Raw genomic sequence first — 140289 nt, 5'->3', positions numbered from 1 at the left:
CTATGCTCCTGTGCCTCTTGGGTACTCAGCCCTAAAGCCCAGCCCTTGGGCCTGAGCACTTTGGGGCCAATTGATGAGTCAGGGCTCCTTATAGTGGCCAGACCTCACCTCTGAAACACTGGTGACCAGTGCACCTTGGATAAACTTTGAAATTCCCATCAGGTCAACAGCCCCCCTTTCCTCCTGCTGAATTCAAATCTGGGATGGAAATAGTTGACGAATGATCTTTGCTTAAAACTTGACAACATCCAAAATGGGGCAGAGTCATTGAGATGATGACTGAGAACAGTGGTGCCAGTCATCATCAGGCCCCATAAATCCATTCTGTGTTTAAGCCCCAAAGTCCCTGGGAGGCCTATAGCCACAGATGACAAGAGGCAAGTTGACTTTTCCCATCAGCTCAGGAACAGAATCCCAACTGGGGCTCCTGTGTCTCTAGAACTGATCTTGCCTTCTCCTTCTTACAGTGTTCTCCAAGCTGGTAGCTTCAGGCCCAACACTGTGTGTCACAGAAAGAATGGCCTGGCCTCAGCCTAAGGACTTGTTTTGGATTTTTAAAAATCTAAACTAAGGTTAAGAACAGCAGTCTGCTTTCTAGGAGTTTCATTACAGCAGCCCTGAGATGAGGCTCTACCATTCTCTCTACCCATTCTGGGGACCACCTCCCAACCCCCAGGCTTATCAAGGAGCTAAATGCCAGTTGCTTTCTTTCAGTCATTCAACGAGTAGTATGTTGAGGAGCTACTGGTGCCAAGAACAACCTTGGCAAAGAAATGAAATAAAAGGCAGAAAAGCAGGATTTGGAAATGGCTCTGTACCCCCTAATCAATCCTCAGCACATTTTTTACAGGCAGCCAGCCTAGTCATTGAAGGCAGATTCGACATGCAGTCCAGCAGTCACCGACGCCTTTGTCCCAAACAAGAAGCCGCCTCCTACGTAGAGTGGTAAGGCAGGCGGCCAAGACACAGAGCGCAGGAAGGGTTTCGTTTGAGAAGAAACTAACAATCAGTCAGGATACATACTTAGGACATTCATTAACATTAAGCCAACATGCCAGATATTCAATTCCCTGAAGCAGTTTCCTCATAAGCTTCCATTTCCAAACCCAACTTTGACAGTCTGAAGAAGCAAAGCTTCAGGCATAGTAAAGTGAACGAAGACATTAAATAGAAAGAAATTTCAAAATAAAATGATTAGGAATGTGTTTAAATTATAAGTTTATTGAGCATAAGATATAAAGGTTGCTATCAAATAAAGATAGCTTACATTTTACACAGGAAACCACATTTTTAAATGATTAAGTTTAAGTATGTATCTCTTTTTTCCCTAAGAGGAAAGAAAATCTGTATTGATCAATTCAAGATACAGCATGAGATAATCAGTTATTAATAAAAGGATATATAGTAAAAATAATTTAATCAATGAAGTCTTTGTAAAAAAATTTATCATCTAAGTCTGTGAGCTGGTTTTTCTTTTATGCTCCAGCTGGTCACTTAGTTCAGGCTTAAAAAAAAAAAAAAAGCTGAATAGGAGGTAAATCCGTTATGCCACAAATCTTGTCTCTGTTCCTGTCCTGAGTGGATTTCACGGCTTTCTCTTTTCCACCTTTGCCTGCTCCCTACCACCACTTCTCAAAGCAAATGTGTTCTTTGGGAACATGGCTGTTCTCCAGTTGCTTGGAGAAAAAGTCTGTCATTGGAGGTGGGCCACATATATAGAACAAAGTCTCTTCTGAAATATGATCTCTTATCTCCTTCTCTGTTATTCTTCCTTCTACCAAAAAACAGAATAAACACCAAATAAGCCGGACATGCCTGTACTGAACTGGGGAAGGACTAACCACAACTCAGCAAGAGGGTTTATTTCCAGTAACCCAAGCTTAGGGAGTCTAGGGTGGGGTCATTCACAGGACGGCTCCTGGTGGCAGCACCGGGTGCCAGACCCAAGCAGAGAGTGCATCTCCGGGTTCCCTAAGCTGACAGCAAGCAAAGTGGGAAGCTGACCAGAACACACTCTTCGGACAGGGCCAGTTAGCTTACTGATCTTTGGTAGAGATTCAGAACTGGCTTCAGCAAAGTAAATAAACTGGTGAAGAATCTTTCCAAGCAGGGGAAACCACGAGCAAGTTAAATGACCATTAATGGCAAATGGCATGACTTCAGTTAAGGCTGGAATATAAATTCTCCGTGTGCATACTACAGTGTTGACGCAAAGGTCCCCTTTGCAATATGCGGAAAATAAATTTTAACATGGGCAGCAAGAAACCTGAATACAGTAAGTAAATCCAACCGAATCCCTCCTTATTTTTCCATGAGGAATCACCTCCCAGTTCTCCAGGTAGCGGCATTACCAGCCAGTGGCCTCGGACAGTAAAGCATCTACACTCAACCAACTAGCACGTCCAGCAGACAACTGCATGGAGTTAGTCAAAATATCTTTAGGGGACTCACCCGTGATGTAGGGCTTGAGTTCTGCACTGATTTGCGTTGTCTGTTTTGTAACATGCAAACTGCACGCAATCTTCTCAGGAAATTCATTTACTAAATCGAGGATATTTTTCTGGAATGTCAAACATAGTTGGTCACACTACAATTTTTAAAAATCAAAACAGATGTGCACAACCACTGCCGCTGAACCTCGACTCCCATTCTGCACACGTCTGCCACTCTTCCTCTCTACTTAGAGAGGTATTGTTTGCAGCCTAGCAGGCCAGAGCATTCAGAGTACAGAGGGCTATTTGGCTTTAATTGAAATCTGAATATGCTAACAAGCATATTACTAACTCTCCGGGAGTTTTTTCTTTTCCCTTTCTCTCAGGCATTGGCAATTAAGCAGCAGTTTCACTGACCACAGTTGTGTCTTTTAACTGTTGCTGTTCTTTTGTTCATCCCTGCAGCTGCAAGGCAATCCGGAGTGAAAGCCTTCTCCTGTCAAATGTACTTCCTTTCAACAGATGCAACCGGTGGGGGTTTTGTTCACCCAGCCGCAGCCAAACTCTGCCCCTCACCTACTCCAGAGACATGCGAGCACCCTCCACCCCAGGTCTCCTGGCTCAGCAGAGCCTCAGGGCTGTGGTGACCTTTCTGTTCCTCTGCCTCCACACCCAAGCCCGCCAGACCTGTCCTGTCGGGTCCCTTCACGGGAGCCTCCTGAACACGAGCTGTTTCATAGTCCTGCGTGAGAAGCGTATGTTAATTCCCACCTGAACACGATAAGCCCTGTCCAGCGTTTTGAGGCAGTGAACTCTCACACAGAAGACAGAAAGAACAGGAAGAGAGGTCTGTGGACGAGTCACACCATGACACGAGTTTGCTAGGAGACGGGCACTCGTCCCTTACCTTAAACAGGAGCTCGCTGGTATTTTTTGCACTGTAGAACAGCTTTATCGTCCCGACCTCATAGCCCTTTCCCTTGTTTGCCCGTTCTCGGTGGAGGTCAGCCGCATGCCGCAGGATGGAAAGCAGAGGGTTAATTCCTACTCCTCCTGCAATCAACACGAGGTTTCTAGAGGCATCTGCAGGCTGTGGGTCAAAGAAGAACTCTCCACCCACTCTCACAGCCACTTCAGAGTCAAGTGTACACTAAGGCAGGAAAGAAAAGATCTGTTAGTCCTTTGTGGCACAGGTCTTACACCTGATGCTCTTCTTGAAGAAAACGGACGGCATCTACCTCCTGCATCTTTATCAGCGTTGAGGACTATTTTTATGGCCGGTTCTCAAGTGTCCCAAGGCACTGTGAACCGGTTCCACTTGTCCATTATAGAGGCCATTTGCCACTCTGCCTTCCTGATCCCATACTGCACAGCCACTCCAAAACAGAGAAAAGGATGCTCACTTCGGTCATCTGGCCATTTGTTAACTTCTTAGGTGATGAACTGGGTTGTGGAAAGTGGCACTGGACTCGGGATAGCTCTGAAGCAGGAGCTTCCTTTTCTGTATGGTGCTCCTGTTTTCTGATCAAAGCTATGGAACTCAGACTGGCAGGATGGGGCAAGTGTCATTACACTGTGGCTGCCTTGGGCTCACCAGAGAAGACTCTGGGTACTGGGGGGCTTCATCCAGGTCACCAGCAGGGCACAGCCAGAGCTGCTGTGCAGGCTCGAGGCCTGCGCTATGGTGCTGTTCAGTCCTGTTCACTTCTCCCTGGAGCAGCAAGGACAGGCAGCAGAGGCTTCACTCACCAGGGGGTGACTACCACAAAACATGTGATGATACTTTTTTTGTTGTCACAATGGTTTGGAAAGCCCAACTGGCATTTAGAAGGCAGGACCAGAGATGCTAGATGTCTTGTGAAGTTAGCAGCACCCTGGAGCTGGCTCCTATTGAGCTGATGGGTAATTTTTGAAGAATTTCATGAACATTTCTACTGGCAGTTTGAAATCAGCCACTGAGTATCTGCAGCACAGAAGTTAGCAAATGCTGCAAGTCATGACTTTTTGTACTCAGAGAGCCAGTTTAGCAGCACATTATCTCCAATGCACAGGACTGCCCTGCAGAAACTTATGAATGGCCCATGGGACATACATGTAGGTGAAAATTAATTTGTAATGATCTGAGACGAGATCCTAACTCATTCATAAAAAACCCAAAACATTTCTTGCACAGTGGAGTCTGAATTTTCCACAATGTAACCACCTTATAGATTATATTCTACTGTATCCAGAACATTACCAAGTATGTCCACTGTTCTGAACAACCACATCCCAACTGGTAACACGCATGTCTCCATACAACAGCTTGTACCACCTGCATCAGTAGACAGTGCACTCACAGTGATTCTGCGTTGAGGAACAGCCATCTGACCACTTTATTCCATCTTCTAGTTAAGATCTGCCCAACCACTGATATAGTGAAATACATAGTCTCTCATTAGGGATTCCTAATTACTATTTAATCTACGAGTTTTCTTTATTTCTCCTTGGCATTACACTTGGAGAATTATGCCACCCAAAAAATTTTTTCACGTGATTACATTAACTTTGAGTTTCATTTCGGGTAGTTCTAGAAAGAGGGCATTGGATCTGAGAGAGTTGAGACCTCTAGTTTGGAGAAAATGTACTGATGTAAGAGTCAGAGAAGAATGACTATTAATCACAGCCTATGAAATCCCTCAAGTTCCTTCATTTCTCTGAGCCTCTGCTGCTGCATCTGTTAAATGGGTACCAACACCTGTCCTGCTCACCTCACAGGGCTGTGGTGGCCATCACATGATACACCGTGTGGCGGAAGAACAGCTTGCTGGCATCAAGCTCTGTTAGAGGAGGTGTTTCAGTCACTGAAGCTGTCATGGAGAAAAGCTCTGGGGGACCTGCTTCTTTCTTCCCTGTCATTAAAAAACAGAATCTAGAACTAAAGAAATTTGTATTAAGAGCAAAAGTTTGCTCCATTACATGTTCCTGATGTAAATCAACTAAATGAACTCTCTCTTAAGAAGCAATAAGTAATCATGTGCTTTTTAAAGACCAAACCCTCAGCATTCACTCCTTGACACCCTATATGGCAGGTAGGCAGGTAAGTACTTTCTGACATGAATTGAATTTGGAACTTTACAACTTAAAGAAGTTAAATCTTAAAGAAGATTTAGTCTCAAAAAAAAAAAAAAGTCTCAGAGAAATGTGAGAAAAAAAAGAAAATTATTCTAATTCACAAAAGAGATCCTTTCCTGTAACAAACTATTAAGCAAAGGGAAATCCTTTCCCGGAGGGAAAAGAAAAACAGCTAAACTTATATATAGGCCATTTTTACACGAAGGATGGTAAGTGGGTTTTCATTCTTGACAAGAGAAATTAGCAGCAATGGAGCATTCTGTTAGGAGTAAGTACAATCTCGGATCACTACACTGGCTACCAAAGTGCTTCAAAATGCCCTTTCTTTTCAAGTCTCTAAAACAGAAGCTATGGTATGAAAAGTTCTGCCTAATGATGACAACAGATTTAATCTCTGTCCCCTCACTCCCCATCTTGCTTGCCTGTACATGTCTCCCTTTATCTCTAAGAATCTATGAGTAAAAGAAACTAAGAAATGAGAAAGAAATCATTTTCTCCAGTGATCATCTTCAGCAGGATTAGTAATGACAGCAAAGCCTTTAGAGAACTGTGTTTTGAAACCAGAGTATTTTCAAAGATCTAAAGTTGGCAAAAAAAAAAAATAATAAAAAAAAAATAAAAATAAAAAAAAATAAAGGGGCCTGCCATCTCCCGAGTGACAAAATAATCTTAAATAGATCTATCTTCTCATTTGCTAGCATCTGGAAAGAATGAAAAGCCATCTTTGTCTTTTATTGATCAATAAAAGCTGCCAAGGTAGCACGAATACAACACTCAAAGTACTGCACGCTGTAATATGGAAGTGAGTAAAAGGACATTACCTTCAATTACACAGCCATGTTTTGGGTATAGATTTTCTACTTGGGAAATAAACAACTTTTCCACAGCAACTGGAGCCCAGCACACAATAGCTGTCTAGAACCCTTTACCCTGCCAGGAGCCTGAGCCAAAGCAGATAAAATAAAGGAAGACATTTATGGCACTTTATCCCATGTCCCAATAGAGCGGCCTGCTGCCACCCAGACACTCACGTGCCTCCATTGTCCACTCTAATAGCTTAATAAGACAAATCCTCAGGAGGAAAATAGCCACCTGAGAACGGTTCCAAGAAAAATCTGACTTCATAAAGGCTGTTTGCAACTCCCACCGGGCAGAGTGGAGTAGGCACTACAATTAAAATGTGCATTCAAGCAATGCCACTTGGAGATTTTCTTCAGCCTCTAAGAATAAGTTCCTTCATTGAAATGCCAATGAGGCATGAAACCAAGCAGGGAGCTGTGGACCAGGACCAGGGCAGGTCACGTGGGAGGCAGATAACTGGAGGGGGCTCGTGGCACTAAGCTCATTTTAACACCAAGCAAGGGGCACATGGCAACCTTGCTGGTCCCACCCCTACAGCATTTTTTGAGAGACAGCAATGGGTGGGAAATCCAGAAATAATCTAAAAAGGAATGAGGCAGCTGAGGACATGTGGAAGGAAGGACTCTGAAGGTCAGAGGGTAAAAAAATGTGACAGGATACTTAGAATGGAAATGCTAGGGCAAGTGGCTGCCTTACTCTGAACAGAAACAACTCGGCATGTAAATCACAATTAGAATGGATATTTTTGTATGCCGCTGTAGATTTAAAAACTTTTTTGGGGGGTAGAGGGGAGTACAATTCTGTGGATTTTAACACATACACAGATCTAACTACCATCAAAACCAAGATACAGAACAGTCTCATCATCCTCAAAACCTCCCTGTGCTTTCCCCTCTATGATCACATCTTTCCCTACCCTAACCCCTGTTAACCACTCATTGTATTTCTGTCCTCCAGAGTGTGACAGAAATGGGATTATAGAGTATGTAACCTTTGAGATTGGCTTCTTTTACTCAATATGTGGCCTCTGAGACTCACCCAAGTGGAGTCCATCAATGGTTCACCCATTTTTACTGCTGAATAACATTACAATTTGTTTACCCATTCACCTTTTGAGGGACATTTGGGTTGTTTCTAGTTTTTGTTAATTATGAATAGAACCACTATAAATGTTCATGTACAGGTTTTTATATGAACAGAGCTTTTGTTTCTCTAGAATAAAGACTCAGGAGCACTATTACTATGACTTATGATAAATGTATATTTAATTTCAAAAAAGAATGTATATTTAATTTCATATAAAACTACCAAAATGTTTTCCAGACTGGCTGCTGTATCTTGCATTTCTGCTAGCAATATAAGCTATAAAAGAGTTCCAGTCACTCCACATCCTTACCAGCATTTGGTACTGTCAGAATTTTTAACTTTAATCATTCTAATAGGTGGGGTAGAGATATCCCACTGTATCTGGTTTTTTTTATTATTATTTAAAAAAATTTTTATTTATTTATGATAGTCACAGAGAGAGAGAGAGAGAGGCAGAGACACAGGCAGAGGGAGAAGCAGGCTCCATGCACCGGGAGCCCGACGTGGGATTCGATCCCGGGTCTCCAGGATCGCACCCTGGGCCCAAGGCAGGCGCTAAACCGCTGAGCCACCCAGGGATCCCTGTATCTGGTTTTAATCTGCACTTCCCGAATGATGTTCAATATCCTGTCATTGATTATTAGCTGTTCTTATATCCTTAGTAGCAAAGTATCTATTCAGTCTTTTGTCCATTTTTTTAAAGATTTATTTATTTATTTATTCATGATAGACATAGAGAGAGAGAGAGGCAGAGACACAGGCAGAGGGAGAAGCAGGCTCCATGCCAGGAGCAGTCTTTTGTCCATTTTTAAATTACACTTGTTTTCTTTTTGCTGATTTTTGAGAGTTCTTTAAGTATTTTGGATATTAAGTAACCTTTGTTGGATAACTAAGTGCAAACAACTTTCTGAGTCTGTAGCTTGTTTTTTAAAAATTCTGTTAATAGTATCTTTTGTAAAAAAATATTTTGAATTTTGATTAAGTCCTATTATCAATCTCTTCTTTTTACAGATTTGACTTTTGGTGTCATGTCCTAATGCACCTACCCTCAAGTCTAGAATGTTTCCTATGTTTTCTTCTAAAACTGTTATAATTTTGTGTTTTCCAATGATATCTACAATTTATTTTGCGGGAATTTTTCATCAAAAAGTATGACACTTAGGACAAAATTCTTTTTTTTGACATACGGATAAATAATTGTTCCAGCACTACATGTTGAAAGGGCTATCCAGGGATCCCTGGGTGGCGCAGCGGTTTGGCGCCTGCCTTTGGCCCAGGGCACGATCCTGGAGACCCGGGATCGAATCCCATGTCGGGCTCCCGGTGCATGGAGCCTGCTTCTCCCTCTGCCTGTGTCTCTGCCTCTCTCTCTCTCTCTCTCTCTCTCTCTGTGACTATCATAAATAAATAAAAATTTTAAAAAAAAATGAAAGGGCTATCCTTTCGCCACTGAATTTCTTTAGCACAGTTGTCAAAAATCAAATTACCGTATGTGTGTTGGATACTCCTAAACTCTCTATTCTCTTCCATCAATTTGTGTGTCCATCCCTTCACCAATACCACACTGTTTTGATTATTATAGCTTTATTTTATTCTGACATTTGAGTAATGTGATTCTTTCTACTTTATTCTGTTTCAAAAACTCTAGTCCCTTTGATTTTAAAATCAGTTTGTCTATAGCTACAATATCGTACTAGTAACTCCTTTCTGGAGATAAGAAAATGCCTGGGTCGGGATGGAGGTTGTTGGTAAATATAGAAGGCACACTCTAGAAAGAAAAGGGATGGCAAAAGGAGACAAGGGTCAAAAACTAAGAAGGCAAACAAGTGACTTGTGCTGAGCTCATTCTTTGTTATCAGAGTTCTCAGAGGTGATGAATAGTCAGCTTATGTAGGACTGTGTTGAGTCTCATGGTGAAACATGAGTTATTAGCAGCAAAGGTGGATTCCCTCTCAGGATACCGTGTTAAGAACTCTCCAGAGAGGCAATGGCACCATGGACTTAGCAGCGCTCAGCTGTGGGCACAAGTGGGATGTGATCAGAAATCACTTCCTGGGATCCCTGGGTGGCGCAGAGGTTTAGCGCCTGCCTTTGGCTCAGGGCACGATCCTGGAGACCCGGGATCGAATCCCACATCGGGCTCCTGGTGCATGGAGCCTGCTTCTCCCTCTGCCTATGTCTCCGCCTCTCTCTCTCTCTCTCTGTGTGACTATCATAAATAAACTTAAAAAAAAAAAAAAAAAAAAAAAAAAAAAAAAGAAATCACTTCCTTTCCAAGTGACAGAATAATAGTTTAATTCCTTTTATTTAGGATAGTTAGGACAAAATAATCTGATTTATAGATTTACCATTTACAAGACATACATACAGAGAGCCAATTTAAAAAAGCCTTACATATAAAGTAAAATGCTCAAATACTAAAGCAGTATTCAACTGAACACTGGCAACCCAGAAGATATTTTCAGATCTCAAAGTATCTGTGAGTCTTCCTTAATGCATCAAAAGGATTCTGCTTCTTCGAGCATTATAGAGTCGGAATTCTGGATGTAGGGGAGCTCTTTGTGAGCATGTACCCTTTTCACTCAAGCCTAGCTAGGTTTCTTAGGTGCATGAATTGAGCTGAACACAAATTTTGTGGGAGGAAGCAATGGCCAGATCTCCAAGTTTAAACAGGTTTGCTCACCTGATTGTGAATCCAGAGAGCAGGAGGGTGGTTTGTATATTTCACTGCCAATTCTATCATTCTCTCTTGTTCTAGCAGTCTGGGGCTGGAGCATATTGAGAACCCACCAACCACAGACACTCCTGGGATAAAGAAATCAATCCTAAAAAGAAAGGCAAATAAGCGCTTTTTGTTGAAGCGATTTTAAAAGTGGGCAATGAAATAAGTAAAACTGACAAACTTAAAAAAAAATAAAAGATAAAATGAGTAAAATCAAGAATGGAAGGAGGACATCATCACCTACCTTACAAAAATAAAAGATTATTATAGGAATTCCATGAACAACTATATGACAAAAACTTAGATAACTTAGATGAAAAGGATACATTCCTAGAAAGACAGAAATTACCAAATTGAACTCAAGAAGAAACAGAAAATCTGAACAGACCTGTAACAAGTAAATAGTTTTAGTAATTTCAAAAATTCCTAGAAAGAAAAGGATAGGTCCAGATGGCATCACTGGTGAAATTCTACCAAACATTTTTAAAGAACACTAAACTTTTATAAACTCTTCCCCCAAAACAGAAAGAACATTTACCAACTCATTCTATGAGGTCAGTATTACCCTACCAAAACCAGACAAAGATATAACAAGAAAAGACTACAGTTCAGTATCCCTTGTGAATACAGATTTAAAAATCCCAGAAATTCTAGGTTGGTTTAACACCTGAAAATCAATCAGTGAAATACACCACTTAGAACAATGGACAAAACCCAAGTATCATCTCAATACGTGCAGAAAAGGCAGTTGGCAATATTTAAGACCCTTACATAATAAAAATAGTCAGCAAACTATGAAACTGGGAGCCTCCTCAATCTAACAAAGGCTTTCAACAAATGTTTAATGGTAAAAAGCTACAAGTTTTTCCCCTAAACACAGAAATAAGACAAGGATGTTTGCTCCTAACACTTCTTTTCAACATTGTACTAGAGGTTCTAGCCAAGGCAATTAAGGAAGAAAATGAAATAAAAGGTACGAAGATTTGAGGAAGAAATTGCAGATGACATGATGTATATAGAAAATCCTAAGGAATCTGCTATGAAGATAGGAGAACCAATAAGCAAGTTCAAATAATATTACAGAATACAAGATTAATAAAAATCAATTGTATTTGTATACACTAGCAGTTAACAATTTAAATGTGAAATTAAGAAAAATAAAATTTATAATAGCATAAAAAAGAATTGGGAATAAATTAACAAAAGTATAAGACTTGCACACTGAAAACCACAAAACATTATGGAGAAACATTAAAAAAGATCTAAATAAATAAAAAGACATCTTATGTTCATAGACCGAAAGACTTAATAGTGTTAAGATGGCAATACTTGGCAGCCCGGGTGGCTCAGCGGTTTAGCGCCGCCTTCAGCCCAGGGCATGATCCTGGAGTCCCGGGACTGAGTCCCACGTCAGGCTCCCTGCATGGAGCCTGCTTCTCCCTCTGCTTGTGTCTCTGCCCCTCTCTCTCTGTGTGTCTCTATGAATAAATAAAATCTTAAAAAGAAAAAAAAAAGGGCAATACTCTCCACATAGATCTACAGATTCAATGCAATACCTATCTAAACTTCCAGATGGTTTCTTTGCAGAAACTGGCAAAATGATCATAAAATTAATATGGAAATAAAAGGAACCTAGAATCATCAAAACAATCTGGAAAAAGAACAAATTTGGAGGACTCACACCTTTTGATTTCAAAACTTACTATAAAGCTACAGTTAATGAAGACACTGTAGTACTAGCATAAGGACAGGCACATAGACCAATGATAAACCATTACAAGTCCAGGGGCACCTGAGGGGCTCAGTGGTTGAGCATCTGCCTTTGTTTGGCTCAGGTTATGATTCTAGGGCCTGGGATCAAGCCCTGCATCAGGCTCCCTGTGCCTATGTCTCTGTCTCTCTCTGTCTCACATAAATAAATAAATAAATAAAATCTTAAAAAAAAAAAGAAGAAGAATTCCAAGTCCAAAAGTAAACTCTTAAACATGTGGTCAATTGATTTTTGACAAGGGTATCAACATAATTCAATGACAAAAGAACAGTCTTTTCAACGAACAGTCTTTTCAACGAACAACTGGATATCCACACATTAAAAGAATGAAGTCGGACCCCTACCTCACACCATATACATAAATTAACTCAAAATGGGTCACAGACTTAAAGGTAAGAAAAATTATAAACTTTTGGAAGACTTACAGAGGAGTAACTTCATGGTAACAGTTACTTAGATATGACACCAAACACCAAGGTTAAAAAAAAAATGGAGAAACTAGCCTAGAAAAAATTACTTTATGCTACAAATGATCCATAAAAGAGCTAAAATAGGGACACCTGGGTGGCTCAGCAGTTGAGCATCTGCCTTTGGCTCAGAGTGTGATCCCAGGGTCCTGGGGTTGAGTCCTACATCGGGCTCTCTGTAGGGAGCCTGCTTCTCTCTCTGCCTGTGTCTCTGCCTCTCTTGTTGTGCCTATAGCTAATATTTATTAATACAGTTTCTGTATGCTATCAGAGAAGAACTACAAGAGTATCTCTACAGCTATGTTTTAAAAAATAAGTTAATCAATGAGCTACTTTTTGCAGCTTCATATCCTAAACCATAGCGCCCTCTGCTGCTTGATGTTGATAAAGGCCATTCTCTCAGATAAGTGAAGGGATCTTTCCTTCTCCAGTAACTTTGGAAAGCAACCTTAAAAAAAAAAAAAAAAGACTCCTTCATTAAATGCTACAGAATTCAAATGACATCAAAACTTCATCTGAATGGATTTAAGAAAATATGCACAATACACATTTAATAAAACATCTGTCCAAGTAAAAGTTTTTATTTTTTATTTTATTTTATTTTTTTAAAAAAGATTTTGTTAAAAAAAAAAGATTTTATTTATTTATTCATGAGAGACAGACAGAGAGAGAGGCAAAGACACAGGCAGAGGGAAAAGCAGGCTCCATGGCAGGGAGCCCGATGTGGGACTCGATCCTGGGACTCCAGGATCACGCCCTGGGCTGAAGGCAGGTGCTAAACCGCTGAGCCACCCAGGGATCCCAAGAAAAAAAATTTTAAACACACACACATACACACACACACACACACACACACTTAAAAAATGCCCTTTCCAAGACTAGCATTCTTGAAGCCAAGAGCTGAGGTACTAACTGCACTCTCATAAAAGTGAATATAGGAAAAACTGGGAGAAAGAGCCTAACTGTGTAGTGAAGCCACATATCCTTATCTAATTGTGACACAGTAGGCAGCCCCGTCCAGCCCCAGGGCCCAGCAGAGACCAGGTACACAAACTGTGGCCAAAAGTTGATGCTTCACCATGAGATCCTAAAACCCTTTAGTCTTCAGCTTGAGCATGTGGAGCCCCTCCCTCATCCCCTGTGCAAATACTACAGATAGCACCTGCTTACCTAGTACAGGCACCATGGTTAGTGCTGGAGCTAAAGATCAAGAATGTCGTGATTCCTGGGACGCCTGGGTGGCTCAGGGGTTGAGTGTCTGCCTTCAGCTCAGGGCATGATCCCAGGTCTGGGGATCGAGTCCCACATCAGGCTCCCCTTGGGGAGCCTGCTTCTCCCTCTACCTATGTCTCTGCCTCTCTCTCTGTGTGTCTCTCATGAATAAATAAATATCTTAAAAAAAAAAAAAGGAAAAAAAAAAAAAAAGAATGTTGTGATTCCTGCCCTCAATAAACTCACTCAAATGGGAAGAAAATGAACAAATAAATATAATTACAGGGGCTATGACAAAATCTGCTTGGAGGAGAGAAAATGTTCATCATTTGAGACCTGTCTGGAAGAACTGGAACTTAGTGTAGATTTCTTCTTACGTCCAACATATGTGATTTCATCGGGAAAAAACTAATAAAACCACTATTTTAAAAAAAATCTTCCTGGGGGTGAAGGGGGGAGAAAGCAGAGGATGCAGCAGTCAATTATACCAGGTATGGAGGAATTAACGAAGACTTCACAGCGGAGTCTTAAAAACACACAGCAGTCACCAAACAAGCATGGAGGAGGACACAGTCTGAACTGAACAATGATGACACCAAGGAACGTGGCGCTTTTTATGTGTGGTCATGTAAGAGTCGAGGCTGCCGAACACGGCCACAGAGGGTATATACTGCCCACAATGCAGCGGCCCTGCTAGAGGGTAGGAGTAGAATCTTATTTCATTGATCTTACTCCTCTCATCTGTTTCTTCTTGGAGCCCTTTCTCTTAGTAGAGCCCAGTCACTTTCAAACATGAAAATTTATGTCATCTTACATGAAGTCAGAGACACACCTTGCTCTCTACAAAAATGCTTTGGCCTTGCTTCCCCTTGGTCCTGTGCAGGTCTAGAGCCTCCCTCTTAGTTTGGCAGGTGTCAGATGAGGGCAGTGGTCAGGAATTCAGAGATGTGGGATCATGGCCCAATCTCTGACCCTAGAGATAAGCCCAAGAGCAATCTTCTCCTTTACCTCTAGCAGCACTCCACTCTAATAATCCTAACTATACAAATTGCATGGCAGCTGCATCCATACTCTCTCTCCCTGATCTTTGTCCTCTTCCCCAAAATGCTACTAATGGAGCTTACCATCAAGCTGATAACCTAACAGAATGCAGAGCAAAAGCCATCCTAGCAATGGAACCGAAGATGCAGACATCACTAATCTAAGCAAATAGCCATTCGGTAAGCAAGAAGTCAAATTTCCAAAAGAACTTACAGCCACACAATAAGTCAGTGGCAAGGGAGCAATCTTTTAAAAGGGGAGGTTCAAATGCCAGGAATGAATGCTGATGGACACCTGGCAGGGAAAGGTCAATACTAAATAGCCAGAGATGACCACCCTGATGTCTGCCCTCTGCAGCAGGAGTCTGTCAGGTGCATTGTAAAACCAGTCCTGACATCAGTGAGATTACCAAATCCATTCATCGAAATGGGATATATAATACCAACCCTGAAAATCTAATCTTGAGGATCACAGGGGAACCCTATTTCTATATATATCACTAGGGAATGATGGTATTTTTATCTGGTAACTACAGTTTGCAAGTGCTAATACACTTGCAGGCACACCAAGGTAGCAGCATTATAAACCAGTGCACGGTCTTTCTCTAATCAGGAGTCTTGGCGCAATTCAGAGCTGAAGACACAGGGACAATGCTGTGCACAGGACCCAAACACTTCCACAGAAGGGAAATACGGAAAGACAGATCATTACAATTAAAGTTTCCACTTTTCAATGTAATAACTGCTAAACTATTTTTGAAGGGTAAAAATGTTGCCCGCCCCCCTAAAACAGCCCAAATGCATTTAATATGTATCACTGAACATGTGCAAAGATTGCAGTAAATTGCTTCACAAACGCAAATTATTGCAATCAGCATCTTGTTTTCTAGTTCTAAATTCAAAGGCAAACTATTAACACAAGACTGCTAACTCTTGCTATTATCACACATCCTCCTTCTAACAAAACCACATTTCCAGATGGACTGCCAAAATTAGTCAAGTGACTCCTAAGAAATACTACCAAGATTGACATGCCAGAAATTCACTTAGAAATGAATGCTTTATTTAAATAAAGGAAACATACACCCAAACACACCTTTCCTAAGGAAATACAAGCTGTTTTATTTACAATGCAACTTGAATTGCAACTCAGTGAAGCCACTCGCAGGAATAGTGGGACAGCTGGGCTGTTAGCCTGTCCGTATGCTGACTAGTCTTCGGTGTCAAATAGGCACAATCAGTGTGGTGCAAGCTGGGCCTGATCGGCGGGGGGGTCCTGATAATAAATTCAGGAAAATATTTAAACTCAACTCAGACAAGTGATGCAGTAATTCAGTTGAGAGGGTGGTCAGTTCTGTGACATAACTGGGTATTCTTCTTTCCAGACTGCTGTGTTTACTCTGTATTTGACATAAAGACTAATTTTTTACAATGTATCAATCCCCAGCACAAATAATCAAGCCGATTAGATTATTCCAGAGCATTCTATTATAGCAACCATTTCTGAAGAGCATAATTATCAGTTATCAGGTCCGTGGCTCAGAACTAAGCTTTGTTTCAATCTACAAAACTCAAGGCAGCAATTTTCATATATGACTGAGAAGGTCAAGGGCTCAAAACCAAGGTGAGCTCTGAGGTGAGGAAAAGAATCAGATTCCCTATGCCTAAGGAAGGCTCCCCCTGAATGGGGATGGGCTAGAATTCCTATTCCTCAGGAAAAACAGCTAGACACGTAATCCCTTCCAGAAGAAAAAATAAGCCCTTCTACGGGCACCTGGGTGGTTCAGTTGGTTGGGCATCCAACTCCTGGTTTTGGCTCAGGTCGTGATCTCGGGGTCATGGGATGGAGCCCTCTATCGGGCTCCACGCTCTGCGCAGTCTCCTTGAAGTTCTCTTAAAATTTAAAATAATAATAACAATGATAGGGCAGCCCAGGTGGCTAAGGTTTAGCGCTGCCTTCAGCCAGGGCGTGATCCTGGAGACCTGGGATCGAGTCCCACATCAGGCTCTCTGCATGGAGCCTGCTTCTCCCTCTGCCTGTGTCTCTGTCTCTCTCTCTCTGTGTGTCTCTCATGAATAAATAAGTAAAATCTTAAAAAAAAATAAAAAAGAATAATAACAATGATAAGCCCTTCTATTTGATGGCACCTTCATGAACACAACACTAAGGAAACAGAGAAGCCACTTACCACTGGCCAGCTTTAAAAGAAAAGTCTTTATCAGCAATAAGAAGGTGCAGCCTCTTCACTGATGGTGACTCATCAGCAGCCCCACACACCTTAGCAGCCGACACGACCTAGAGCAAAAGATGAACTGTGACTGAGGTTAGTGTGTATACACATCAGAAACAAACTAGTTTCCTGGTAACTAAGGCTTTTTTTTTTTTTTTAATCTACAAAGATGTGATTTTTTGAAAACTGCAAAACAAGGTACACTCTGCTTTAAAATGCTGCCTACCACCAAGTGAACAAATTTAATTCTTTTATTTTTGAGAGACTGGCTATCATACTAATTGAATTTTATTCTGCACACAAAAATCATCTCTTAAAGAGGCTGTTTAATAAGTGTTCATTTGGTGAGCACGTGGTATGCTCCATGCACCAGGCTGGGTAATCTGGAAAGAGCCTGGGGGAAACAGGAGCCCTGTGAACCACCTGCCTGCCATCTAAATTCTCGGTCAGTATGACATACTTAAAGTAAAGCTCGCTGTTAGGTACAAGCCTCTGTTTGTTCTGAGCCTGGCAACAAGTCCAAGACTAGCTAATTTCAGAAATTACAAGTAAGCATTTACAAACTTTTTTTTTTTTTAAGCAATTTCAGAGTCTGTTGAATCTAATTATAGACAATAAACTGGGTTTGTATTCCTTGTTGTTTTTTTTTTAATTTATTATTTCTAATTCACTGATTATATTTGACAAAATACAAACAGTCCACAACCTTTGAACAGTATCAAAAACAGCTCTTCGTTACAGATAGCTTGAGAAGCACTACTCTAAACAACATATCTGGTTTCTAGAAAATCCTAAGGTGTGAGCTAGGCACTCCTCAGTGTCATTCACCCCTCAGCATCCCTCAAATTCAAAATGCCTCTACTTCCTTCATTTTTTGTTTCTTCTACTTTTGGGCTTTTCTTCCTCCTGAAATCTGGGATATTTTCACAACAGGGGAAAAAAGACAGTATGACTCTTTCCTCAACCTCCTATTGCCATTCAATTCCACTTCTGGAAGCAAATCAAAGCAATAGCAGGTGACCAAAATACAATCATTCTCCATGGATGGTGTTAGTTAGGTTCACGGCTCCACTGAAGAGTGTGTTGGAAAGCTGTCAAGATCAATGCACCTCACACCCTAAAGCTGGCTCCTTCAGCCCCTTTCTCCAACAGGACTAGGTCTAATCGAACTATCAGTGGGAGACAATTCTTAAAAACCCACTGCACAATTCTCCAGATGGATGGTGGTCTCCCTCACCAACTTCAAAACATCTCTGAAAATGCCTTACCTTTCTGTTGCTCCCATAAAATCCCTTACTTCTCTTCCTCTGGATTTTTACCAGGCCTCTTTTTCCTCTCCCTAAGAGCCAGTGGGCTGGTCTGCACTGACCCTCTTCCTGCACCTCTAATTCTAGTCTTGCCCTCCCTCTCCGAACCAGTGCTTCACCCAGCTCCAGTGGACTCCTCCTTCAGGGTTCTCCTGCTTATCAGACATGGTACCTAATGCCATGTGCCGGTCCTAAACAATTGAGCAACAAAACAGAAAGCAGCAGCACAGTGTGGCTGCCAACAGCACAGGCTCTGTAACCACAATGCCTGGCATGTAATTCTGGCCCCAGCACTGACTTAGCAGCTGTGGGCCTCTGGGCACATTACCTTAGTTCCCCCTCTGCTATAAAATAAGATCAACAACACCTGTACCCCAGAGCTGCTGGGGACATATACGTGCAAAGCACTTAGAATGCTGTTGGCTCATAGTAAGTACTCATTAAGTGTCAGTTATAATGTATCTTAACTGCATTCATTCTAATTACAGCTTATTAATATTTATTACATTACACATTATACCTTATTCATATATCATTACATATGCAGAACCACAGCAGTGCTGCCATGAAGGCCCTCACAGACTGAGCACTGCACACCCTCAGGGGGCCGATTCTCACAGACGACAAGGACCTATAAGGTACAGTGGTCTTCGCACCACACCCTATTTGCTAGAACAAACTTAAAAGCCATACTGTCTTGAAGCTATTTCAGAAATCTTATCTTACCTTTAATCTCCACCTCCACTGATAACTTCCTTATCTGACAGAACCTTCTTTGTCCTTGACACTCTCGGTAAACACAGGTGACTTGGCTTCTGCTCTCTGTCAACAACTTGGAGGAGGCAACAACTGAACTCCAATGTCCAGGCTCAGTTCTTCCCCTCCCGGAGCTCTCTGAGTTTGATACTTTTTACTTCCCTTCCATCTTGAAACATTCTCCTTGCTTGGGATAACTGATGTCGCGGAACTCTTGGGGTCCCCTCCTGCCTCTCCAACCTGGTTCCCACATCTTTACCTTTTCTCCTCGTACTTCCTCAGTGGGCACTTTCTGTAAACTGCCTCCGTCCCACTCCCTCTTCCGACTCTAGGCCAAGGCTCCCCAGAGGTCAAGGCTCCCCAGCATTCCCAAAAGCATTCCCAAAGCGACTAAGCCCCAGCCCAAACCCTCCTTACTTTTCTTGGCAATCAGGCTCACATCTACACTCCCCTGTGAGTAACAACAGCCAATGTCTGAGGAGCATTTATCACAGATATATTCCAGGTGAAGGCTTAAGTGTCTCGCGTACACCAATTCATGCAGTTAATATGAATAATCACATTATAGCCCAACAGATGGTGGCATTATCCTCTACTCTGCACATGAGGAAACTGAAAGGTTTAGTAACTCAAGATCACTCAGGAATGGCTGAGTTAGAATTCAAATCTAAGTGTGCTTGGCCCTTAATCACTGGATAGCCCCATCCCAATGGTAAGCTCATTTACGTGTCCAACCAAATCTACCATATTCAGCCCCTCCACAAACATTCCTTGAGCATGGGCTGCCTGGCACTGGAGACGTAGAAATGGAGAAGGCTGCTCCTGCCCACAGGGGGCCCCACAGAACCAGCAGCTTTACATCACCAGGAGTTCAATTCAGAACTCATCTTGGACTCAAGAGTCAAATCCATTTTCAACTGGTACACGTGTGTACACACACACACACACACACACACACACACTTTGCCTCTTTTCCAGGCATCCTATCCTGTCCCTAATACGAACAAGTTCCACAAATTCAGCTTATGTTTCTTCCTCCTTGTGCTCACCCATTAACATCGTGAGCCAAGAATTTCTTCTCACTTGAACACTGCCTTAGCCTCCTTATCTCTCTCAAAGCAGCCAACAGGTAAATACTGCTAGTATTCTGACCTCACTGATTTACTTTCCAGCTCAAAAACCTCCAGGGGCTAAAAAAAAAAAAAAAAAAAAAAAAAACAGCTAAAAGACCTTTGTAGCTTGACCTCTCTTGTATCACTATGCTAGTGGTTTACCAGCCAAACTGGACAATCTGCTGGTTCTCAAAGGCACCGGACATTGACCTGCCTCCCAAAACTGCCTAGATCATTCAGCTTCCACTGTGCTCTCAGCCCTGTCAGTGGACCTCCTGCCCACCTTTCCAGGCCCTGCTCAAAGACTGAATCCTGCCTGAGGTTTTCCTGCTTCTCCCCATCCTCTCAACTCTACCAATAAAATGTTCCCATCTTCTGAGCATACTTAGTGCATGTGAATGTAACTATAAATATTCATGAACGTCTCCCTTCCACCACACAAGATCACAAACCTCCTAAGGTCAAAGATAGAATCTACATCTCTCTAGATCAAGTACAGAGCTCAACACATAGTTTAAGATTCAGTAAATATCTGCAGAATGAATGAAAACGCTAACTTCAAGTCACTTACAATTAGTTTCCTGAACAAAAATTAGTAGAAGTTCAGGAGCCTTTTGTTGTTTAAAAAGAAAAGGAGGCTTAGGGGGAAGCACTACAGAAAATCTAGATTCATGTTTAAAACCATGGGAGAGGTAAGGGAAGGCAGGGATTTCTTCAGTAGAACACTCTATTTTAAATATCTTATTACAAAAACAATAAGATTCATCAGAGGACTCTCTGTTACATTATTACTCTCATTTTAGATTTACCAAGAAAAGTTTATTTTATAAACACTCATTATTTTCTTTCAACATAATAATCTGTAAAAACATAGCCAAAAGCTAGACTATTTTATTTATAATGGTTTACCTGGCATTTGTCATATTCATTGATAAAACTAGATATGTATAAGCTTTAAAAACATCCTCAAGAGTCACCTGGTGGCAGGGAAGCCAACATTCATAATCACTGAGGGGGAGCCTGGGGAGACGGGCACAGAATTTCAGCTGGAAGGTGAGCATGCTTCACAATCAAATGCTACACTATATAAAATGAAATCAGCAATCACTTGCTAATGTTCAAATATAAAATTCAATAAAGTTAAACTTTCTATTAAAAAGTCATTTCATTTAGATAGTCTCTATGAACAAAAATGTTCCCAGATGCTTTACACATATTGCTATTAATACAAATAGTAATATACCTGTTGCTATTAGTCCTAATAATCTGGGCAAAACCGCTATGACTGGTCACACAAAGTATGTTGCATGACTCATGATTTTTAAAGACATGCCTCCTATTAACACTTTATTTTATTCAATTAATGCCAAGCCACACAATAAAGATTTCTAGTCATGTGGATTAAAGACATTAGCAAAATCTTTTTGAAGGCCATATCTTTATTTTGTTCTGGAGCTAGTTTCATATAATTAAGATCTTTAATCATGGCCCTTGTTATATGCCATTCTATCTTTTATGAGTAAGCAAAACATGATGGACAAACTATATGTTTTAACATTTGTACTTGTTCTCATGTTTAATGGATCAAAAGATTTCACAACTGAAACCTCAACTAGCCACGTCCTAAGTTAAAACACATGGCAGGAAATGAAGTTTTCCATAAAATAACATTTAGACTCTTCTACTGTTCAATAAAATAACAATACATTTGCCAACTTTTACTAGCACACATTTTTAATGGTTTGACGGAGTCAGCATCTAAAAGGAAATTCCATCATACTGATTTTAAAAACTGGTTTTGTGTAGGATATTTTGTTGTTACTGTTGCTGCAAAAGTCTCTGTGCAGGAAATAGGTCTTTCTTTGGGAAACCTGGTTGGCTTCCTCTGTTCACTCCCATTCATTCATTTGCTGTTTAAAAATTTAAACAAAGCCAGGATTAGAGATAACCTTAAACAAAAATACCTTTAGGGTACAGAGAATTTCAGAGTCAAAGGAAAATTCAGTCATTATCCAAAATAGTACATCATTTTACACATAAGGAGATCAAAGCCCAGAGACATTAATTTAAATTGTGGCAGAAAACCAATCTGCTGAGTAGGAATCTGACTACAAGAAACTGGTTTTATTGAATTACCAACAAGACCGCAAAATTTTGTCAACTGGACAAACTACATAAGTAGCTTCTGCCTGTCAACACCAAGTCCTGGCATGACCAATGGACTCTCCTTGCTCCTACTGAAGGCTAACCTGTCCACTTGGGCTGTTTCCTCTCTGCTTTCTCCAGCAGGACCCTCTCTCACACACCGCCCCTTTAATCCCTTCTCCATGAGACACCTGCACTTGATCTTCCAACTCCACATTATGCCAGCTGCAAACACCTATGTATAACTCCCCATGTGCCAGGCACTTCACATACACTAATTCATTCATTCTTTGCAGTAACCCTGGAAAGCAGGCATTATCACCGCCCACCCCCCACCCCCCCCCCGCCTTTTCTGGGAAACTTATTTCCAAGAGAAAGTGAACACAAGCAGGAGGGGCAGAGGGACAGGGAGAAATCTCGAGCAGACTCCTCGCTCAGATTGAAGCCCAACGCAGGGCTTGATCTCAGGACCCCAAGATCATGATTCAAGCCAAAACCAAAAGTTAGATGCTTAATAACTGCTTCACCCAGGTGCCCCTCATTCCCATTTTATATATTAAAAAACTAAGGCCCCGAGGCTAGTAAGTGGAAAGAGATTCGAATCCAGGCACCTGGCCACTGTGCTTTGCTGCTTCTCAAAAGACAAACAAAACAAGCCTCTCCCTTAATCTGGCCATTTCTCTCTCCCATTCACATAAAACATTCTCGAAAGTTCTATATGGCCCTGGCTCCACTTTATCTCCCATTTTCTCTCCAACACAGTCTAGTCAGGCTTTGACTCTCAGCAATTGAGCCACCCACCACCCATTTTGCTCCATCCAGTGATGTCTCTCCGCACAGAGGTCAACACAGTTGGCCACTCCTCCCTTGAAACACTTTCTCCTGGCTTCACCAACACCCTGTTGATTTCCCTCTGGCCTTGCTAGTTCCTCCTCTTCTGCTTCACCTCTAAATGTTGACACACCAAAGGGCTGATTCATCGGCCCTCTTCCCCTACTCTCCACATGGCTAAAACCTTTTATTTCCAGCAGTGAATTCCAAACTATCCTACTACTGATCTGAATTTCCATTTCAAACTAAACATCCAACCCAAAACTCTTTTATCTCTCCAAGTTTCTTCCTTTTTATTATTACGGGAAATTTAAACATATACAAAAGTAAGAGAAATAGTATAATGAATCTCCACTGTATCCATAACCCAGATTCAAAGGCTGATATGAGCTGATGAAACTCATAGCTAATCTTGTTTCATCTATCACTCTCCCCACATTCTGCCCTCCCACCCTAGATTACAAAATCAAGCACTTTATTTCTTCTCTTCCATCTTGTCCATCTCCATTTTAGCAAATATATGCCACTGTTATTATCTGGTCAGATTATTCAAATCCCAAATCTCTTGGTGTCTTCTCCTCTTTACTGTATGCACTACAGCCCTTCCACCACAAATCCGTGAATCCCATCAGCCCTTTCTGTGTCTTAGTTCCACCCACTGTCCCCCATCCCCACCACTACCATCTTATTCTAAGCCACCATCACATCTCCTGGGACTGTGTCCATAGCCTCTAGCTGGTGTCAAAGCACAACAAAAGTCTGGTGTCCTACCAAGCAGATAGATGACCCATTTAAAACATAAATCAAAAAAAAAAAAAAAATCAGAAAAAAAATAAAACATAAATCATATGTCATTTTCCTGCTTAAAACCTTTCATCCCCCTTAGAATAAAATCACAAATCCTTATACAGCCCATAATAGCTTATACAACCTGGGCCCTGCCTACCTCTCATCCTACCACCTTCCTCTGAACACACCAAGCTCATTCCTGCCTCAAAGTCTTGGCTCCTGTCTGTTCCTCTGCCAGAAAGGCTGTGCACATGGCTGACTCTTTTCCTCGTCTTAGCTCCAATCGTTACACACCAATTTAAAACAGCACCCCCACTCCCAGCCATTCATGCCTCTAAAGACACCATTACCCTGTCTTCAAGGATATATCACGTCTGACACTCTCTGGTTTATCTGCACCAGAATGAAGCTCCACATAAGTGGGAGCCTTACCTGCCTCGTGCACTGTTCTCCTTCCCGCACTTAGAACACGGCTGCATACACAGTAGGTTCCGAAAACAGGTCTGCTGGATCGAAAATAAAATCTATTTCACCTGATTGGATCCCCTGGGGGAAAAACAGAGAGGAGCCTTCCTTGTCTTTAAGATGACTTAATTTATTGAACAAAAATGTGTCAGTGAAAAGCAGAGACACTATACATTTTAGACATTAATAAGTTCTGGGCATAGCTAGAAGGTAGTATAAGCAAGTCCTCATTTTTCAAACCCCTACCTGTACAGAACCATCTAGTACACTCACATTGTCACCTCATCTCTTGAGATGGATGTCATCACCATTCCTACTTTAAAGACACTCATTCAAGGCAGTACAGGTGGGATTTAAGGCAGTACACTCAATCAGCCACAGAGGTGGGATTAACATTTGCTTATTCTACTCAGTACACATGTATTGACTGCCCACATGACATCGGCACTGCTGGATATTGTGGCTACAACACTACCAAGCCGAGCCTTCCACCAAGGAGCTTAGTTCTTTGCGGGCTTCCATCCACAGCAGTGTGAGTTGTGCATTCTGAGGAGCCAAGGGCTGGTTGCTGGGGCCATCAGACTACACCTCCCTGGGAGTCTCACCAGAAGACTGGGCCCAGGCCCTCTACAAGCCACACAGCTCCCAGTAGTGGATGCCTGAGGTTTTCCCCACCATGCTCTGCTGTCAGAGCTGACAGTGCGGAGGCTGGAATGCCAACTACTGCACATCCAAGGCTAGATAATCTCTAAAAGGCTCTCTATCAGATTCTGATAAGCACAGCAAATTAGGCATCCAATTGTTAGAAACAATCCATATCAAAGAGATGCCTGCCCCTCTTCCCTCAGAGATGAAGAAGGCCACTGCAGCATACAATCTTCCAAGAATGTGTAGGTGATGACTAGCAGAGAACTTTAAGGGTTAAACCCAGGAAATGGTCCAGATCTCCAGCTAAGCAGCCCATCCCACTCAAACCCAAGCCTCCACAAAACCACAAATCAAGCACACTATCAGTATTCAATAGTCAGCACAAGAACCATAGGCTCTCCAGACGTCTCTATCCCAGGAGCATCCCAGCCATTTGACTTTATTATTTTTTTTAAATGACTTTTTTTTTTTTAAGATTTTATTTATTTATTCATGACAGACACACACAGAGAGGGAGGCAGACACAGGCAGAGGGAGAAGCAGGCTCCATGCAGGGAGCCTGACGTGGGACTCGATTCTGGGTCTCCAGGATCACGCCCTGGGCCGAAGGCAGCACTAAACCGCTGGGCCACCGGGGCTGCCCGCCATTTGACTTTATTAACTAACTACTGTGCCACCCACAACTCTCTCCTTCCTTATATTCAGTAACACTTAAGTCAAGTTTTGATTTATAACAGAGATGAGGATCTGTGAAATTTATCTTCCATTGTGTTGCTCAATTAAACTTGGTCTAAATCAACTGTCACATTGTTCTGTTGTATAGAAAGAAAAACCAGTTTGATATCAAAGATCTGAGTTCAAGGGCTAAGGCCCCCCCACTTACTAACCAAATCTTTTTAATGTAGGCCCACACTGTAATTTTCATCCAAAACAGGGTACTGGTGAAAGTGAAACGGGATGCTAGCCTGGGAAAATCAGGAAGCAGGGTCACCACATCTAAATTTCTGAAGTCTCAATTTCCTCATCCGTGAAACGGGGTGAGGATCCCTTTATCTTACTCCGAGGGTGGTTGTGAGAATCAACTTGATATAATCGAGTGCGTTGTCAACAAAAAGGCAATGATACACATAAGGCATTTTTGGGTAATGCTTAGGCTTCTAAAAGAAGCAAACTAGTACAACTGAAAAATACTTAGTGATTTTTTTCCACAATGAATTAGGTGCATCAAATCGGTCTCTTCTGATCAGAATCTGAGGTCAAGGACTTCATATATCATGCTCAATGCTACAACCCTAAAACCTAGCCTAGTGTCTGGCATATTTCCAAATAAATGCATAAGAATTAATTATTTTAAAAATTCTTTCCTTACCAAACTCTCCCATCGAATTGAAGGAGGGAGTCCATCTTGCTCAATGGGTCAGCCTTCTAGAGGCCAAGCATGTATGGACTCCCCCAGTGAAATCTTAAGTCTTACTTCAACAATCCTTTACAGCATTACATAATCTGATTTATCTCCTTGACATTTCCAAGGTTACCCGAACTGCTTATTCTTTGATCCTTAAGAAAAAAAATGTGAATTTGAACAAAGAAGTCAAATGTCATCCAATTCAGACCTCAGCTTCCTGCATCAGCATGACCTCAGGCTGGTTACATTTACAGCTCTAGATAAGAAAGAGCATTAACATCATAATGTGGTTATTCAATAAATTCTTCGAGAACTGAAGACCTAACAAGGAAAAAACATTTCTGGGTGGGTGAGTGCTCTATTCTTTACCCACTCCAGGAGGGGCGGCGGGGTCCTTTGGCCTAGGAGTCAGAGACTAGGCTGGAGCTTCCCTCTGGTCCAGGGAGAAGCCAGTAGCTTATCTCCTAAGTTTTGCTTCCTCTTTCATAAAATACAAATGCCATCCTGTTCCAAAGCTATCTTACAGACTTGAACTGAAGAGCAAGTGACATGCTAGGAGTCCTTTCTGTAAAGTATACTTGCAAAACAAATAAAAGGCAAGAGTGGCATGAGACAGTGATCCAGTTCTACTACAGCCCAAGCTAAGCTGATGTTCATTTTGGCAAGTCCAAGGCCTGACTCCTGCTCTATGGCTAGGAGCCATCCTCTGGAGGAATTGGTGGGTGAGACCCTGCTGACCTTACATCCACTGAAGCTATAGCCCAGATACCATCTAGCTTTTTATCCAATTCCTCCCAGCTTCTAGCTCCCATTCTGTTTGGGAGAGAAGAGGAAATCAGAAGCAGAGAAAAAAGGAACTGCAATTGGAAAATTCTTCTACCAAAGTCATACCATGGTTGCATTTTCTGACTTCTGGGCATTAAAATTCCTTTTTTTTTTTTTTTAAGATTTTATTTATTCACGAGAGAGAGAGAGAGAGAGAGAGAGAGAGAGGCAGAGACACAGGCAGAGGGAGAAGCAGGTTCCATGCAGGGAGCCCAACATGGGACTCGATCCCAGGTCTCCAGGATCATGCCCTGGGCTGAAGGCGGCGCTAAACCGCTGAGCCACGCGGGCTCCCTGGGCATTAAAATTCTTAACTTTGCAATCACACTATTAGAGCTTACATTAACTTCCTGTGCAGTTTTCTTAAAACTTGACTCAGGGGCGCCTGGGTGGCTCAGCTGATTAAGCGTCTGCCTTCAGTTTAGGTCATGATCCCAGGGTCCTGGCATCCGGCTACCTGATCAAGAAGGAGGTCCACTTCTCTCTCTGACCCTTCCCCCATGTGTACTCTCTCCTTCTCAAATAAATAAAATCTTAAAAAAACAAAAAACAAAACTTCACTCAAAATAACCCCCAACAATCTCAATAATTTTGTCCTGTAAAATTCTGAAATGCTAACCTAATTCAGGGACAGCAACCTATGTTCCACAGGCCAAATGTGGGTATTTTGGTAAATAATGTTTTTTATTGGAACATAGCGGCTCAGATTTGTTTACGAGTTGTGTATGACTATTTCACACTACAAAGGCAGAGTTTTGTAGCTGTTAACCAAGACAACATGGCCCATGAAGCCTAAAATACTTACTATCTTGCCCTTTACAGAAAGTATACCAAACCCTGTTCTAATTCTACCTACCTCAAAATACAACAGAAAGAGTATAGTCCAAGCTTGTTAAATAAACTGCTTTTGCTTCAAAACTGGAAGGATTTCACTTTTTAAAAAGAAATACTAGGGCAGCCCAGGTGGCTCAGTGGTTTAGAGCCTGCCTTCAGCCCGGGGTGTGGTCCTGGGGACCTGGGATCGAGTCCCGCATCGGGCTCCCTGCATGGAGCCTGCTTCTCCCTCTGCCTCTCTCTCTCTGTCTCTAAAGAATAAATAAAATCTTAAAAAAAAAAAAAAAAAAAAAAAAAAGTCAGAGGCTCAGGATACCTGGATGGCTCAGGGCATAACCCTAGAGTTCCTGGGATTGAGTCCCACAACGGGCTCCTTGTATGGAACCTGCTTCTCCCTCTGCCTAAGTCTCTGCCTCTCTCCTGTGTCTCTCATGAATAAATAAAATAAAATCTTAAAAAAAAAATAAAAATAAAAATAAAAAATAAAAAGAAATACTATCACACACTTATAGAATGAACACTTTTATTTTTGTATGCTGAGCAAATCAAAAAGAAGAAAAAAAGGGTTTTCAGATTTATCAGTAGGAAAAGTGTATTTTCCCAAATATCCATAAATCTGCTATGCTAATTTTACACAGGCATCTCAAAAAAAAATTGGCCTAAAACTGAATACACAAACATACTACCCGTGGTCTCAAAGCAATTTTCTTTAGAATTAGCTTGAGGGGCTATGATCCTGGGTGGCTCAGTTGGTTAAGTGTCTGCTTCCAGCTTAGGGTGCTGGGATGAAGCCCCGCATCAGGCTCCCTGTTCAGCTGTTCAGTCTGCTTCTCCCTCTCCCTCTGCCCCTCCCCACTGCTTGTGCACACACTCTCTCTTTCAAATAAATAAAGAAAAATCTTAAAAAAAAAAAAAAAAAAGTTTGGAAAGTGGGGCCTAAACAATAGTCTTTTACATTAAAGTCTACCTTACTATTAATACTAAAAATTAAATTCCTGCAATGATGCACTTTCTGACCATGGTTATAGAAGTGTATAATAGTTTTCTTACTGTTAGTTTGAATGCACAACACTAAGCTAAATATATCAAAAAATGTGAAGAAAGCACAAAAAGTAAAATCCAATATCCATTTTATGCTTTTTTAAAAAAATGGGATTACTCAGTGAGGTAAAGGGTGAGGATCCTTTATTTCCCAGCCCTTGACACCCTTTCAGGTGGTAGATTAGCTTTCTAGATCTGAATATGGTAGGGAAAAAATCTGCACATAGGAAAGGTAACAAGAGCTCATCCAACTTCCTCTCTCGGATGTTATTGCTTTCTCCTTTGATTAAATAAGAAGTTGTTCTAAAGTAGGGATAAGAACAAGGACTTTGAAACATGATGCCAAAAGAAACAAGCAAACAAAAAAATAGAAAGCAAAGGGTAAACTACTCATAAAACATAGGCTATAAAAGTTCTATCCCTAAAATATAGCCCTAAACATTACACATGTGAAGATAGGTCCTTCAATTGCTGCTATACTCCCTTCATCAAAAATTAATCCATTTATTCTAAGTTTTAAAGCAAAATTTTGATTTCACGGTCATCTTTTCAAATCAGTTGTCATATGTCCTATCAGAAAAGTTGTGAGCAAAAAAATGACAAACTTTCTCAACTGTCCTTCAAAGGGATTGGCCTCATCTAAAGTCTTCTCCGTGAACCAGTCATAACCGTGTGCACTGTTCGGCCTAGAAAAACTTGCCACGGCCCAAAGATACAAACCTCCCGACGAATGACACTTGCAGTTCTCTCCAAGTGATCAGTTTTCCTTTTGGATTTCATTATGCTTTAATAGAAAGTAAAATTGGATTATTAAGTATTATCCCCACAAAAAAAATTCATTTCCCCTGTAATATCATGAGTATCCAAAATACACTACAACATTACGGACCCTAGAAAGTGGTCATGAAAACTGGCATTCCCAAATAAAGTTTAACCGTCTACAGATGGCATGAATGTTTAAACAAGATGCTCTGATACACCTCCCTTGACCATCAGCAGATCATGTCTTTGAATCACCTCAAAAGACACCAAGGGCCAGAAACTCACCTTGTAAGAGTAAGGTGACGCAAAGTACTGGACGTCAGTCTCAGGGAAGTAGCTGGAGTACAGATGGTTCCAACAGAGCTTCGTAACAACCCAGGAATCATGACAGCAGCACAGGCCATGGTGCCTCCTGGGCAAACAGAAAACTTGGAAGTTAAAATATTTTAAGAAAAAGTAGGGAAATAGTAGGCTACTTTAGGGGCCAATGAAGACTCTGGAATTTTGCTGGTACTATTATGAGTTGACCTAACAAAACAGCAAAGCAATATTAAAGCCTAACTCCACCCTAATGAAATTTCTGCCACTAGTTGGAGCTGATTCAACTGATCTCCACAGTACATACTTAGGTAATTAGTGGTGCCATCAAATAGTCATGCTTTCTCTTAGTTTCCAAAATCACTAACCAAGCTCATGGCACTAATCTTACACTATTATAGAAAAGGAGAGTAGATTTTAAAACTGCCTAATAATAGCATTCCAGCCAAAAAGCACCACATGTCTTTAATATTTCTTGCTAGATAAAGTGCAAGGAGCAAATTTTCTAAGGGTCATGGCAATAAGAATAAACAGACCGCATGTAGTAACACAGGTATCATGAATAGCACACTGCATGAAGAGAGTGAAAGCCAGACTCAAAAAAGCGTATATCTTATGAGTCCAGTCATAGAAAGTACAAAAACAGACTAAATTAATCTATCAAGTTAGAAATCAAGTTAGCAGTTACCCTTAGGGAGGTAATAGTGACAATGCTGTTTCTTAATCTGAATACTGATTGTGTGGGTATTTTCACTTGGTAATAATTCATCAAACCACAGAAGATTTTTAGGATACTAAAGATACCCTGATACCATGGTGATGTGATAGTGATAGATACATGTAATTATGCATTTGTCTTAATCCACAGAACATGCAATACCAAGAGTGAGCCTAAAGTACAGATTCTGGATCATTATGATGTCAGTGCAGGTTCATTAAGTGTAACGAATGTAGCACTCTGCTGGGGGATACTGACAACAGGGAAAGCTATACAAGTGTGCAGGCAGGGAATACATGGAAAATCTCTACTTACCCCTCAATTTTGGTATAAACTTAGAAATGCTCTAAAAATTAAGTCTTAAAAGTATTAATCAAGCTACCCTCCAAGGATTTATGTATTTGTTTATGTTATATTTCAATAAAATGTTGAAAATAAAACCAGAAAGATTACCCAATATTTAAATTCTAAAACCTAGAGGCTTATCAAAAAAAGCACTGATTGTGAGTCAGATGACATATTTTTTTGGTTCCTACCATTCTGTTATCCTCTGCCAATTTCTGAATGTTTCTTTGTCTCAGATGGTTATGTTTAACAGACTATATTGCCATATATAGCTGTCCTTTCTTATCTTAGAGAGTAAATGAAAATGTACATACACACCCTTTTTTCTGAGCTCTCTGGAAAGTACTATACAAACTAATTGCAATAAATTTAGTTAGAAAAATTCAAGCTGTGTGTGCTTCCATTCCTACTTCCTCTTTGTTAATTTAGTCCTTTATCTGACAAATATTTATTAAGAGTCTATTATTATGTGGTAGACATTGGGGACACAGACATAAAACAAAGATCTTCTTGGGGAGCTTACATTTTAGAAGACAGACAGAAAACAAAAGTAAATAATCAAGTGATGATAAAAGTCAGTTATAACCAAGTCATATCAAAAAGTGCTAACTAGCCTTTAGATAAAAGATCTACTTGCTACTTCCTTTAGATAAAAGATCTACTTCCTAGTATATTGTAGCATCACTGTCAGTAAACACGCTACTCGCCATCTTTCTTTCTAGTAAATGAAAAAAGCATAAGGCCTCTCACCTCATGTAAGACTACTAAATTTAATTTCTCTCCTTTGATCGTGCTATACCAAAAATGGTGCGTTCACTGTTGAAAGAAGGAAGGTGAAACTTACTTTAGAAGTCCATGAAATTTCTAGGAGTCATTAAGTATGTGGCTGACTGATTGACATATAATACTTTGGTCCTGGAATAAGAGTGACACCAGTTGGAACAAGGGCAGTGTTTCCATATACTGAAATTCTCACAAAGTTCCTGCAATGGCAGAGATGACATGTAAGAATCATGTTCTGGGAAACTGTGGAAAGGCATTCTCAGCTGCAAAAGGAAAGGCTGATTATAATCAGGAAGCATCACCTCACAGCAAGTCTACTCTCCACTCCCTCCTTCCCATCAATTCTTCCTCCTCGTGTTTCCACTTAGCTCTTCTGTTTCTCTTCCTGCTTCCCTTTTTTTCAGCTGCCTCGGCCTATCTTTAACTCTTGCTCCTTAGGATGTCCACCTCATGAAAGACCAGACTAATGGCTGGAATGATACAGTCACATGTCACTTCCCTGATAAAATGGAACTGATATATAGTTAATATGGCAACACTGTTCTCTGCTCAATGTTTTAGACAACCATTGCTAAAAAAAAAATTGTCCTCAAATAAAATACACCTCTTGGTGATTATGCTGTTTAAAGGGTCTACTGCTCAACAAAATCTGAAAATAAAGAAGTGTTGGGTGGCTCAGTTGGTTAAGCGTCTGCCTTTGGTTCAGGTCATGATCCTGGGGTCCTGGGATCCAGCCCTGTGTTGGGCTTCCTGCTCAGCAGGGAGTCTGCTTCTCCCTCTGCCCCTCCTCACTGCACTCTCTCTCTCAAATAAATGAATAAAAGCTCTTAAAAAAGAAAGAAATGTTACTTTTTAAAAACTGTTCTCTTTAAAATTCTAAAATCTGGTTTTTGAATGCCAGTAACTGTGACCAAGAGTGCCATCTACTGGTGGTAGATAAGGGTATTTTTATCAAATAAAGGGTATTTTTATCAAATCGTGTTCAAAGGGCCTTCCAAAGCAATAAGGTATTAAAAATAAAAACAAAAAAACTACTCATTTTTTGAAATACATCCAATGGTTTCATATATTCAATGTAAATATTTAATTAGCTATAGATAATAAACATATGCTAAGAATTTTCTAAAATGATACAAGAAAGAATATTCCATCAGTGTTTCTATCCTCACAGGCATAACTTCAAAAAAATTAACTCTATTTCTGTGATAAATAAATAAAAAATCGTATCCACTTAAGCAGTAAAAAAAAAAGATTACTTCAGGTGACAGATAAATTTAAGATTTAAAATGGTTTAGTATTTAAAATACTGATTTCTATTCAATAGGTACACTCAATTTAAGAATTGTTGGGATGCCAGGCACTATTTTAGGCGGTGGAGACACAATAAAGAACCAAACACAAAGCCCTTGTCATCATGAAACTTTTACTACCGTGTGTCCAGTCAACGACAGTAAGCAGATAATTAGTGAGGCAAATATAGAATACAGGGAGTATGATAAAAGAAATGAGTGGGGGAATATCGGAAAAGGTCTCTCTCAATAGATATCTGAGCTGAGACCTGAGATAAGGAAGAGGTGGCCAAGCGGACAGTAAGCGTAGAGCCATCAGGCAGAGGCCCAATCACAGAAGCAAACTACTATGTTACAGGAGCCACAGCCAGTAGGACTAGAGAGTAGGGAGCTAGGAGACAGTGACAAGAGATTAGCACAGCAGGTAGACACGTGCAAGATCACATCAGACCTCTGAAAGAGTATGGCCTTTACTCTAAGGGCAACAGGAAGCAACTGAAGGGTGTCAATAAGCCAGGAAAGGTTTACATTAAGTGATCTAATTTACACTGAACCGAATGACCTAATTTACATTTACATCAAAGGACCACTCAAGCTGCTACGTAAAGAATGGATCACAGAAGGGCAAGAGTTCTTTTTTTTTTTTTTTTTTTTAATTTTTATTTATTTATGATAGTCACACACAGAGAGAGCGAGAGAGGCAGAGACATAGGCAGAGGGAGAAGCAGGCTCCATACACCGGGAGCCTGACGTGGGACTCGATCCCGGGTCTCCAGGATCGCGCCCTGGGCCAAAGGCAGGCGCTAAACCGCTGCGCCACCCAGGGATCCCCGCAAGAGTTCTTATTTAGAAGGCTCCAATCTAACATGAGAGCAGGATAAAGCTATGAGATGGCAAAAGTAGATGAACATATTGGATGAGATGTGAGAGTAGTTAAAAAAAAAAGAGAGAGAGAGAGAGAACCAAGAATGCCTCCAAGAGCATTCAAACACTGAAAGAGAGTAAATTTGCGGAACTATCATGGCACCTGTTAATTTAGAACCCTAAGTGTCACTGAAGAAGCAAAGGAGTCCCCAGCATTTGGCATTTGGTAAGGGAACCCTAGTGGTACACAAGTTATGGAGTGCTTGACCTGAAATTGTGCTTGACGTGAAATCAGATGAACTGGGCTCAGGTCTGATTCCTTCCTACTTTTTTATCTTGGGCCAGTCATCTGTTAAAATTTTAAAGTTTGAATGCCAATACCACTTCACTGGATTGCTGAGAGGAACAAATATTTAGTATATGTGCTGCCGAAGCGAGCACTAAGAGGAACAAATAAATGTCTGTGCAAGTGCCTAGCAAGCAAGAGTGTTACTAAAAATCAAGGCAATCCCATTAACCCCTGCCCTCTACTCCCTGCCAGGTAGAGGGGCAGTGGTTTGATACTGTCAATAACTCTCCTCAGCCTGATACACAACAGCATTCACAAAACAGTTTCTATTCAGAATTATAAGTTCTAAATTCGATCACATGCTGAGAATTTTGGCCACTATTATTTTCCAGATCAGCAGTTTTAACATTTCATTAAATTTTTTTCTCATTAAACTTTTGTTTTAATGGGTCTCAAAATTTTGTGACAGATTTTTGATCAAGTTGTTTCCATTAAAAAGTATTAATTTTAAAAACTAATAACTTAAAACTGCCACACACACACACAGACACACAAATGGTCCACAAAACATTCTCCTTTCCTTCTGGAGGTTTTACGATGCATTATCATTTATCAGTCTTCTTACTATTAAACTTAAAGGGCCAATTGACACAAACAGTTCTGAGGCCACTCTTCCACCACTAAGTAAGACTGGGGTGGCAGATATTGGGAATAATATTAATTTAGCCTTCTGAGCTTTCTGGGCAGACTCGGTGACCTTGTCAGCTCCAGCTGCCTTCTCGTCCACTGCTTTGATGACACCCACAGGAACCATCTGTCTCATGGCATGAACAGCAAAATGGCTCAGAGGAGTCATAAGACAATCTCTCAACACATACAGGCTGGCCAGGAATCATATCAACGATGATAGCATCACCAGACTCCAAGAACTTGGGACCACCTTCCAGCTTTTTTCCAGAACTAGCTTCTCCTTCAGCTCAGCAAACTTGAAAGCAATGTGAGCTGTTTGACAATCCAGCCCAAGTGCATATCCAGCACTGACTTGGCCTGGATGTTTCAGGATAATCACCTGAGCTGTGAAACCAGCTGCTTCCACCAGTGGGTCATTTTTGCTATCACCAGCCACACTGCCATGCTGAACATATCTGACAGGTATGTTCTTTTTTGTTTGTTTTTTAAGATTTTATTTATTTATTCATGAGAGACACAGAGAGACAGAGGCAGAGACACAGGCAGAGGGAAGCAGGCTCCATGCAGGGAGCTGGATGCAGGACTCAATCCTGGGACTCCCAGGATCACGCCCTGGGCAAGCTCTAAACCGCTGGGCCACCAGGGATCCCCTGACAGGTATGTTCTTGACACAGAAGCCCACACTGTGCCCAGGAAGAGCCTCGCTCAAAGCCTCATGGTGCTTTCAATAGACTTTACTTCTTTTAATTATAAGTTTGTGATTGCAAATGATGCTATAGCAACCAGTAAATCTGCTTAGGTCATATTCTCAAGGTCCAATAATGCCTCATTGCAAAACATTTCCATCCTGTTTAAGGAATAAAAGAAAAGTTCAGTAGTCAACGTAATGTTTTAACTAAAAATGTTGCTTGGACTAAAAAAGAAAAAAACTGCATGGCAGTGTTTGGTTATGGTTTCAGCACAGCAGAAACTCAAACTGAGCAGAACCATACAGGGAATCACCTCTGGCTGATAAGACAAGATGTATGGCCAACAGACGGCAGGATGAAAGCCGTATGGAAAGCCAAGGAGACTCCCAAATCTAGGTTTCAAGGGAACCAGCACTGCTCTAACAGAAAATCTCAGCAGTCTGTAGAGCTTCAGGGCTGTATGTTTAATCCAGCTCTGCTTCAATGCCATTATATCACAGATGACATCAAAGTTAATTAAGAGCCTAAGTCCTGGCATCTGACAGATTTGAGCTCTCACCACAATTTACTATCACTTACCAGCTTTGCCTCCCTTTGCAGGTTCTTTAGCCTCTGATTTTCCAATGCTGACAACGGAATTAATGATCTCACTGGGCTGCTTTAATGACATCATGCATATAAAACATTTGATATAGTGCCTGACACATAGTGTGCATTATTATTCATAAGTGGTTCACTAGTTTTTCTTTTTCCATTTTAGGTAAATGCATACTCAAAAAAAGTTGAAAATTAGAAAGAAATTATAAAAAAAAAAAATCCGACAACTCCTGTAAACTGTCCAGGTTATTAACCTCAAATTTTAAAATTCCCTAGCAAATTGTTTTTGCTAGGTCCACACTGCTTTCTAAAAGGTCTACTAATTTATACTTCCAAGAACCAAATATGAACACACTCATTTCCATACATTCAAAAATGGCTCTTTAATTTGTAGGTACTTATGCTGAGAAGCACTGTTAAGAACTAGAGATGGTTCCCAGTCTCAAAATGCTCACTGGGACTACAGAATAGATCCTGGAAGGCTCTCCCTTGTTCTCCCATCTCCAAGAGACTACCTGAGAAGTATCTGTGCCTACAAAGATACAGGGAGCAGCCAAGGAGCTGGGTGGGCTTTGCTGGCATTTTTTACTCTGCCCAGTCACACCAAAACCATCCCAGTTAAGCCTCAACAAGTTTAATAAGGGTTGCCTAACTGCTGGGTACATAGGGCTCAATTATGCAAAATGTGAGGCTTTTGGGATAACCTTCCACAAACTTTTTTAATGCAACTTCTTGATTTTTCTCCCAAGACTCCTCTGCCTTTAGGTTTTCAAGCCTTAGAAGAGCTAAATGAGGTGGAGGTCCACCTCAGTATGCATAAAATCAGTAACTTCATGCAAACCTTTGAGTATGTGTACATAAATAAGCATAGGAGTGTGTATACATGGTAATATGGGAAACATACCATGTAGATATAAAGGAAATATGGTATATAGAATTGCTAACCAGGTAAGTCTCCTAATTTCCAGGCAAAAGTAGAATGTTAGATCTGCACATGATCTTGTATACCATCTCTAATCCAACCCTTTTGTTAGTCGGAAGAGAAAATAAGGCCCAAAGAATGTATCCAGCTCCCAGAACTAGTTCCCAGCAATCAGATTCTGACCCTAGACCTATTTCTCAAAAGTGCTTCTTTCACTGCACTGCATTTCTTCTCTACCTAAACTTGAATACACGTGTTAGCGATGGAGCAATACTTCCATGGAATCTGGTTGTACTGAAACAGGCATTCGCATTGCTTTCAAGACAAACTACCTTTTTACTTGCCCTTCATTCCAATGTATGGAGGACTCGAGGCCATAACTCTGTCCGCTGATGCCATTCCTTTTAAAAAGGAGAAACCGTGGTTCAAATAAACTAAGCGATCTGTTTCGAGGCTTTGGGGACAGAGAGGCTCTTCGTTTCCTAGATGGGGGATTTTAGTCAAGATAACCAACTCTCCGTATCTCAGTGTGAAGATTAATAATACGGAATAACATCTAACTTCCCAGGGGTGATGGAAGAATTATACTTGGCGCAATACCTAGTATTTACAGCAAACTCCCAATAATAAAAGGCGATGTTATTACTGCTGTGCTAGTCATGGTCATTAATGACGGCACATGCTTGGCAAACGTAGGAGCAGAGCTCAGGACGCCTTCACGGTCTGGGTCCTCTCGACAACACAATTTAGGGCATCCGAAGGGAACCCAGGGTGAGCAAGAGCCGCGGATCTACCTGAAGAGCCGAGGGCAGCCAGAAACCACCAGCGAGGCGTCGCCCGGAGCCAAGGTCACTCGGCGAATCAAAGTCCAAGCGAACTTTTCGTCCGTCACGGAGGAGGCAGGAAGGGGGAGGTTCGAGAAGCAGGGCTGCTCCGGCCGCCTCCTCAGACCAACCAGAGGAGCGCCCCTTTCTCCCCAAGGACGTCGAGGGCCGGGTCGATGCCACCGATTCCGCGGACTCCGCTCAAGGCCTCTCTGACCTCGGGGGACTGGACGGAGAACGCCAACACCGCCGCCGCCGGGACACCGCTAGCCCACCCGGCCCAACTCCGCCACCCTCGCTGGAGAGCTTCCGGCGCCGTGACGTCACAGCAGCGCGAGCTAGTCCTCACACCTTATTGGCCAGTCCCTCCGACGACCGGAAGGGCGAACTCCCCACCAAGCCGGGAGCTGCGGCACTCAGTGTCTCCGCCCCCTAGCTCCGCCATCTCCATGGTGACCGCTACCCGGTCACCGAGTTGGCCTCCGACGCCGGAGTTGCGTCATTGTCTCTGCGCCGGAAGCGATCGTTCCTGAGCCGGTGCGTGGGGACCACAGCGGGCTGGCACCGGCGCCCGCGGAGTGAGTCCGTCCCCGGGGGCGACCGACCTCTGCTGGCCCCAGGGACAATGGCCGTGTTTCACGACGAGGTGGAGATCGAGGACTTCCAATATGACGAAGACTCGGAGACCTATTTCTACCCCTGCCCGTGTGGGGATAACTTCTGCATTACCAAGGTAACGTGGGGGCCCCGCCCGGCGATTGGCGGGAGCAGGCGCGTGTTTGCTCCGCCCGGTTCCCTCCGCCGCTCCGTCGCCTTGAGGCTCGTAGCTGTCCCCGCACTGCTTGTCCAGCCTCCAAGTCCCCGTAAAGTTGATGCTCTGATATGTCAGTGGGCACATCGTCTTGGCCTTCAGTCGGGCTGAGGGGTGGAGGGTGGGTGGTGGGAAGGGTGGGATGGCGGGGAGCGTCGGGCTGGTCATCCTCCGCCACTTCGGGTCCCACTTCCTGAGAGGCTTTTGGAGGAAGGGTCACGTGTTTGTCTTCTCAGGGGTTTTGAGTTGATGAAGTTTGGCTGACCTTTCTCGGGTCTGGTCTGGTCTTGTCTTGTGTTTTTTGAGAGAGAGAGAAGGTACGCAAGTGGTGGGGATGGGGGTGTGGGGGATCTGAAGGAGGCGCAGAGGGAGAAGGAGAGAGAATCTTAAGCAGGCTGCAGGCCCGGTGCTGAGCCCCCGGGTGGGGCTGATTTCAGGACTCGGAGATCATGACCGGAACTGAGTGCTTGAGCCTCTGAGGCACCCCTCTTCCTGGGTATTTTTTTAAATTTTTATTTATTTATTCATGAGAGACAGAGAGGCAGAGGCACTGGCAGAGGGAGAAGCAGGCTCCATGCAGGGAGCCCGACGCGGGACTCGATCCCAGGACTCCAGGATCATGCCCTGGGCTGAAGGCAGCGCTAAACCGCTGGGCCACTCGGGCTGCCCTGCCTGGGTATTTTTAAAGTGTCACTTGGCAGGGAAAAATGGAATTGGTATTTCACTAGGTAGCCCTTTTTGGCCCTCATATACCTTGTAGGGAGGTGAGCCACAACGGAGCTTGACCCAAGGGGTGGAAAGAGTTTGGGAGGAGGAGATCGCAAAGGGAAGACAATACTATAACGTTTCTTATTTTGTTGTAGGAAGATTTGGAGAATGGGGAAGACGTGGCAACGTGTCCTAGCTGCTCTCTCATCATAAAAGTGATTTATGACAAGGTAAGTAGTTGAATTGTAAAAGGTATGGGGGAGGATGGCGAGGCAAGGATGTTTAAAAGTGTGTTAGGTAACTGCTGTTTTTCTTTAAACATTTTATCCCCCCCGACTCCTACAACAAAATTTTATTTATTTATTTTTTAAAGATTTTATTTATTTATTTATTCATGAGAGACACAGAGTTGAGAGAGAGAGAGAGAGAGGCAGAGAGGCAGAGACACAGGCAGAGGGAGAAGCAGGCTCCATCCCGGGACTCCAGGATCAGGCCCTGGGCCGAAGGCAGCACTAAACCACTGAGCCACCCGAGCTGCCCCATAAAACAAAATTTTAAAACTACTAATGAACAGCCATATCATAAATTACAACTCTAAAAACTCTAACTCATTTTAGCTTTGGAAAAGGCAAAAAAGAAAACTGCTCTATAGCTAATGAAAATTATTGATTACTTATTAAATAGAAAAATAATTATGAAGGTTATCTAATTGACAGTCTGTATTCCTCCTTTATTTAATAAGTAATTAAAATTGTTCAGAGCTCCTAGACTAATTTTGGAGGGAACAATTGTATAGTATTTTTTTTACCTGACTTCTACATATGGAACTCTGCATTGTCTTGTTTGAAGTATGTCATAGCTACAATTTTACGATTTCATTGTGGTCTTTCATTTTCTTATTTTCACTGAAGGATATTGACAATAGAAAACCAATGTTCTTATTGCCCACCTTGAACCCAACTTTTGGTCAGTACTTTGAATGGAGTCTTAAGCAAGAAGCTTAATTTTTTTTTTCACTTTTGCGCTCTCTCTCTCTCTTTGAGATATAGTTGACATATAACAGAGCTTAACATTCTTAAGAACGAATTCTAAAATGAGTATAGGGAAGATGAGCACCAGGCATTTGGTCTCATGGGAGAAGTGTGCTCTAATTTAGAAGTTTACAGATTTATTCCTGTATCACGATGTTTTCTGGAACAAAAAGAGAACAGAGTTAAGGGAGATTAGGAGTGCTGGTATGAGAAGAGGTTGCAATTTTTAAATAGGGTAATCAGGGCAGGCCTATGGAGCAAAGATTGAAAGAGGTGAGGATTCCTCCTGGGGGATAAAAAGCAATCCAGCAAAGGGAACTTTCAGTGCACAGGCCCTAAGGCAGGAACATGCCTGTTTTTATCAAGGAACAGCAAGTGTGGCCAAAGCAGAGTAGACAAGGGTGAGAGAGTAGCCCAGGATGAAAGTAGTGGAGTGAGGTAGGTCCTAAAGGTGTTTGTGGGCCACTTTGGCTTTTGCTGTGAATGACTTAGGGAACCATTGCAGGATTCTCCAGCAAAAGAGTACTATAGTCCAACTTAAGTTGTAATAGAGTGATTCTGGGTGCTGTGCACAGAGTAGACTAAGAGGAAGCAAGGATAGGAGTTAGGATATAGCAAGGGTAATGATTAGGAGGCTGTTAGAGGAACCACAGGAAGAGATGGATGACTTGCACCAGGCTGTGGTGCTGGAGGTGGTAAGAAGTCTTTGGATCTGAATGCACTTTAAAGGATGAGGCTTATTTTTACTGATTGAATATAGGATATGAGAGGAATCAAAAATGATTTCAACATTTGTGGCCTTCATAACTGGAGGGATGCATCAATTGACAGGTATGTGTCTGCAGGTATAGAGGGCAGGAGTTGGACATACTAAGTTTAGGAGGTCTGTTTTTTATACAAGTGGAGAGCAAGGGAGAAAGCAATTGGATATGCAAGTCTAGAGTTTGAAGAGAGAGATCAGCTGGTGCTATGAATTTGGGAGTTATCAGCATTTCGATAGCTTTAGAGCCATGAGATCGAGATCACCAGAGCTGTGAATATAGATGGAGATGGACAAAAGAAAGGGCTGAGCTCAGGCCACTCCCTATATTAAGAGGTCAGGGAAGGAAATGAGGAATCAGCAAAGCTGGCCAAAAAGGAAGGAGGAGGAAACCACCAGTGCCATATCCCGGAAGCCAGATGAGAAGAGGTGGGGGAAGTGAACAACCTTGTCAGATGCCACGGATGAATAATTGAAAGTTAACCATTGGCTTTAACAGGGAGGCCATTTGTATGGTTGTAAGAGCAGTTTTGATGAAGTAATACAGAGCCTGATTGGTGGAAAACTTATTGACAAGAAAAAGAGAAGAATAGGAAGCAGCAAGCATAGACACTTCTTTCAAGGAATTTGCTGCAAAGGGGAGCAGAGACATGGGGCAGTAACCAGTGGTGATAGAGGATCAGGAGAGGGTTTAAGGGACGCCTGGGTGGCTCAGTAGTTGAGTGTCTGCCTTTGGCTCAGGGCATGATCCTGGAGTTCAAGGATCAAGTCCTACATTGGGCTCTGTGCATGGAGCCTGCTTCTCCCTCTGCCTGTGTCCCTGCCTCTCTTTCTCTGTGTCTCTCATGATTAAATAAATAAAATCTTAAAAAAAAAAAAGGGGGGGGGGGGTTAAGGTGGTAGACATTCAGCTACATGAGTGAATGTAGACACAGGAAGTTAGATTTAACCAAGATTATAGTTTTGTTAACTAGGAGGGAGAGAAGAGAGATTGTGATCAGTGACCATGGACTTTAAACGAGGTCCAGAAAACACAGAGGGGAGCAGTGATGATAAATCTCATGACATAAAAGTCAAAGTTTGGTGGGTTTTAGAGAGAGAACAGTGGCAGAAGGGAGAACCAGTTCCTCCTCCAGTGTCTGTGGTATCAACACTCTGAGAACGCAGGACCACCATTTGGGAGGTTATAAGGGAAACGACGTCCTAGGGGATAACCTATTCTCAAACTCAGCAAAGAGGTTGAGAATATGAAGCAGTGTGCTGATGACAGACCATAAATTCCAAAGAGCAAGTTTGATGGCTTGGGGGGGTGGGGAGAGGCAAGGAGTTCCCAGGTGCTGGGCGGGAGTGAGAGAGTGATGACACAATATGGCCTGACCCTGCCGGGGATCAGACTGCAGGAGATGAGCAGTTACCTGGAAGGCGGAGATTTCTTGTGGTAGCTGACAGAAGCCAGGATAAATAACCAGAGATTGAACTTCAATTACAATGTAGCTGACACCAGATTATCTGTGTTGGGAAACATAAAGAACTATTCCTTTTAGTTGGAAGAAGTACCTTGAAGAGGACACGTATTTGAATGACCAAATATTGAAGTGGAGAAGTTTTAGTGTAGTAATTAATACAGAAACTTAAAAGATGTGATACATAATTGTAAATGTGATTTCTGACAAGTGGATGCTCTGTAATGAAGGTGGGCATGCTTTGTAATATAAGATGCTTTAAATTGTGAATTCAGAACTAAAAACTGAAGCACTTTTAGGATTATATTTCTGGTGTTGCCATTGACTCCTTGAACAAGAGTGAAGTGATGGCGATGAAAAACAAACAACTGCAGGGCGCCTGACTGGCTTAGTTGGAAGAGCATGTGATTCTTGATCTCAGGATTGTGAGTTTGAGCCCTATGTTAGGTGTAGACATTACTAAATAAACTTTGAAACAAAAAAATTGTTTAAAACTCTAACAGATTGGGATCCCTGGGTGGCGCAGCGGTTTGGCGCCTGCTTTTGGCCCAGGGCGCGATCCTGGAGACCCGGGATCGAATCCCACATCGGACTCCCGGTGCATATGGAGCCTGCTTCTCCCTCTGCCTGTGTCTCTGCCTCTCTCTCTCTCTGTGACTATCATAAATAAATAAAAATTAAAAAAAAAAAAACTAACAGATTGATTTTGCAACAAAACTAAAGTAATATTGATGCATTTATGACACACTCAGTGATTAATATAATTTCTTGTTCTGTCTTAGGATCAGTTTATGTGTGGAGAAACAGTCCCTGCCCCTTCGACCCACAAAGAATTAGTTAAATGCTGAAGAAGACTTTAGGAATCCAAATCCCGAACATTTGGGAATGAACCAAGCTGGAAAAATCAAATGCGAAGTTTCTGGCTTCTTCAGGGAACAACCATTCCGTAGTTGGCTCTTCCATTAGAGTGTGGATCCCTTACCATTGACTGCTGAGTTCATCAATTAAAGAAGCAAGTCATGACATGACATGCCTGGATTTTGTGCTTAGAACTTTGAATTGGAAGTTTTCTTAATTTTCCACGTGAATTTAAAGGAAGATCATTTCAGATCAGTGCACGTTTTCTCTCCGTATCATTATTTTTATGTCCTACACCTGATCTCTTTCTTGTAACAGCATCATCTACCTCAAAGTCATTAGGATTCCTTAATTTTAAAAAAGGATTATATTTTTGGCTTAGTTATTAAGATTATTAAAAGCCCTTTCAACTTTGCTGTTCTAACCTTAAGCAAATGAGTTGCTTTATCCACACTGTACTTTTCAGGTCCCGTACCAAGCCAGTCTGCCTAGCCTTCGATTCATTAGAATGCTGCTTGGCATGTCATTTCCACTATACTTCCTACATTGAGTTCTGGTTATGGTATTACAGAGAAAATCTACTGAGCTCACAATTTTTCCAGAGCTAAAAGTTAGTAAGAAAGAAAAGTCAAAAAGTGAAATGGTCAAAGAATCAGGAGTTTCCTTATCAGTATTCTGCATATTCCTCGAAAATTGGGACAAGATAAAAAGAAAAGCAGCCAAAGGAAGTGAAATTGGAAGCAGAACCAGAGGAGAAAAACTTGCCAACTTAGTAAATTGAATGCTTGGATGGTTTTGCCAGGTCAAAGCAGATAATGTTTGTGTATCTGGATCTTATCTGTCCGTTTGTCTTTGGATAAGGCTGATGAAATTGCATTCGAGAGAGGGGTCTGTGTCAAGGCTTCATGGCTGGCAGCAGTGCTTTCAGCCTTACCTCAAAATCAAGTCACTGCCTGTAAAAGGTAAAGCTACAACAACTCTTGCACCTCCTGAGGATGAACTTGAAGAAGAGCTGCCTAAGTCTAAATTCTTTGTCCCTGGGGACACATCTAACAAGTGTAAGATAAAAGATATAAGCTGTAACTGAGCGAGATATGCACTCAGAGAAATGTTGCCCTGGAGAAAAAGAAATTTATAAAGATAGGTTATCAATCTTCCTTTGCTGCAGTACAGTAGCAAGAAATTAGAATCACATAAAAATTCAGAAATTTCTTTCATATCACAATTTTGTTACGTGTTTATAAAATTTTTAAAAACTCACTGATGTCTGGTAGGCTTTCGGAACGGTTCCCGCAGTTAGAAAAAATAGCTTGCCAGAATGTGACTATTGTATTACTGGGTTGATAAATGTGTTGTGCACACACTGGGGGTTTTAAGTTAAAACAACTGGTCTTTTTTTTTTTTTTTTTTTTTCCTTAAACCTGCCAGCAGCATGGCTATGGTTTAGCCTGCGACCTGATAAGTGACCAAAAATTGTATGACAAAGTGCGGGGTAGATTATATGATGTTATATGGCATATTCTTCATGGAATGAGCAGTCTAATTTCTGTTTGAGGACGCTGATCCCCCACAAGAATCTACTGGTAGATTGGAGCCAGTGGCAGCTCAGATGAAGAGAGCATGGTATGTGCCAACTAATGGGAATGAACTGAAAAGAGAAATGAACTGTTCCATGCTTATTTTGATGGTTTTGTAGATAGAGACATTAACTCCTTCAGCTGATGGTGAATTTAAAACAGGAACAGGCACCTTTGAGGTAGATATACTGTGAACATGTAAGGAATAAAAGTTACCCAAGTCTAAACATACCAGGAGAAATGAAATCAAAGTGCACTGGCAATCAGGGATAATCTGTAGTGATGGGAGTGATGTTTTTAAAGCAATTTAGTTACTAAATTTGTTAACCACAAAAGAACAGGGTTTAATCCTATGTTAAGCAGAAAGTAAAACCAGGATCTTTCAGATATGAGTAGAGTTCTGTGTGTATTATGTGCCTTGTGTACCTTACCAGACATTTCAGACCTCTGAGAACTGATCTGTAATCCAGGCTCTCTGTCTCTTACTAACCTTGTATGAACTGTCAATATTATAATTTCAGGCTTTGTAGCTTGCAGGAGCTGAAATGGTGATTAAAACCTTTACATAGACTCAAAACTAAATCATGAACTATTAGAGAAAGAGACTCCATGTTTCTTCAGTATCTTGATGTTCCCACACTTCTGAGTTTGAAAATAAAATTGCCTATTTAAATGATTCTACACATATTTTAGTGTACACATTCAGAAGCTGTTTTCTTGGAAAGCACCCAATACTTTTGATTGCTGTACATACTAATTTATTACCAGAATAAATTATTGACATGCTAAATAAAGTCATAATTCAAATCCATTTGTTTTCATGTAGTTTTCCCCTAAATACCAACATTTTGTATAAAAAGGTTTTGATGTGATTTTATATGAGGTAGAACCTTAACCTGCTTTGGGAAATTGCAAGTAGGTTTCTGATATGAACAGTGGAGTTTTGAAATGCAAAAGAAATTGCCAGTGTTTCTACAGTTTGACCACATGGGCTTTGGTTCTGGATTTTTATTTTTTCTGGGAAGAAAGCTTTGAGTCAAGTGGCACTAAGGCAAAAATAGTTCACATTCTTAGATGAGTAAGTTTTTGCTGAGAAAGAAGATTGCTATTTTATTTAAGGCTGACAATTCTTGCAGTGGTTTGAAAACCCAGCTATGGTCAGGATACAGTCTGAGCCTGCCTTCCTCCACTAATGATCTTGGGCAAATTACTGAATCTTTTGTATCTACGTCCTAGTCTGTGAAATACAGACCATAATAGTACCTCTCCTGTGGTTACTTTGTGGATTCATTCATTCAGGAAATGTGTAGAGTACCTGTCAACATTAGACACAGGGCAGGGTGTCCACATGTAAGTGGAAGAAAGGAGATTAGATAACAGGCTGTGGTTAGGGCCCAGAAGGAAACACACTAAGTGATGGGACAGTAACTGCTGCAGGTGCCTGATAAAGGGCAGGCAAAAGGCATCTCAGGTCGGGTGTTTTTTCTGAGACCTGAGGGTAGGAATGAAGCAGCCTTGTGAAAATGATTAAGTGAGCTAGTGAGTAAAACATTTAGCACAATGGCTGTTACATGTGCAAAATAAAAATTAACTTCCGGCAGCCCGGGTGGCTCAGCGGTTTGGTGCCGCCTTCAGCCCAGGGCCTGGTCCTGGAGACCTGAGATCGAGTTCCAGGTCGGGCTCCCTGCATGGAGCCTGCTTCTCCCTCTGCCTGTGTCTCTGCCTCTGTGTGTTTGTGTGTCTCTCATGAATAAATAAGTAAAAAATCTTTAAAAAATAAATAATAAAAGTTAACTTCAAGGGCAGCCCGGTGGCTCAGCGGTTTAGCGCCACCTTCAGCCCAGGGCATGATCCTGGAGACCTGGGATCGAGTTCCACGTCGGGCTGCCTGCATGCATGGATCCCGCTTCTCCCTCTGCCTGTGTGTCTCTCGTGAATAAATAAAATATATATTTTTTAAAGTTAACTTTAAATCCCAAAAGGAATTCAATGTTTTGAGTATCAGCGGCATTCTTAGAATAAATATGAGGAGTGCAAATTATAGGGCACCCTCCCCCTGCACTTAATGAATCTGGGGGCGGGCTTTCACAAGCACTGCAAGTGATTCTGATGCAGCTAACATTTGAGAACCACTGGTCTAGAACAGGTGTTCAAACTTGGCAGCACATTGGAATCATCTGAGGAACTTTAAAACTGATGCCTTAGAAAAACTGACTTAATTGGTCTGGATGCAGCTCGGGTGCCAGGATTTTTAGAGTCTCTGTGGTAATTCCAGGGTGCAGCCAAAGCTGAGAACCACTGGTCTAGAAAAACAGAAAATTCATAATCACAAAGAACAGAGGATCCAACTTTTTTCAGTGGTCACACCTGCTTTGCCTGTGGAAAAGGCCTGCGGGCTTGGTTGACTCCACACCTTATATTCAGGCATGCAGTCAGCCTTAGCAGGTGACCAGCTGGGGCTGGGCTAATGAACACAGCAGGAGAGCCCCACTCTGGGCAGTCTCTGCGCTGCACCCTGTTTAAACAGACAATCACATTTTTCCCAGCACATGCTAGCTGCTAATTACAGATCTTACAAAAATGACAGCTTCTGCTGACGTACATAATTAGGATTACTCAAACTCCATTTGAGGATGCCTGCCATTTCCTCCTTCCTACAAAGCAAATTGCTCATGATTACATATTTGACTGGGAAGCCATTTTACAAATTATTCCTTCTTAAGGATCTAAAACAAAGGACACGTGAATAAGAAATCACAGTTAAAGATACTATTCCCTAGCTCACAAAATGTGGGAAATGCATCTAAGGAAGTCTAACAAGGGACGTTTGATAGGGGTAGGTGTTCAATACAAAGTGGTTCCCAAATAGAGATAAATGTCTACTAAGCAGTGAGACATCCTGGTAAGATCTACAGGTGCTACTTCAGTGGGTCAACACTTGGGACAAGGCAAGTAGTTCCCATCTGAGACTAGATCACAGAAGCAGGATCCAGTCACTAAGCAAAGATTTTGGGGGTAGACTTCATTCTTAGAAGGGACCTGAGTTCTCGGATAGGGTTGAGTGTTGAACCCTTGGATAAAGATTAATGCCAAGATCGAGGGAGAAGAGGGGGAAAGAAACCCTCAATGGCACTAACTGTGGTCCTGACTCTTTCTGTGAGGGCCTCACATACCATCCAGGTTCCATCCAGGTTTACCCCAGAGGGCCCTGGGTCCCAGTCTGCAATTCCAAATGGCAGAACTGGAGATATTATTGTAGCTAGTAGGTATCTCTGAACTATCAAGTGGTGGTAATAGCAAGAGTGAACCAGCCTGGATCAGGGATGTGAATCACTTAATGAGATTAAGTGAAACAGTACTTTAAGGTAGTTAGCAGAGTGTTTGTACATAGTAAGGGTTCAATAGTTTAATCTTACATATTTCTCGCTCAATTGGAAGTGACTCAAGATTGTGGTCTGGGGAACTTGCCTGAATTTACATGTTAAGTAAGACAACAATGGACTCAGCCATGATGTGTCAGGGTTCAATCCAAAGAAACAGAAGAACCATGAGTGATAGAGAATGAGGGATTTGTTAAAGGATTGGACTTCCACCTAGCCATGAAAGCTGGTGGAGGCATTGGCAAGGCCATTACCTCTACCCGATGTTGAGCCTAAAGTAGCTATAGGTCAGCTAATCTGGTAGTTGGAAAAGAAGGCTTGATATGAACAAGAGAATAGTACAACCTGGAACCCACATTTGCCTTTCACCACCTCCAACCCTGATGCTGTGGGTGACTTCCAGGGGAAGCTGGTGCCCTTCCCTGTGGAGTTGCACAACCAGGCAGCCTAGAACAAGGCAAGCTAGTAGGTCAGCAATAATGTGTGTGAGCACCCACTCTGGTTCCCTGTTCCAACCTTCAGAGCATAAAAATATGTGTGCTGCTTTACAAATCTTTCTCTGGTGGTCAGTGATAGCTTAGAACCATACAGGGAAGGGAACTCTGGGAAGATAGTCCTATAGTCCCAGTTTAGCTAAATTGGCACCACATACAATGTTGGGGAAACCAAGGAGAGAGTGGGGCAACTTTGTTTTTAAGCAGGTAAAATGATAATAGCATGATGTCATTTTGATTACATTGTGATGTTGATATCATTATCCCCATGTTGACTGAAACCAGGTCTTTGTCAACGTGTCAGTCAGGCATGGTTGTATTACAAACCACCCAAAACTTAAAACAGTAGTCGGATATTCTGTCTTATGTGTCGAGGGGTCAGCTGGGGTTGGCCGATCCTGGCTGGGTTTGGCTGGATGGCTGTAAACAGCAGGCTGGTTCTGGCTCTGGTCTCACACAGCCCTTCTTTCTCAGACCAGGGGACTAGCCAGGACAGAGGTGCAAGAGCCACGTCTGCCAACTTCCCATTGGCCAAAACAAGTCACGTGGCCAAGCTCAAAGTCAAGGTGGCAGGGAAATCCAATTCTCCCAGGGAGGCAGTGGGAAGGGAGGGAGCGACTATTTTTGGAAAGTAATCTAATCGGCCACAGTCATGAAGTGTCAGACTTGGCGTATTGATCTGATACTTTTGACTCCAAATTGCATGTTCTTTCCTCTGTGGCAGGGTTGGAATAATTGAAAAACTTTCCAAGTGATAAAATGGAAGCGGTTTGAAACATTAAAACAGGTCAGCAGTCTCATGTTGCTAGCCAGACACCAGCCAGACATCATCAGCAAGCCCAAGGGACTCATTTTTTGCTACATAGGCATTTTGAGATAAGCAAGGCTTTGGCTATGTTTTCCATATTCAAATTCAGAGCAATATAACACTAGTAATAACAGATTAATATTTCCAAAGTCTGCCATAAATATCCACTTGAAGATATTTATTAGCTCTAATTATAGAGAGAAACAGGACTTAGGCTCATATGATGTCATTAAAAGTGAGATGTAATACCCATGGGAACCTACACTATCCACCTTCCTGACGTGTCTGTTTCCTGGTTGCTGGGATTTGGGGATGATCATTTTGAATGTTTCTATGGCAACTAATTCCCTGGTGCATATTAGCGGTACCCAACAGTTTGCTATCCAGACTGTTTCAGATCAGGTGAGCAGCACTCCCTTAAAGTCCCAGGTGACTTGCGTTGCCATGTCTGAAATCTTGAACTTTGGACAAAGTCTGCCAGATATGGCCTCTATGTTTCTAGCCCAGTGTGGCCTGCTCATGATCTGTCCATCTGGCATGGCTAAGCACTCATCATACTATGCTGAGTTGAAAAAAAAAAAAAAAAGAAAAGAAAATCAGTCAAGTTAGACATGAAGCAGGATTTTCTGCTTATAAAATTATTAAGATTGTTAGTAGTTACCCTCAAAATGGATAAGTAGTGTCATCCAATCAGTAAAGATGCCCCAAGCATTTTTTTGTTTATGAGAGTTGAGTCTAATCTCTGTAAGGGGGAGATTTAAAAGATAGAATTATATTATGGAGAGTCTTTTAAGAACAGCATGGAAATGTTTTTCACCCAAATGCATGTGTTGGTAGTTAAAGGATTGGAAACTTGGTTCTCTTTATTCATCGTCACTGTTTTAAAAAAGATTTTATTTGTGTGTGAGAGATAATGAGTGGGGTGGGGGAGGGGCTGAGGGAGAGGGAGAGGCAGGCTCCCTGACATTGGGCTCTATCCCAAGACCCAGGGATCACGATCTGAGCTGAAGGCAGACACTTAACTGACTAAACCCCAGGCTCTCCCGTCATCACTTTTAAGGGAATCACTGTATGGATGTAAGTAGGCAGAAGGAATGCCTGAATGCGGCCAGATGGCTCCTGTTTTCTTGCTTACACAGGTGTTCCTGCCCCATCTGTGGGCTCAGTGGGTCAGGGCCCTGGGCAAAGAGGCCAAGGACATAACTGGTCACCTCTCCAGGCCTTGGTCTCTTGGCTATAAAACTGGGAGGAGGGCATGAAAAAATAAATCTGAAGGTCTCTCTCAGCTCTGTTCTGATGTGACTTTTGAGCAAGTGAACGATTATTTCTGTTTACTGATGAAGTTGTCCTGATTTACCTGAAGGAGCAACCTAGGGATGAGTACTGTGCTCTGGGCTGAGGAAGGGGTGGAGAAAGAGAAGGATTAGAGTGCTGACAGGGGCCAGGGCCTGTGGGGAGAGTCAGAACCCCACTGGATAGGAGTGTTGACAGCCCAAACCCATGCCAATAGCCAAAATGTCTCTGAGCCCACAGGTTCTCCTTCCCAAGGGGCAGCCTACTTAATGAGAATGACATCTGTGGAAGCTTCACTCCAAGGTCTGAGGCAAACACAGCCCACTGGTTACTGGCCTAGGTGACATGTAGAGACCCACCTAGCAGGGCTTTTGCATTCTGGAGCTACCCTATCCAACATGGTAGCCACAGGCTACACGTGGCTTTTTAAATTTACATTTCAACTAAGATGAAATAAAATTAAGAAGTCAATTCTTAATTTCGAGTACCCATGTATACACATGTCGCTGTGGCTTGTGGCTACCATACTGGATGATTCAAGTAAAGGACATTTCCATCACCACATGAAGTTCCATTGAACGGCTCTGTTCTGGAATGTGGCATAGTGCTCAAATGCTGAGGAAATATAAAATGCCTCTCCCTTTAATATAAGAATGATTTTCCCTTCTTATATTACCTTTCCTTCTTTGCTTGCATTAGAATGGGCTAGCCATATATTTAGAAGCTGAAAAAGATGAGATATTTGATATTAAAAACTTGGGTTCACATTTCAGCTCTCCCAAGTTTACAAGAGTCACTTCATCTGTTTCTCTGTCCGTAAAATGAGGATAATAAACCACCTCCCCAGATTGTGAAGATCAGATGGAATAATCAACATGAAGTTATTGATAAGCACTCGGCACTACAAATTCTCACCGAGTGATGCACAAAAAGCAGAAGGAGGGGACACCTGGGTGGCTCAGTGGTTGAGTGCCTGCCTTCCGCCCAGGGCATGATTCTGGAGTACCAGGATCAAGTCCCACATTGGGCTCCCTGCATGGAGCCTGCTTCTCTGCCTATGTCTCTGCCTCTCTCTCTTTCTCTGTGTCTCTCATGAATAAATAAATAAAATCTTTAAAAAAAAAAGCAGAAGGAGGAGAGACTGTCATTAGACTTCTGTCAAAAAAGGGTGGGTTTTGGAATAATATTGGTGGCTTTTCGGGTAAGCTAAAATAAGTACACTTCCCACTCCCCACTCCTTAGGGGGTCTTCTTGCAAACACAATAGGCCTGAGAAGAAGCACAACCTTTTTTTTTTCCACATTGACTATTTATAATATTTTATTTAAATTCAATTTGTCAACATATAGTATAACACCCAGTGGCATGACCTTTTGATTTTATAATCCAAGGTCAAGAGCCTTCTGCCCCCTGGAACTGTAAACATACACCGTGAAAATGACCTCAGGAGTCTCTGGAAGTATTCAGGAGATAATCACAGGGCCTACCATTTGTCTCTCAAGGAGATGAAAGATGAGAGATGTTCTCTTTCTTCCTTCTTCCACCTTACTGCATAAAGTCATATGAAATCATATCCAGACTCGTTACTTTGAAGTCACTCACATCTGCATCTACTGGTTCTTCCCTAATGATAAATTGTGCTTGCTCTCTTCTGTGTGGGTATGAAGGGGTCTTTTTGCTGGCAAGATTGTTTTATTTCCCCAAAGGACCAGACAATACTTGGATTTCTGATGTGGAATAGAGCTGCCAAATGGAAAGCACCCTTCTGGAGGAGATGGGTTCGGAGGAGGGAAGGGCTGGGTTTCTGGCTGATTTGCACACCCCGGATGCCACATTTGAGACCCAGGCCAGAGGAGAGCAGCAGCTCTGCTATGCCGAGGCCCAGCAGTGACAGAGCCCAAGAAGGGAGAGGGACTACAGGCCAATACTGAGACTGCCTGGTAGTAGAGTGGCTCTATGTCTCTAGCATAGCGACTCACTGATGACTCGGAGAATATTACCTCATAAAAGTCCTTGAAGTGAAATTCCTCTCTTTTTAAAAATATTTTTTATTTGTTCACTTATTTACTTATTTATTTATTGAGAGAAAGCGTGTACATGCACGTGCACAAGCTGGGGGAGGGGCAGAGGGAGAGAGAGAAGGACAATCTCTTTTTTTTTAATAATAAATTTATTTTTTATTGGTGTTCGATTTACCAACATACAGAATAACACCCAGTGCTCATCCCGTCAAGTGCCCCCCTCAGTGCCCGTCACCCATTCACCCCCACCCCCCGCCCACCTCCCCTTCCACCACCCCTAGTTCGTTTCCCAGAGTTAGGAGTCTTTATGTTCTGTCTCTCTTTCTGATATTTCCCACACATTTCCTCTCCGAGAAGGACAATCTCAAGCAGATGCTGTGCTGAGCATGGAACCCCATGAGGGGCTCAATCTCATGACCCTGAGATCATGACCTGAGCCAAAATCAAGAGTCAGATGCATAGCTGGCTGAGCCACCCAGGCGCCCCTGAAATCCATTTTAAGTGCTACAGGGCTTTCCCTTACATGAGATTTCAAATCTCTAAGCTTCCAACAACAAAAGTCCTCTCCACTTCCTGGAAGCTGGGAAGGAGCCTCAGGTCATATTATGAATTAGTGGTGGAAGCAGGTGGCAGATTTGGGGAGCCCGTGTGCCCTTTGTGAAAGGGTGGTGGGTGATCACACACACATTTAAGTGCAGCACTACACAGGAGCAGTGTGTGGGGTGTGGGTGCAGGGCAAGGGGCACCCAATGACTTTAAGATCTAAAACGGCTGAGGGACAAAGAAGGGGGGAAGCCACCTCCTCCCACCAAACCTGGGGCTCACATTCAGTCCAAAAAGCAAGTCAGTGGGCAACTTCTAAGAAGAATCTGGCCAAAACCAATATATACATATATTCCAGTCAGTATTATTTCAAATATTCCTGATTTCGTTACATCTGGGATATTGGACAACTGCTTTGCACATGTATGCCCTTTTTTTGTTTGTTTTTGTTTTTGTTTTACATGTATGCACTTTTTAAAAAAAGATTTTATTTATTTATGAGAGACACAGAGAGGCAGAGATACAGGCAGAAGGAGAAGCAGGCTCCCTGCGGGGCTCCCTGTGGGAACACTGATGCAGGACTGGATCCCAGGACCCTGGGATCATGACCTGAGCAGAAGGCAGACAGTCAACCACTGAGCCACCCAGGTATCCCGCACATATATACGCTTTTGGGGAATTTCCCCCTCACTACATCTCAAATAACCCCAGCTGCCCACAGATGAGCTAGAGTCCTCAGTACTACATGCAAATGCCCTGTGGTTCCCAAGAGCACCATGTGCTGTGGGAGGTGTTGCCAATAAGCTGGGCCTTGTGGACACAAGGTAGATCTTCAGTATTAAAACAGGCTGGAGGACAGTAGATCAGGGTCAAGGGAAGCCTGGGAAATTTGGAGGGGCCCAAAGGATGGTAAGGGGCTTCTATAGTTCTAGTGTAGAGAACACAAATTTGTATTTCATTTTTTTTTCAAATTTGTATTTCAATAGAAATAGAAAGGATGACTGTATGTCCTTCCAATACTATGTGGGGTATTATTCAACAAGACCGACCTAAGGATGATCCAAATCTCTATAGAAACATGCCTCTGGCTTACAATTTATTATTGATTAGGGCTCAACTCCATGAAATTAGATGCTAATTGAGGAAGAGTGGTCAGTTCTAAGTGATTTGATCCTGGTACAGAAGCAAATAATTTCTATTCACAAGCAAATATAACTCCCAAAGGTTTTACTGTCTTGTACGACACTATCTAATTTCCCATCTATTTAAACATTCTTTCTTCCTCTAAGTGATTATGCCAATCTCTCCTATTCTTCTTTGAATGAACTTTAACACTCTACTGATTCCCTCATTAATGAGTTAAGTAAAACTTTGGCACATGCTTACTATAATTTTAAAAAAAAATCTATTACAATTCACCATATCGACAGTGTGGTTGCCAGCTTGTGATAGAGTCTGCATGATATTGCCCTGAGGTCTCCCCCCGCCCCCAGGGCATTGTAATCTGCACTCTCATTATTCACCCAGTGCCTACCTTGTGCCTGGCACCATGCTGAAGTTGAGGGGGTGGGGTGGGGAAGAAGCAGACACTGATCTCAAAGAACTCACACTTGTATCCAGAGAAAAGTTTTTTGTCTCTTAAATCGACAATTATAATGAAATGTGAGTTAAAGATTAGACACAACAACCCCCAACTGATGCCTGTATTTATGTCGTCCTTCATGTAATTGGCATTTAAATGGATATTTAAGATGGTAGCTGGACATAAAAAAGAACGAAAGGTTGCCATGTGCAATGACATGGATGGAGCTAGAGTATAATGCTAAGTGAAATAAGTCAGAGAAAGACAAATACCATATGATTTCACTCATATGTGAAATTTAAGAAACAAACAAGAAAAAAGAAAGAAACCCCCAAACAGACTTTTAAACTATAGAGAAGAAACTTTAATGGTTACCAGATGGGAGGGAGGAACGGGAGGATGGGTGAAACAGGTGCCAGGGATTAAGAGAGAAGAAGAAGAAGAGGAAGAAGAGGGAGGAGGAGGAGGAGGAGGAGGAGGAGGAGGAGGAGAAGAAGAAGAAGAAGAAAAGAAAGAGAAAAATGAATAATCAAAATGGTAAATGGAATCTTCACTGGCTGAACTGCTTTGAGCTACTCAAAAGTATGATGATGCTTAAAAGGAAATAGGAGTTTCCTGTCCCGGAGTGGCTTCACCGCATCAGGGCATGCCCAGCAGTCCATGGGTTTTGAACTTTCCTGAAATCTCCGGGCACTGTTTGTTCTTCTTTTGTATTAGGGCGGCATTAGCTATTGTAGACTTTTTTTGGTCATGGGGCAGGGGTGAGGGTGGGCCACAGATGAGCCCGTTGTTCCCAGGCGTTACAAGCCTTTTAGGGGCCTGTAGATCGCGCCTCTAACAGCTTGATGCGCCCTGACCTGGTGCCTATTCTGATTCTGCCACGAGGTGGCGCAAGTTCACCTGTCAGGGCTGCCGCAGAGCCGCCCTGCAGAAGGAACGCCTGCGCCCTGGGATCCGGTGCTTCTGGATTGCGATCCTTTGTCAGGTTTGCGACCTTGGGCAAGCCAGCTGCTCCCTCTGTAAACGTGGGAGGATGAAAATTACCGCCAGTGATGCTGCTCAGGACGGCCCCCTCAGGACGGCGTTCGTGGGCCAACGTGCCCCGGATGGAGGGGTGTGCGAGACAGGTGGTTAGGGCTGGGCTGTGGGCGAGTTGCATGGAACACTAACTAAGCCAGTGGGGTTTTTGTCCTAGGCAATGGGGAGCTGCAGCAGCCTTCTGCGCAGAGGAACTATGGGACAGTATCCCCAGTCATGACCCCTGGGAAGAGCAGAGACTGTCCAAAGCTGGGGACTAGATCATTTCATCTTCATTTCCTCCCCAAGCCTCCTTCCTTCACTTACCTCTTCCTTTTCTCACCTTCACCCTCTTCATTCATTCATTTGTCCATTCAACAAATATATATTAATCATATACCATACTGAAGCTATGTTTTAGGTACTTGAATTAATCAGTGAACAACAGTGACAAAGCTTCTTCCTGAAGCTTACGGAAATCCATTCATATTACTGTATGTGTATATGAATTTGTCTTCTTTAAAATGGGCCTCCTGAGCTGTTTAGGGCCACCTTCCTCTCCATGTAAAGAAGCCAGCGTCATGCTCCTCTGGGTTGTCCAGCCTTTCCTTCAATTATTCGAGAAACTTCGATGTACTCCCACTAATCTCCCTGCCTCTGTAGCACTAAGCTCACTTAAGTGCATGTCTGTCACATGCCACCAAAAGATGCCTGTTAAAAAGGCTGACCCCTCAAAGAAAACTGAAAATAACCTCTTGATTATGTTAGGATGCAGGACCAGCCCTAGAGAGGCCTAGGGTCCCATGGCAGGATTCTCAGAGGCATCTGGATGTCTGGGTCCTGTTCTATTTCTGCAGCCCTAAGGTGGAGAAGGAATATACTTGGCATCCATTGTGTTAGCCTGGAAAGCTGATGTAATAAAGGAAGACTGTTCACGTGTGGTTTCATTTGGATTCTTTTGAAAGCAGAGCCTGAGACAAGAATTGGATGCAAGTGGTTGATGTGGGAAATGAGCCTGGGAAGTGGGACTGTAGAAGTGAGGAAGTGAGACGGGGAGGAAGGGAAAGCCAATGTAAAGACACATCCTCAAAGTTGCAGCTTGATTCTGCTGACCCTTCCAAAAAGTATACCGAATGCCTCCTGGAATGATCCAGCTAAAAAAATGGAGACAGGAGCTTCCATGCACTGGTTCCTATCCTTGCAGTGACTAAGAGTTGTTTGGGAGTGTTAATTTTCTCAGTAAGCCAAGATGCTTGCTCCCCGGCTCTGTGAACAACTCTATTTTGGGAGAAGACCCTTAGCGTGGGGCTTAGGGAATCAGAGCTGCACAGAGCTGTCCGAGAGCAGTGGCTGGAAGCAGGAGAGGTCTGACCGCAGGTGATGCAGACCCAGAGGTGTCTCCAGCAGTGCCTTCCTGAATTTTGTATTTTAAATTGTATAACCTCAGGTTGGGTGAGGTGCTCCTGGCCAGATGAGCTCATCTCTGGCTTATATCCAGAATACTAGCCTCTGTGCATAATTCCAGGATTAAACATGGCGAGAAATCATTGAGCTTCCAGAAATTCTGATGCGATCCTTCTTGGACTTTGCACAGTTTAAGTGGTAATGGTGAGGCTGACTTGGGGACCAATAAGTCTGAACCTCCTTTGGAACATATAATTTTTCTCTATCATGTACCCCAGCTGCACTGACTTCCTTAAACCTTTGATTGGCCCAATGGCATTAAAATGCCTGGCTGTCCTCCAGCCTGGGCCACCACCGGCATTGGTCACCATGGTGGCCAAGCACAAACCTTGCTTTAGAAACTGTTCTATAGGCTCCAAGTCCCATTTAAAGTTCTTCTGTGATGGTTACAGCCAGCAGCAGAATCTGCAACAGTGCCTATCACTTTCCTCCATGAGAGCCTGACTCCATTAAATACTTTGTGGCTGAGGGGATTATCTGAGCTGTCACCATCATGCTTTGTCACCTGTGCACAAACGGCAGGAAATAAATCAGTGAGCCCTGCCAGTTTCCAAGGTCAGACCATGAATATCATGGTATCAGTCATGAATATCACTGAGGAGATGGAGAGAATCGACTCATAAGTCTCCAGCCACACTTAGAGCTTTTCAAGAGACTGAAGAGCCCTCCTGACCTGTGCCGGCTCTTCTGAGCCCTGCACTTCATGAACTGACTTTGCTTAGAGCCATGAGCACCTGTCACTCTCATGAGAGCATACAGCCTGTATCATATGAAACCCGAGAAAGAAAAAGACACCAGCCACTAGGCCTGGCACCCATACCTGCACTGCAGAGTTCCCTCCCCTGCTTAACCCACAATTTCACGGAACACCAGCAACGGACAAGTTTGCTTTGTGAGCACGATGGAGTGAAGTAGAACAAAGCCATGTTGTCATCACGTGTGAGCAAAGACAAAAGCAAGAGCACTGGGACAAACTACAAAAATGGCCAGATAGCCTTTCTCTCTCTGGAAAACATGAGTGGTTGTTGATCTACTATAGCTTTAACCCTGCCCTGGCCCTCCTATCATCTTCTATATAAAATTACTAAGATGCCCAATCATAAAAACTGCCCCCTTTTCTGACAGCTTCTTGTCTAGAGCAAGACCATATTTCCTGGAACTCTTCCCCAAATCACCTAACCCAAGCTCTGATCTCATAAGCCTCAACAGCCTCCTACATGGTTCCTCATGTTTGTGGTGTCCCTTGTTGCAACAAGTGCCAAATAACCCAACTTTGATGGGCCAAAGGTGTGTTGTGGTGGTGTTGACTGGTGGCACTGACAGGCCCAAAGGGAAGATGGCCTGCACTGATCTGCTGCACAGGAGGGGCCCCTGGGTGCCCATCACATCAGCTGCAGAAGTGCTCCTCTAACCATTTGGCAAGGTGATCTGGGCTCTGATCCTGCAGGGGACATTGGTTGGTTGGCTCATGTGGCAGATGTTTTTGGTACCTAGAGTCACATCCCTGGCCCTCTTTGGATTTCAGCATCAGCTCTGGGAACAGGTTTCCATACAGGTTAAACTCATCTTGCACCATGTGAAGGTCAAGTCCACATCTTCATACTTTTCTGCCTTGGGATCTTCTCTGAGGCCTTGGGAACCTGCTCTGCTCCTGTAAGTGCTACCTGAAGGGTGCACTGGAGAAGTCCCCAGGGCAGCCTCCAACTTAAGGGAAGGGACCTGGTAGAAAAATGTCCCAGAGTAAGAAGAATCAAGTTTCAGTGCTCACAACGCAAACATTGGCTCTTCCTCTGTCCTGGTCCCGTTCCCACTATTCATTCACTCTTGCTCTCTGGGCTTACCTCCCAAATAAAGCACCTGCATCCAAAACCTTGTTCAGGTATGCTCCTTAGGTTACCCCAAACTAACATCCCTGTCCAGAATCCACCCACCACCATTTCCTCCCTGTAGGATTTCTTAGCCATAATATTATTTTTTACTTTCAGCTCCAATCAGAATTTCCCAAGCTCCCAAGCAACATTTCACAGAGATTGGCTCAGGGGCAGATGCATTCCTCAGTCAGTTTAATCAGTCAGTAAACCTCAGAGCTTTTGCTGGGGGTTCTAGGACATAGACTCAGTCTTTGTCACTGGGCATATAGGGGTGGCGGCTTAAAGATGTCCATACATTTTTGTTGTTGTTGTTATTCATCCCTTTGACAGGTGAGATTTGTTTCCCTTCCTCTCAAATCTGAAGTAATAATGTGTGATTGCTTTGAGCAATGGAGAACAATGGAAGGGGTGCTATATCTGTTCCAGGTCTGGCCTTTAAGGGGACTAGCAGCTTCTGTATTGGTTTCTGGGTGTGCTGAGCCATGCTCAGCAGTATAAGATATACCTGACAGTCCTGCGGCAGAAACCACGCAAAAGGCCCTGGGACTATGTGGAGAGGGGAGGGCAGCTGAGCCCAGCGTGCCAGACACCCCTGCCGAATGGCCCAGCATGTGAGTAAAATTCTTTTGGACCCTCTAGGGTAGACCAGCTACAGTTGAATGCCACCAAGTGACACCACATGAACAAAGGAACTGCCTAGTTGAGCTATTCCCAAACACCTAACCCACAAAATTCTGAGCTATTATAAAATAGTTTTTTTAAGCCATTAAATTTAGTAATAATTTGTTACAGAACAATAGAGCACTAGAGCAGTGTAGTGGCGGGGGGAGGGGGGGAGCGGGGGAGGTCTGGGATTATTGTAGCCAGAAGAGGAGTCTAAAGCCATCAAGTGGCCATCTTGGAAGACCAGGTAATAGAATTAAATCAGGGAAAACCAGGGCAAGTGATGGATCCTTGTGATCCCTTTTGAGTTCTGGATCAAGCCAGACCTGAAGGTAAACTATTCCAGATTTGCCAATATGTGAGTTTATTATTTACCTCTTTTGCCTAAACCAGTTTGGGTCAGGTTGTCTTTTGCTTGTAAACCAAAATATCCTGAATGATCTAGCCCCCCAGTTTTCCTTTATGTTGTGAAGATAATAAAATTTAATTTTGTCTCAGTGTCTGCAATTGTTGAAGGGCAGTTGCCTGATAAGGGTACATTTCAAAGACATCAGAAACCCTGAACCTGGCTACCTGTCAGAATCATCTAGTGGGGCAGCCCGGGTGGCTCAGCTGTTTAGCACCGCCTTCAGCCCAGGGCCTGATCCTGGAGACCTGGGATCGAGTCCCACATTGGGCTCCCTGCATGGAGCCTGCTTCTCCCTCTGCCTGTGTCTCTGCCTCGCTCTCTCTCTCTCTGTCTCTAATGAATAAATAAATAAAATCTTAAAAAAAAAGAATCATCTAGTGATCTTTTTAAAATATGGACACCCTGGCCTCACCTTGTCTGTACCATTTACTGCTTCATGGGAAAAATGAAAATTCAAAGAAAAGGTTTGAGAGTATGAAACCCTAGGTTCTGAGGGGAAGTGAGGGTATATCCACATATCTCAGAGCTCACCTGAGGAGCCAAAGTGAAGCTTCCATACAAGCCCCCACCTCATAGTCTGAGAGATCAGATATGCCCAGATGGAGCCTGGCCAACTTGGGAGAAGAGTAGAGGGGGCGGATGCTGGTATGTGCCATCAGGGGGCTGTCAAGTGCAGGGTGCCTCTGTGCCTCTGAAAGAGGACTCTACCTCCCTGGTCTGCTCTGGAACCCACAGACTGCAGATAAAATGCCAAGCCTTCTGTGGGGGAAGTGTGTGCTTACTTCCTGCCCTCAGCGCTGCTATCATTCCTGTTACCACTTCCAGGCCCTTTGAAGCTTTTCTCCTGAGTCTCTTTGATTAGAACAATGAGTTGTGTTCAGTTCATTTCTGGTCAGCGCACTCTTGGCTGATTTGTGTCCCTGTGGGTGCTATTTGAAAAAAAAAAAAAAAAAGATTCTACTTTGCACGAAAATTCCTTTTGATCTCAATGAACTAGACTTGTGCAGTCTTCACACACACACACACACACACACACACACACACAAATCCTTTCTCCACTTCCTGAGAATCTTTGTCTCCTAGGCCACAGACTCTGAAAGACTGAAAAGTGATGAGGACAAAATCCTCTGAAGTTTGACCTCATATAAAAGCTCTTGGGTGACTGAATTTAAGTTCTATAATTTTTCCTCTCTTGCTTTTACTTCACCTGGCTCTGGGGACACACACACACACACACACACACACACACAGAAGATGTCATTACCACATTAGTTCAAGTTCAGTAAACATGCATTATATATCTAACAAAAGTCAGAAAGTGTGCAAAGAACTCTGGGCATAGAGATTGACAAAATTGGATTAGTCTAGTAGAGGGAACGTGTGTGGTCCTTGTAATACAGAGTGGTTGTATTTTGATAGAGCCACATATCCAGCAGCCCAGAAGAGGGGCATTTAGCCCAGCTTAGGAGTTTGGAGAGATGATGCATGAGCAAATCTTGCACGATGGACAAGAACAAGTTGGTGAGAGGAGAGAAGAGTGCTCTGGGCTGAGGGAACAGTGTGGCAAAAGTAGAGACAAGAAAGTGTTGTATTGGGAACTATGTGTTTTTTTGTTTTGTTTTGTTTTAAGATTTTATTTATTTATTCATGAGAGACACACAAAAAGAGGCAAAGACATAGGCAGAGGGATAAGCAGGGTTCCCATAGCGAACCTAATGCGGGACTCAATCCCAGGACCCCGGCATCATGACCTGAGCCAAAGGCAGACGCTCATCCACTGAGCTACCCAGATGCCCCTGGGGACTATGTGTTAGGAGATGGTGTTGTGAATCCGGAGGGTCAGGGCCAGACTAGGAAGGACCTTGTAGGAAGGTTGTTTTGGGAAAGCAGGGCATTGTTTTGAAGGGAATGGGGAGCCATGGAAGGATCTCTGGCAGGGGAATACTTAAACGACATCACTTGGGCTCTAGTGCCAGTTGAAGATGCTTGGATGAGTGAGTCTGAGGTTGCAGAGGAGTGAAGGCTAGAGAAATACTTGGAAATTATCTGAACATAGGTGAATTATATTTTAAGGATCACTGAATGCTGGGCATGTCCTCACAGCAATTTTGGGAAAATAATTGTTATTTACAAATTTAGTTCTATTTTGTGTCCCACTTGGCAAGTACATCAAAAGGCATATTTGTTTCCTTTCCTGGAATTGTTTTTGAACTATCTCTGCCTTCCCAGAAACTGAAGAGTACATATCCAACTCTGTCTGAGTCTGTGCTGACATAGTATTCAGTGAAGATGATATTTTGCAATATTTCTGATTCATGGGTGATTCATCAAGATCATCAGAGCTAACAGTTCAGAAAACACATGGGATAAGGACCTGGAAATGTTCTTGGTGCATAGTAGATATTCAAGGAAAATTTATAGTTTTTTAGTTTGGAAAGTGACCCTAAGAGTTTAGAATTCACTCTGGAAAGAGCATTATAATCTGGGTTTATGGTAGTAAACATATCCCTCAGACATTTAACTTTGTGCTTTGTAAACCTAAAGCCAAGCCATTGAACTTTCTGGGCTTTTCACTGCATGGCATTGCTTTCAGAAAACAGAAATATTTTAACTTTTCCAACTTGCACTCAATGGGTATCAGCCAGATTCTCTTCCCTTCTGTGGTTACTTACAGGACTAAGAGGAAAAAGATTCAAACCAAAGGGTTAGGGGATTTTTGTCTTAAGCCCCTGCCTTATGGAAAAGCCTTGAGAAAATCCAGAGGCCCCTTGACATGATCACATAATAGCTTTCCTACTCATGGGAAACAGATGGTTAACAGGCTGTGACTTGTTTTAAGCAAAATTCCCAAGCATCTTCCTGTATCATATACTCCCATATGATATACAATAAAGAAAAACCACAATAAATCCCATGGGAAGATATGCCCTCTCATTTTTTATAAGCCATGCTTACCTTTTATGTTTTTTTTTTTTCTAAGATTTTATTTATTCATTCATGAGAGACACACAGAGAGAGGCAGAGACATAGGCGGAGAAGCAGGCTCCTGCCGGGAGCCCGATGTGGGACTCCATCCCAGGACCCTGGAATCACGACCTGAGCCAAAGGCAGACGCTCAACCACTGAGTCACCCAGGTACCCCTTTATGTTTCTTTATAAAGCAAATAGAAACCTGCCCCTCAGAGACAGGAATAAAAGAAAAGAGTTTTTTGGGATTGTACTTTGGGGCCACAGTTTTTTTCCCAAAAGGTGCATAATAAAAGAGATCAAAACGCTTTTGCTTTGTGGGAGATCTGACCAGTTGTGGTGGTAGAGGGTAATATCCAGATGACCGGCACCTTTATGCCTTCCTCATACCCCAGCATGAGTCAACTGAGCTGGGTCTGGGGCAATTGAGGATTCCTACTTTGGTCACAGGGCAGGAGTTGATTGGATAATACCTTGGGGTTAGGTACGCAGAACTTTATAGGTCTTTAGCTCAGTGTCCTGCCATTTTCATATCATTGTGACTTAAGAAAAGCGGGGGAAGAAAGAAACAGGGCCTGTTCCTGCTTGAGAGAGGAATCATCCCCCCATACAGGCACTGTCACTGGCTATCCATCAAGCAGCTTCCCATCTTCTCTGATCGCAGACCCCAGTTAGGTTCTGGGAGGCAATGTGCCCAGCCTATTCCCTCTTTACTGAGATACCTTCCTGGTCACTTTCCGAGCCTCTCAAGCGGCCAAAGGTGACCACCTGTCACAGTTCTGACCAGTGAGACAGAAGAAGTCCACTGGGAAGAGGGCAGGCGGCAAGGAGGCAGGGAGGACCTCTGCGGAAGAATAGAAGTAAAGATGTTAGGGACGCCTTGGGATGGCTCAGTGGTTGAGCGTCTGCCTTCTGCTCAGGTCGTGATCCCGGGGTCCTGGCATTGAGTCCCGCAGAGGGCTCCCCACAGGGAGCCTGCTTCTCCCTCTGCCTATGTCTCTGCCTCTCTCTGTGTGTCTCATGAATAAATAAATAAAATCTTTAAAAAAAAATAAAGATGTTAGAGAGGAGCTTCCTTCTGCTGCTTCTCTTCCTCCCTATTTGGGATTCTGGGGCATGGATGCAGTGTTTGGTGTTGTGGTGGCCTTCCATAATAACAAAGAGCTAGATAGCAGAATCAAAAACATGGGGGATGCTAAATGGAAGGTTAGGAAGAGTCTGGGTCCTAGATGATGTCTGTGAGTCACTGCACCAAATATAGAACTAGCTACCTTTGGGTTGGGCATGTGAGATAATCAAAGATCTTGATTTCTTTAGCCTCCAGGAATTGGTTCTTCAGTTACTTGCACCTGAACTCATCCAGACTGATAGCGCTAATCTTGGCAGGTCCCAAAGCACCTTGGCCCTTATTTTCACCTAGCTCCATTTGGAAGGTCACCACTTAACTTCGTTTTCTTTGCTCACAAATACTGAGAGGCAATAAAATGTGTAGGTCAAAAGTAAAGGACTTGAAACTAGATGAGCCTGTGGTCTAGCTGCATTGCTCTCTAGCTGTCTGGCTTCAGGAAAATTATCTATTTAAGTCTCACTCTTCTCAACTGTAGAATGGGATAATGTAAAATAGAATAAGAATGGGACCTACTTCACTGGCCTAGTTTGAATATAAGAAGAAATAATGTAAATAAAGAGCTTAGCACAGGCTTTACACTTGTGGTTATTACTGTTATTTCTGATGATAGTACATATATTTGTTCACAGATACCTTACTGTCTCTTGCCCATATGGTATCCAGAGTCTTTTATATCTGATTTTTCTCCCAACTCTTGAAATTTCACTCTTCTATATCACAACTCCTGGATTTTTCTTCTCCATAATATAATCCACAGAATCAGGAATCCAGCCCTATGGTAATGGTAAGGGCAAAAACAGGGAAGTATGGATCATGGCTCCTTGCTAAAACAAAATGCCTATTGCTTAGTCTGGAATAGAAGTCTACCATAAGCCATATTGAATAGCGACATAGGATAGGAATCATCTTAAGGCAACCTATATTATGTTTCCAACTGGATTCTACCTACAAGGTGGGGGCCAGCTGGGTAGGGACGCTATGCAAGGAAGTGGCAAATGGCTTGGATAAAGGTGCTGGAGACCTACCTGACCAGCTGGGAGGGCCATTACTCAAACAAATATATGAAGGGATGTCATTACTGGGGACAGAGCTGGAAACTTAGGGAGACAGTGGTGGCTCTATCACCATGCAAACCAACCTACCACCTAGAATTATGTGTGAAGCCCCCCATGGAGAGTAGTCAAGGATATTCTAGAAGAGTTGACTGAAGAAGAAAATTATTTTCCCAATGAATAGTAAGAACAGGGACTTCTCATCCTTCCATTACTTTAAGCATCTGACCAACATGGGAAGCAAAACAGGATCTCTCCAAAATAGAAGTCAATAGGCCTCAATTGTATCTCCCATCTGGGTAACCTGAGCTATGGAACTATCTGTCCCTTGTGCATGGTGAAGGCTCACAGACAATGACAGGTGGGGATAGCAGGGTGCAGAGTAGACCCATATATTGCAAGGTAGAGATGGGGTTGGACAGCTCTGGTTCTGTCCGTGACAATGGGGAGAAGGAGGCACTCCAAGTTTTTTGTTTTATCTGGAGCCAGCCTTGGATGTGCCAACATTGACACTTGAAGGGATGTGGTGGGTTAGCAGTCCCAAATATAGATTATAACAGGCAGGAGGCACCCCAGGGTCTGGCATTTAAGCATGTGTTATGGGCCTATGGTGGCTTAGGAGCACAAGGAGTGAGGTTTGTTGGTCTGGTACACCCTTGGTCTCAAGCCAAACTACTGGAAATCCCTCTGGGCCACTTGACTTTTGCTGTTTGTGCTTTGAATCTTGATGAACCTGGATGTCAGGGATGAGAGTCTATGTAAATAACACAGGGGTTATTGTTCTTGCCCACATAAGAGCTTGTATCTGATTGTCTTCAAATCCTGATTGCAAGAGAACTGTGGCAGGAAAGGGAGGGAGTGTGTGCATTGCCCTTTGTGTCTTAACCACAATCACGAAAAACTACAGTGGCAATTTTATCTGTTAGCACAAATTAATCCCACCAGCTTGGCTAAAATGCTTCTTAGCAGCCCTCCTTCCCACATTGCTGTTCTTACTGCAGCCTGTGGTCTCACTAAAAAGGTTTGTTCTGCCCAAGCCCTGGTGACAACGAAGGGCTCTGGAATCTGTGTGTTTCCAAAGGAAAGAAGGCTGTGGGCTGAATGTCAATGTTTTATATTTTGATTAAGAAATAAAGATTTCGGGGCAGCCCAGGTGGCTCAGTGGTTTAGCATCGCCTTCAGCCCAGGGTGTGATCCTGGAGACCAGGGATCAAGTCCCATGTCAGGCTCCCTGCATGGAGGCTGCTTCTCCTTCTGCCTGTGTCTCTGCCTCTCTCTCTCTCTATCTTTCTCTCTGTCTCATGAATAAATAAATAAAATATTTTTTAAAAAGAAATAAATACTTGTTTATTCCTATTTCTTTCTAAAAAAGATTGAAGTCTGCTTACAGTGAGAATATGATATATATTTTCCCCCTTTTCTTTGCTTTTTGTATTTGCTTTTGTACCAATTTCTTTGGTAATATTTTTCTGTTTTTAAAAAATCTATAATTTACCTCCTTCTACAGCCGGGTCAAAATCTCTACTCCAGGGGGTGGCAAACTACAGTTGTGGGCCAACTCAGTTTTTGAAAATAAAGTTTGATTGAGACACAGCCATACTCATTTGTTTATTATTGTCCATGGCTGCTTTTGTGCTACAGTACAGTTGTGAGTAGTTGTGACAGAGATCATGGGGCCTGTAAAGCGAAAATATGTACCATCTCACCCTGCGTAGGAAAAGTTCGCTGACCTTGCTCTAGTCCACAGTCTAAAATAATTTTAACATATCTTGCCTCAGTGAATTTATCCTTACTGACATGATGTGGTAGCAAGAACTTGTGTTAGTTCTCTATGCCGATGTTAGCCTGCTTCCACTGAATGCCCAGTCTCACTGGTATCTATCCAACCTGTGGAGACTTCTCTCTTTTGACTTCTCTCTATTCTGGACAGGAGTTCAGTCCTGTTTCTTGATTTCCATCCTCCAACACAGCACACAATCAGTATATAAGTCTTGGCCAAAAGTTTCAGGTGAGGGATGCCTGGATGGCTCAGTGGTTGAGTGTCTGCCTTTGGCTCAGGCATGATCCTGCGGTCCTGGAAATCAAATCCACATCAGGCTTCCTGCAGGGAGCCTGCTTCTCCCTCTGCCTATGTCTCTGCCTCTCTCTCTCTCTGTGTTTCTCATGATTAAATAAAATCTTAAAAAAAAAGAGTTTCAGGTGAAAATAAGATGACACCTTTATAGTGAGGACTAAAATAAGGTGACACACTTTATTAGTCACCTAACCCTGAAAATCCCTCTGGCAACCTCTCTGCCCCCAGTGGAAATACTCCCTGGATCATCTTGCTCTTCAGGACTTTACCATATTGTTTGGCCGATCTCCTCCTCAATACCTACCTTATATCTAAGTGCCCCTCAATCATGGAGAACAACCATGCTCTCTGCTCTTAGCTTACATAATGTATTTGCACACCCGCCAACACTGGTATGTACCAGTTATTGCACAATAACTAAAATATAAAAGGGAACATTGTGTGTGTGTGTGAGAGAGAGAGAGAGAGAGAGAGAGAGAGACTCAGGAGGAACCTAGGCTTTCCGACGCTTCAGGTTTCTACAAGGAGGGATATCAGTTCTTGGAATACTTGTGGCCTCTCGCTAACCCTCATTCATTCTTCCCCAAGAAGGAAGGATGTCTAATATTAATGATATGTTTGAGATAAGGACTGAGCAGTTTGCTCCTTCCTCAGTCTCTCCCTTCCTGAGACACAGCTGCCTAGAGGCCCATATTCTGGTCTTGCAGTTCAGTGCAATAAGTTCAGCTCAGGGAAGTAGGGCATCTGGTACATGGCGGGCAACTACTGATAAAGAGTGGAATTTGACGAGCAGAATAACTCCCATAGGTAGAAGCTTCTGGAGGCCTAGGCCATGTATGTTAAGGTGAGTTTCCCTTAGGAGACACTGAAATAAGGATTTGAGTATAAGTGGTTTACCTGGAAAGTGAGTTTGGGAAGCACCAGTGAGGGGGTGGGAAGGGAATATAGCCAATTAAAAATGTATTATCAAGCCAGCTACCACTGTGGGTGATGAGAGTATAATCCCACAGGCTCTGAGAAATGGTGTGGAATTTGCATGTCAGCATTATCCTACTGGAGAGGTGAGGGAACTGAGGTATCTATACTCTTAGCAGTCATTGATTGAGGACTGCTCCTTACAGGTGACTTTCTGGCCTGCCCCACATCATAAAGCAGCCTTCTTCAGCTTTAGGAAAAACCCTCAAGCAAAGAAATGCAGATAATAACAGTTGGGAGTTCTTCAGGAGCTCCCTGAATCTATTAACACCAGAGGGAAGTGAGTGGGGCCAGAATACTGTGTCACTACCAGAGACTCCAATGTCAAAGGGTGAATTTGGCATCTCCTTCTTTTCTTAAAAAAAGATTTTATTTATTTATTCATGAAAGACACAGAGGTGGGTGGGGAGCAGAGACACAGGCAGAGGGAGAAGCAGGCTCTATGCAAGGAGCCCGATGTGGAACTCGATCCCGAGACTCCAGGATCATGCCCTGGGCCGAAGGCAGGCACTAAACCACTGAGCCACCCAGGGATTCCCTTAGCATCTCCTTCTTAGTTAGTTGTGCTTTACCTTTATTGTGTGACTTAAGGATTGAAGGAGTCAAATTTTGGGCTTTGGCAGGATTTGTTTTCTGATCATCTATTCTTATGCCTGGCTATTATATGTGACTATTTTCAGAGGTTATGGGTCTTGGCCCATCTCCCAATAGTCTCCTATAGCTTCCTCTCTGTAGATCCTCTAGATAGGGCTACCTGCCTGGCAGACGCCGGCAGCTTCCTCAAGACAAGGGCTGTATTCCCATGATTAGTAGCAGCATCTCTAGTAGCTCAACCATCTCACATCCATGTGACATGATATTTCTACTCCTCCATACTCTGGATTCCTCCAAGACAGAAGCTAGGGCTGAGAAAAAATTTAAAAATCCAGCAATTAATTGATGTGCTGCTCAGTGCTCCAAAAATCCTTTGGTTAAACCAGTGGTGTTCACTCCATCAAGATTGGTCAGTTGGACTTGGTGATGGAAGGGAATAGAGGGTCAGAAGAAGGAATGGGAGAGTAAGAGAAAAGCTGTCACAGGACCATGGATGCGGGAAAAAGCAGCGTTGATCAGAGATGAGAAAATGAGGGAAGCTGTGGACAAGATAAGCAAAATAAGGCGATCACAACACAGGCCAAGCAGCAAAACAACAAAACTAACTCTCCTGGTCAAAAGAATAGAACTAGTCAACAGAAAGAGAAAAAGGAAAAGTGTGGAGGGAAGAGAGGAAAAGGTATTACATTGGACAAGGAGTGTTGTCCAACATCCTACAGGATCAAACCATCTTGCTATGTGGATTCAAAAAAGAGATCTGTGAGAAGCAAAGAGTAGTCCAAGAACTGGTCCGGTGGGCATTCTCCTAGTTCCAAGTAGCAACAGAAGACTGCTGGAATAGTTTAAACCTTAGCTATTCAACATGAGAGACACCTAACTCTGGGAAACGAATAAGGGGTGGTGGAAAGGGAGGTGGGCGGGGGGTTGAGGTGACTGGGTGATGGGCACTGAAGGGGGGGGCACTTGACGGGATGAGCACTGGGTGTCATGCTATATGTTGGCAAATTGAACTCCAATAAAAAATATACAAAAAAAATTTTAAAAATAAAATGTGAGTGCTCGCTTCGGCAGCACATATACTAAAAAAAAAATAAAATGTGAAAAAAAACTTGAAAAAAAAATAAACCTTAGCTATTCAGATAGTGGTCCATAGACCAGCATCAGCATCCCCTGGGAGCTCATTAGGAATGCAGAATCTCAGGCCCCACCCCAGACCTACCAAATCAGAGTCTGTATCTTAACAGAATCCCCATGACTTGTGATCACAGTGAAATTTGAGGAGCATTGGATTAAACGAAAGTATTATGGGATGTCTCACAGGCTCTGAGGACAGGGGTCTAGCAAGACCTCAAGAACAAACTAGAACCAGCAACCTGAATACTAACAAGGTGTCCCATCTATCTACTCCTGAACAATAAAGTCCAGTCAGGAGCTTGAATTCCTGAAAACCACAAAGTTCCATCACAAAAGTGGAGATCACACTCTTGGAAATAAAATCTTTCAAATGCCAGGTTTCTCTACTTTTAAAATGATCATTATGGACAAAATTAAAGCAGAGTCCATAGAGAACAGAAATTTGAACACTTGATTACACTATGAGGAGAAGGTTGAATTTCTTTTAGAACTAAATGGAGACATCTGTTTTGTTTAAATTAAGGATCTGTAAGTACCAGCTAGGGACAGAGTTGACAGCCATTTCTACAATAAAGTAATAAATCATGGGGATGGTTAAGGAAGCAAGGAACCCCATATTCTTGCTTTGTTAAACCAATTAAGCAATAAGCCATCTGGGTCCTTTTGTTAATTACTGTCAAACACAACTTACACAATTGAATTCAGCCTTTTATTTAATAATATTAATTTATTCCAGCAACTTCAAACACTCACAATGCCAATAATTAAGTTTACTTAAAAAAATAGAGGTCTTGTTTAATTTTTAGTTTGCAACTATTAATACCATTTACAGGGTTGCCATCTGAGAACTTTTAGCTCCGTCTCAGCCTCAGGATGTTAGGAGAATTTGTTTTAAATATAGAACGTCTGAAGGACGCAGACAGTGGCTAAAATCTCTTCTCTCAATGGGCTGATGAATCTATCGAGATCAGCACTACCCAATAGAACTATTTGCAGTGATAGAATGTTCTATATCTGTGCTCTCCAATACAGTAGCCACTAGGCACAAGCAGCTATTAAGCACTAGAAATGTGACCAGTACAACTGAGAAACTGAGTTTTAATTTTTATTAAAAATTAACATTTAATTTAACATTTAAATAGCCACATGTGGCTAATAGCTACTGTAGACAGCACAGGTCTGGAGTGTATTCTGAGGAAGGAAAAATGCAGTGGGCTATTGACTTAAGCTGATGGAAAAAGAATACATAATTATGATAGGCATTGCTTAGAAACCCTCACTTCCTACCTAGTTTTTCTTATTTGAAACACTCTAAATTCTGAGACAGCCCAGAGGAGATAATATCTTTGAAGGGAGGTTTCTAAGCTGACCGTGTAGAGATCAAACTCTACTTAGAGGAGAAACAGGGGGATAAATGGTGTCTTCTTAACAGTACAATCAACTTCACTCAACAGCTCCCTATGGCCAAACTAGGTAGGCCAGGTCACAGCAAGGAGAGCCCTTCAGCTCTTGCTAGCACTGGCTCTGCTCTAGCTGAGGCATGTTCCTCCCCCAGTTATGAACATTCAACCTGCAGGCACATTTGGGGATCCCAGGCTCAGAAATGGCCACATCAGCCCTAATGGGTATTGATACCCAACTCTTGTTCCTTTCATATGAGTTTTGGCTCAAGTGCAGGCATGTCCCTTCTGGGGAGGCTTGTTTCTTTATGGAGGTTGCTATTTCTGATTCAGTCAATGCAAATCCTATGACAGGGCATCAGGAGAATTTCTCAATTGTATATACTTTGTTACTGGGAATGCTCAGTCCAAGCTGACCCTTCCAATACCAATGATTAAAGAGAAATACATTGCATGAGATTCTGGTTGGGGTTAGCCAAGCTAGAGAAGGGCTAGGGCAGGGAGAATGGAGGTAGAAAGTATGGAGGAAATTCTCATTTACATGAAAACATCCTATTCCAGGTCTGCTGACTTTCCAGCTAAGCTGAGCTGGAGAATTGGGTCAAAGCTCTTCCATCTTCTTTTCAACTCTACTCTTCCTCAGTGGCCTCCCTTTCTTCTTCTGAGCTATGGCTCAGCCAGTGAACATGGAATTTGTCCTAATGAGCTTAATCCAAAGTTTTTGGGATGTCAGGCCATTATATCCTCTTCACACTTGAATTTTCATGGTTGGCTACACAGAGGATCCAAGGTAAGGCCATTTGCAAAAGATTTATCTATTAGATTTATGTATCATTGGAGATGTTGCCAGAGACTGCCCATGCCTCTTTCTTTTGTCAGAGATAAAAAACAATTATCAAGTGCTCAATGGGAAAAAAAAAACCCTAATCTTCCATACTATGTAATGACCATCTACCAGTGATGAAGACAATGAGCAATGATTTTTTTTTTCCTTTTTCTAAAACAGCCAGCAGTCAATGCAATAAGGTGTAAGAAGCAAAGACTTTCTATATTCATTCACGGAGCTTTCTTTTCTACTGTCACCAGAAGCACAAACACAAAAGGGTCTGCTTCATGAAATAAACATGCTCTTTCAGTTCTCTTGGGGCTGAACTGCGATGACTAAACTTCTGTTTTCCCTTTGACAGTCACCGTTCATCCACAGTGTTGACATTGTCAAATCGCCACAGCTGGCTGGCTTTTCCATCACACTGGTGCAAGTACAAATCTTTACTGTTTTCCTGCACCACAGCTTCCATGCATTTTCCAGAAAGAATGTGGACAATCATTCCATTCTGAAAAGAGAAAAAAAAAAAAGGAAAAGAAAAGAAAACCAGTCAATTCTCTACAATCAGTCAGCAAAGAAGGATATTTCTAAGCTTTGTGCTCATTATTATAAGAATTATAGAGGTGGTCTGAACTGGCTGATAGGAACTGTAGTATGTTGGCTAATATAAAGTATAATTTAGGGATGCTTGGGTGGCTCAGCAGTTGAGTGTCTGCCTTCGGCTCAGGGCATGATCCTGGAGTTCTGTGATCAAGTCTCACATCTGGCTCCTTCGCATGGAGCCTGATTTTCCCTCTGCCTATGTCTCTGCCTCTCTCTTTCTGTGTCTCTCATGAATAAATAAAAAGAATAATAAAAATATTTTAAGAATCTTTAAAAATATAAAGATTTTTATATTTAAATCTTTAAAAATATAAAGTATAATTTAGGTAGCCCTAAAAATAAATATTATTTGGAAGCTTGAGGTCACTAATTAAATTATCTTTGTTGAGATTGTATAATTGTGCCAATTCTTAGAGAGTTGTGGTTAGTAGCATGCCAGTGTACAGAGCATGTTCAGTCTTTATACCATATTGGAGACATTCACTGTTATCCTTGTCTTGTATATTTTTGCTTTCGAAAAGATTTTAATCTGGTCTCTGCCCACTCTGGATCCTGCAATTTAGTACTGCTGCCACCAGGTTGCAGTAGAAAGTGAAAGCTCAAGGATATATAAAGGGCCTAAGTCAGTCATGTTTGAAGGATGATAGCCGCTTCCTACTCAAAAGCGACCAGATTTAATATTGAATCTGGCTATCCTTTTTTCCAACAAAAATTGATTTCTATTTTAAAAGATTTTATCTGTTTATTCATGACAGACACACAGAGAGAGGCAGAAACATAGGCAGAGGGAGAAGCAGGCTCCATGCAGGGAGCCCAATGTGGGACTTGATCCCCAGACCCCAGGATCACACCTTGAGCCAAAGGCAGATGCTCAACCACTGAGCCACCCAGGTACCCCCCAAAATTTATTTCTTTGTAAAAAGTTAAACATTTAGACCAGCAATGCTGATAAATGTCCATTTGGTTTTTTTTTTTTTTTTGAGTTATAATTCACACTCCATAATATTCACTCTTTTATAGAATACACCTTGATGGCTTTTAGTATACTCACAGATTCCATGCAATCCTCACTGTAAAAAGAAACCCACCATCCATTAATAATCATTTTCTGTCTCTCCCTCCTTCTAGCTCCTGGAAATCACTAATTTGGTTTCCATATTAATGGATTTGTCTATTCCAGACATTTCCTGTAAGTGAAGTCATATAATATATGACCTTTTGTGATTGACTTCTTTCTCTTTGTGTAGTGAAGTAGTACCTAATTTCTTTTCATTGCAGTAAAAACAAATTACATAAAAGTAACCATCTTAACCATTTTTAAGGGTAGTTTTATAGTATTAAATATGTTCACATTGTTGTGAAACACATATTCAGAACTTTTTCATCTTTCAAAATTGAAACTATACCTATTAAACAACTCTCCCCTCCCCCCAGGCCCCTGGTAACCGCTATTCTATTTTCTGTTTCTATGAATTTGACTACTTTAGATACCTTCTATGGGTGGATTCATATAGTATTTGTCCTTTTCTGATACATTTATTTCACTTAGTGTGATGTCCTCCAGGTTCATCCATGTTGTAACTTGTGACAGAATTTTTCCTCTCCTTTTAGGCGAATAGTATTACATTATATACATATGAATATATAGGTATTTATAAATGAATAGTATTCCATTTATTTATTTATTTATGTGGAATACTATACCACATCTTGTTTATCCATTCATCCATCACTGAATGCTTGGGCTGCTTCTACCTTTTGGCTATTGTAAATAGTGCTACTATGAACAATACTTCACTCCTTTTCATGGCTAAACAATAATACTTTTTTAAAGTCTTAGTTTTTAGTATATGTGCTGCTGAAGAGAGCACAAAGTCTTAGTTTTTAAAGCCTGAAATACACTGGGTGTATCTTACTAATCTTTTACTTATTATTTTAAAATGCTCTTTTTAAAGCATTTCTTATACATAGGACTTGAGTTGAATGGTCCTTTGTGACCATTCATAATGGACCTTAACTTGGTTTCCAAGATGTCTTTGAGCATGTGTGGGCCTGAGTCTTAGATCCACTTATCACCAAGTAGAGAAGGAAGGGCCTTTCTATTGCTCCTAAAACCACATCACTGAGGTATTTGGCTGCTTCTATAACATACTCCATGGTCTTGCTGGTGACCTGAGCTAATAAACTTCAAAAAGGGACTGTCTCCTCTCTCTTCCATGATCATAGTCAGAGATTTACAAAGACATGGCAAATTAGTCTTCAAGAGGCTGTTGGTCCAACTTTGCTACAAGGTTGGCTTTATTCCTCTTGAGGCCTTAACACCAAGTCCCCAAGTTCAACAGCAGGGGCACCAGCCTGTATGGTAACACTTGACTCTTGGAAGACTCCAGAACACAGTCCCAGCCAGAAGCATTGCTGAACACTTCCTGAGTAGATTACTCACCTCTTGGAAGTCCCAGTGCTGTTGATGGATAGCAGGGCCTTCCTTGGTGCAGTTCTGAAGAATCACCTGCTCTTGCCTGACATCAAAGCACAGGTGCTGTGGGCTGCCATAGTGGATCTGCTTCCTGCTGGTGTGCTTCAGGTGCTGTGACAGAGGGGATGGTTGTTAGCATAGCTAGAAGGAGATCTTTTCCAAAGCTAGAGATGAAGGAAGGAGAACTCAGGTCTAGGGGCAATCTTTAGATCCTATTAGGGTCAGCAATACAATCTCTCATAGTCCAAGCTACACATACAATCCTAGACCAGACCCAGCCACTGAAATCGCCATGTGCCACATGCTGTTGTATTCATGATTATACATTTTGGCATGTTTCTCCATTATTCTTTTTATTGCATCATAGGTGAGGCGATAAGGAATACTGTGTATCGTGTGAGTGCACTGCCTGAAGAGCAGATGGGGGACACTCTTGAGGCCCAAGGTTATCTATTTCTGGAGAGATCTAACCTGGCCTGTAACTAATTCTCCTGCTGTCTGTTGCATCTGCTGACTCTCGCTCATGGTCATTTTTTCCTCCCATGTTTTGTAGTGTTGGATTGTGCATATCTTTGCAGAGGGGCTTTAGCTGTATGAAGCCTGTGTAGCCTGGCTAGAGAGTACCTTCTGATAAAACCATTTTCTGTTCCTGCCAGGTACAGCTTGAATGAATTTTTATATTAATTTTGTGGCTGGGAGACAGAGTTGGGTTCATGGGTGTGCAACCTGTGCATTCACGTGGAGCCTCATGCCTAGAAGGGCTTAGTGTTTTTGGTTTAATATACTTAGTTTAATGCTCTATTGTCACTACCTCGACATTTTTAATAATTATTGAATGATGGGCCCCACATTTTCATTTCGTTCTGGGCCTCACGAATCAGGTAGCCATTCCTACTGGAAGATTCCCACACCATACATATATTTGAACCCGAAACCCATATTAGGTGCAGGCCGGTGGTTAAAAACATTTTTTTAAAGTAACTTTCTCTATACAAAGACCCTGTGGAGACAGACAAGCTTCCTTTTCATCTTCCTGTGGGAGTGGGTGGATTTTTCTAGTCAAACTTTTCACAGATGTGTTACTCTTTAAAACTCAAAGTTGGCTTTCTATGATGTCTCGTTTCCAGCTTCTCATCTGTCACAGGCTGAAGTTAGGCTCTCATTAACTACTCCTGCCTGTAACTAATGCCTCTGGATTCCCCTGGCTCCCTCACCTTAGGCAGGATAGTTTGGTCCATGCCCTATGGCTCTATTTTCAGCTGCCTCTTGATTTTTGGGCCCTGGAGATTTCCCTTTGTTACAAATTCAGTTAGTTTTGTGTTTCTTCTTAATTTTTATATGGCATATATAGGTGCTTTTATGAGAAGGGCTTTCGACTTAGCTAGTTCAGGATTTTGCTACATGTAGAAATCCTTGCTAATCTTCTCCTTCCCAATAAGATTCAGAAAACCCACCAACACTAACATTCTGTTTGCATGCAGGAGACGGGATTATTGCCAGCTGCAGAGGAGGAAACCAAGACTTGGAGGGGTTAAGAAGGCTTCTGATATCATACAGTTAGAAAGTGGTGAGCTGTTTCTACCACCTTACACGGCTTCCTCACTTAGCACTTTATCTCTCTGTCCCCCTCCCCTGTGCCAGGTGTGAATGCCTTTCGGTGTGTTCTGGAACACTGGTTAAGGGCCAAGCCAAAAGAGGCCACATGCATCCTGAGCACCTGCTTCCTCACAGGCCCTCCAGATGCAGGCTTTCCCCCAGGGATCCCAGGGTCTTCCACTGGCAAGCCTGGCCTCATGGGTCCTCCCTGCAGGGCTGGAATCCAGACCCTCCAAGACATGTTCTGGCATTTGCCCCCAGGCTCTTGGGGCCTCACCTCACTTGTTGGAGCAATATCTCCAGCAACTTGTACTTTGTTGTTTGTTTTCAATAGAGGCCTTAATGCAAAGATCCCTGTCATAGGCCAAAAGAGATTTGGGGACAGACTAGGCTTTCTAGGTTCATCCAGGTCATGAAAACCCTCAGCCAGCATCACTGAGGCTTCCACCATCTTGGGAGTTGTTTCGTGATGGAAATTTTAAAGAGAAGCTATACCCTAAGATACAAAGAGACCTTCCTGATAACCAAGAGGCCTACAGGATGCTACACCTTCCCCTGACTCAGTAACCTTTTTCTTTCCTCAGACAATAGAGGGCATGAAGTTTACCAATCATTGGGGTACTGAAGGAAGAGACATGGTTCTACCCTTCGACTCTTTCTTTTAGCTTCTGGAAATTATAACCCAGCCAATTATTTGGCTTGGCCCTTAACCAGTGTTCCAGTTTTAGAGCCCCGTGGACCAGAGAGAGCTTCAAGGGATCTATGAACCCTGGAAATTGTTAAAATTTTGTGCAGATGCACTTTTTTCTGGGGAAGAGTCCTTAGAATTCATCACCTTCTTAAAGGAACCATGTGACCTGTGATGGTGTCTGCTAGTCTGACCTCTGAGCTTTCAAGCCCCACCCCTTCACCTTATCCCTTTGCTCCACCTCTGGGCAAGCTCATAAGAAAGCCCTGGGCTTTCTTCATTGGTGTTGGCAGAAAGTTCAAACCAGGTATGCCCAGCCAGAGTTTGGGTACCCTCACCTGGCCCGCCCCCCGACCACATAAGAGCCAAAGCCAGTTGTCTCTTGCTGTCTCAACCCAGTTGCTGGCCTACCTGGGAGCCTGCCCATCTCTCCCCCAGAAAGTCTCATAGCTTGAATAATGATGCTTTCCATTGTTTCATTGCATGTGTGAAGTCATGAGTCTCCATATCTGAACCAAATTTGGGGTCAAGGGTTGATCACGCGTCCCACAGGGCGACCACAAGATATAACCTAAAAAAGGTTAAGAACCATGGGCAGGGAACAAACAAGCCACTAGACTGACCCATCCTTACTAGGCCTACATTTTCACCAGGTGTCACCTGGATTTCTCAGCACTGATTTCAGATTGTCTGTCCCATGGTGAGCTACTGCTATCTGAGAATGGGAACTCTGGCTCAGGGAGCAGCCTCTCCCTGTGGTCAGGGTGCCTGCCGAGCATATTCAGCATCTCTCTTCGACTGCCCTTTGGGCAGCCCCAGCCTTGTTGGGTCCAGATAGGTCCAGCCGCATTGCAGAGTGGGGCTGGGGAAAACTGTGTGATTTGTCTTTATTGCTGCCTCTTGGTTCCTCCCTGAGCAAGTCATCAGAGCACTGTAACCTGGGGAGTGGCCCCACCAGCCCTGGCATCCCAGAAGAGCTTATGTGCTATTCCCCTCTGCTCTGAAGGGGTGTTTGTTCTCTCTGCTTTGCTTCTGACCATGGAGTGAAAGGCTTCACAGACCAAATTGCTCTGTGCATGGGAAATGTTCTGAATGAGGCCAATGCTCTGCAGCTTGGAGCCAATGACTCCATCTGTGTGGGAGCCCTCCTCTGGCAAGTGGAGCAGATGGTCATCTGAGGCCACAAGGCCTGTCTGCTCCCAATCCAGCCCTCCTCTTCCGCTTCACATAGACCACAAAAACGTGCGTGTCCAGAGACACCCACACAGACAAACAGAAGCACACACGCCAGGCTCCTCTGGTGCCCTATTGATTCCCCTTTGTGAACTCTGGCTCTCATAGAGCCACATTAAATTCCTGAAAGCCACACCACATTTGCTTGCGAGGCCTCAGAGTCAGAGAACTGAGACAAGACTGCAGCCATGAGTTGTAGGTTTGAGACTCCACTGCAAGTGGGGAACACTTTCTGGGCTTGCCTTGCCTCCTCAGTGCTTCTGTGTCTACGGTGCCCACTTGCGTGACCCTCCTTCCCATCTCTGGTTCTAGCTGGCCGACGATCTCTGGCTGGTCCAGATGTTTCAAGTAGTGGCCTGGCGGAAATGTGAGTGCCCATATGGTGGTCTTCTCTGACTTTGGATGATAGATTTTTAATTTAAGTAGGGGGATTTTCCATAAACTCTGGATTTCAAACATCTTTCAAAACTTGGGGGTGATCTCATAATATTGGGCCCACTTTCATACAAAAGAGAAAGCATTGCTGAGGCTGGGGAATGGTGCTGCTGTCCTTTCAGATGGGCACATGTTCTGCAGACACTCCTCAGTCTCCACCCAGCTCACTATGCTCTCTTTCTTTCCCTGCCTCACCCTGGGCATATATGACCTTGCAATCCCTGGGCTAGTCACTCTCTGAGCCTCAGTTTCCTCACCCGTTAGACGAATGGCCAGATACTCTCCATTTCCCCCAGGCTTGGATAATTGTATTCTCTGATGATGGTCCATGTCTGTGCTTGTGCCTGAGGGTGGGGTAGGCAGAGCTGGGACGGGTCACTGGAGTAGGGGACACAGGACTACTGAAAGGAGATGCCCTTAAAGGGAAGCGAGGAGCATCCCAGGAAAGACCACCCTTAGGTCTTCCCCGGCTATTGAATGCTGAGAACTCTGACTACCTACCTGTTGCTGCCGGCTGTCGCTGCAAGGAGCTAGCATCATGGCACAGCCCGGGATGTCCCCTTCCGCCTGGCAGTCTGCACAGAGGCCAAGTCCGGTGTTGTGGAGCTGGAAGTGGACACCCATGCAGCTATGAACCCCCCTGTCAACTGTAAAGACACCTGCTGTCCAGTGCCATTCCTGCAGTATAGCTCAAGGTACCAGGTTCAGACCACAGAAATAAGCAAGGTCAAGCTGAAAGCTCTAACTCCCAGGGACAGGAAGCAGGCCACACTTGTCATGATGAAGGGCCCTGAAACAGGCTTTGCAGCAATCCAGTGACCTCCCTCCAGGTAGGCATGAAAGCCTCTGAGGCCCCAGTGAGCTGGGGACAGTGTGGCTAGGATCATGGTCAAACATCTGGACATCCAGTTCCTGTCTTGGGAAGCTGCCCCCACCTTCCTCCTCATCTTCCCTGGGTCATGCCTTGCCTTTCCAGAGAACCTCAGCCTGCACTCAGACGGGTACAGCTCAGGGTAGATGTTGGCCAGAAACCAGTGGAACATCCGACACCCCAGCCTTCTTTGCAGCTGCAGACGTTCTGTGCAATCTGGCTTCTCGGCCTGGGGCAGGAGAAAGACACAGGTAGGGAGACAGGTGAAGGCTGCTGTTCACCACCATTCACATTTGGGGAGGGACAGAGGTGGCTGGGAAGAAGCTGCAGGAATGGGACTCAGACAGGGGACCAAGGCCACAGTTCCCCGGGGCTGCAGACAGGAGGGAAGGTCATGTGTTGGGGGAAGAGGTCTGAAGGGGACAGAATAGGATGGATCCTCCGTATAGAGAGCTGTGGAACCAGTAATGTGGTTGTGAGGTCACTCCTTCCCCACTATCCCTCATTTTTTCAGTTGACAGAGACCATTATATCTGTGCTTTAAGGACTTCTCTGTGAAAGCCAGTGAAACAGTGGGGCTTTGCACCTAGGCAGGTGAGGTGCAGCACTATAATGAGCCTTATGGAGGCAGGAATTGACCCAAAGGCCACTGAGATTAAATAAGCTGGGAAATTGTGGGGTGGGGTGGGGACAAGGAAAGTTTACTCTTCTTCTCCTCTAAGTGCCCATCTCCTCCATTAATGAATCATTCCTTTGGGCTATGCTATCCCCTTTCTTTGAAACTTTCCTTTAGGGATCCCTGGGTGGCGCAGCGGTTTGGTGCCTGCCTTTGGCCCAGGGCGCGATCCTGGAGACCCAGGATTGAATCCCACGTTGGGCTCCCGGTGCATGGAGCCTGCTTCTCCTTCTGCCTATGTCTCTGCCTCTCTCTCTCTCTCTCTCTCTCTCTCTGTGTGTGACTATCATAAATAATAAAATAAAATAATGAAATTTTCCTTTATATACAGTTGTCCTGGGATGGATATCAGGTAAGTCCTTAACACTTTAGTATAAATTTATGTATTTGGCTGTATTGATAAGATGTAAGGAAACCTACGTATACATTTGCTACTAAATCCTGGATATCTTTAGGGAAGACAGAGGTGCTAAGGAGGAGATGGAAAGATCAGAAACAAAAACAAAGAGAGAGGGGTGCCTAGATGGCTCCGTTGTTTAAGCGTCCCACTCTTGATCTCAGCTCAGGTTGTGACTTCAAGCTGAGTTGGGCTCCATGCTGGGTATGGAGCCTACTTAATAAAAGAGAAAGTGGGGTAAGGAGAGAAAAAGAGAGAGGGCTAGAATAAGAAGTCCATGTCCTCTAGGATGGCAACTAGACACTGGGCATTATAACAGGCTGTATGAAGTGAGTTTGGTTTGATTCAGCTTTCTCCCTCTTCTACTCCTCAGACAGCAATGTTGGAGGAGTAAGGTCTGAATCTGCCATACTGAAATGCTCTCGGCATGCTTCTCAAACTGTTATCCAAGGCACCTGGCTCAGAAATGCCCAAGGAACTTGTTAAAATTCAGATTCCTAGGCCCTACACTAGAGACTATGATTCCATAGGCTGGGGCAGCACCCCTGGAATCTGCATTTTAACCCTCTCTCCTGGTGAATATTATCCACAGGAAGTTTGGGAGCAACTTCTCTAAGTCAGGAATGTCTTATTTATTTAGCATATTTACCTAACATTAAACCAAAGAGATCTACTACTTTCCTTTAAGGAAATTAGTATAAATTTTTTGTAGTTTCTTGGCATTCGGAGTGTTCACTTGAGACTTTGCCAGCCATTCTGTAGGGCTGGACTTTGGTCCCAGAGCAGGAACATTCCTTCATGCATATTCCATCACCTTCAGCTTTCTTGGTAATGAAACAAACTGGTACATCTAGCCAGCCCTTGTCTGACCTCAAATGAGGAAGGATGCTGACAATGAACTTGCCCTTCTGTACAACCTTGCCTGAGAGGAAAACAAAACAAAACAAAAAACAAGAGGATGACAACTCTTCCAACAGTGAAACCCCAGCCTTGTCTTTTGAGTGCCCAGAATTTCTGTATCTCAAAATCCATACGAGGATTTTGGGGTTGGGGTAGGAAAGGGGATGGAAGGATAGAAATTGTAGAGCAAAATGAGGCAGTGATATTATTAAAATCTTTTTTTTATAAATTTATTTTTTATTGGTGTTCAATTTGCCAACATATAGAATAACACCCAGTGCTCATCCCGTCAATATTATTAAAATCTTGATACTGATGTAAGCAATAGGACAGTTGCAAAACATGAATTAATAGGAATGTTTAAAGGGGGAAAAAAAGTCTTCTCATTTACCAGTAGGAGGTGCCATTGTCTTTGTGAAAGTCAGATGAACAGATGGGGAGATTTCTGAATCAGAATAGAGCTCGGCCCTGCAGTGTAGGCTGGTGAGGGGCTTTTGGGAGTTGTCCCAAGACCTTTGCGGGTGGTGGAAATCTTACCTCAGGCGTCCCCACACCCTGCATAGCAAACATTAATGGGAACCCACATCTCAAGTTGAATAGTATGTATGTGTCACGCCACAAGAATTGAGGTGAGTGGCAGTTGAAAATGCACTGTTTGTGGACGTTTAATTAAATATTTAAGATTTTAATTTTTCCATGGCTTGTATTAGATCTTTATGTTTATACTTACATTTGTTTCATGTCTTGGATAATTTCATAGCCTTGAGCATTTTGCCCAGGTTGAAAAGGCCCTCTGAGACCTGTTACTGCTAATATTCCCTGCCCAATCTGTCCTCTGCCCCAATGTGTCCTACACCCCATGGATGTCATCCAACAGACATCAGGGGGCTGCAGACCAAGACCAGCTGGGATGCCCTGATGCTTGGGAGAGACGCTGGGGAGAGACAGGCAGCCCTGCCAAGTAGAGGAGCCACTTGAGAGGAACAACTTAAGGGAAACACAAGGTGGAAGCTTTTATTCCCCCACCCCCACCCCAGGCTAGAGTGGGAGGCACTCCCTGGCCCACTCTCCTGCTGGTGGCCCTGTGGCACGTCCAGAAGCCCCCGCCAGGATCTCTCCTTACCTTGCTCAAGGAGAAGGCCTCTGGGCTGTGCCTGTAGAAGGTTTCTTTGAATGAGCCCAGCCAGGTCTCAGCGATGCGAACCTTGTTCCGCACAGTAGCCTCCTGATCAAAGGGGGAGTGGGTTTCCTGATTTCGGTAGATGTGCCCCACTCGAGAGCAGGGCAGGATTTCAACAGAGCCACCACAGAGCCAGACCTGCCAGAAAAGGAAAAAATAAACATCTGAACACCATTCCGAGGACATGGGAAGTGAGGGACCCTGACAGGGGCTGGCAAAATGCACACAATATCAGGAGCAAAAAAATGGTAAAGAGATTAGAATCCTCAGGGTGCCATAGAGTTTCCAGATCTGGGAGTTCTGGGCAGGGGAGTGACAGGGTGGAAAGAATGAGTATATTTGTCCCAGGACAGAACCAGTGGAGTAAGGGGGCCACATCCATGCAACGTGACCTGCCCCCAAAGCACACATGCAACGCTTTTAGAGATGTGGCCATGTGGATTAGCACCCCTGTTCCTCAAAGCTGCTTTCTTGGGGAGCAAGGGGTCCCTAGTTCTCAGAGAATTTCTAAAAACTCATGAAATCTCCTGCTGCAAAGGCACCAGAGCCATTTATGTGAAGATCAAAACAAGTTTTCCTTAAACATAGTCGGTCTCTCCTTCTTTAGGAGGGCTCTCACTGTTCACTAACGCTCCTGCCTCATCCCAAATACCTGGAATTCATTTGATAGGAAGCCTTTCATTTCATACTTGAGGGTAAAGAGGAAAGATGAAAACATTCCTAGCATAGGCAGCATGTAAACTGAAACACACCACACATGGAGTTCCCAAACTGTGTGCCAAGGTACCCCCAGGGTGCCCCAGCAATCTCAAAGGGTCTTGCAGATCCTTTAAATGTTTGGGAGAAACATAGTGACATCTGTTGGATGTTCTGCAAACTACAAGCTTGAGCTAATTCCTGGTTTCAACGTTAGATGGCTGCACTTGATAACATTCATCCTTATTGGGTTAGGTTTTCAGTGGTTGCTGTGATGAAAAAGCAAGTATCGTGTTAAAATCGACATGGAGGGACATCTGGTGGCTCAGTGGTTGGGCGTCTGCCTTCCGCTCAGGGCATAATCCCAGTGTCCTGGGATTACGTCCCAATCAGGCTCCCTGCTCCATGGGAGCCTGCTTCTCCCTCTGCCCATGTCTCTGCCTCTCTCTGTGCGTCTCTCATGAATAAATAAATAAAATCTTTTAAAAATCAGCATGGAATGGGAAATGAGGGTGGCAGTGTCTGATCTGATTCCAAGGTTTGAGAAGCTGTGTGGGGCTCAACGGGTGCTAAATTTTTAGGACAAATACTTATTTTACTTATTTTTTAGAGCTCTAGTAGTTCCCTCTTATCCATGGGGGATATGTTCAAGAACCCCAGTTGATGCCTGAAATCACAGATAGTTCAGGAATCTATATATACTATATTTTTTCTTATACATACACCCATATATGCCCATGATTTAACTTATAAATTAGGCACATTAGGAGATTAACAACCACTAATAAAATAGAATGGTATAATGATAAACTGTAACAAAAAGTTATGTGAATATGGTATTTCTCTCTCAAAATATCTTCTTAGAGCATACCCAGTCTTTTTGTGATGCTGTGAGATGATAAAGTGTCCACATGATGAGATGGAGTGAGGGAAATGATGCAGGCACTGTGATCTAGCATTAGGCTACTACTAACCTGACCATACCTCAGAAGGTGGCTCACCTGTTCTGGGCCATGGTTGACCATGAGCACCAGAAACCGCAGATAAGGGGGGAACCACCGAATTCAATGTGCAGAACTGCTTGGCATTTGTTTTGACCTATGGGTGCTGTGAATAATGGCTGAGATGCTGAGGGTGCCATGCCCAGAGAATGTACAGGAAACTTTGTGCTACGGTATACATGGCTGATACCGTGCCCTTTCCTATGGGCAGGTTTGATAGCTGGGTTCACTAGGGAATATAGGGCATGAGAGAGATGGGAAAGGGAGTTTTGACACACCACATTTCATGACTTTATACTTTGCCTGCAGCCTCAGACCCAACTAGGGGCATTTGCTGGCTGCTTCCAAGCTGGGACCTTACACACGACTCCATAGAACCCACCCGGCTCCTCCCTTGATCCAGGACATACCTTGAGAGATAGTTCGAGGTTTTCGCCACCCTGCAGTGACATGAGAGGGTCATAGGCTCCAGTGTTTTGGAAGTAATGTCTGTCCATGGCCACAACCCCAATGGGCACCACAGGGCTCCTGGGCAGAGAGAAGACAGGAACAATCAGGTTAATATATAAATTACGTAAGTCCAATTATTAGAAAATCAAGACAATTTTTTTTGCACTTCTAAGCTTATGGCTTATCAAACTTCTGTTAGAGTCACACTCCCTTGAACGGACCCTTGGAAGTCCTGTTTGTGCCTAATGTCTTCATTCTGTGTCCCTGTACTAGACACTCAGAGGCCACCAGAATAATTGGTTGGCATTGGGCAGTATATGACTGAGATGGACTGTGGCTAATGGAGATCCACTGCCCAGAGGTGAGCACCACCACCTTTGTCCCAGAGGCTCTTCTTACAATGTGACATTGACATTGCTTCCCCTGAGACGTGGGGTCTATATTTCCTTCCCATGAAGAAAAGACCTGTGATTATGTTGGAAGTGACCCTGGGTGACTTCTAAGGCTTGGTTAGAGAAGAGGATAATGTACTCTGAAACATTATACTAAGTGAAAGAAGCCAGACACAAAAGGTCACATATCATATGATTCCATTTATGTGAAACATCCAGAATGGATCTATCCATAGAGACAGACAGTGGTTGCCAGGTGCTGGGAGGGGCGGGGAGGAGAGGGTAGGAAATACCACTTAATAGGTATGAGATTTTACTGTATTGTGATGGAAATGTTTTAGCACTAGATCCAGGTGGTGGTTGCACAACACATGCACAACATTGCTACTTGTTACAGAACTGTTCATTTTTAAATGGTTTATTTGTGACATGTGAAATTCACCATTCATTTTTTAAAATTATTTTTATTTTTTAAGATTTTATTTATTTATTCATGAGAGACACAGAGAGATTCACAGAGACACAGGCAGAGGGAGAAGCAGCTCCCTGTAAGACCTGATCCCTGGATCCGGGATCCCACCATAAGCCAAAGGCAGAGGCTCAACTGCTGAGCCACTCAGATGCCCCTCACTCATTTTTTTTTAAGGAGCGGGGGATACAGCTTGTTTCACCTGGCTGGCCATCTTGGGATACATAGTCTCAGAACCCAGTGCCATGGGTAGCAAGCCCAACGTGCAGAGATCTCATGGAGGGAGTGGGTGAAGTTCCCATGGAGGTCCCAGCTGATGGTTAGCATCAACCTACAGATATTCAAGGAGCCTCAGGGCTACCTCCTGCCCCACCATCTTGAGCCATTTCCTGCCATCCCAGATACCATGGAGCAGAGACAACCAACCCTGATGCTTCCTTTCATAATTCCTGGCCAGCAGAATCTGTGAGCTTAATAAAACTGTTGTTGTTCTATGCCATTAAGTTTGGGTGGTTTGTTATAGAAAAGAAGATATCTTGAACATCTTCTTAAAGAGAATAATTGCTCAAAACCCAAACATGCTCCAACACTAAAGCAAGCAAGCAACCCACAAAATTTGATGTATTTTGAGAGTTAGGACGTCTTAGCATTCACCTGACTGAATCCTTCCTTTTTAGCAAGAAAATACCTGAGGTCAGGGAAATTCCTGGGGGAGGTAGAGTTAGGTCAACATCTCAGTTCAAGGGATGCCTGGGTGGCTCAGTGGTTGAACATCTGCCTTTGGCTCAGAGTGTGGTCCTGGGGTCCCGGGATCTAGTCCCGCACCGGGTTCCCTGCAGGGAGCCTGCGTCTCCCTTTGCCTGTGTCTCTGCCTCTCTCTCTCTCTCTCTCTCTCTCATGAATAAATAAATAAAACCTTAAAAAAATAATAAAAAGATCCCAGCTCAGGCTCTCTCACTGCCCCACTAAGGGGCGTCAACTGAAGCTACCTGAAAGAATTTAAGCTGGACTCCATTCACATTAAGAATGTAACAATGAAAACACCAAGGGTTGAGTGCCTGGCATTCTCTCCATGCTTTTCATGTAGTGATTCTTTCAATCTTCACAACAGCCCTGTTATCCTCAATTCACTGATGAGGAAACTGAGGAACAGATTAAGTAACTTGCTAGGAAACGATGAGACTAGGATTAGATCCTAAGCAGTTTGGCTGCCGAGTCCTTCCTGAGGAAGCAAAGGAGAAGCAGGCTGTGTGATAGAGCCTCACCTGATGGGGCTGATGGGGGACTGGAGGACCTTCCTTTCTCGCTCCGGCAAAGGCTCCCAGTGGAAATCCAGCTTCCAGTCCAACACCCCGCGCTGCAGGTCCTTGGAGGGGTAATATTGGAAAGTCTTCCAGTCGATCACATCTATGACTGGAGACACCACCCGGCTCCTGGAAAGAATTGTGGAATCAAATAAGAGATACAAACCATTCACTTGCTGGGGGATAGAAACATAATCTACACCCGTGTTGCCTAATACGGCAGCCAGTAGCCACATGTGGCTAGAGGGCACCTAAAATGTGGTCTGTTTGGTTTTTTGTTTTTGTTTTTTTTTTTTTTGAATTGAAATGTGGTGTAAGTATAAAAAACACACTGGATTTAGAACACTCAATACAAAAAAAGAGTAGAGATCTCAGTAATTTTACACTGATTACATGCTGAAATGATAACATTTTGGATTTAGTGGGTTTACTAAAATATGTTATTAAAATTGATTGCATCTGTTTCTTTTTGTTTTATAATGTGACTATTAGAAAAGTTTAAATTATATACATGGCTTGTTGTATTTCTATTAGACAGCACTGTTCTAGAAAACATGTTTTTCCCTAAGCAGCTAGGGGCCCATTTCATTAAAGAGCATGCCTGCCTCTTTCTCTTTTGAAAAACTTCTGTTGACAGCACCCAAAGACAGGAAAGCGGGTTCTAGGCTCAGCTCTGGAGTATGTCTCTGGGCCTCAGTTTCCTCATTTGTAAAATGTAAAATGAGGGAGGCAGAGATTGAACCACTTCCCATAAACACCTTTCTCAGCTGAAACATTCTAGGACTGTGACTCTTGACTTCTTTTGGGGCCTTTAATCCCTTTGAGAATCAGGGGAAACCTATGGGCTTGTCTTCAGAAAAATAATCATATGCATATATCCAAAATACTATGCACAGTTTCAGAGGGTTCATGGGCCCCTGCTCTAGGATCTGGTTTTTATTCTTCTCTATATCATACAAGTTGATTGGCTTTAAGACTCAGGACTGCCAAGTTCCAGAAGTGTCCCTGGTGTTGAGCATGCAGTGTCTATAAGCAAACCAAAGTCCTGAGTCTAGGCTTATCTGCTTGCTCATTTACTGATGCTATTGGTGGTTGTATCTTATCCCTTTGTTGTTGTTGTTGCTGTTGTTGTTGTTGTTTATTTTGTTTTGCTCACACATCCTCAGAGAGGATGATGTGGAAAATGGTACAGGCCAGAAACTTTACTTTTAAATAAACAGGTAATCACTCAGGTGTACAGGAGCTAATCTCCACCTAGCCAATATCTCGTTCACATTTTTTTCTGGCCTGTCATGACTATTATTTCTAAAATCTATCCCATGGGCCCCTGGGTGGCTCAGTTGGTTAAGCCTCCAACTCTTGATTGAGATCAAGAGAGGTCATGAGATCAAGCCATGCATTGGATAAAATAAAATAATTTAAAATCTATGCCATTACATGGATCAGGCTTGAACTTCGGGGATACTGGAAGATGCCACTCTAAGAAAAAAGAGAATCCTGGCAGAGAGATACCAGCCATACTGTGTTTACACTTCTATCAATTTCCATCTCTGATCCTTCCACCTCAGACACAGCGAGGCTGGAGTAGCCCAGGCTACCTGGAGAGGGCCAGGCTGGTCCTAGGACTCAATTATCTGTCCCTAAGTGACTGACATTGGCATGAGGAGTCATGGGGTTTATACTTAGAACAAGGATCCCAATATGATTTTCTTGCCCTTTTCACATTGTGCCCTTTAGAAGGTAAGGGAAACTTAATCCCTTTGGGTCCCCACTACTTCTGGCATCCTGAATTGACCTAAGAAAACTGAGAAGCAGGATCAAGGAAGAAAGGAGGACACCCAGCCCCCCCTCCCAAGTCCCCACTTACTGTGGAGTGAACTGAACAGATGGGATGGATTTGGCTACTGGCAAAGCATTTTGTGGAATTTCAGAATCAAGAGCCAGGGAAGCCGTGCAGCAGAATCCTGAAGAATCCCATCAAATTTGTGCCATCTTAGTAATCAGGACAAGAAAGGAAATAACATCTGAGCATCCACACACCTAGCTTGTCCTAGACCTTTGAGCTGTGTCTTTCCTGACAAAGGTGTACATTACTTTTGACCAGAAAAATGGCAACTCTAGAATTTATCAAATGTTTCTTTTTGCTCTGTCTCGCCGGAACCTCAGAGTCCTATGCGAAACTCACTGTTAAAAACTATATTACTCCAAATATCCAGTGCTATCTTTTCCTGTCTGAGATCTCCGTTTCCTTCTATTTTAACCAGACACCTAAGTGATGAATCACGAGACACTCTGAGTGCCTTTTGGATAGAGATGAAGAGGATAGCAGCTGCTTAACCACGGCTGAATTAGGGAGTAACTTTAGTCTAGTGACTCAAAAATGGTGATTTAAAAAACCCAAACAGTATTATATTTAGCTTTGGGTTTCGTACCTACAGATGTGTCTGGTGTTCTTGGAATACACTTAAAGCAAAATGGCAATGCTGCCCTGTTTGACTTGGAAGGAGCTAGAAGTGTCTGCTTACACCATCATTCTCTCTTTCAAATTGAGTTTTAACTCTCAGGCAAGTACAAGGTTGATTTTCTCTTAAGCCCTTCTAAGCTTCAAGGGGTCAGGCACTTGGGTTTCAAAAAACAAACAGAGGTAAGTTGAGCTGTCAACCAAGACTGGTTGACTGCAAAACGTGAGGTCAACTAATAAACTACTGCCCAAGTATTCAAAAGCCAACTGTGGCTTCAACCTTACCAACCAAACCTAGGTTACTTACAAGCCCTAGCTTATCTCATCCCTTCTAATTACTTCTGCACCTCCAAGTTCCTCTGGGCCTGTGGTCTCTAAAGTCATTTTGGGAGTTCACTCAAGTTCTTGGTGCTGTGGAAAGTATCTTATATCGAGAAGCAAAAGGCTCTGGGTTCTCTCATCCCAGAGCTCTTGCTTCTCAAGTGTGACCTCAGGACTCGTGTCAGCTGTTGCAGTACTGTATCATGCTGGGGCCTATGTGGTAGGGTGAGGGCTGGAGAGTTTCCCTGGGGCATGAGACCAAAAGAAGGCTGCTCGCTGCTTCCCTTGTGGGCTGGAAGTATCTTGGTCCCCCAGCTGCTCCTCACTACACACACACATACACACACTCTCTCACATACTCATATTCTCTTACACACACACACATACACTTACTCTCTCACACACTCATACTTTCACACACATATACACACTCATACTCTTTCATACTTTCGCACGTACACACTCATACTCTCACAAACACACACTCTCTCACACACACACATACTCACACTTTCACATAGGATTTCCATCATTTAACCCTTTGTAGGGCAGAGAGCGATGGGAGGTGGTCTGTTCCCTGTCCTTCTTTGCTTCTCCCCATTGAGCAGGCTCAGCCCTATAACCCATTATATAGGAGGAAAGTAACAGCAAATCCATATTTATAAGTAGATGGCTTATGTGTCTCTAAAATAGAGGCCCAGACCAAATTCAAATGGAAAACAGCTTGGACAGCCTCTGGAGCCAGAGGAGTCACCCCTCAGGAGTTGTTGTCTTTCAGCACTTCACTAAGGGACTGCCCCTTCTCCATTGGAAACTTTCATTTTTCTAGGGCCGTGACTCTCATTCCATGGCTTGGATATTAGAGCTCATGTATAGCACAAGGCAGTTGACAGGTGGCACCTGGAATAACAGCTACCCTTGATCTTCATCTTTGTTACTTTACATGGAAACCAACTACCAATCAGCACCTCTAACACTGCTCTAAAAACTGCTCTTTGAGCAACTCTGTCTGGGGCTGCTATGTACAGTTATGTGGGTTGTGCACTGCCCAAACTTAGAGAATGCCTCAAATATCATAGACATTGTAAATTTGCATAATTCTAAAATTTCTGGCAGTTAGCATTAAAGTAGCTTGTTCTAAAAAAATGAATGTATTATGACACATGTTCTGAGAAATGAGAGTAAAGGGTAATGAAGAAGGGATTCCTTTTACCAATCCATACAAAGTTGCCATATGGCTCTCTATAGACCTGTTCTGTGGGTAGGGGCAGGGAACCAGGGCTAGGAACTAGGCCTGGAACCCTCTGAATAGGATGTTGAGGAAGTTATGACTCTTTGACATAATTGATTTGTGGCTTATTACCTGTTACTCATCATCTCATTCCACCTTTTTAATGAAAATTCTTAAAGACCTTTGTCTATCATCTGCACAATAGGTCCTCACCTGGTGACAGAAGTCTCTTGCCATGAGCATCAGGGGCAGCTGGGGCCCCTTTTCTCTCCTGAAGAGTAGCAGCTATTAGAAGCTGTGCCCAGTGGCTTCTACGGCTTTGCTTTACATGAGGTGAGCTGCCATGGGAGGCTGGAGGAAACGCTTGAGCAAAATTGCTGTAGGACTAAGCAAACCTTAATAGGGGGCACTCCCCCGCCAGCCACAGCTTTCAGAGCATCACTGTGTGTAATGGAAAGGGATGAGAACTCAGACCCAAGAGAACTGACTTTTCTTTCAGACCCTCACCTGCAAAGGCCTGTAAGCTGAACATTAGGTCCCAAAGAAAACAGGGTACACAGGAAGCTATGAATGAGGCATGGGATGACAAAAAGATAGTTAAACCATAGGAGAGAGGGGACCTGAAGAGGAAGCCAAACCAGAATGGGTCTAAGACCAGAGGCCATGTGTGTGCACGTATGTGTGTGTGTGTGTGTGTGAGAGAGAGAGAGAGAGAGAGAGAAACAGAGGGGGAGGGAGGGAGAGAGGAAGAATGAAAGGGAAGGAGAGGGAGAGGGGAGACATTTGATAAAGAGAGGAAGGGAAGGGCCCAGGAAATGAAAATTTCACAGACCCACCTCTTAACTGTGGAAGGTTTCTCAGGGAGCCCCATTTTATTTATAGCTGAGGACACTGAGGTATTGCCAAGTCTTCCTCTCTCAGCCTAGAGTGAGAAATCTCCAGATCTGCGAAAATGGCACCAATGTGAGAAGCAGACATGAAGGCCTCATTCTAATCAATGTTTTAACACATGTCTCACAACCAGGGTGGGGAGGGGGATGAGTAAATATCACTCCCTCATCAGCTCCTCCAATTCTTAAAATAATTCTTAGACAACAAAAAGAGCAGGAGACCGAGCATTAGAACACCTGACTCAGCTGTAAAGTCTCTGTGTGCCCCCACAGATCATTTCACCCCGTGGAGCCCCACTAACTCTGTGAAACCAAAGCAGAAGTACTTGCCTGAGGCATCTCACAGGCGGGGGTCATTGAAGAATTATATGAAAACAGTCTACAACAGTCATACATACATAAGGCTTAATGATATCAATTCTTGAGTTCCTAAACATCTGCATTAAAGAAACATAGAAAATAGCCTAGTTATTGAGTGGCTGAGTGACCCTGAGGGGTCTCCTTGCCCTCTCTGGAACTCAGTTTTTTTTCAGGAGTGAAATCATGAGATAGGACTAGGTGATCTTACAGGTCCCTCCGAAAGCCATCTGTCTATGACACAGGGATGGGAATTAGATGGGGAATAGGCGGGATCAACTTTAGCTCCCACGCCACAGTCATTGTGACTTTGAAGACGGAATCCAAGATGGCAGTTTGTAGGGTTTGCATGTTTGCTTGTCCCAGTCCTGGTGCTGGATTTATACATGTCTCCTTCTCTTCTGAGATAATAGCCAGGAGTGGACAGTAATCTGTGTCACAGTACTGGGCAAAACTAATCCTTGATTTCATTTGAGCTCCGATTGTTCTTTACTAAAAAGGAATTGCTGGACTGTTAACAATTTACGTTGTATTGCTTGCAACCTCCTCTATCTAGGGGATAATGCTAATTCTACCAGCATATTCTTCTATCTCCTCATCCAGAAATGTCTTTCCTATATGTTGTCACTCCCAACATCAAAGGAGACAGTGAATGTTTACCGTGGGGAGGAGTATAAGAATAGGAGTCATAAGGCTTGGTTCTGGCATCAGCCTTATCTGGATGGGCATCATCAGAAGTGATAGTTTGTTGAGTTCCTACCGTGTCATACGCCTCTGCAAACCCCAAGGGTATGCCTGAGGGGGTCCCAGGTGGGCTAGCCACCAGGTTTTGCTTTTCCTTTGTGGGATATTCAGATTGAGGAAAATGGTCGACAGGACACGTTTAGGAACTGTATGAGGAGAACAAAGAAGTGGGGAGCAAATGACAGCAGGATAGGGGAAGAAGAACAGAGAAATGGTCAAAGAAAAATTTTGAATGTTTGACTAAGGGGTGTGTAATGCAGTTCTCTATGATCTCACATTCCTGAGACATTGGTTATAACATTAGAGACCCCTCATCCAGAAAACCAATGCTGGTTTTTGATGGAAGTTTAGCAATCACAGAGTCTAGTGCTTTCTGTTTAAGGGTAAGTACCTATGAGCAAAATACAAAGACTTTTTCTCAGGTTATATTACAATCTTGATTAAAATTGCTGACTTAAGGGGCACCTGGGTGGCTCAGTGGTTGAGCGTCTACCTTTGGCTCAGGGCATGATCTCGGGGTCCTGGGATGGAGTCCCGCATCAGGCTTCCTGCAGGGAGTCTACTTCTCCCTCTGCCTATGTCTCTGCCTCTCTCTGTGTCTCTTATGGATAAATAAATAAAATCTTTTTAAACAAATTGCTGACTTAGGCACTAAAGAGAGTGATAACTATAGAAAAATGTTACCCTATCCAGGAGTATTTGCAACTTAATAGAAGCTGTCCTCCAAGACCCAGTGTTTTGTTTTGTTTGTTTTGTCTTTGTTTTGTTTTTGTTTGTTTGTTTTTTAATCTAGAGAACAAGGCAGATGGACTGGAGGACCTCTAACTTCCTTCCAACATTACCTCTCTATGCTTTAGAAAAGGCTCAACTTCAAACATCTGAAAAAAAACAACAAAGAAACATGTTGGTCTCTAATGGTAGAGACTTGGGGCCTTTTTCAATGGTGTATAGATGTTCTGTGAGTGGCTGAGGCTGTAAACTATTTCTTCCAGTCCCACCTCTGCTCCCCAGACCCCAGGGGCAAAGTTACCTGTCACCAGCTATTCTGCTGAGGAGGGGCTCCAGCCAGCCTGGGTGGCACTCACAGTGGGAATCCATGAAGACCAGCACATCCCCGGTGGCCCTGGTGGCCCCCAACATCCGGGCCCTGATGGCACCCAGCCTTTTGTTGCTCCTGAGCAACTTCACCCCCTCCAGCCTGGCCACGTATTCGCTGAGAGAAGACTTGAGTTGTCCTAGAATCAACAGAGTTGTGGTCACTGGGGACACAGATGCCATAGCCAATGACTGTGATGCCATCCCTAGGATTCTTGTCATCAATTCTCTCTTGGGAGCTGTAGTGAGCATAAGGGTCCTAAGACTCTGATATATTACAATGTAGTTGTTGCTAAGATGTCAGTTGCTTCAGTAATTTGGGGTGGTCGGTATTCCCTCCAGTAAAAACCAGGAGAGATGGTGTGATCAAACCAGGAGAGGAGAGAAATGGCCTGCTTTCTCTAACTGCAGCAGTGGGGTTATGCAGATACTGTTGGTGCCCTACTCAAATGCCCCATAGTTCCTTTTACTGGTTTGATTTGGTTTGCAGGTACCCAGCAGCTATTGGTTTGCTGCTAACTAGTCTGCACCCTTCTCTGGAAACATTCCTTTGGGTATAAAACTGCCTCTTCTGTGAATGCCAGAGAGTTATGCAGAATGCCACCTCTGGCCCCAGGTGCCCAGGGTCAATGACCAACCTAGTGCAGGGTTACCAAAGCCCACTCCTTTGCTTCAAGGGAGGACAGATTCTGAGATGCAGTTTGCACTACCGAGCTCTCTGTGGGATCAGGGTGTGGCTAGACTTCATATGAAACCCCATCCTGGCTCAGTTCCTTCCTCTGCCTCTTCTCCTTCCTCTACTCTCCTACAGGGCTCCCCTGACAGAACACCCCCCTAAAAATCACAAGCACATGAATCCCATCTCAGGCTCCACTTCTAAGAAATCTGACTTAAGACAGCGGTCAAGGAGGTCAAATCCAGGGATCCATTAAATGTGGCCACTCGTAGGTCATTGGTAGGACTGGCCAAAGTGGTCTCATTGCAGTGGTAGGGATGGATGGGCAATGCAGTGGGTCAAAAAGAAAGTGGGACATGAAAAACCAAGACAAGAGTCTAGACATTCTTTTAGGAACAATGATTCTATAGGAGATAAAGGAAGAGAGAGGCTTTTTTATTAGGTTTTATGTTTAAGGTAAGAAAAGTTGTGTGTGCATGCACACACACACACACACACACACACACACACACGAATACACCAAGATGACCAAGTCAGTCAAGACAGAAAGCATTCAGAAAGAAGTAGTGTCCTCCCTCCATGAAGTCTTGGAAATGGGGTCCTCCTCATCCTCTGAATTAAGAGCTTCTCAAGGGCAGGGATTATACCTCATGCATTTCCGCTGCTCTGATCCCTAGTGCAGGGCTGGCCCATGGTAGGCACTTAGTACATGCGTGTTGAACAGAACTATGCCAAAGAGCAAGAATGTCTCTAGTTCCCCAGCCCAGAGGTAATCTTGACAGGGACATGTGTAGTAGCCTTGCTACTTTGGTGGCTGGGTCTCCAAGATGCTGGGGAAGGCTCAGGCAGCCTGACCTGAAGACCGCACCAGACTCCCTGGAGAGCTGCCTTCTGAGCAGTATATGGCTCCCCAGGAAGACTTTTCTGCAGAAGAAACTGTCCTGAGCCGTGGACATAAGGATTCCCAGTCATTGGCTGTTGAATTTCTTGGTGATAAAGTATTGTACCAATTTATTACTTTATAATTATTTTTCTGGCAAGCTTGTTAGTTCCAAGTCCATTCCCTAGAGAAGGGCCTCTGTTAGCAAAGCTATTAAAATTTCTGAACTTGATTGTGTGAGAACCAGCCCCTCAGTGGCTCCACTGTACTGAGCACAGCTAGTTGTTTTATCCAACATTCATTCTCCCCTTCTACCTTACTAACTGAAACTTGATTTTGCTCAGGACAGCTAAAAACAGTAATCTACCAAGACCCCATTGCTGTTAGTAATAGCCTTTTAATCTAACTCTGGTGGAAATATATTAGGTAAAAACATTCTGGAAAAACTATTGTTTTACTAATTTTTTCTAAAAGGACAAACTTGGCTGACCTCTGCCTATCTGCATTTCACTCTTTCCTGCTTGGAAGGTGATGTAATGTCCAGAGGTAGAGTGCCCTCATTGGATTATGAGGCCAAAAACCACACTCCAAGTAGGGCTAAGTGGAAGCAGAAGATGCTGAGGACTGGACACCTGGGTGGCTCAGTCGGTTAAGCATCTGTCTTTGGCTCAAGTCATAATCTCAGGGTCCTGGGATTGAGCGTCAAGTTGAGCTTCCCATTCAGCGTTGAGTCTGCTTCTCTCTCTCCCTCTCCCTCTCCCCCTCCTCTCTGCTCTTGCTTTCTCTCTCTGCCAAATAAATACATAAAATCTTTTTAAAAAACAGAGTGAGAGTATTAAAAAAAAAAGAATATCCTGAGAATATTGGAGGTCCCCACTGCCCTAGGACACTTCCACCAGCCAACCCAGACCAGCCCAGGAATTGCTCATCCATTTTGCCTAATGGCCAACAGCCATATGGCCTAGACAGCCATATGTACCTCAGTGGCCTCACACATTTCCAGAGCCTCTGGCTAGTTTGACCTGCTGCCATGCGCCAGCTGGACAAATTCTCAACATGAGGACCTTTGGAAGAACCAACAGAGGTATGTGGCCACTTGATCCTGTTTTCTGTCATTCCCCCTAGAAAGGTGCTTTTTTTGATCTCAGCAAATGTTCAGTTGCCCTTGGAGCAGTCTGTTCTCCCCACAGGACCAGAGGGGGTCTCCACAGGCCATTTGGTTGAGCCAAAAACATAGACCTGGGGCCCCAGCCAAAGAAGAGCAGTGGTTCTCAAAGTGTCATCCATGGATCAGCAGTATCCGCATCAGCTGAGATCTTGTTAGAGTGCAAATTTGTGGACTCAGTGCCAGATCAGGAAACTCTGGGGAAGGGCCTAGCAATCAGTGTTTTAATAAGCCTGACAGGTGATTCTGATGTATATTCAAGTTTGAGAACCACAGACCTTCTTTTGTCTCCACCTTCTTTTAGCAACTCAGCCATGCAACGGGCTGGTCCCTAGTAGTGAATCTCTTGTCAGTGGAAAACATCTGAGCAGATTCTGCAAGTCTGGACTCTGGGCCTGACTCTGCTGCCCTTGGCATGACTCAGCCCTGGTCAATTCTCTTCTGTAGGCCTCAGTTTCCTTGTCTGGAAAATGAGTAAATCAGGCTAAACAGGAATTATTTAGTGACTAACACACATCAAGTGCTTCACCCAGTGTCCAGGAGGCAGTGAGCGCTTAGGAATGGCTACCCTGCCGTGATACATGAGTGTCTTGAGGAGAAGCACATTGGACTGCATGGAGGTTGGGATTGGGAGAGATAACCCTGGGATCAGGCTGGAGTGGCCCCCTTGAGATCCTTGCCAGGACTACCTTGCCTTGCCTGGCTGCTTTGCCTTCAATGTCTTCTCCCCCCACTTCCTTACTCATTGTCTCAGGGCTCTTCATTGATGAGTTACCTGTACCTGAATCCTCATCTGGAGGGAACCTTGACGATACAGGCTCCAAACCCCACACTGCATGGGAGCCCCACCCCCCACCAACCCAGGGTCTAGGCCCACCCGAGGAGCCGGGAGGAGCCCATAGCCACCTTGCTGGCTGAGGTCGTCCACCAAGATGATCTCCTTCAGAAAGGCCCTGGGGACCGTGTCAAGGATGCTGTGCACCGTCCTCAGGAGGGTGGACCAGGCCTCGTCGTGGAAACAGAGGATGATGCTGGCTGTGGGCAGGCTGTCCCAGGGGGGCTGCTGCAGACACCTGCAGGGAAGAGAACCAGGGAGCCATGGGAAGAGAAGACTACAGGAGCATTGGACATCCTCTAACTCACTCCGTAAGCCCTGGCTGAGGCTGCTTTAGTCAGATGGCTCTCCCCCAGTTCAGTAGCTCCCTGGGTTTGCTTGAAATTTCCATGTAAAGAGAACCCATCACACCCTCACAATAGTGCTGTCCACTGTCTTCCAATCCTCAAATCCCTAGAGCAATGTTTTATCCATGCCTCACTCATAACATTTGAGAGGTGTGGCCACCATTCCCAGCCAACAACCATTCTAACCTGTAAAATGGGAATGAATGACATTATCAACCTCGTAGAGCTATCCTAAGGCTTAAACAGGATAAAGTACACAGTAAGTGTCCCATGAACACACATTGTCATTTATTTAAGGGCAAGAACACTATTTTCTTTATTTTTGTATCCATATAATCTAGCATAGCACCTGGTACATAATAAACATTAAGTATTATTGTTCTTGAAGAAAGGCAAGGATTGAACATTTGTGAGTGCCAGTAATATGCCACATACTATGCTAAGGCCCTTTACACATATTACTGCTTGTTTACACTAAAATAAGTCTTTGGCCCTTACCTCATTTTGTGGATAAGGAAACTGAGGCTCCGAGAGTGGGCAAGACTTATCAAAGCTCACACTATCAGTAAGTGGCAGAGCTTTAAACTACCCTGGCCTTTCCCCTCTGCTGGTTTGTGAGTGGATAGGTGGGAGTGTGAGGTACCACCTCTGCCCTAAGCCTGCCTGGGTTCCCTCCTTCCTTTGCAGATGAATAGGATGCTCTGTATTTGCTTTGCATTTCATCTGCTGAGAGTTCTGAGTGAGACCACAGTGGAATAAATTAGAACAACAGTATGCATGGAGCAGTGTGTAGTTCACAATTGTTCACAAAAGGTGCTTTTTTCTAGGTAGCTTTTAAATGTCCCTCCCTGAGGAGTATTTGCATTGAGTAGGGGTTGTCCTAAGGACCTCCAGCTTCCAACACCTAAAGGCAATTTGTGATGGTTGACCTGCTTGCAGACAGACAACCAGATTAAGGCTGGCCCAGCCTGAGGGAAATGCCGTGCTGTTCCCTCTGCCTGCTACAGTTCTAACCAAGGCTGAAACTCTCAATGTGCAGGACACCTGCATGTAATTCCAGGCAAAAATCCTATGCTGGGGGCTGGTGGGGACTGATATTAGGTAAGTACTTTAAGGTAATGACAAAATAGAAATCCTAGATTAAAAAAAAACCCAAATGTAAGAATATCTCATAACCAGCTGTCAATTATTTTATTAGTTTATATATTTATGCATTATTTCTTTCCCTAAAGGATTTGAGGTCACTCACAAGGAATATGTACAATAAAATAATGATAATATAAAGTAAGGATGAAAAGTCAGGAGGAGGGAAATAGAAGTAAGAATAGAAGGCAAGGGGCACCTGGATGTCTTCAGTCAGTTAAACATCTGACTTTTTATTTTTATTTATTTATGATAGTCACACAGAGAGAGAGAGGCAGAGACATAGGCAAAGGGAGAAGCAGGCTCCATGCACCGGGAGCCCAACGTGGGATTCAATCCTGGGTCCCCAGGATTGCACTCTGGGCCAAAGGCAGGCACTAAACCGCTGTGCCACCCAGGGATCCCTAAACATCTGACTCTTGATTTCTGCTCAGATCATGACCTCAGGGTCGTGAGAATGAGTCCTACAACAGGCTTTGTGCTGAGCGGGGCGTCTGCTTGAGATTTTCTCTTTCTCCCTCTGCCCCTTTCCCACACACTGCTCTCTCTCTATCTCAAATACATAAATAAATCTTTAAAAAAAAAGAATAGAAAGTCAACATTTGGAGAAAGAAGATAAATATATAGGCCATAAGGGCCTTGGAGTTTCCAGAAACTTTCTTCCAGAAAGAATTTTAAATTTGAGCTTCCTAGTAGCCAAAGGAAAATAGAAGTTTATTCTGCAGCAGAATTGTCACCATCAGAGAAGCTATATGCCAAATCTTTTTTAGAGAAAGTGATTCTCTTTCTTTTTTTTTAAAGATTTTATTTATTTATTCATGAGAGACACACAGAGAGAGAAAGAGAAAGAGAAAGAGAGGCAGAGACACAGGTAGAGGGAGAAGCAGGCTCCATGCACTGGGAGCCCGACGTGGGATTCGATTCCGGGTCTCCAGGATCACACGCTGGGCTGAAGGTGGCGCTAAACTACTGAGCCACCAGGGCCGCCCAGTGATTCTCTTTCTAGTACTTTTTTTTTTTACAGTTTATAATTTTTATTTTGAAATAGTTTAAGAATTGTAAGTAGTTGCAAAAACAGTACAGAGAGTTCCTGTGTTATCTTCACCCAGCTTTGCCCAGTGGTGATAGATTACATAACCTTCCACCATGAGCAGAATCAGGAATTTGTCGCAGTTCAAATAGTATGAGCTCAAATAGACTTTGTTTGAACTCCAGAAGCTTTTACATCTAGCTCTAGTTTTTAAGAGAAATTCCTATGAGCTTTGGAAAGAAGTCCCCAACTGGGTGACAGTGTCCTTAGAAGCATCCCTATGACAAACAAAATAATGAATTTTTTAAAAAGGTTTTATTTATTGTTTATTTGAAAGATAGAGAGTGAGTGAGAGAGAGAGAGTACAAGCAGAGTAAAGGGCAGAGGGAGAAGGAGGTTCACCACTAAGCAGGGAGCCAGATGTGGGGGCTTGATTCCTTGACTCCGGGGACCATGACCTGAGCCAAAGGCAGACGCTTAACCAACAGAGCCACTCAGGTGCCCTTGAAATAATGAATTTTATGTGCACATTCACAGGCTGCTTTCAGAGTTGTTTTTACATCACAAGTTCAAAATGGACCCCCCCCCACCCCGCCCCGTAAGGTTTTTGGGAGATTAATTGAGTCCCTGGTATGTGCTGTTGGCTCTGCTGAGTGACCCCGGCAGCCCCTCCCTGCAGTCACCTTCTTCTCCCCTCCATGCCCTCGTGAAGCCTCTCTCCTCCACCCCACCTGACTTTAAGAATGTCCACTCTGCACTCAGAATTGCTCTAGATCTGCTCACAAACAGGTTCAAAATTTCCTTCGTGTCCTCTCTATTTCCTTTGTGGTTGGGAGTGGAGGAAAATCCAGAGGTCTAGGACCGGGGCCTCTGGTGGCTGTGAAAAGAAATCATGCCTCGGTGAATTCAGTGGGTGCAAATCAAACCGAAAACATTACTAAGGCAATGGCTTGGGGGCTGGCTGTTTTCCAGCTCAGATAGGAGAGATGCTTAGGGACAGAGAGGCCTGCATGTGGCATTCTCACGGCTGCAGTTTTATAGGGACTGAGTCTGTCACTGGAGGGCAAACAGGGCCATGCCTTTTGGAGGGATGGGTCTTTTCTCTCCTCCAATCCACCGATCACAAGCACCAGAAACAGCACCAGTGTGTGGTGTGCGTGTGAGTGCATGCATGTGTGCGTCCTTGAAGAAAGTGGTTAAAGAGCTTAGGCTTCAGACTCATATTCAGATTTGAATCTTCACCCTGCTGCTTCCTAACCCCTGGGGTAATATATTCAATATTTACAAGCCTTAGTTTCCTCCTCTGAACACTGGATTATATTTACCCCTTGGGCCTGTTGTGAGAATCTAAGAATAATTATAGGCACTCCATAGACAGTGGCTCTTTTATAGCTCTCTTGGAAAAAAATGTAATTAGCATGTATACTGTATTTATGATTATCTTTGTAAAACATAATAATCTTTAAGCAACCACCCTACAGTGTAGCGTTAGATGCTGCCTGAACCACTTTTGGAAGACTTGTTTTTCCACATCTGCACCAGAGGAATGCTCCGCTTCCAAGCTTTTGTAAGGAACAAATGTTTAGCTTAGCACAGTGCCTGGCCTGTAGTAGGGGCTCCATCAGTAAAAGGGATTCCTATTGAAACTCTAGCTATTTGGGACCACACTCCTCACACATTCCTCAAAGTCAGGAGACAGGAGAGCTTTCTGTCCTGCTAAATAGCTGGTGAGCCCAGGGCTACTGACTTCCCTTCTTTGGCCTTGGGGAACATGCTCCACGGACCAGGAGTCTAGCTGATGATTCAAGCCATGGATACTGGGGCATCGCCACTTCCTAGCTGTGCAAATGACCCTGGGGAGCTGCTTAGCGTCTTGGTGCCCTGGTTTCCTCAGGTGGTAATAACAGCACCCACTTCGCAGAGCTGCTGTGGGGAGGATTGGCCTTCATAAAGCACAAAGCTGCCATCGTTAGAAGCTGTACCATCACTAAGAAGATGATCATGGAAGCTCTTCCAGCCTGGAAATTCTGTGTTCTTGACTCTTTGGGGCCCACTACAGGTAGGCGAGGGGAAAGCAAGAGGAAAAGCCAGGGAAGCCGGGATTTCGAAGAGAATTTGGTTAAAATTCCTCTCACTCCAGCTGTCTTGCTGGAGGATTTTCTAGGTCTTGTGGAGAGATAGAACTGTGCTCTTGCTTCACAGTTAGAGAAGATGGAGAAGAGATGAATGGGATAAAGGAGTGTGACTGGGATAAACTTGACTAAGCTGCCAGCTTTTGTTGAAAAGCCAAGTGGGTTTCTGAGAGCTGTTGCAAGGCTAAGGGAGATGCCCCCCAACTCGAGCTGCGGTGATGAGTGCCCTGGCAATAACAGTTCAGACACAACTGTCACCTGCTCTGCAGAAAGCAGCTCACACAGCCTCCAAGACATAAACAGACAGCTCTGGGGCACCTCTTCAGGCAACCGCAGGACTGCTGGGAGCCGGAAATAACAGTGGAAATAATCTAGAGTTTCAGGAGAAGACAAGCATGGGCTCTGAGTGAATCCTGTGGTTTACCAAAAGGCCCAGCACTCTTGGCAAAGTTCTAGAGTGCAATGCTAACTATTAGAAACAGAAGTTTGGCAAGGCCTTGTGTCTCAGGGCACATTAGATACTTTTCAGAGGAGCCAAGAATTGATTATTTTGTTTCTGGTGAATAGAGTGACTGGGTGGAGGGGCCTGCAGACAGTGTAGGCTGTGTAGCCTCCAGATACCAGTGGCAGGAAGTCGGACCCACTGTATGCATGGCCTTATGGAGGGGGTCCATGGTCATCATTCCAGGGATGGGAATCATCAGCCTGTGGGTAGCCCTGAGTCTTGCGGGGATGGGCAGATAGGATGAGCCCCCTCCATGCCCACAGACCCAGGTAGTAGCACAGAGTGGAGGAGGGTGTGACACTTGATGCCCTGAAATTAGCTAAACCCCATTCACCTTGCTCAAAACCTGTCAGTTTATCATCTTGGGAAAATTCTATATGTCACATGGACAGAGATCAAGCTTTGGCATTAAGTTTTAACCTTGAATCTGTTCTTATGTGGCTTGGGCAAATGACATAAGCTCTCTGATAACCATCCTGTCCTTCCTTTCAACAATTTCCAGATCCACAGACCCAGTTATATCTATAATAATTAAATCTTTTTTTTTTTTTGCAATCCTTTTGATTCTAACAAGTCCTTTTTGAGCATGTAATAGGCTTAACCTCCATTTTCTTATCTGTAAAGTGGGGGTGTTAGAAGGGTCAAATGAGTTAATATATATAAAGTACTTAACCCAGTGCCTTACTCATAGTAAGAGTTCAATAAATATTAGTCTTTATTTTTTCTTGCAAGCCTTCTGTGTGCCAGGATGCCTCTCTAGGCCTCAGTTTGTTTATCCATAAAATGAGGATAACAAGTAAAGTTACTTTAGAGGGCTATGTAAAGATTATATAAACAAAGAGATGCTTTGTTCATACCAAACTTTCAATAAATGGAAACTGTTGCAGTTTTTTTAGGTTAGTGTTGTATGCTGGCTAGTTTCTGGTATTGCTTCTCATCATAGAAGACTGGTCTGGTCAGGTGTTCTAAAAATAATGATCCCTGATATTTGTAGGATTTTCCCATGTGCTTTGTCATTTAATTCTCCTTCTCATCATGGGGGCTGTTGCATTGCCCAACTCCAGGGGGTGCCATGCCCCCACAAGACCACGTGATGGTGCCTCTTGGAGTTGTGCAGCATGAGGGTGCAGTCTACCACAGAGGATCTCAGACAAGTGACTAGAACTCATATAGATCCCCTGCTGGACCCATCCTCTGTATAACACTAGCCTAGCAGTGAGATGTTCTCAATTGCTCAGGCAGTCTTTGGGAACAAAGTCCTGCTGTACACCCAAGTGGCCTTGGTGGCTTCCATTTTGTTTTGTTAAAATACAGGAAGAATTCTCCTTGAGAGACTAAGGCTTGTGATAGCAAGCATCCCCTCATCCCTTATTTGATATGAGTGGGTAAGGTTGAGGAGATCCTGAAGGAACAGAAGGAAATGTGGGGCCCTCATCACTTGTGTTTGGGGACCCTGGTACCCTAATATCACCATGGGGACATGAGGTCCCTAAGGAGAAAGAGGCACAAGGAGGGAGGTGGGGAATGGGAGTAGAAGGCAGGTGGTACTACAAACCTACCATCTGCTTCACAACTGCTCTTCCTGCCCACTTCCCACCAATTTTTAGAGCTTTGAGGGGTGGGGAGTGAGAGGTGTAGGTAGGCCAGAACGAGGGAGAGAGGTTAAGTAGTGATTCAAAGAAGCTATTGGAAGCCTCTAAAAAGCAAGCAAAAAAAAAAAAAAAAAAAAAAACCCAAAACAAACCCTCTAAAAGTCCAGCCAAGATTGTTTAAAAGGGGATTTAAAGTTCATTTAGCGCAACTCCTCCTTGCAAGTGCTCTTTTGTTGGATACAGAGTGAGCACACACTCAAATGTCTACAGAGACTGTCAGACAGCCGGGGGACAGTGACCCGACCCACGGGGGTTCCAGTGAGCTAGAGACCACATGGCCTCCCCAAGAGCAGCCAGTATTACCAGGAGGAAATTCAGCTCAACATTGCCAGATCTTTCTGATTTTCAGAAAAAAGCCATAAGCCTGAATTGTTTATGGGAAATCTCTCAATTTTTAAATGTTGGTCACACTTCCAAAAAAAACCTGTGGCCAGGGGCGCCTGGCTGGGTCAATCACTAGACCATGTGACTCTAGATCTCAGGATTGTGGATCCGAACCCCATGTTGAGTACAGAGATTACTTAAAAATAAAATCTTAAAAAAAAAAAAAAAAGTAAAACTGCAGCCAAACAACATATCTGCGACAGAACACAAGCCATGGGCTGTCATTTTGTGACATCTGAGTTATCCCTAACTCCAGGGACTCCTGTCCCTTCATCCCAGGCAAGACTTTGCCTTCTGCACATCTTTTCCCTTGAAGACCCTCCTGCTGGGAGCTGGCACTGTGATTACAGTACAGCCTGAGCCAGGAGACTGGTCTGGAAGGAAGAATGTGAGACTAGGTGTCAGAGGGCATGTATCATGTGCGCTGAAAGAAGACCTATGCCATGCTCAGACCTCTGAATCCCTTGTGAGTAAGGGAAGTAAGGGACTTTGAGCTGGTCCGTAACTTCTCTGGTCCTAGTTTTCACATATGATGAAGGAGGGGTTCACTCACTATGCAATGTCTAGACATTTCCAGCTTTGCTGTCTGCAATCTGTTCTCGGCACGGGGGATTGGGGAAATTAGGGTGTAATAGGACATTATGTCCTATTAATATTCACTGTAGCCATCACCCAATGAGCGTTCCTATACACCAAATGCTTGCTAAATACATACGCTATCACATGTAATCCTCCCAAGTGCCCTTTGGAATAGGTATTTTCATGTGTGCAGAGATGGTCACTATAATTCTATAATTCACCCTCATATGCGTGCTCCTTTGCAACATGACTCTGCCACTTTTCTCATCAAGAGGGGCGACCTATTTCATCACTCCCTGAACCTGGCTGATCTTGTGACTTCTGATAGATAGAATGTACTGGAAGCGATATTCTGGGACGTCCAAGGGTAGATTCCAAGGGGCCTTGCAACTTCCACTTGCTGCCATAAAATGCAGTGTAAGGAAGCCTATCTACTCTAACAGAAGTTGAGAGGCCACTTGGAGAAAAGCTGAGGTGTCCCAGGAGGGGACCAGGGTCAGCTGCTAGATACATGAGTGAGGCCGTCTTGGATCCCTCAAGCCCACCTGGCCTCCAGATGAATGACAGCAGCCACAGGAGGGACCCCAGATGAGGGTGGCAGAAGAAATGCCCAGCTAAGTCCAGTCCTAATTATAGACTTGTGGATAAATGGTTATCGGTTTAAGCCACCAATATTTTGAAATAATAATTCTATGGGCATATAATTCATATATCACAAAATCCACCCTTAGAAAAGTATACAATTCCGTGGTTTCCAGTATATTCACAAACTTGTGCATCCATTACCAGTATCTAATTTCAGAATATTTTCATCATCCCCAAAAGAAACCCATTACCCATTAGCAGTTACTCCCCATCCCTCTGGCAACCACCCTAGCTCCAGGCAAACACTAATTTGTTTTTTATCTCTATAGAGTTTCCTACTCTGGACACTTTATGCATATTAATGAAATCACACAATATGTAGCTTCTTCTACTCAGCAGAATGTTCTCCAGGTTCATCACTATGTAGCACATGTGTTAGTATTTCACTCCTTTTTACTGCCAAATAATATTCCACTGTTTGAGTATGCCACATTTTGTTTATCTAATTGCCAGTTGATGGACACTTAATGTTTCTGTTTTGGGTTGTTTTGAGTAATGCTGCTATGAACATTCATGCACATGTTTTCATGAACTTATAAAACAAGTTTTTAGAACATAGGAAATATGTTTTCAATTCTCATGGGTGTATACCTAGGATTGGCATTGCTGAGTTATGTGGTAACTGTTTAACATTTTGAGGGGCTGCCAAACTGTTTTCCAAAGCAGCTGTATCATTTTGCAATCCCACCAGCAACATGTGAGGTTTTCAATGTCTTCACATCCTTGTCAGCATCTGTGATTGTCTTTATTTTAGCCAGTGGGTGGTAAAATGGAATCTCATTGTGGTTTTTGATTTGTGTTTTTCCTTACTGGCTAATGGTTTGAACATCTTTGCATGTGCTTTTTGGCTATTTCTATGTATTCTTTGGAGCAATGTCTATTCGAATCTTTGCCTATTTTTAAATTGGGTGTCTTTTGGTTGGGTTGGTTTGGAAGGGTTCTTGATCTATTCTGATACAAACTCCTTATTAGATTTGCAAATATTTTCTCATTCTTGGGTTGTCTTTCACTTTCTTAAAGCACAAAAGTTTTTATTTTCATGAAGCTCAATTTATCTGTTTTTTTAAGCCATTAAATTTTGAGGTGGTGTGTATGTAGTGCTAGATAATGAATACACAATCCCATTTTAGAGATGAGGAAACTAGAGCCCAGAGAGCTTAAATGACTTGTTTTAAGTTACATAGCAGATACCTGATTGGGCAGTCTGACTCTTCTTCAGTTTGGTTGCCAGGAAGCTCAGAGTAAGGAATAGGATATTTTGTCATTGAGAAGGTTCCATGGATTGCCTACCTTCGATCTCATTTTCTCTTCGATCTTGACTTTCCCTCTTCCTATCCAGTCATCTAACAGATATTTAATGATAACCTGACACCTGAGAAAGATGAATTAAGCAGGTATGATCCTTGAAGCAGAACCTATGGTGCCTTGCCCACACCTCCTTGAGCCATAGCAGTACAGCAGCCTGCCTTCCAATTGCCTAAGGGCTTTCTCTGCCTACTGGAGATGCTCTCTCCTTTGTTGGCCTAAAGAGCTGGAGAATCGACCTCCCACCCTCTCCTGAGAGCTGCCCTCAACCAGTGACTAAAAGTGCTGAGGTGGGCACCTGGGTGGCTCAGTGGTTGAGTATCTGCGTTTTGCTCAGGGTGTGATCCCGGGGTCCTAGGATGAAGTCTCACATCAGGCTCCCCACAGGGTGCTTGCTTCTCCCTTTGCCTATGTCTCTTCCTCTCTCTCTGTGTGTCTCTCATGAATAAATAAATAAAATCTTAAAAGAAGGGGTGGGGGCAGAGGTATTAATACCCAGCAACCCTGACCCTGAGGAGGTTGGACACATAGAGATGTGTGTTTCGTAGCGCCTCGCAGGTTCCCAGCAGGCTGAGCCCTGGCTGCCCACAGAAATAACTGACCTTTCATGGCCTTCTATTTTCTGCTCCATGGTCCTAGTCCCCAAACAGGGCTCCCTGGCATCGTTTCCAAAACGAATTCTCCTCTCAGGGTTTGCTTTGGAAGAACCCAAACTAAGATAGTCTCTGATGTCATGGAGTTTATAGCCTCTTAAGCTGATAACCAAATACTTATCTAACAGCTGTAGCAAGTGCGCCAAGGAGACACTCAGGACTTGGGCAGTGATGTGAAAACCAACACCTGAAGGGTGGCCTGGATGCAGCTGAAGGAAGGTGTGTGGGTGGGGAACAGTGTTCCTTACTGGCAGATGTCACAGCCCCTGCTCAGGCCTGGAGGAGAAAAGGAGATTGGGTATACCAGGAACTGAAGGGAAGATATTCCAATTTTATTTCCCCTTATCTTGATTAACATTATATTCATAGCAATTTTTCTATTTTTATGATGTATTTTTAAATCCTTGAGGGAATAAGGTTGGTAGGTAAACAAACTCTCTCCCTGGGCAAGAGAGAGCCTTGCAAGGGGCCATGGGCAAGTCATTTAGCCTCTCCACATCTCACATTCTTTGTCAAGTGGGGATGCACATTCTCCCTGCTGTGTCTCTGCCATGGTTTTGCTGGGGCAATCAGTGAGGCGGTGCACAGGGATAGCTTTTGGACATTGCAAGGTGGTACCCAAATGTGACAGGTAGTTGTGAAGAGGTTCCATGAAGAAATGCATGTTCTTATTATTTACTAATGGGGTTACTTTCTTTGTCTTTCAACCATGTCGCTGGTGGATATCTTACTCTCTCAGTTATACATCCAAAAGCTCACCCTGACCTCATTTGTCCATCTTCTGAGTGCCAGCAACAGGGAAGGAAGACCGAGGGCTTTGGAATCAAATCAACTCAGCTTTGAATCCTGACTCTATTTACATATCCTAATTAGCCAACACAGGGATGCTGATAGGTTTCTATTACCCAGGGGTGCTGCTTGGATTAAAGGGATCATCCTGGCCCAAGAGGGTGGCTGAATAAATGTTAGCTTCATAGCTTCACAGTCCAAGATCAGAGGAGTCCAAGGTCTGTGTTTGCCCTCTCTGCATGCAGCTCCAGGATCCCCTGTGAACTCAGAAAACGCATTTGGGTGATGATTCTGAAAAGGATGAGTCACAGCTTTGCACCAGATGGCCTGGCTTTGGCACAAACACTGCCCCCCACCCTCCAATTTCCTCACCTGGCTAGGGCAGAAAGGTTTCTGCTGGGTTTTTTGTTTGGGGGTTACTGACCTCCAGCCTCCACCAAATAGGCAGGGGTCCCCAACTCAGATGAGTTTCCATACTGCTGCCTTGAGCCTACCAATGTAACAACCTGGTTGCTTATCTGCATCCCACATGCACCCCAAGCTCCTTGGGTTTGGGGCTGGGTCTTGCTCACCTTCTCACCTTTCATAGTTGCTAAATAAATATTTGTTCAATGAATGAAGGTAGACATTGGTCTTGCTCACAAGGAGTATACAGACTGGTTGTATAAACAGGAGGGTAATACATAGAGTCAGTCACATTCTGTGAAAATCCCAGGGCTCAGTGTATTTTGTCTGTAATTGGTAGGGCTCATCTCAGGAATACTAATTCTAGGCCAGGCCTGGAGATAGAAGGGCTGGGACACAGCCTGAGGATGATCCTTTGAGGGATGGACAACATTCCTACAAATGAGAGAGAAGGATGGGACGGGCTGGAGCCTATAGCTGAGGCTAACGCTGCCAGCCTATCATTCCCCAGAGTTGGAGAGAAGTCACACAAGGACCGCACAGTCCCCTTCTCTTCATGGGGTCCTCAGAAGCCTCACAACCTTCTTCTCAGGGACTCCAAGCAGCTGTGGCTTTGCTCTGATCCTGGCTCCCCAGCCCTGGAGTAAAGATGGGCACTGCCAGGGAGTCACTGGCCTGAACCCTGACCACAGCCTCTGAGACACCCTGGGACAGTAGTCCCCCTAAAGGCATAGCCTCCCCCAAATGGTGACCAGGTGAACTTTCTTGCTCCTCTATATCAAGGAGTTTGATATTCAGACATAGAGAGAGGGTCAGCAGTTGGTAGCAGGTCATAGAACAGGCAGGAATCCAAAGATGAGGCAGCAGAAGCCAAAAGGCTGCCCAGTGCCTCTCGGATGTTAACATATACCTGATCCACCTGCCCGCCCTGGGGCATCTCTGCCAATGAAGATTTGGATCTAGGAGGTCCGGTGGGGCCTGCGATTCTGCACTTCAGGATCTAGATGCTGCTGACCTCTGGACCAGAGCTTAGGTAGAAGGCAGTGGTTTCTAGTGGCAAGACATTGGCAGGTAAGTGGCTGTGAGGGCAACATGAGCAGGCTCTGGGGACAGCAGCCCCTGGAGGGTGTTGGGAAGGCCCAGGCCGAGAGGTACTATGGCTTGGGAGCCTCTTTCTTTTCCTCCTCCCGCAGCCCCCTGCCCTCCACAGATTGTCCCTACACCTCACTCACCGTGTCTCTGCTCCTTTGTACCCCAAAGGGAAGCTGCACATTCGAGTCACTTAGGAGATTCCCAGTGAATTGTATTTAATTGGTTGATCTGAGGTGGAGCCTAGATAGGCGTGATGATTTGTAAAACTCTCCAGTTGATTCTAATGTGCAGGCAGGGCTGTGAACCATTGGCCTCATCAGAGTTCCTGAGACTCTGACATGAATGTAAATCAGCTAAGGATCTTGTTAAAAAATAGAGATTTTCATCTATTTAGTAGGTTTGAGTGGGGCCTGAAGTTCTGCATTTTTGATGCTGCAGGTCTGAGGACTAGACTTTCAGTGGAATTACCAGTTTTCCTAAGGATTAAAAAAGATAAGACGGGAGTTAACCACCTCTGATCTGATCCCCAAGCCTCACCTGAAGCACAAAGACTCTGCTGCATTGACTACCAGGAGTACATTTGATCTCAGAGAGTTATAGTCAGCTTGTCTATACCACAAGCCCACTGAGGGGTGACAGATCCAGGGTGGAGATCCAGGAGGCGTGCGGGGTGGGGGGCAGCTCTCCCAGCCATGGCTGCGCTAGGCTTGAGGAGTGAAAGCTTGGAACGTGTGTATTCGCTTTGTGACTCGGCTGGCCAGGGCTCGGAGCCAGCACTCCGACTGTCCACACTGGGTTGTCTTCCCTCCCTTCCTGGTTGGGAGGGTGGATAAGCTGAGTCCCAGCACTAGCTGTCTGCCCCAGCCTGCTGCTTCTTGCCCTCCCCTCCCTGCCCCTGTCCCAGGGCCGTGGCCACTTGCTCAGATTTATTGATGCCTGCCTGCCAGCTGTCTTCTCTGCCTTTTGCAGCCCAGGTGTCAGAGCCAACAAAGGGGTAGGGAGTCAGCCTGGGGTGGCTCCCTGCCTGCCGGGAACTGACCAGACAGGAAGGTACACTAGACACAACCCTCTCCTTGACAACAAATCTTTTTGTATTTTTAAAGACTATTTATTCATGACAGATGCAGAGAGGCAGAGACACAGGCAGAAGGAGAAGTAGGCTCCCTGCAGGGAGCCCAATGCAGGACTTGATCCCAGGATCCCAGGATCCCAGGATCCCAACCTGAGCCAAAGGCAGATGCTCAGCCACTGAGCCACCCAGGCGCCCTATGTTGACAACAAATCTGCTGCCAAAGTGGCCTCTGGACAGGAGGGAGGGAACAAAGGAGAGAAACCCTTCCTGTGTCTCTCCACCTGCTGTGAAATGCCACTGCCCACCTGGTGCCTCGAAGCCCCAGTTCTCAGCCCTGGCTGTGCATCACAACCACCTGGGGAGGCCCAGGCCCTCCCCGGGCCAGCTAAATAGGAATCTCTGGGAGTAGGGCCCCAGTATGAGTAGTTTTTAACACTTATCAGGTAATTCCAATGTGCCACAGAGTTTGTGATGATTTCGCAGCCCGTGGGGGTAGAAAATAACTCTTTGATCAGAGATAGGACAGTGACGTGATGTCCACAGCTGCCTACTCTGACTTTTCTCCATTTCTCATTTCACTCCTAGGCCCTATGCTCAAGAATATGATAAGGACAACCTCTGTTTGGACTTGAATACAGAGAGGGGAAGTCATCACACATTCTATCTCATTCAACCCCACTCAAGGCTGTTATTTTAGCTACATTTTAGAGGAAACTGAGGCATACAGAAGTTGAGTGGTCCCCCAGGGTCCCCCAGTAAGAGCTGGGGCTGGGATTCAGCCCCAGGTCCGCTGTTCTTTGGGTATATGAGTTAGTCACAGTTGTGGGGATATAAACCAGGGAAACATGGACCAAAATAGAACACGAGTTATAAATTGACGCAAGTAGGTAGTGCAAAGCCAGGTATGGAGCTGACATTTATATTTAAGTACAAAACTCTGGGTCGTGAAAGGGGACTGTGTTCTTCTCTGCCTCTCTTTTCTATTTTCCAATCCCAGGACTACCTCCTCCATGGAATCTTCCAGAACTCTACTCCCTCTTCACTCGCTGTCTATATCAGCAGTTCCCCAAACTAACTTTTAAAAATCAGATCACTGCCCTCCAACTCCGAACTATGGAGAGTCTCCAGCAAAGACGCTTGAAAATCTACATTTAAAAAAAAGCAATACTGGGGAATCTGACAAGTACATACTTGGGTGAACCAGTGATATAGCCCCTTGCTGCTCAAAAATGTGGTCTGTGGACGAGCAGCACCAGTACCAGCTGGGAGCTTGATGCAAGTGTAGCATCTGGGGCTGAACCCCTGGCCTACTACATTAGACTGTGCATTTTAACAAGATCCCCGGAGTGGGGGCGGGGAGGGGGGTTTACACATATTTTAAAATTCAAGAAGTGCAGCTCTGTCTAGCCTGTTAGGTATAGAGGGTGTCCTCAGATCAGCAGCATGAGCATCACCCAGGAAATTTGTAGAAACCAAATTCCTGGGCCTTACCCTTGACCTACTGAGTCAGGCACTGTAGGGGGGGAGCCCAGGAATCTGCATTTTTGTAAGCCCTCTAGGTGATCCCATGTGAACTCAGGTTCGAGGGCCACTGCCTGGACCAGGCTCAGTCAGAAGCCTCTGATCCTGGCAATCAGTGGCCCCATGCTGGATGCCAGGACGATCAAAGGAAAGCTAGGCCTAGAAGAGCCTTGAAAGCCGTCATGCCACACAGGGCTGAGTGGGGCAAGATCCATTCTTCCCCAACCCCCTCGTGGACGGCAGCTTTGAGGGACTGAGTCAACCCTAATCTTCAGACTGGGGCTCTTTATTTCATCTATGTATTCATTCACTTCTGGTCCCACCCGTGTCCCCAGGATCCTGCCCTCCCCATAGCATGGCCAGTCTATGGGGCTTCATGTGTTCTTATAAAGAATGCACTGGTTAGTGTGCATGGAGCTCACTTTTCCCAGGGATGTCATGCTACGGACCTCTTTTCTGCATCTTGCTACGCTCCGCGTGGTGCTTAAAGGCCTCCCTCCATCACTGTTGTGCGCCCAGTCTGTGGCCTCTACCTCCCACAAAGTACCTCTGGGGCTGCACCCAGCTCCCCTAGCGCCCTCTGATGACGTGCTCCCGTGGCTTCCCACTCCTTAGTATGCCCAAGGACACTGTGACAAATGTCCTCCTCCGTGTCTTCCTGTGGACCCATGGGAGTTCTCCCTAAATTTGTAGGTGGAAAAACTTGAAAAACTTGAAAAAACTTGAAATGCTTTCAGCCCAAGTGACCTACCCAGGTAGTTAAGAACATGACTTTGGTGCCAGACACACCTGGTCAGGTAACCTGGCCTCAGTCCCTTCACCTTTCTGTGCCTCAGTTTTCATATCCATAAAATGGGAACGATAATAGGATCTAGCTTATGGGTTCATTATGAAGATTAAATGAATGAAAACCACTTAGCAGGGGCCCTAGCACATAGTAAGTGCTCAGATGAATGTTCACTATAATTTGGCCTTTATTTCCAGGGCCTGCCTTTTGATTGTTTGCACTGATTTTTTTTTTCTATTTTGGTTTTCCATCATTACTGATTTCCTTGCATGCCTCTTTTCAAAATGACCTTCCTAGAGGTCCTTAGAGAAAACCTATGGCCTGGGGGGTACGGGTGGGGGTGATAAGCAAAGGCCAGAGTTGGTTTGGAGATTTTGATGCATGAATTGGGGCCAACAGGACTTGTCTGGGTTAGGACAGGCTTGGTTAGGTAGGACACCCTGGGATGGGAGGTGCTTGGCACACTACAGCTGAAGACAGAGGTACTGGGATTTCCAGAATTCTCCTAGCCCTAGTGGGAAAGCAGTGCATACAGCTGTATTCTTCACACATAGCTGTTCTTTTATGAGCTGTATTTGGGCCTAGTTTTAAAGTGGTGAGGGAAGCAAAGTCGCGTCAACCTGGAGGGAGAGTAGGGGGTTATTGCCTCACTTTTGCAGATAACCCCTTGTGTGTCCTGAGAGGGGCCCCAAGGGGAGACACCGGCACCTGGACTGCAGAGGGGAGCCAAGAGGCTGGGGGCCCAGGCCCCAGCCGCACAGGCTGCATGGAGTGGCTGGGGCCAGCAGAGGGTGCCACATACCTCTACACAGAGCTGACAGCCGGCCTGTGATGACCAGGGCAGGCTGGGCACAGGGAGGCCAACTGTCCCTGTTTGCCTGGGACTGAGGGGTTTCTCAGCCGGGAAAGTCCCAGACAAACTGAGACAAGTTGGTTACCCTGGCTTGAAGAGGCAACCACTGAAGCGGTGCACACACATACACACATATCAGTGCATATTGTACACATGACACAAAATGTACCCACATTCACACCACACGTGCACAACACACACCCCTGCACTTCACACCACAGGCATAAACTGTAACACACTTGTACACACATGTGCACAACTTGCCCAACACATTTATAATATACACACAACACACTCAATGCACACATGCAACACACACCAAATGCGTGTGCACACATGTACCCACAAACATGTAAAATACCACATGTGTAAACTCACACCACCACATGCACAGCATACACAATACGCACATATACTACCTACAGGCACACAACACACATGCTGCAAAATTCACCCATACTTGTACCACATGCACACAAACACTCATGCACTTCACACTGCATGGATAGCATACATAGCACACATACACATATACAACTCAAATAAGTTTTTACCACACATGTGCAACACATGTAACCCACACTCACACAAGCACATCATGCACACGTAACACAGTCACAACACAGTATCATGCACTAGTATACCACAGAAACACAAACAAAACAAAACCCCAATTACAACACACACATGCACAATGCATATCACACCATGTGTAAAACATGCATGGTCATACAAGTACCACATGTGCCACTTCATACATTAACGTGCACATACATGTGAGAACATGAACACATCCACAACACACAAGCATATGTGACTACACACCATATAACTCATACCTATGCACATCACACCACAACACATGCAGTCACTAGGCACACAGGCACCACATAATGTACTACATACATGTACTGCACACAACACATAACTCTAATGCACACACAACACAATGCATACACAACATACACATGTACAAACACACACATACAATGCACACACAGATATGCATATGCACAGCACAGTTGCATAAGGCAGACACACACACAAACACACACCTGTAGGTAGCCAGAGACCCTCCTGTTTGATGTTTCATTGCCAGCAATGATTGTTGTTATTGTTTATGATTACTGGCAAAAGGAAGACATTCATTCTTATTCTAAGCCAAAGAAAAAATGTATCCAAAGAATCTGAAAACAATATATTCTTCATTAAGCCATCATGTCTTTACCATCTGCATGGAAGAGACCTGAGCATTGAACAAACATTAGTAACCATTTAGCTTTGGTTGTAGTATATTTAAAACTTCTGAGAGCACAAAATTGCACTGGCGTGGACCTGGCTGGGCCTGGAAATTTCCTGAAAAGAGCCCAATGTGGGGCTTGATCCCAGGACTCTGAGAAAATGACCTGAGCCAAAGACAGATGCTTAACTGACTAAGCTCCCCCAGGAACCCCAAAAAGAGCTTTTTAGCCAAGACCTGAAGTTGGAGCAGCAGGGTTGGGATGGGTAAAATGAGTGAGCACCCCCCCACACCCGTAATACAATCTAAGGAGCCACTCTCAGGGGCAGACCTGCATTTGCATTACCCTGAGGGTGAGTGCCCAACAGTGAGACCAACAGGAACACCAGGGATCAGAGGAGTACATGGTTTTGCTCTTGACTGCAGCTCTACATGGATCCATTCACCTAGAAGTTCAAAACATGTGTTTGATCGCAGGGAAACTCTCTGGGCTCTAGGAAGAGCAGTGGCTTATAGAGATGGGACTTCCCCGAACTAACCAGCTGCCTTGGCCCTGGATGCTGGACCAGAGCCCTCCTCTGCAGCCAGCCATGGTGATGGTGGGGGAGGACAGGGGATGTACAAGGCAAGCTCTGCATCTCCCTGGGTCCGGCCTGCATATTGTCACACTTCCCAGCTTGCCTTCTGTGGTGGGACCACACTCCCAGGCTAGGCTGCATCTGCACAGCATTCTAGCCCCTGGGCACTGGGACTGTGCTCTTACTCTAGTAGACTAAGGAGGGCAGCATGGAGTGGCAGTCCAAGGAGACTGGAACTTCTTGGATTCAAAACCCTGCGTTGGTAGCTGCTAGCTGTGTGACTGGACAACTTACTTGACTTCTCTGTGCCTTGTTTTCATACCTATAAAATAAGCCTGATGGTGATACTCACACTCATCTTACAGAGTTGTAAGGACTAATATATGAACAGCTCTTAGATTAAAACTAGGCACATGGTAGGAGTCACATAAATGTTAGTTTCAATTGCTCTTTTGGCCCAAAATGAAAGCAAACAATAACAACAATCATAATATCAAAAGTATCAGAGGCAGCGTGTTGGAGCTAGAAGGTAGGTTGGAGAATGTCTACCCAGGCTCACTATGTGTTGTATGGATAAGGCTGTTTGACCTGATAATCCTGAGACAGGATTAGAACCAGGATGGGGAAGCCAAGAGCAAGTAAGAGGCCCTCCTTTTCACACCTGGTTAAATCACTGGACTAACCCAGAGTTTCTCACTCAGTGGTTCTGGAATGTGGTCTGAGACTCTGCATTTCTAACAAGTCCCCAGGTGATGCTTCTGCCACTAGTCCAGGGACCACACGTTGGGAATTGCTGACCTAAGGACGGTGGAGGCAGAGTGGAGAAAGTTGGCATCCCTGAGTCCTCCGCAGATAACGGGCCTGGGGATCTGGGGAAGGGAAGCCAGGGCCTTACTTACAGTGGATGCCGTACCTCGGGCAGCGCCCTCTGCAGGGGGATGCGGGCACTGAGCGCCTCCTCCAGGCTGAGCGGGGTCAGCTCATCTTCAGCTACCTCCCCATCCTCCTCCTCCTCGGCTGCCCAGTCCTTCCCTGGAGCCTCTTCATCCTGCCTTCTGCTCGGCTGTTTGATGAGCCGGTAGGTCCCACCTCTCCTGCCCTGGGTCTTGTTCCTTCTGGCCCTGGGCGAGGCCACTGCCACCAGGAGCTGATCCTCCCGCAGCGAGATAAAGGGGGGCAGGCCCTCCAGGGGGCCGTACTCTTGGCCCTCGTCCTCGGCCTCCAGCACCCATTCCTGGGATTCCCCGAAGTCCAGGCGATACCCAGCATCCGGGCTGCGCTGGGCGGCCCGGGCTGTGGCCGCAGGGTGCGGGGCGTGCGGCGGAGGGTGCAGCATGGCCACCATCAGCAGCGCGCACCCCAGCATCAGCAAGAGCAGCAGGAACTGCAGTCTGCACGGTCCATGCCTGCATCGCTTCCTTAGGAGCATGTTGCTGGAACTTGCCAAATGCAACAGGTCATATTCGAGTTCGCTGCCTCCTCCCGCTCCAGGTTCCTTCAGGCTTGCAGGAGAACCTGGCTTCCTAGTTCCACCTGGAAGTTTTTTGCTGGTCACTTAACCTGCTCCTTTCCCCCCCATCTGACATCTGTGTAAGAGTGACTTCCACTTACAATCAGAAAGCCACGGGACCCAGGTCCCACCCTGGCTCCTCTCTGAGTGGACTCCTGTTAATTGCCTCCTGAAAGCCCATTCACAGGGTCTTCACATGGAATTGTTTTGCCCCTTTTACCCCTTTTATCTCCTTGGGGAAAAAAATTATTCCATTCTGCTCAGGTGTCTAGTCCCACGTGTTTCATCTCCCCCCCTCGCATGATTGGTCAGGTTGCTATGCGATGTCTTGGAGGGAGCTGGTGGGTCCTCCGTCCAGCAGAGCTGACAGTCGTCCTCCTTTGGACGCTTCAAGTCAGGTCAGATCAACAGATGTGAAGCCGGCAGGCAGCGCCTGATCTCCTTTCACACATAGCTCTGCGCTCAGCTGAGAGCCCTCTGCCAGACACATCGGAGCCAAGCGTGCGCCTCGCTCCTGGTCCTAATGCCCTCACTGTTCCCAGGCTTTGCACAATCCCACGGAACACAGCTCCGGGGCAAAATAAACACCGTCACTGCCAAGACCAAACCCAAACAGGAACATCCCAGGAGTTCAGATTTGAATCTCGTTCATAGGAAGACTTCTCTCCCCACCCACAGGGGCAGGAAAGAGTATTCCTTCCTGATTTCAGAAGGGCTGTATCTGTATCTATCTAGATGTAAACAGCTAACTGTTTATTTGCACCCTCAGCCTCCCACAAGTGATCTGGAAAGTTAGGCTGAAGTCTCCCTCCTTCTTGAGGACCGTGGTCCTCATCCTTCTGAAAATCAGGGAAGCTGGGGGGAGATGCTCCTATAAGCCCCTCCTGCCCCCAAGAGCTTCTAATGCCTCCTGTACACGGCCAGTAAGGGGAACCATCAGGAGAGAAGGGGCATGTTCCTTCAGTTGTGAAACCTCCTTCATTCAACCAACAAATATTAATGAGCACCTACTATGTGCCAAAACTGTGCTGGGGCTGGAAATCCAACAATGAGTAGAACACCAAAATTTGGGCCTCAAGGAGTTGACATTCTAGCTAGAGAGACAGGCAGATAATTAATTTAAAAATGCAGTGGGCCAGGTGGTTTGATAAGGGCTAAGGAGAAAAGTGAAGCAGGGGAGAGCTGGGGAGCATGTGATGGGAGTTGACGAGGGACACTGCGTAGCGAGGAAAGGTTTCACAGAAGAGTTAGCATCTGTGTAAGGAGGAGGACCAGGCAGCGATATGGGGATGAGCACTTGGGGCAGAGGGGATAGCAAATGCAAGAGTCCTGCAGCGAGCATATGCCGGCCTTTCCAGGAGCAACAGAGAACCTAAGTGGCAGGAATGGAGTGAGGAGGGCAGAGTGTGATGAAGAACAGGATGAGAGAGGTATGGGGTGGGGGTGGGGGTAAGTGGTGAGGAGGGATCATGTAGAACCTCGGAGGAGGGCATTGTAGGGATTTTGGCTTTTCCTCTTTCCTCTGAGTGAGATGGGAACCCTTGGAGGGTTGTGAGCAGGGGACAGACACAATCGACTTAGATTTGAATGGTATCACTCTGGCTGCTGTTTCGGGATCAGACTGGGGGAGCAAAGGGCAGAAGCAGGGAGACCAACTCAGACACTGTTGGAGCAAGACATGGTGAAGATGTGGACCAAAGTGGCCTCCTTGGAGGTGGTGAGGAGCAGTCAGCAGGCATATATTTTTTTTAAAGATTTTATTTATTTATTTATTTATTTATTTATTTATTTATTTATTTATTTATTTATTTATGAGAGAGAGAGAATGAGAGAGAGAGAGAGAGAGAGAGAAGCAGAGACACAGGCAGAGAAAGAAGCAGGCTCCAGGCAGGGAACCCAATGTGGGACTAGATCCCAGGACTCCAGGATCACGCCCCGGGCCAAAGGCAGGCGCTAAACCACTGAGCCACCCAGGGATCCCCCAGCAGGCATATTTCAAGGATGATCCTATAGAACCTGCTAATGAATTGATATCTGTTGTAAAAGAAAGAAGAGTCAAGGATGATTTCAAGTTTTTGGTCTGGTAATTGGAAGGACAGAGTTGCCATCGACCAAGATAGGGAAGGAGGGATAGGTAGAAGGGGATGTCTGGCAGCGGCTCTTTGGGCCATGTCAAGTTTGAAATGTCTTACAGAGAGCGGAGGGGAGATGAAGGGTGGGCAGCAGGATATGCACTAGCTGGAGGTCAGAGGGGAGCCCTGGCCTGCCGATGGTAAAGCAGCACAGGGATGGTGTCTGAATCCGTGAGATCCGAGGCGGGGATGATGATGGGAGAGAGAAGGGAATGCAGCATGCTCAGAGTCCCTGGGCTGCTGGCTGGAAGAGCTGATTCAGGGTGACTAACCATCACTGTGAGGTGTGTTTCTTATAATGACTGCAGAACTGCAAGGCAGCCCAGTAACCAGGGGTGAGTGGGGGAGAAACTGCCATTAGGGAATTCCTGAAATGAATTGCTCATTGTTTCTGTTTTGATTTTGATCTTAGAATGTGAGCTTAAACATCTCATGGAAAAAAAATGTTTTTCCCTTTGAATCACTTGCTTCTTCCAGAGCTCAAGCTCATGCATGTATGTGTGTGTTTTCCCTAAAGACATTCAGAACCAGAGGTGACATAGTGGGTTATATGTGATTGTCCTTCATAGCCTGGCATAGTGTCCCAATGGGCAGCAGTAAAGATGGCTGGATTGGACCATATTTTCCAAATCCCACATCAGGGTATACTGGGGTGGGAGTTCTATGGCTTTCAGGTTCAAGAGGCAGGCACTCTGGGAGATGTAATTTAGAATTTCTGGGACATTTTGAGGTTAACAAGGATGAATCCGGGAGACTTTCAGAGAACAAGGAACGTGCAGTCTCCAGCCTCAGAGCAGAACACCCTCCCCCACCCTCTCCAGCAATAGAGGTTACAAACTCACCGACCACCTCCCACCTCAGGGCCTTTACCTGGCCAATCCTTTGCTTGACTGCGCCTTCCCCAGAAAGCCAGCCAGAAGGCTCATTAACTTGCTTCAGCGTTTCATCCAATGTCACCTAGTCAGTGAAGCCTCTCCTGACCCACCTTTTCACACCAGAAGCCCCTCCATCTACGCATGGCACTCTCTGTCCTCTTGCCTTGCTCTCTGAGGATCTCTGTGGATTTCCCCAACACTTGGTAAGTAAGAAACTTGGTTCTTTGTTGTTGATGCCCCCATCCCACCCCCATAAATGGTAAGCTCGACAAGGAGAGCCATTCCACCTGTTTCTTCATTGCTGTTTCCCCAGAGGGCTGTGTCTGACATAGAGTGGGCCCTCAACAAATATTTGTCGAATGAACATAGGGACAACAACTTAGCTCTTCTGATTCAAGTAAGGTCTGCATGGCCTCTGAGACTTCGGGATTTCGATCAGCCCTAACAGGATTCCACACAGCCCAGAATCATGGGATGATACTTGATCTGCTCAGAATGAAATAAAATTCCCATATACTTCTCCCATGGGCGGAGTCATCCCGAGTTGAGAGAGCCGTAGGCCTTCCTGGCTCCAAGCCACTGGGACCCTCTACGTACGCTGCTCTGTCCCATCCTAGCTCCTGTCTCATGGTTGTGTTGTTTTGCTGATGGCTCATCTTCTCTCAGGTGGAGCCTCCCCTTCAGCACCCAGATGTCAGCAATGCATCCTCAGTCTAGAATAGAACCTTGGCTCTTAGCTTCTGTCTTCATGAAGCTGGAATTTTCTGCTTGATGTCTTCTGCTCAGAAACAAAACCAACCAAGCCATCGATCCCCAAACACAACACAAAGTCCTTTTAGTCTTCTTTGCCTATTCCTCCCAGCCTGGCTGGCTCAGTCAAAAAAGCATGCGACTCTTGATCTTGGGGTCATGGCCTCAAGCCCCTGTTGGGTGTAGTGATTGCCAAAAAAATAAATAAACTTAAAAAAAAAATAAATAAATGAGACTTACCCTCAAGATGTCCCTTCTGTCACTGCCCAAAGTCTCAGGGGCTACCCTGCCCCTGTCCGGGGCTGGATACAGTCCGATGGCCCCTGTCCCCTGTCATCTTTCTCCTCTTTCTCACCTGTGTTCCTATTATGGGTTGAACTGTGTCTGCTCAGAAGATGTTGAAGTCCTGTACACTGGTACCTAGGAATGCAACCTTATTTGGAAATAGAGACTTTGCTGATAATCAAGTAAGATGAGATTATTAAGGTGAACCCTAACTCGACATTACTGATGTCCTTATGTGAGGGGAGATTTGGGCACAGACACACACACAAGAGGAATGTCGTGTGAAGATGAAGCCAGAGATCAGAGCGATGCACCCACAAGTCAAGGGACACCAAAGATTGCCAGCAGACCACCAGATGCTAGGGGAGAGGCCTGGAACAGATTTCCCCTCACAGCCTCAGGAGGAACCAATCCTGCCAACACCCTGAGTTCAGACTGCAGCCTCCAGAGCTGTGAGAAAATGAATGTCTATGGTTCAAGCCACCCAGCCTGTGACGCTTTGTTACAGCAGGTCTGGAAACTAATACAGTTCCTTCTGCCTGCCCACTTTCTCCTTCCTTCAACTCTCCTTCTCCCTGTCTTTCCTTCCTCTTCTCCCATTCCACCTCTCATCCTGTATCACACGGTCTTTGGTCCGTGTGTCTGTCTTCCCACAGTGCAGTCAGCCCTGAAGGAAGGCTCCTCTAAGGACTGGACCTGGCTTGGCTCTGGCCTGGGGCTCTTGGTTCTGGTTTAAGACAAGCCAGGTCTGGGGCCCTCCTGAGGCTGTGGCCTGGTTCTCCTCATCTCAAAGCTCCAGTAACTTCCTTCCTTCTTTCCTTCCTTCCTTCCTTCCTTCCTTCCTTCCTTCCTTCCTTCCTTCCTTCCCTCTTCCTTCTTCTCTCCCATCCTTCCTTCTTTCCTCCCTCTCTTCCTTCATTTCTTCCATCCTCTCTCTCTGCCCCCACCATGGTTTTTTTCTGATCACTGAATTGTTGAAAATGCCAATCATATTCTAAAACTATGGTCAACCAGTAATTCCTGATGCTGGGTAAATGCTGGGGAATGGTTTGAGTTTTGTTAATCCTTAAATTGAGTTTTCAATTTTGAAGTTGAGAATCATAGACTCTAAATGAATTTTTTTTTTTTTTTGGTTTCATAATGGTACATACAGGTACCAAGAAAGTTATAACTTAGGGTTTGGCTGTGGGGTTTCTTGCTTGTTTGTTTTTGTATTTTTTAAATGATTCATTAACTTTTCTAACTTTACTGAAATTTGCAGCTTATACCTCGATAGAACAGGGGTATTTTAAATCACACAACTGCAGACAAACTGGAGGAATACTGGGAGCTGGGACAATGAACCCTCCAGTTAGGTGCCCATTGGGATTTCTGCATGTTATGTCCTTTAGCTTTTATCTGTTTTCCCATAGTTCCCAGCACCTCTACTGTAGAAAAGTCTGCTATTTGCCTAAAAAAGAGTTGAGTTTTCATTTTTTTAAAAAATTATTTATTTATTTATTCATGAGAGCTACAGAGAGAGGCAGAGACATAGGTAGAGGGAGAAGCAGGCTCCCTGCAGGGGAGCCCGAAGCAGGATTCAATCCCAGGACCCAGGGATCACGCCTGAGCCGAAGGCAGATGCTCAAACCCTGAGCCACCCAGGTGCCCCCAAAATTGAGTTTTCAATTAAAATTGGTATCAGGTCAAAGTGTTTGAATAAGTCAGAAACTGAGAACCTTCATTGAAGGAACAGTGGTCATCAGCTAGTAAAGAAACCCTCTGCTGTGCAACAAGAGTTGCCTGGCCCAGGTCATTCAAGACATCATCAACCGGTGACTGTCTGATCACCATTCAGTTCCCATCTGAATTGGAAGTGAAGAGAAGAGCCAGAAATAAGATGAGAAAACAGTTCCCTCAAGAACTTGACTACAGTCGTGTCCTCTGTGTGATTTTGTTATAACATGTGGGGATGGCTGTTTGCTTTTTTGGGCTCCCGTGTTAATGATCACTCCACCTTTGTCTCTCCCACATGTAGCCCAGTGCCTGAGTCAGAAACGCGTGTCAGATGCATGGTTCTTGGAGATGAGACCTGATGTACACTACACATTGTGCACTGAATGAATTGTTGACAATAAGGTAACAGCCTGGGATGGGGAACCAATGTTTGGGCTCAGAAAGGGAAGAAGGGAGTGAGTGGCCATGCCAGCCCCACTTCCTCCCTTCCTTCAGACCACCTGACAGGACTGGGCTTGAGGTGGCCAACCCCACTCCTGCTTCTCTGATATAACCCATTTGGCTCAGCTTTCCTTGTGCAAAGATCGTACTGGGAAAGAACATTACCACTGATTAGGGTGTGTCCAATGTATAAATGCCACAATGATAGGCATTGACAGAGAGTGGTTTTTACACAGGGCTACATCAAGGGAAGAGTGGCATCTATGATGCCTGTAAGCACCCCCTCTGTGCCCAACCATCACCAGCAGGGTCATCTTCAAATGCAAAAGTGACCAAGAATATAGACACTTTCTTAGGTCCTTCTCAGATTTCCTGAGCTAGAGTTGATGGGGTGGGCCCAAGCATCTGTGTTTTAATAAGCCCTCCAGATGCTTCTGACATCTGCGAAGGATGGAGAGCTCTCTCAAAAGGAATGCATATCCTTCAATGTATATCATTGTCACATCACTATGTTGTACACCTAAAACTAATATAATATCACATGTTTGCTCTATTTCTTTAAAAAAAATATTTTATTTATTTATTCATGAGAGACACACAGAGAGAGGCAGAGACACAGGCAGAGGTAGAAGCAGGCTCCATGCGGAGAGCCTGATGCGGGACTCGATCTCGGGACTCCAGGACCACGCCCTGGGCCAAAGGCAGATGCTTAACCGCTGAGCCATCCAGGGATCCCCATGTCTGCTCTATTTCAATTCAAATAAAATATTTAAAAAATAAAGAAAGCATCTCCCTTAACATGACAAAGTAAAAATCCAAACTCGGTTTGTTTCTGTCTTTCTCTCTAGTCCAGGACATATCCTTCCTGGGCATGAGAGGGAAGCAACGGAGCTCAGTTTCATGTGTATAAACTTCAGATGTGCAAAGTCACATTCTCCTCAGTGTGGATTCAAAAATAAAAACACTCTTCTGGCCTCACACATAAACCAGTCTTGGGTTGTTCACAGTTTCCCCATCTCTCTCCCCAGGGCAGGCTCTAGGTTATGGGTGCTACACAGGGCCCGGGCATGAGAGGGAGCACACCTGTCCTCATCCTTGTTTTAATCCATACCACGGTGTCCTGAAAGGGCCTGCAAACCCTTACAGAGGTTCTGCTGAATCCACATGCTCTCCAAACACCAGGCTTCCTTGGGCCACAGGCTTCCTGAGACATAGCTGCACCCCTCTTCTCGGGGGGCATGGGGAACTCTGTAAGACTGCCTCACTCCCCACCACGCTAAACCCATGGAAGACTGTTCTCCTGCTCGCACGCCATGCTGGTTGAAGAGGACTCTGGGGGCTTGTCACTGCCCGGGACTGTACCTGTGCATGGGGACACTGGTCCTCTCTCTGTGGGCCTTCTGTCATTTATCTCCACATACACTTTCTGCCTTGGGAATTAGCTTAGAGGAGGGGAATAGGGCCCTTTCAGGGATTTACTGGGATCCAAGGTCTCTCTACTCTCCCTTCTATCTTTCTGCTTCTGGACTAGTGGGTTTAAAATATATACATTTAAATTTTGTTTGTTTGTTTGTTCCTAAAGAGACTGTAGCAGCTGTGGTTGACTCACTGCACTAGATCCCTTGGCTTTGCTCTAAGCTTACCTGTAACCAGAGATGGGCACTCGATGGGTACCCAGACAGTGTGCCATGGTGCCTGCATCCCCTTGCCTGCCTGCAGGTCTCTCCAGCATCAGGGAATTCGCATCCCTTCCTGCAGAGCAAGTCAGGAGTGCTAGGGACTTAACTGCAGGAGCATCTTTAGCCATTAAGGAAAGGAAACTGGGGATAAGTACCTCAGTGAAATATAGCAAATAAGCTCAGCACAACCGTTCTGAGATGTGGTCTCCATCATTCATTAGAGAATTCCCAGCAGGCGTGAGGCCTCGGTTGTCCACGGTGGCAAGCTGCTCATCAATACACCCTTTATCCACGTTCTCCCTTCTTTGTCTCCTTCTCACCACCCACTCGTGTACTTCTTGGTTCTCTTCCTAAATAAGCTGCTTACATCTAAGTTCTGACCTCAGGGTTTGCTTGCAGAGGAATCCAAAGTAGGCAGGGATGCCGACCAGCAGAAATATTTTATCTATCCCTTTTATTTTCTGGTTGTGGAGGAAAGTAATTGCTGAAAGAAATAACTTCCTATAGTATCCTGCAGGATTATTTGTGTTCTTTTTGTGTAAGTCTGAATGTGCAATGAAATGGATAGCTATGTAATCAGCACTCTTTTAGATCTCAAGTCCTCAAAAGAGTGAAACATTCTTCAGCATATTCTATATGATGTCTAGAATAATATGTTGAAGGGTAAAGGCTTGACGCTGTAAAGTCAGTCCATCTTAAAAGAACAGTTAATGCCAGGACCCTAACAGTATTTTGGTATTCATGAATTATCCAATTCCACTGAAAGAAACTTTTTAAAAAGATCCTTTTATTTTGTTTTCAAGTCATGATTATGTGTTTTTTTAAAGATTTCATTTATTTATTTGAGAGAAATAGAGAGTGCGCACAAGTGGGAATGGAAGGGCAGAGGGAGAAGGAGGAGCAGACCTCACCCCTGCCCCACTGAGCAGGGAGGCCCATGCAGGCTCCATCCCAGAACCCGGAAACCATAACCTGAGCCAAAGGCAGACACTTAACCAACTGAGCCACCCAGGTGTCCTATGACTATGTATTTATTCTTTAAGGGCAACAACGTTTCTCCTAAAAACAAGAATTCAGAAAATTATTCCTGCTGCTCAGTAGGCTGCTCAGCAATACCAGGTGGGTGTCAGATGGGGAGGGCGATCATGGACACTCAGCTTATCCCCCATGGACCCATCCAGATAGTGCGGTGGGGTGGCAAGAGCACTCCTGACTCTGCCTGCCTGGGGAGGTCTAGACTCAGGCAGTGGCCATGACCCAGTTCGACATCTTGCTGAGCCCAGAAACAAGACTTCAGACAGCTCCTGCCAGCTCCACACGGCAGATGTAACAGAAAAATGACTCCATACAAATTCAAGTGGTGTGCATTTCAGCTTCATGTTGTGAGAACACTCCAGGAGAGTCTGTACTTATTTCTTCCATCTTCTCAGCTACCACTGACTCTCTTGTCTTTGTGAATGAGGACTAAGATTCTCATAACCACCCTAGACTAGCCACGTGAGCCCTCTCTGGGTGACATCTGTCACTGTCAGTGCTATGATCTACTCTCAACAGACTCTGCTCAGGGGACCTCTGGCTCTTGTATAGGACAGGGAGGCTCTGTTTATAGTCTTCAGGTGTTCTTCCTTTTTTTTGGAGTGGGGAGGCATTTATGTCCCTACTTAGTCTATTGAACCTGAAAAGCCAAGCATTTGACTTCTTTGTAAGCAGTTTTCTTCAGTGCCATCCTTTTCCCAAAGCAATGAGGATGGGTGCCAGTTGTTAGAATGGGGAAAGCTAGCTAGGGTACAGAAGAAATTACAGAGAGCAAACTTACCAGTTATCCTGCCATTTGAGTTCCAGGTGTTTTTGCAGGTCTAAGGGATCTAGGAGAACAACACGCCCCTGTCCTTCATTATTCTTCTAATTCTGAGAACAAAGGTCTACTTTCTGTCCTGGTGCAAAAAGCAGAAAGAATTCACTACCCTCTTTACTCAAAAATGTGTAGTTTGTGTATGTGTATGTGTGAGCATGTGCACGCATGCATATGCACTTATAGCATACATTTGAAATAGACTTTGCAGATAATTACACTGACTTTAATGGGTTGAAGGGATTAAAGATGCTGCCAAACCTTTGGGAGTACCTGGAAGAATAATTGCAAGGGTGTGGTGTGCATTTGGGAGATAGAAATGAGTTATGTGACCAATATACGAGGTTTGAAGTACCTATAATTATTCTTTTGGAAAAGCGCTGTGAAGCCCTACTGGGCATATTTATTATTATATTGTCTCCATTCATTCTGAAAACATTACTGAATACCCACTATGTGCCAGGCAAGGTGCTTGGCAAGGTGGATAAAAAGATGAATCAGATGTGGCCAGTAAGACAGGTCCACAAGCAATTATAACCACAATACTGCGCTGGAAGTAATCACAGAGATGCCCACAAACTAATATTTGGGTAAATATGAAGAAACCAAAATAAACTGTAAAGGCCTGACATTTCCCCAAGCCTTCTGATAAACAACAAAAGTGCAATTACCTCTCCACCCTTTTGTAAGCTGTAAGATCTTAGAAAGCTATGTGGAATCTTGTGTGCTTGGCTCCTGCTGGTGCTGTGACTTCAAAAGGCTTTTTAGTAGTGTGTTAATAATGAATTAAAGCCAAATTGATTCCAACTTTGAGGCTGCCACTCTCAAAGCCTTGCCTTTGGTTCTGTGAAGCTAAGAAGGAGTTTCAACAGATGACCCTGAGGGAGGAGGATAATCCTGCCATGGATGATGAATACTTTGTTTACACAATTTTCCATTGGGTCTTGATCCATGGAAGGTGGGTCTAAAGGGAAAATTCTTGTTTTCATCAGCTCAGAATTCTGATCATATGGGAAACTTTTTTCTTTATCAACTCTGTTCCTGGACTTTTTGTATTACAGTTTTAGGAAAATATATAGAGAGACACTGAACTAGAGAGGCCCTGGTAAAAGGGATGAATTCTTGTGTTGGTCAGTTCTCAGGTTCTATTTCACTCTGGGAGGATCTAAATGATGCGAAAAGTGGAGAAGAAAGAAAAGAAAGAGGCAGAAAGGGAGAGCCACCATGAGAGAGCCTAAGTTGATCCATATAATAAAGAGATGAGACAGAAGAAAAGGAAAAAAAAATGAAGAAAGCCCTATGGACTGGGCATTTAGAGTGAGATATGTCAAGTTTAGAGGAAGAGATGCTCTGTACTAACTACAGAGAAGAGAGGAAAGGAATTTTAAGATGTGGCTTTGTTCTTCACTTCTCAATAGCAGAATATGCATTCTTCTCAAGTGCCTATGGAACATTCTCCACAATAGACCGTATGTTAAACCTTAAAACAAGCCTCAATAAATTTAAGGATTGAAGTCATATAAAGTATTTTCTCCAACCAAGTACAATCAATACCAGAAGGAAATTTGAGAAACTTACAAATACGGAAATTGAACAATACACTCCTCAATAACAAATGGGTTAAAGAGGAAATCATATGAAAAGTTAGAAATAAATGAAAATTAAGATACAACATAGTCAAACTTATGGCATGTAGCTGAATAAGATTTAGAGGGGAATTTATAGCTCCATATGCCTATACTGAAAGAGAAGCAAAATTTCAAATCAAATCTATCCTACTACTTTAGGGTACTGCAAAATGAACAGTGAACTAACCCTAAAGCAAGCAGGAAGAAGAAAAAATAAAAATCTTGGGCATTTTCTCATGTAAATATTTATAAAGCTGCCATTTTATTTGATGACCATGTAGTATTTCATTGGATAAACTATTCAGTGGTTAATTTAACCAGTCTTGTACCAATACACACGTAGGTTGTTATCAGTTTTTTTCTCTTATGATAATCTTGCTTTAAATATCCTTATACACACAAACTCTCATATGAATGTGCATATATTTGTGAATTCTGGGAAGTGGAATTTCTGGGTCAAATAAAATATGTATTAAAAACTTTAAGGCTATTACAAATCATACTCCAAAGAGGCTGAATTAATTTACACTTGCAATAATAAAATATAAAAATCCCTGTTTTCCCATAATATTACCAATACAGTGTTAGTAGCCCTTTTAATCTTTGCCTAACTGATAAATGAAAAATGGTACCTTAGCAACAAAAGCTCCAAGGTGCCTACTAATAAATCTCACAAAATTTATAGGGCAAACTATAAACTTTATCGAAGGAATAAAAGTAAAACTGGAGAGCAATACCATGATGAAAAGACTCAATATCATAAAGATGTGAATTCTCCTAAAATTCATCTATAATTTCACTCTCATTTCATTCAAAGTTCTCATTAAGCTTTCTATAGATCTTCACAAGCTATCCTACAATTCCTACAGAAGGGTAAAGAACCAAGAATGGATAATTACAAAGAGAAAGGAAGGAGATTCCTCTTCCCAGACATCTAAATTTATAAAGCTATAATAATTAAAATAGTGTGGCATTGGCAAATGAATGAGAAAAAGATCAATGGAACAAAATAGAGTTCAGATACAGACTGATAAAAATGTTAAAGTCTGATGATACCAATTCAGTCGAGGATGTGGGGGAAAGGAATTGTTCACATTATTGGCAGCAGTGTCAACTGGTACCTTTGAGGAGCATTCTGACAAAATCCAGTAATATTGAGGATGTACATATTGGAAAGCCCAACATTTGCACTTCTGGGAAAACCTTTTGCACATGTTCACAAAAAACACGTGCAAGGATATTCACCAAAGCACTATAATGGCAAAAATAAGAAATAACCTAAATGTCCACATAATGTCACATAATGAAGTACACATAAAACTCTAAAACATTGTATACATAAACCACATCTTCTTTATCCATTCATCTTTCGATGGACACCGAGGCTCCTTATGACTCAGCCATTAGAAATGACAAATACCCACCATTTGCTTCAACGTGGATGGAACTGGAGGGTATTATGCTGAATGAAGTAAGTCAATCAGAGAAGGACAAACATTATATGTTCTCATTCATTTGGGGAATATAAATAATAGTGAAAGGGAATATAAGGGAAGGGAGAAGAAATGTGTGGGAAATATCAGAAAGGGAGACAGAACATAAAGACTCCTAACTCTGGGAAATGAACTAGGGGTGGTGGAGGGGGTGGAGGGCGGGGGGTGGGGGTGAATGGGTGGCGGGCACTGGAGGGGGCACTTGATGGGATGAGCACTGGGTGTTGTTCTGTATGTTGGCAAATTGAACACCAATAAAAAATAAATTTATTATAAAAAAAACAAAACTCTAAAACATCGTATCAAGTGAAAAGTTAAGTTGTAACAGGACAGTGTAATATCTGTGAATTTTTTAAACAATTAAAATGACACTACATAGTAAGCCTATGTGGTAAACATAAAAATTATTAAAAAGTAAAATACTTTTAGGAGATGTGCACTACTAGGAATGGAGAAAAATGGATTGGAGTAGGGGCAGAGGGTGTAGTAATATTTGTAACTTCAAATGTTAATCAAAACCAAAAAAAAACACACCAAAGTTCTGAGGCCAATATGACCACAAATCAACTTTTTAAAAACTTGTGATGTAACTTTATGAGTGTCAATTACATTATTTTCATTATGTTTGAGACACTTCATCATCAAAAGAAATTTAACTGGTATCTTACTGAGATTTGAATATCCATTTCTGCAGGGCCTCAGCACTTATTCAGGGTATATTAATATCATCTGAGAATGTCCTCAGAGATGTCCATTGAAAAAGGCAAACCCCTGGCCATTTTTATGTTTTACCGACTGGTAGAAACAAGATCTATGGAAATTTAGGGTGGTATTTAGGACATTTCTCTCATCTTCATTTTGTTATTCTTGTCATCTATCCTTGCTCATTAATGAGTAGATAATCTTAAAACCAAAGGTGCCTATGTTTATTATAGAAGGGCAAACATAAGGGAAGGAAATGGAGAGATAGAACCTCCATAGACCTTCCTTACATTTCCTGGGAAGAATATCCCTTAAAAGTATAGCAAGCAACTCCCCACCAAATCTCTAAGGCCTGAATGAAGAAAGCTGAGGTGTTCTAGAAGCCACCTTAAACCGAGCATGGCAGGAAGCTTATCCACTGCTTCCTCTTTGACCATGTATCTGGGGACTTGGCCCCTAGTCTAGCTTCCCCATTGTGTCTCCTCCCAAGAACCACAAAAGCCCACATACTGTCATGTTCCAGGGACAAACCTAAATGACCTGCAATTAGAAGCCACACTCTAACAAAGCCTCTAACTTCTCTTACTCTTTTCCTCTCTAAATTTCATTTTCTGCTTCTAGTTTCTATTGCTCTATCTTCAAGTTAACTAATCTTTCCTACTGTAGCATCTAATCTGCTATTGATCCCATCCAGTGAGTCATTACATTTTTCATTGTAGGCATTCTTGTTTTATCACTAGCAGTTCTATTTGGATCTTTTTTATATCTTTCATGTCTCTAACATATTCAATGTGTTTTCCATTTTTGAACATATGAAATAAAGTTATAACAATGGTTTCACTATTCTTGTCTACTAATACTACCATCTGTGTCATTTCTTGGTCTGTTTCTATTAATATTTCACCTCACTATGGGTCATATTTTACTGGTTCTTTGCACGCCTAGTAATTTTTTCTTTGATGCCAGATACTGTGAATTTTATCTTTTGATAAATTTTTCCTTCTGTTCCTTTAGGTGGCCTTGCTGTTTCCTTGCACACATGTTCTAATCAGAGCTCATATGAAGGCTCACAGATCCTTGCATTGGAGCTTTCTCTGAGCACAGCTCTCCACTCTCCAATACTCTGCCTTATGAACAGTAACCACCTCTACATCCTTGGTCCCCAGCTCAATCTCTTCAACTTAGGCTCCACCTGGTTCCTCTTTCCTGCAGTACAGCCTGGAAATAGTCTCTAGGCAATCCTCTGGGGGAAATCATAGGACTTACCTCACTTGTTCCCCTCTCTTGGGGATCCTGTGGTTACTGATGGCCAATGCCTGAAACCATTGTTTTATGTTTCTTTCCAGTGTTTTTAGACACTCCTGAATTATTTGAGAAAGAAAACATTTCTATGGTGCTATTTGGGGTCCTCTGGAAGCAGACTCTGGGGTATAGTTGATATTCATCATTCATGGATTCTGTATTTGTGAATTTGCCTCCTTACTATAATATTTGTAACCTCAAAATCAACATTCATGGTACTTTCACATTCATCATGAACATACACAGAGCAGCAAAAATTTTGAGCATACCTGATATGCCCATTCCCAACTGAGGTCAAACAAGGCTTCTTGTTTCAGCTCTTATATTGTAAACAAGTATCCTTTTCATGTTCTATTTAGTGCCACATTTTTCCCATTCTTGTTCTTTTCGTTGGTACCCCAAGCCTGGTACTGAAGTGCTGGCTAGTGTTCAAGAAGGCTGTGATGTGGTCTCTGGAGAAAATATGTGTGTTAGATAAGCTCCATTCAGGCATGAGTTATAGTGCTGTTAGCTATGAAGTCAATGTTTATGAATCAATAGTATATATTGAATAACATATCTTTGAACATAAACATAAAAAAGGTTATATATTGATTGGTTGATGAAAGTATTGTGACCAGAAGCCTAGGAACCCAACCCCCAGAAGTAATGGTTCAGTATTTGCTAATTCTGTATTCACAACAACTGCATAAAACATAGCAAATCTAAGTTCTTGTTATTGTAGAATAAACTATATACTCGATTTTATTCAGGTGACAAAAAAAAGAAAGAAAAAGAAAAACTACGAGCAGTGAGAGAAGAGAGATAAGGAAAGTAAGGCAGCCTTTAAAGGTCATGTCATCCAGGCAGTTACCATGGTGGGTCACCAGAGCTTAATATCCTTGGGGACCTCTGGCAGCGAGGGTACAACATGTACCTCAGAGTGATCTCAAACCGGGGGAGGAGGCTGGTGTATTTATGCACCAACTCCAATCACTTGGAGACTGCTGGGAAGGGGCAATTTTTGACCTGCTGGGAAGTAGACAGAGGGACTGGCTGCCAAAGAAAGTCCTCAGGCAAAGAGGTACAGATATTGGCAATTGAAGTCCAGCCTAGTTTCCTACTATGGTGGGAGAAGGGGATCTCCTACCGACAGGATGATCAGAGCTACAAACTTAGGTGCCTCCAGAAGCCAGGCAGGTAATAAAAGCAAGAGAAACAGGCGAGGTGGGACTGCAGGAGCTGGCAAGTTCCTGTCTCTGTCAGACAGGAACAGCTGTCACTAAGGATAGCCAATTTTTGCCACGCAGGAAAATAGGTCTATCCTTGCCAAATCTTTTGATTTTTCAAGAAAAGTGGGAAATTCATATTTTTTAAAATGTGAAATCCCCAATTTGCAAAAGTTGGCAATAGCGTCAAAAATTTTAAAATACACCGTTAAGGCCAAAGAAAACATCTTGGCAGGCCAACTTCAGCCCACAGACTGCCAATTTGCAACCTCTCTGATAAAGGATGTGCAAAACTCTACCTGTTGGGTATGAGCCCAGGAAAATATATCTTTATCTTCTGTGCAATCTAAGGCATTCTGGGAGGGGCAAGAGATGCCGAGAAGTTTGCCCGGACATGAGAGCATGGTGAGGCACCTCTGTGTCTGTCTAGTGAGCTTACCTCTCTCTCCTGCCTTGAGGTTTATTCGATGTCCAAGGACCACCATTCGTTGTGGCTGGTGGAATTCTCTTTGATTTCTTGTTCCTGTTCTGGCATTTTTCTTCTCATGAAGAGATAGCTGAGCCTACTGGGTTATTTGTCTTGCATCTGCTGTTCTGCACAGCCAGTCAACCCTTTCCAGAGTGGAGACGAGGCTGCCTGCCCAAACTTCCACCTGCACACAGAACAGAGATTGTCAGGAGGAACTTGCAAGTCAAGTGGCAGTGTTTGCGGAAGTGGAGACTAGGGAATTAGCCATCATGTGGCATTCTCTGTGATGCAGAGAGAGGCAGAGGTCAATGGTTGTGGAAAATGGAAGAGTACCTCATCAGTCAGGGGTTGGGGGTCAGCCAAATCACCAGGAGATACATATATATTCTTCAATTCTAGGCCATTATTCTTAAGTGGATCTCCCAATTGGTGAGTTGCAGCCTGGCTGATCCCACCAGCATGATTCTTTGACTCATGGTGACCCATAGGGCCTCTGTAGCCAATAAGGACTTTTTTCGTTGTTTGTTTTTTTGTTTTTGGCTGAGTCCAAGAAGGCTTGGCTGTTCTGGCCTGTGACCTCATTGTTTATCATTATGTTTTAAAGCTTCTACCTCCCTTCCTTAGGCTGGATCAGAGCTGGAGAGAGCAGGGTAGATGTGTGAAATAAACTCTAGCCAGTGGCCAGTGTTACTATAATCTTGAACACCCAAACAATGGGTCACATGTCTACAACTCATGACTTCTCTGCAGCTTGGCTGGCCCTGAGATCTTCCACTTTTAACCACCATTTGAGATGGGAAGGTATTAGAAATAGCTAATCTGTGAACATTTACAGTGTAAAATCCAAATGGGTAAGGAAGAGATGAATTGATGAGCAGCCCAGTCTTAGCCCTCAGGGAAAGACTAGAAAATACATTTAGTCTGATGTACAAAGGTCCGACATGATCCAGATGCTGCTAGTTAAGCATTCAACTCTCCCTACACTGTGCAGCACCTGGAAGGGAGAGGGTGGGGTGCTCTAGGACATTCAGGTGTCAATGTATTTGACAATGAAGACAATGAAGACAATGGTCCCCAAGATGAGGAACTGGAATTTACTCCTTGGATGTTCTTTGTATAATGTCCCAATTTGCAAGAGTGGGAACATCTCTAGAGGGGGTTTTTGAAACCTTGTGTAATCTCTTTATAAACATGAGATGATTCTTGAGAGAAAATATATAGGCTGGGGATGAGTCTTGACAAGAGTGGTTTGCCAAGAAGCAAGAGTGGGACAGGTTGAAATGTAGGCCTTCCTTGAGTTTAGAGAGGAGGCAGGGCTGGGTTCCTGAACAGAGAATTCTCAGGGCCTGCTAGAGCCTTCGAGTAGGCCTCGTGTTCAGAAGGCTATGTATCCAGACAGTTTGGGACATGAACTCCCCAGGCATTTCTGCAATTCTTTAAAGAAGTACATTGCCATGGGATGCCTGGGTGGCTCAGCGGTTGAGCGTCTGCCTTCGGCTCAGGGCATAATCCCGGTCCTAGCATCGAGTCCTACATCGAGCTCCCTGCATGGAGCCTGCTTCTCCCTCTGCCTGTGTCTCTGCCTCTCTCTGTGTGCCTCTCATGAATAAATAAAATAAAATAAAATAAAATAAAATAAAATAAAAAGAAAGAAATGCATTGTTGTGAGTGTATCTTGAATGTACTTAGCAAATTTGAAGGTAGGTCTGGAGTAAATTTCTGAAAGATTGTCTTAGAGTCTAGAATTGAAGTTTATGCACCTGATTCTGGGTTGGTCACAGATGTGGTGGGCATTCGATCCCAATCCAAATTCTGCAACTCAGTCTATGTGTAGTCCTGGAATTTTCTATATATTCACAGAAGGAATGGGCTGGATAAGATGTTCCCTAGGGATTTTTCACCACTAATGTTCTATGATGTTAATTGGACATGCATTATAAAATGGAGATTTTACTTGAGCCATTTATACAGAACCTGTGAATAGTCATACAGCTAGAGGAAAGTGAATAAATCTTAAACATCCCAGGTAGCCTCCCTTCTTTCTGAATAAAACAGTTCTTGGAATAACCAAAGTCTTAGCATTTGCAAATATAACCCCACGGAGGACCGAGTCATCCACCACAAAGAACTTTAGGCACAAGACTACCCTGAATTCCCATTAAAAATGCCCATGCTCTTGGCTCAAATATTTATTTACATTTTAGATTATATTTGAATATTGATTTCAAATGATACACACACACATAGCTCTGTAAATAAATCAAATAAATTAATTAGGAAAACTGACTGTGGTAGCATGCCAATCCAGCAGTGAAATCACTCTCACAAAGTGCAGAGTTGAGCTTGTAAACCAATCAAGATAATTACATCCTTGATTGGGAAAGTTGTTGTGTTGTTGAAGGCAATCGTTTGCTCCTTACTAGGACTCTTGGAGAGACCAGAAGACAATATCAGAGGGAGGCCAAAAGGCATTTCTTGGGTTGGGTATTTAGGCATTGGTACTTTTTCTGTATGAGTCATGGGAAGAAAGCATGCATCTTGAAAAGGTAGCTTTGGATTAAAAATTGGAAGCCTTGCATCATGAGAACCAGCATGATCTGCCTTGTAGAGTCTGTCCAATACTTTTTATGCTCTGCCTTTCCCTAAAAATAGCAGTCACCATCTGCATTTTATTTGTTTATATTTTAGGCCTTTCTTCTGAAAGGATTTATGGGAGCTCGTGTGTACATTCAATTTAATAGGACGGAATAAATAGCTAAGGACTTTGGGTCAAAGGGAAAGTCAGCTTAAAGAATAAGATGAAACCAGAAGTAAAGTTAGCACATGAAGCATAGACCATGAAGTCTATACAACTGTTAAAAGTAAGTTGATCTTCCTAGCAGCCAGTGTAAAGAAGGGAATATGATTAGTCATCAGATCCACAGTATTCATAGAGTAAGAACATTCTGACTAAATAATCAATAGATTCTCCTGGTCATTGTCCATGAAACCTTGGGTCCAGGGTTTCAATCTTCATTTTGTTTTTTTTCAGGGCTTTAATCTTTAAATGGCAAGTACCTAGAGAGAAAATGTCTCTGTTGATCAGGTAAAAGCAATGTCAAATGCTCTGACAATCAAGAAAATGTAATACAAGAGTTATATTCTTTTTGGTTTGAAAAAAATAATTGTTCACACCAGGACTTACGCCTGTGTGGAGATCCACTCCACACTTGGGGGGAGGTGGGCTAGAGGAGACTGTGGATAGAGGCAAGATTTTCTTCAGAAAATTCTTTTTTGGACATAGGAACATTCAAGTGTCCAATGTTGTAGGTCCTAGGTCAGTGGATCTCAACCCTGGCTGTGCATCAGAATGACTAAGAGCTTTGAACAGTATTGAAACCCAGTTCTCCAGGGTATTTTCTTGTGTAACCAGAGATGAGGACCACTGCCCAGAGCATAGATGGGGTTGTTTCAGGTGGAAAATCCAACCCAGAGTAGCTACTACCAATCACCAATCATAGCCAGAGTTAGTAAGATGTCCTTGCTATATCTGACTGCAAGGGATGGGAGATCTTGGTGAACAATGAGGAAAAATGTACCTGGAGATAGTAAAGGAGTTGATCTGTTGTATCAAATCATTGGAACTTAGCCAGTTTGTCTTGGAGGATGCCAGCCCACAGGCAGGACCTAAGCCCTTTCAGAATGGGGCCTCCTGCTGTGACTTCGTTTTGTAAGGTGACCAACCATCTCAATTCTCCCAGGCTTACCAGGCCATGGGGCTTTCATTTGCTGGGGAAATCCCAGCAAACGGAGATGAGTTGGTCATTCTACTGGTTTGGCTTCTTCTCAAGACACATCAAAGGGTAGAAAGGGATGATTTGGCCAATGAGGAGGAGTCAGGCCTGAGACATTTGTGACTCCTTCTGAGGCAGGACTGTGGCTCTCTGTGGATATTTATCTGGTGAGCTGTGGTCTCCTTTTTAGAGGGGCTGCCAAAGGCAGGGTTCTCTGCCTTCACCTCTGTCCCTATCTCCCTGGGACATCCTTGTGTCCTCTCCATATTCCAGCAGGGGCCCAGGACACCTTTGGTGTCTCAAGGAAGTGGAACTTCCCTAAACCCTGAGCTCTGTTCTGTTGGACTCCCTAGGATCATGGCTCTCTTCCAAATTCAGGACACAAACTTTTAAAACTTACTGCCTTTTACCTGGAAGCTTTGTCCTTAAAAATCAGGTGGGCAGCCCCGGGGTTACATACACTCAGACAATGCAGGATCCCCACAGGCACATGATGACCTGCTACCAGGATTGGTTTTATGGGCATTCACAAAGGTCCTCATGATCAGAAGGGCCCATGTTTGGTTTAATGGTCTACTGTCATCATTTTGAAATCTCTAATAAATTTTGAACAAAGCATCCCACATTTTCATTTTACACTGGGTTCTACAAAT

General features: G+C 43.8%; 3 protein-coding genes and 1 long non-coding RNA gene across 10 annotated transcripts; 1 reads left to right on the top strand and 3 right to left on the bottom strand.

Moving 5' to 3' along the window:
* Positions 1–1201: 1201 nt before the first annotated feature.
* OXNAD1 (oxidoreductase NAD binding domain containing 1) lies at positions 1202–38295 on the bottom strand. 6 transcript variants are annotated; one of them, XM_077865288.1, is made up of 9 exons: positions 38155–38295; positions 32082–32220; positions 30142–30268; positions 29815–29878; positions 16895–17001; positions 10177–10318; positions 3340–3582; positions 2452–2560; positions 1202–1774 (listed from the first exon to the last, which is right to left on the bottom strand). In XM_077865288.1, exons 3-9 carry the CDS (start codon positions 30258–30260, stop codon positions 1620–1622), a joined length of 939 nt encoding a protein of 312 aa, XP_077721414.1. In that variant the 5' UTR covers positions 30261–30268; positions 32082–32220; positions 38155–38295; the 3' UTR covers positions 1202–1619. The 6 variants fall into 6 exon arrangements, with proteins under 6 accessions (XP_077721414.1, XP_077721419.1, XP_077721416.1 ...); XM_077865293.1 differs by lacking the exon at positions 32082–32220 and adding an exon at positions 31988–32053 and having other exon boundaries at positions 38155–38283; XM_077865290.1 differs by lacking the exon at positions 38155–38295 and adding an exon at positions 37961–37983.
* A 260-nt stretch (positions 38296–38555) lies between these two features.
* On the top strand, positions 38556–46203 carry DPH3 (diphthamide biosynthesis 3). Its single transcript, XM_077865295.1, has 3 exons — positions 38556–38917; positions 39859–39933; positions 43740–46203. The coding sequence occupies exons 1-3, from the start codon at positions 38810–38812 to the stop codon at positions 43803–43805; spliced, it is 249 nt and encodes an 82-aa protein (XP_077721421.1). The 5' UTR covers positions 38556–38809; the 3' UTR covers positions 43806–46203.
* Positions 46204–71556: 25353 nt separating this feature from the next.
* On the bottom strand, positions 71557–119944 carry GALNT15 (polypeptide N-acetylgalactosaminyltransferase 15). Of its 2 annotated transcripts, none has more exons than XM_077865287.1 (10): positions 118721–119941; positions 99181–99347; positions 95489–95693; positions 88416–88583; positions 86250–86367; positions 84086–84280; positions 81087–81218; positions 80620–80724; positions 76134–76277; positions 71557–73595 (listed from the first exon to the last, which is right to left on the bottom strand). In XM_077865287.1, the coding sequence occupies exons 1-10, from the start codon at positions 119248–119250 to the stop codon at positions 73449–73451; spliced, it is 1911 nt and encodes a 636-aa protein (XP_077721413.1). In that variant the 5' UTR covers positions 119251–119941; the 3' UTR covers positions 71557–73448. The 2 variants fall into 2 exon arrangements, 1 of the variants encoding a protein (XP_077721413.1); XR_013361290.1 differs by lacking the exon at positions 71557–73595 and adding an exon at positions 78862–79021 and having other exon boundaries at positions 76141–76277; positions 118721–119944.
* On the bottom strand, positions 109796–111890 carry LOC144293936 (uncharacterized). The gene is made up of 2 exons (XR_013361291.1): positions 111589–111890; positions 109796–110530 (listed from the first exon to the last, which is right to left on the bottom strand). It is a non-coding gene; the product is annotated as an uncharacterized LOC144293936 (long non-coding RNA).
* Positions 119945–140289: the final 20345 nt, after the last annotated feature.

This window comes from Canis aureus, chromosome 22 (assembly GCF_053574225.1).
Source record: "Canis aureus isolate CA01 chromosome 22, VMU_Caureus_v.1.0, whole genome shotgun sequence".
Taxonomy (NCBI): Eukaryota; Metazoa; Chordata; class Mammalia; order Carnivora; family Canidae; genus Canis; species Canis aureus.
Note: the sequence above shows the minus strand (reverse complement) of the source record. Positions and strands in the feature narration are given on the sequence as shown.

What these genes read in the sequence shown, in the direction of transcription:
- DPH3 (XM_077865295.1), top strand. Translation starts at nt 38,810, where the DNA reads ATGGCCGTGTTTCACGACGAGGTGGAGATCGAGGACTTCCAATATGAC. An exon ending in ATAACTTCTGCATTACCAAG is followed by an intron (nt 38,918 to 39,858) that starts GTAACGTGGGGG and finishes ATTTTGTTGTAG; the next exon opens with GAAGATTTGGAGAATGGGGA. An exon ending in TAAAAGTGATTTATGACAAG is followed by an intron (nt 39,934 to 43,739) that starts GTAAGTAGTTGA and finishes GTTCTGTCTTAG; the next exon opens with GATCAGTTTATGTGTGGAGA.
- OXNAD1 (XM_077865288.1), bottom strand. Translation starts at nt 30,260, where the DNA reads ATGGCCTGTGCTGCTGTCATGATTCCTGGGTTGTTACGAAGCTCTGTT. An exon ending in CGTCACCTTACTCTTACAAG is followed by an intron (nt 29,879 to 30,141) that starts GTGAGTTTCTGG and finishes TTTCTATTAAAG; the next exon opens with CATAATGAAATCCAAAAGGA. An exon ending in TCTTTTAAAGCTGGCCAGTG is followed by an intron (nt 10,319 to 16,894) that starts GTAAGTGGCTTC and finishes CTTTCTTTTTAG; the next exon opens with GATTGATTTCTTTATCCCAG.
- GALNT15 (XM_077865287.1), bottom strand. Translation starts at nt 119,250, where the DNA reads ATGCTCCTAAGGAAGCGATGCAGGCATGGACCGTGCAGACTGCAGTTC. An exon ending in AGCAGAATAGCTGGTGACAG is followed by an intron (nt 88,584 to 95,488) that starts GTAACTTTGCCC and finishes AATTCTTTCCAG; the next exon opens with GAGCCGGGTGGTGTCTCCAG. An exon ending in GGCTGAGGTTCTCTGGAAAG is followed by an intron (nt 80,725 to 81,086) that starts GCAAGGCATGAC and finishes GTCCACTTCCAG; the next exon opens with CTCCACAACACCGGACTTGG.